At 36.3% G+C, this 144,179-nt stretch overlaps 2 protein-coding genes and 1 pseudogene across 4 annotated transcripts; 1 reads left to right on the top strand and 2 right to left on the bottom strand.

The window, feature by feature from the left end:
* Positions 1-7,034: 7,034 nt before the first annotated feature.
* On the bottom strand, positions 7,035-14,776 carry FGF20 (fibroblast growth factor 20). Its single transcript, XM_045998451.1, has 3 exons — positions 14,491-14,776; positions 8,861-8,964; positions 7,035-7,280 (listed from the first exon to the last, which is right to left on the bottom strand). Exons 1-3 carry the CDS (start codon positions 14,774-14,776, stop codon positions 7,035-7,037), a joined length of 636 nt encoding a protein of 211 aa, XP_045854407.1.
* Positions 14,777-38,737: 23,961 nt separating this feature from the next.
* MICU3 (mitochondrial calcium uptake family member 3) lies at positions 38,738-139,512 on the top strand. 3 transcript variants are annotated; one of them, XM_045997346.1, is made up of 15 exons: positions 38,738-39,495; positions 77,216-77,369; positions 84,459-84,490; positions 93,138-93,216; positions 97,020-97,067; positions 100,220-100,302; positions 102,905-102,976; positions 106,124-106,162; positions 114,948-115,043; positions 121,007-121,107; positions 121,598-121,769; positions 130,963-131,071; positions 133,156-133,313; positions 134,385-134,457; positions 136,683-139,512. In XM_045997346.1, exons 1-14 carry the CDS (start codon positions 39,106-39,108, stop codon positions 134,451-134,453), a joined length of 1,602 nt encoding a protein of 533 aa, XP_045853302.1. In that variant the 5' UTR covers positions 38,738-39,105; the 3' UTR covers positions 134,454-134,457; positions 136,683-139,512. The 3 variants fall into 3 exon arrangements, with proteins under 3 accessions (XP_045853302.1, XP_045853301.1, XP_045853304.1); XM_045997345.1 differs by having other exon boundaries at positions 38,853-39,495; positions 134,385-134,453; XM_045997348.1 differs by lacking the exon at positions 106,124-106,162 and having other exon boundaries at positions 38,855-39,495; positions 134,385-134,453.
* Positions 55,461-56,706, bottom strand: LOC123932567 (annotated as a pseudogene).
* Positions 139,513-144,179: the final 4,667 nt, after the last annotated feature.

The raw sequence follows: 144,179 nt of genomic DNA, 5'->3' as shown, positions 1-144,179 counted from the left end.
CCATGTTATAATCTAATAAGGTAAAAATTAAATGGGTGTTCTTGACCTAATTCAAATAGAAGATGTCCTCATGGGGGTACCTGGGTGCCTCAGGCGGTTAATCCTCTGCCTTTGGCTCAGGTTGTGATCCCAGGGTCCTGAGATGGAGGTCTGCATTGCATCATGCTCCCTGCTCGGCTGGGAGTCTGCTTCCCTCTCTCCTTCTGTCCCTCCCCCACCTACTCATGTTCAGAGTTCATACACCAGCTCTCTCTTTCTCCCAAATAAATAAAATGTTTTTGAAAAAAGAAAATGTATTCATATCATAAATGGCAGTCAGAAATAATTGTATTTAGGGCTCTGTCTTCCCTTCTTAGTTTCATTAGTAAAAATGATAGAATAATTAAACAGAAAAAAAGAAATTCAATGGCCCTTCACTAAACAATAACTTTTCTGGAAATACTATTATTTGTAACAAATAAATTATGCACTGAATGAGTCAAAATTTTTTTCCCTTGAAACTCCTGTCACTAAACAGGATGCAAAGAAGTAAAAGCCACATATGGATATTGCCACATCCGACTATTACGCTGCAGTCTCATCATTGAGTTACATGGCATCCTGAACAGCAGGTCCCTTAAACTTCACCCAAGAAGCTTTCTAACCTTTCAGCCCATATAACCAATACAACCAAAACATGACTCTCCAGTGATCTTTTACATAGAATCATTGGCCTGTCTCTAAGAAGATGACAAAGTTGTCAAATCTGTCAAATGGTAAACTCACTTTGAAAATCAGTTGTCCCCCACTCATTGAGTCATAGTTAAAACAGAACAACTCAAAGAGAGAACATCAAGTCCTTTTGCTACCACTATGAATCTGATGATATCTGATATCCTAGTACTCTCAAGGAAAAATGGGCAAATGAGATCTCATTGTTAAATGGAAGCAGAAAAGTCAGGAGAGAGTAATGTCCTTCAGAGCAATGTATTGCACTACCAGAGACCAACCCTTGGTAAGGATATCCTTATGGATTCCCAAGGTATACCGCTTCTTCCAAGAAACACTGTTCTTTCTTTCTTTCTTTTTTTTAAAGATTTTATTTAATGGATAGAGATCACAAGTAGATGGAGAGGCAGGTGGAGGGGGGGCAGGCTCCCACCAAGCAGAGAGCCTGATGTGGGGCTCGATCCCAGGACCCTGGGATCACGACCTGAGCCAAAGGCAGAGGCTTTAACCTACTGAGCCACCCTGGCGCCCCAGAAACACTGTTCTTGACCTCTGCACTTTTCCCATCTGATACTTCCAAGACCTTTACTTTCAAATATTACAAGATATGGTAGCTACCCAAATCCCATCTTGGAGGCTGACAAAATTGAGACAGAGCAGAGACTGGACTTAAGCCTCCTCACCCAGAACTTGCAGAGAAAAAAAAAAAAAAAACCCACCCAAATAACCCATTCTCTAGCCCAGCTTGCGGGTGCTGCTTGCCATCAGGAAACTAAAAGCCACAAGCTCCAAGCAAGACCCATGGCCCAGCTTACAACAAGTTTCCCCCTCTGAGAACCACAATAAGCCATTCCGAGCCACAGTGGACCCCTATGATGACCTTTCACTGATTTTTTCCCCTCATTATAATGCTAAAAATCATGCCCAGGGATAGAAATTTGGCATGCGAATTAGACATGCAATGTTTGAAAATCATAATCTCTAAGTGTGCAGGCACTGATAAATCCTTACCTCTACATGGTTAAACACCACCTTTTGCCCCCCACCAAAGCCTCTTTGAAATTTTCCCAGACCTCTCTTCAGGTGGCCATCCTGAGGAATCTTTCCTTTGTGCTGTTACCCTCATGCTCCAGCAGAAGCCTTGTTTGGAAATCCAGCTGGGCCTCTGGCCAATTTCTAACTGCTTACTGGGTACAACCAAGTTTGGTAACAATATGATTGAAGGCGGAGTCTTCTTCATGATAACAATTTATCATCTCAGTAATTGCTCCCATCAAAGTACCACCTTCTATAACTCATGCCCCATAGCAAATCAGATGAGGTAAGAGTCTGGCCAAAAACTATGCTAGAACTTCAGACCTGGCCATATCCACCATCATAAAGAGATCTGGTACAATTCAGATGGCCAGTTCTTTACTCGCTTCTTTACTAAAGCACTAGAGAGAAAATAGAAGTAAAGCTGACTTATTTACTGAACTGGGACAAAGGGTACGTGATTCACTGGGGGGAAATGGGTTCCCAAGAAAAAGTCAATACTTGTATCTAAAATTATATTTTCTTATATTTTAGTTATGTTTGGAGGAAAACTTGATGAAATAAGAACGGGCATTCATTTCTGAATGCTGGAAATGTTAAAATAAATATTAAAACTCCCTTTGGCCAAATAGGTGGCAACGTACATATGAACCACTTCAAAGCCAAATCATACACAGAGTTTCAATGACTGAGGAACCAGGAAATACTGGATATTTTGCCAGACAGAGCTAGGGGCACTTTAATTGAAAGTCCAGAAATCCTTTAAAACTAAGAGGCCTCTGATTATCTTTTTCTTCCCCCATATTTTTCTTTTCTAGTGTAGTTCTCTGATCCTTCTACTCGGTGGATGGATACTACTAGGTAAGGCCAGGATACAACCTCACTACATCCAGATTGTCCTAATCAACTGTACTTTGGAGGCCCAAGCTTGAGGTTGCTAACTCTGATGAGAGACAGGGCTACTTCCAGCATATATGGAAACATTTAACAGCTTTCCTAAGCCATTCGATAGGTTTTAGCCTCCCATTCTAGAAGGGTGTCTATACAGAGAAGATCCTTGGTCTCAAACTATTAATTACATCCAACCATACGTTGAACAGGGCAATAGCTGGGACAGGTAGAAGAACACTCAACAAGAAAAAAAGATCAATTTGTTCTATTTTAACAACTAGAAAAACTAATTGATGCTAATAAAAGTTGGTTTATATATATTCTATAATTGTCTCTGGGTGACTAATGTATCAACACTAGAATACTTCCAGCAGCACAATGTCAATTAAATATTTCTATTTACTTGGTAGACTATTCAGTAAGTGTCTGTTGCCACAAATCCAAGGTAGTGCCCCTGGGCCACGTAACTAGAAGATTTCATTACATCTCCATGAGCCCTTAGGGGTAGAAACATGAAGAATATGGAACAGTGCGAACCAGTTAGAGTCTTCCTAGATCTGATTGGCTTTGGCACGTGCTCAGAATACACTAGTACCCAAACATTAAAAATTGCATGGTATATAGAATTTTGGTTAATAGAATTATATTAACGTGTCTAGTCCTGTGGGAAACAGCTAATTCTGCAGAGAGAAGGGAGCACTCTAGATGATAGCATAGCCCACGTCACAATAGGCTTTCAACAGGATTCATGAGAGAATTAAGTCCCAATAGACTCATTATGTGTAATGGATTAACTTGTGTTGTATACATCTATACATCTAAAATGATATCAAATATGTTCCCTGGGAGGATTAAGAAATAGTCACACTATTTTTCTATAGGGCTTGATTCTCCTACAAAACTCAGTTGAAACAAATTAACCTGTCAACATATGGCCACTCTAATGAGTTAGACTGTGCAAAGAACTAATGTTGTTGGGCTGAAAATAATCCCAGGAACAATGAAACTTACTCTAATATGCTTAGAAAACAGTTGAAGGAAGTGTTTTAAAATCATGTTGTATAATTTATAAGTCCATACTGGAAGAAAAATTGGTATAAGGTATAAACATTGCCAGTTTAACACTGTTCCTTCATTTCGTCATCATTTATATATTACCAACCAGGTAAAAGAAAGGAATTTAAATGTGTAAATGTGACCTGCAGAATTGTTTTGTTCAGCCAGAAGTGAACTGTTCAACCAACTGCATGAAATAACATATTTACCCTCTTCTCTTCAACTTCTTCAGCACTATCCCTGTGAACACTACTAGCCCATGGTAGGTTTGGTTAGTACTCTCAGTTTGGGAACCTTAAAATAATATTGGCTGTAGGTTCTATGAAAATATTTAGGTTTGTTCTTTTTTTTTTAAGATTTTATTTATGTATCTGTCAGAGAGCGAGCACAAGCAGGGGAAGCAGCAGCCTCCCCAATGAGTAAGGAGCCCAGTGCGGGACTCCATCCCAGGACCCGGGGATCCTGTCCCAAGCTGAAGGCAGATACTTAACCAACTGAGCCACCCAAGCATTGCAAAAATCTTTAGATTTGTTCTGATATCATGTCATACTTACTAAACCCCTTCCCTGTCAATAGGAAGACACTGAGCAACTCTTACCATGGACCAAGGAATTATAGGCATTAATCACACCAACCAACATTATACTATTAAGCAAAATACCCTAATTAGCAATACCGTATCGTTGGTTAGGGGAAAGTAACGTGACTTCGTCTCACATATCATATACACCTGGAGGAGCAAGATTATCATCTTAAGAACCAACAGGCTGAGGTGGAGCCCAAATTCACTTTATAGATCTCTGTCTAGAGCAAACTGAAAGGGAAACATTTTATAAAAGTGTTGATTGTGAGAAATTTGAAAGCAGGATTTATTTGGATTGATTATTTGGACTAACGCCCCTCCTAGATGTCCCAAAATTACATTTGCTAGTGGAAGCAGCAGACACTGAACACAGAGGAGTTTTCTGATGTACTAACTCCTCACTTACCAAGAGTATATAATAACCTCTTAAACTTTACCATTAGAAATTAGAAACTGACTATTTATAGGCATAACAACTTATCGAATAAAGTCAGAGTTTTGGTGTGTGTGTATATTTGTAATATTTCTGATCATTAGTTAATTCACAAAACTGTCACTTTCCATACATTGCATTATAAATGTAAGTGCTGGCTGAAGGAATGGTAAGATAAAACAAAGTCCTAATAGATCTATTAGGTATCTGAATAGATTTCACTTGATACTCCTAAAGGGAAGTGGTATGTGAACACATTATTTACTATATACATGATATGTGAGACTAATAATAATAATAATAAAATAAAAATCGCCCCCTAGATGATTTTGTACACACATTAAAGTTTGAGAAACATTGCTCTAGCCTAGTGATTCTCAGAATGTGATCTCCAGGCCAACCACATCAATACAACCTGGAAACCTCTTAAAAATTCAAATTTTTAGACCCTACCGCAGACCCATACATCAGACACGCTAGGGCTGGGATCCAGCAATCTGTGCTTCATCAAACCTTCCAAGTTGGGAACTGGTGGCGGCTGCTACCATTATCATCACAACGTCCTCAGGGGCAATGCTTTATCTAAGATTGATGACATTGACAACTGCAGGGCAGAAGCAAACAAAACCTTAAGAAAGGTCTTCAATTGGGTTATGGACCTTGGGGAGGTTGTGTGCTATGGTGAGTGCTGTGAATTGTGTAAGCCTGACAATTCACAGACCTGTACCCCTGGGGCTAATAATACATTATATGTTAATAAGAAAAATAAAATAAAACAAAACAAAGTAAAACAAAAAGAAAGAAACATCTTCAAGAACATACCAGATTTGTATGTGCAAAACTGTCTAAACTTACTTGTGCTCCTGTCCCGGTTGTTGACTAAACTCCCACCACAAAGCTCCTTCTCACCATAGGGAGGTCAAACTTCTTGCTTCCTCTTCCTATCAGGCTCTAATTCTCCTCTTAGGCTGAGTAGCTCCTTCAAATTCCTTACAGCCCATGAAGAATGCCATCTCCCTAGAGAAACCCCCTCATCCTACCTAAATTTGTTCTCTCTTTTTTGTGTCAGAACCTTGTTTCCCCCCATGGACCACATCACAATTCACACTTATAGCATTTTTCTGTTAGCTTACTTGTTTATCCTTTGTTTCTCCTACTAGCCAATATTTCCTGTATAAATGACTAAATAGAGATAAAACGAAAAAGGTACCAGACTCAGATACCATTATTAATGCTGATGCTACATAGACTAATTCTTCTGTGATCATAGTGGGAAAAGAATTGGGTCTTTGCTACACCGAATCAAGAAAATAAGTGTGCATAAGCTGCCTATCATGTTTCATAAATCAAAGTATTTCTCCAAGGAGCCTAGAATTTTTGTCATTTAAAAAATATGTTATATAAGTAGAACAACTTTCACCTAAAAAGGAATGAGACCAAAAGACAAAATAAAAATGTTTAATTCCCTTTTGAATGTGTGTTGAGTTCAATACAATTTGATAAAACATTTTTCTAAGCCAAAGGAACCAATGTTACATTTAGAGGGCAGCTGACTGCAAAAAAATGTATCGTCTATGCTATACTTTATTTTTAAAAGGAAATTCAAGATTTTATTCTATGTTTTCTATGTTGCAAAAAGGATGTCTTCTCTACAGCTCAGGACATCACAAGAAAGTAATGGCACAATAAAAGAATTTTTGTTGTTTTTTTTTTCCTTTGCATTATCTTCATATACCAGTAAAAAATAAACTCTTTAATAAATAAATATATATAATAAATATTTGCAAATCAAAAATGTATAAATAGGTCCATCCTTAAAAAAATGTTCCATCTTGATGTGGCATGTTCTATAGCTCATGTTTCATCCAGAGTTTTTACATATCACTCTGTAACCTACAAAATCCTACAAGGTCCTCAGACTTTATGTAGCAATAATCTTGGTCAACAGTGTCAATATATCTCTTCAACATGAAGTATCTATTTTTAATGTAACTTCTGAAGTAAACATAATCCAGAGAGGTGAGGTACCAGCAGCAAACCAGGTGGGGTTCCCATTATCCACAGTTCAACAGATTTTCAGCTTCAATCTACCAGTAAGGACTGAACCAATGAACCTAAGGGAACTTAATCCACTTATAAAGAGAGGTCTTGATCTACTTCCAGCCAAAATATTATTTTTTTTGTTCTCAATATTCTTTCCAAATTCAGCCACCCAGTAGAAAACTCCATAACATCCTGAGAAGACTCCTGGGTTACTATTTTATGGTGTGAACTCTGACAAGATAGAATGGTTGTAGTCTGGCTCTCCAGTGAAGACACTGTCATGCTTCAACTGTACAGCAGTATGTCCTTGTACAATTCAGGAACTCTTTCTGGATCCACTGGTCTAGGAAGGAAATGTGTAAATTTCTGGTGTCTTTTGGACCTGGCACCATCTCTTGGAGTTCCGTCTTTGTTAAGTGCTACAAAATACCTACGGCCAGTGTCTCCATGTTTATATATGTTGGATGAATAAGTATTATACCAGTTCTCTTCAAATTGCTCTCTAAAGATGCATTCAGAAGTCAATTTCTCCTGTAAGACAAAAGGTAACTACCATTAAAAAAAATACCTTTGTGAGAATTTCCTTAGAAAAGTCTCGTCTCTATATTTGTATTGCCTTGCTTACAACAATATCTTTGTCAAAGAAGGGGGAAAGGATGAATTGTTTTTGCTTTGTTTGTTTTAGTTCTTATATTACCTGGAATTCTTCCAGGCAACTAAACTTCTTAGTAGTTTAGTTCAAATAACTTTAAATTAAGTGTGAGTTCTCAATTTTATTGTCAAATACTTTTTTTTTAAAGATTTTATTTATTTATTTGACAGAGAGAGAAATCACAAGTAGGCAGAGAGGCAGGCAGAGAGAGAGGAGTAAGCAGGCTCCCTGCAGAGCAGAGAGCCCGATGCGGGACTCGATCCCAGGACCCTGAGATCATGACCTGAGCCAAAGGCAGTGGCTTAATCCACTGAGCCACCCAGGCGCCCCTTATTGTCTAATACTTAATAAATATCCAGAACTTTCCCATGTTTCATTACATCTCCCTCCTACCACCATCCCCACCAAACAAGCCTGTATTTATTTTGTTCTGTTGTTAGAAAGTTCTACATAGAAAATCTCTACTATCATTTTGAAACATTTCAATATCTTGCTAACATCCAAATTCCTAATTCAAAACCATCATTCCAAATCATGTATCTTCCCTAAATGTATTTATTAATTGTTTGATGATACATTTCCCATCATTAACTTTCATCTAGAGGTTACCATTAGGTAAATGTAGTAAAGGCCCAATGATTTCTTGCCTTTTTAAGTTGAACTGTATCTTATCCTAAGAGATAGACCACAGTTGCTTTTTGAGTCATGGCTCTTTAATTATCCCGATATAGTCAACCAGATATGTGGTTGCCATTTTCTGTTGTTGTCCACAATATTGTAGGACTTCATTCAGTTGTTTCCTATTTACGAAGGTCAGCAACATAAATACTTAGCTATGGAAGATGATCACAGGTAGAGAAAATTTACATTAAATAAATGTGAAGGTGAGAAGAATTTAACATGGCAAGAAGAAATTGTCTTTTTTTTCTGTGTCTCTGGTAGGAATAATCAAAATATGGAGGGAAATAGAAAGACTCAGGATAATAGGCAAGCAGACTAGCAAGCTGAAAGCAGTAGATGTTTGGGGCTTAAAAACTGTAATTGAGGGCACCTGGGTGGCTCAATTGGTTAAGTGCCCAAATCTTGATTTCAGCTCAGATCATGATCTCAGGGTTGTGAGATGTCAGGGTCAGACTGGCTGTGGAGCCTGCTTAAAATTCTCTCTCCCACTCCTTCTGGCCCTCCCCCCACCCCTCTTGCCTGTGTGTGCTCACTCTCTAAAAAAAAAAAAAACAAAAACTGAAATTGAGTTAGTATACTACTGCCCAGACATCTGGAAATTAATCAGAATATAAATATTTAATTTCTACATATATGTATTTCACATGTTTCTTCTGACATGTATTATTGGTAGATTTTTTTTACTGGCAAAATAGTCATAATTTTAAGAATTACAATAATGTTTTTAAAATACAAACTGAAAAAAATAAAAAATAAAAATAAAAAATAAAATACATACTGAGCCATAGAGTTCTCCTTTGTCATTCATTCCAAGGTAAAGACCACTGTCCACACCTCTAATACTGACCAACCCCACTGCCACACTGATGAATTCCAGGATACCTGTATTTATAAACAAAATAATGACATACTTATTAATGAACATGTGATTATTGAAAATCTTCCAAATAGTAGACCAATATTGCTAAATATAATAATGTAGGTAGAAGTCCTTCATAAGCTGAAAAGTGCTATTCAATCATCTTATTATGATGATCTTCCCATTTTACAAATAAAAAAAACTTAAAAAGAAAAGTTGTCCATCGTGGTGTAATGTTAAAGGTATAAAACCTTAAACCAGACTGACTTGCATAATTTACCTTGAAATTTACAGTAACTTAAAATTTCATAGTAACTTACTGGCCAGTCTGTCCACACAAGTCATTTATCTTCTCTGGGGTTCAGTTTCCTCATGTACAAAATGAGTAAAATGCCTCTTTCCAGAAGAGTGATAAGGACTGACACATTTAGGCATTCAACAAATGAAGCTATTATTATCAAAAATTAGTACATAATAGAGGTGTATCTAGTTCTCTATGATTCCATTAGTTAATTACATATGTTCTATTAATTGTTTTGTTTTGGTTTTGCTAACTGTGAATCAAGTCCATCTTTTTCTCCCAATAGCCAGTATACCTTATATGGATACATTAGTGTTTTATAGTTTATAAAGGGTTTTGACTTATATTTTTTATCTGGTCTTCAAAAAAACAATTCCCTAATATAGGTATGGAAGATATTATTGTTCTCATTTTTACATATAAAGAAACTGAGGCTCAAAAAGATTTATTGAATTGCCTAAGAATATGAAATTCGGAATGAGTAGAACTGACACTTGAACTCACAACTTCTGAGCCCTAATCCAGCATTTCTACTTCAGGACTATCCACTGGTTTCAAAACCAATGGAGATATATCTATATAGATATATAGGCATATTATGTATTATCTACATATTATATATGTAATCTATATGTGAGAGATTACACAGCATGTGTAATAAGAACCTGTCACATGGTTCTTAAAAATAAATATGATAGTTCAAAGAAGTAAAAGGGTTTTACAATTCATTAAATATGATAGACAAATATCAAGATTTTAGAATGCAAGTAGATTTTGTTATCAATAAATTCCTAAAATTATTTTGATTTATCAATAGATAAACCAGTATCAAACACTCTCTACAAATACACCAATACACCACAGTAAAAGAAATAATGCTTCCCTTTGCATCACTCTTTTTCTCTGCACACACTAACCTTTGGAATAATTTCTTTATCTTGTTCTTTAGACTCTTTGTTGAAAAAATATACAGACATACTTTCTATGGTTGAAACTGCCTTTAACAGCTTTCTACCTTCACCCCTTTACTCCTTCTTAAGCTGTACATGCAGTATAAATGTGTACCATTTAGCCTGATTCTCATTCTTAAGTCATATCCTGATTTATTGTACAAATTCCTGTTTGGACATGTAGTGTTCCCAAGGCCAAGAGAAAGTCCAAAATCTGGCTAACCCTTATACAGACAGTTCTATTCTGTCCAGAGCCTAATTCATTCTTTGGCAGAAACATAGACCCTTAAGCTCTAAACATAGATTCTCAAGAGCTCAAATTAGCTCTTTCAAACTATTGGTAGATCATGTACAACGCTAGAGCTATCAAGGATCTTATAACATGAATACACTACCAAATAGACTATAAGTGGCTTGAAAGATTTAGTGCTCTTAATTGAGAGCCAAAAGAGAGAAGATAAGATACAGCAGGAAGACACAGACTCGTAGGGTAGCCATTGTAATGATGAACTTAGAGGTGGGGAGTAAATAAAAATTAAACCTATGGTCAAGCTTATTAGTGAGTGATTCCTGTTAGAAATAAAAATATAGACCTAAAACATGATCAGTAAAAGAAGATAATATTAATAGAATTTCATCCAGGATATACTTACAAATATACAATTACTTGAAGTTGTATTGATTGTTAAATTCAAATGGAAAAGCATATTATGGCTCACATGTAACTTAATTCTCTTTAAATATCTGACTTACATTAAGATGTTCTTGTCTTTCAAAAACCAGAGACTGATTAAATGATTATGATGTATAATAGAACCAATTTTTAAGTATAATAAAATATGTTTCAAAAAATGTTTCATTTCCATATAAACTAATCATATAACAGGTCTTATAAAGTACCTATTTTTTCTTTCAATAATAAATGGTAAACCACCTATACTTTACTTCTCATTTTAAGATAATGCTGTTATCTTGTAAAAAAATACGTAGTTGTAGAAATCACATATATTTTTAGAACAATTGTATTCATAGCTTCAACTTTATTAAACAACATCTAAAACTTCATCCATAACCAGGAATTAATAATTTTGCAATGGCTCACAGAGATTGATGGGAAAAAGGTTGTGTGTTTTTTGAGTTCCTCTCAAAGATTTTAGCCACACTTTTAAATTCTGATCCTTTTTCTCCTCAAGGAAATAGTATACCACATAGTAATTTGTAATCACTTGATTCTTAAATGGGATTTGACAAGTCTTTCTTATTTATAATATGAGGTGGTAACTAAGCTAATTCCTTAACAAAGAGTAGACATGAAAAACTTTCCTTAAGAGGTAATCACAGATTTTAGATAGATTTTCTAATGCCCAGTGTCCCATAAAAAGACTTGGAGGTACTTTGTCTTTCTGGTATCATTTTCAAAGCCAGCCTTTTTAAGAATCATAATAAACAGGTGAGTCAACCCACAATGCAACCACATCAGACAAATCTATGGAGAATAGGGGAGAATAAAGGGAAAGCCTTTAAAGGAGTATGTTTGATCTCAGGTTAAACATTTTTTTTAAGTAATGATTCCATGTTTACATATTAGGTAAAATCGTCCTACTGTACTACGGTGCAGAAAAACTCTATTATAAATGTAGAGCGAACTCAGATAGGAAATTATTTTAACCTCACTGGAACCTTTTTGTTTAGCTTCTATTGATGTGGTTTTCAATTTTTAAAAACAGGATTCTGAATTTTTCACATAATCATTTATGGGAAAATTAGTATAAACTATCAAACATGTTACTTACTATAACATCACAAATACCCATTCTCAAGCTTTTTCAAGCTTGAGATGGCACATAAATGAGTTTAAAAGAAAAATACCAAAATGATCTCACAATGAATAACTGAGGTGCTAGGAAAAGAAGGCAAATACAGAGAGAAGCATATGATATGCCTGCGAAACATAAACATTCTTCTCACCTCTACTCCCTTATGATGTCTTAGCCATCCAACGCCACTAGGATGCACTGTAAGGCACGGCAGAGGATGTTCAGACCTCCTCAGGCTATCAGAACTCATCTAGGTTCTTTTCCCTTTGTGTAACAGTAGATATTTTGTTTTGATATGTAGCCTCCCACCATAGTGACTTAAACCATCACAAAATACGTTTAACTCATATTTTTGCAATTACTAAATAATTAGGCAAAATTTCAGCAAAAATATATTGTAGAAGATAGTAATTCTGATATAAAATATTTTTAAGGAAATGATTTAAATACCAGGTTAATGAATGTTATCAAGTCTACAAATATTTATCATCTCTTCCCATAGATTTATATCTCTTCCTATAGTCTTATGAAGAGACACAATCTGAAAGAAGCAACCCGTGTCATGGGGGAGTTACAGGTGAACCACAAGTGTCTTAAAGGCGTCCAAGACTGTACTATGTATCACAAGGGGCGGGGGTAGGGAAGGGAGTCCGAGTATTACCTCAGCTTAACTTCTGCCTGCTCTACTTATAGGCCTTACCACATTTGTATTCATTTCTAAATCTTTCTAGTAGCTGGATGATTTTTTTCGATAATGAATGGAGTTCCGTAATTCTTAAAAGCAAGAAAACTGAGCCGCCTGGTGTCAGCAAAGTTCTTTAGAACAAGAATCTCAGCCTCCTCAATTTAGAAACCACTTTCTAAAAGCGACCCCAAGGTTGGCCAACAGGTCATGACACCCTTGACTCATAGTCAATGGGAATTTGGAAGAGATCAGCGGAAGCTGCAAACATATGGGTTTTAAAAAGTTAATTTTCTAAGCCTTTAAGTGCTACCAAATGACCACCACATGCTCATTTCTACATCTAGAGTTACAAATGCCCCTCAAACCGAGATTTACACTTCTCCAAAGTTTTAATGAGTACTGCAAGCCAAAAAAAAAAAAAAGAAAAGAAAAGAAAAGAAAAAGAAAAGAAATGAGAGTATAAGAACAAGGGGAAGGGGACAAGATAAGAGAGGGCCATTCAGAAATGAGATTCTCAAAGAATCCCTCGGTGTTAAGAAAAAGAAAGGAAGACAGATGTTGGGCCCTTTCACGTTGCTGCCAACGAGTAAATGGTACTTTTTAAAAATACAATAAATCTCTCCAGTAATGTCCCAAGTTTGATGATCAAAAATCCTTTGAGAATGCTACCGGGTTAACTCTAATATAATGAAAACTCCCGCAATGGGGGTAAAAGATCCTGAGAGGTTAGAACCTGAAAGCATCTTTAAATCATCACCTAATTTAACTCCATCATTATACAGAAAAGAAGAATTAAGCCTCAGACTGTTGAAGGCACTTGCTGGTCACACATAGCGTTAGGGAATAGTTAACAGTAGAGACCTATGATTTCCCAACTTAGTGTCACAAGGATCCTTCGTTTGTTTCTTTCTTTTAACTCCTTCTGCTCCCGGGCTTCGCTGGAGGGATTCAGAAACACGTCTCTCTGTGTTCCCACCCATATCCTCTTTCGCTTCCCCATTTCCTCTTACAGAAGGTCAATACTAAGATCTTTGCTTTCCCGTTTCACAGTTTCTTAAGAGGAGCTTGGCTGAACGACTGGGCATGCTCAGTAGCCAGCCGGGGTGGGTGTGTGTGTGTGTGTGTGTGTTTGTTTGTTTTCCTTTTCTCCCCCAGGTAGAACTTAAAGAGCTCAAAGAATTGCAGCCAAGTGAGCCGCCGGTAGCTCCCTGCAAGTTCATCTGTTACCTCTTTGAATGAATATTTACATAAATGCCCCCATCCGATAAGAGAGCGACCCTCTGACCAGGAGCCATGAATGCATTTTTAAAAACTGCATAGCTGCGGGGCATGTTTAAAGAAGCGGGAAGCTTGCGATATTAATTTTTGATTAAGTAAACGGTACTGGAGGAAACGTGAGAGGCGGTACTGGAGGAAACGTGAGAGGAAGTAGGAGAAAATAACATCGGGATTTAAAAAAAAAAAAAAAAAAAAAAAAGATGAAAACTGCCTGGGAGGTAAGAAGTGCAAGAAAGATGTGATTCCGAGTCTGGCTCTGGTCCCAGGCAGCAGAAAAGGGCAGGGCGGAAAGGTGCGTGCGGAGCACCCACCGCTTCTCCTCCCGCCCCCGGCGTCTGGAGCTGCAGGCCTGCTAGAGACTGCCTCGGGAAGCGAGCAGGAAAGTCCTCCCTGTCCCTGCGCTGGCCCGCCCTTCAGTCCCAGCCCGCACCTCGAACTGGATGGGTTCCGGGAGATCCCTCAGCACCGGGTGGAGAAGAGGAGCCGGGGGTCTGGGGGGCCGGGGGACCGGTACGTACCGAAGAGGCTGTGGTCCTGCCGGGTGCCCTGCACGCTGCCGTCGGGCAGGATCTGCAGGTGGAAGCCCGTGCGGCAGTAGAGCTGCCGGCGGCGCAGGATGCCGTGCAGGTGCGCCAGCTCCGCAGCCCCAGGCCCGCCGCGGACGCCCCGCTCCACCGCGCCCCGGCGCTCGCCCAGCAGAGGCGGCCGTTCCCCGGCAGGAGGCAGCAGGAAGTGCGAGCCCACCTGCTGGCCCAAGCCCTCCAGGCCGCCGAGGAAGCCCCCGACTTCGGCTAAGGGAGCCATGGACGGGCCAGGGGAGAGGCGGAGGATCCGGGAAACAAAAGACCCCAGTCAAAAGTGTAGCGGGGATGGGGACGGGAATGGAGAAAAATAGAGCAAAACAGGCGCAAAAAGACCCGGTTACTCCTGAGAGGTCGCTGAATGGACTTTGCACTGAGATAGCAAGGGAGTTTTCACTCTCTTGGAGCGATCTTCTTTCCTTGGGTAGGTGGGAGCCGGCTGCTGGCTTTGCAGGAACATCTATAAGCGGCCGCTGCCAATACCCGGCTGGGGCTGGGGGCTGAGGCTCCAACTCCGCAAACTGATCAGATCAGAGTCCTGCGTACATACACAGCGAGTATATATGCGGGTCCTCTTGACATATGCTAATCAAGTCCTTTCATGCGCACTGGGGAGGTTCTGTTTGAAATCTTAAACCGGTCTCCTCTCAACACGTTTTTGCTCTTCGGAAGTGACCAAAAGGGGCCCTTGACGGTTCTCTATCCATGCTGTCGCAAAAATCATTCCCACACTTGGCCAAAGCTAGCCAGCAACGTTGGGGAGGCGCAGCTAGGGCCCCTCTTTGGGGTTGTCTTTGGGACAACCGTGATGCTGTTCGGCTACTGCTGTGCAACCGCCTTTGATGTGAGCTCCTTTGCAGTGATAGATCGCTGCTAACAAGGAGCCCAGCTTGGCAGGTATATAGAAGAAGGGGAAGGGGGGGGGGGGCTGCAGCTGAGAAGGTGGGAGGAGGGGATGGGTGGGAGGAGGAAAAGGAGAGAAGAGGAGAATTGGACTCCTTGAGAGCTGCTGGGAGCCTGCAGTGGACAGGTGCAAAGAAAGGTAAGAGAGAGAGAGAAGGAAAAAGGGCGTTACCTGAGGCTTAGACCTGCCCAGACACACATGAAAGGAAAATCAAAGCTTTGACAGTTTAACTCACTAATTTTAAAACACTAATAAAATGTACAAGCATTACTTTTTTCTTTTATCATTTAGATGGGGGATTTTCTTTACATAATCAAGGTTAGGTTAGGAACACATACACCACCCCCCTTCCCAGGTTCTCTTTAATGTTTATCTTTACTCAGATAGCACGTGATATAACCAAGACTGCCTTACATCTACATGGAAGTTCTAAATTGTGTGCTAAGGTCATGGACTTTTCATCAACATAGTATGATAACATAATATAATCATGACTCTCAGGACTTAGGGTAAACCCAAATAGGTTGAAGAGTTGGTTTACATTCTTATACTTGCCACAAACAGAAAATGAATTTTTTGTATTCCTTACCCAATCTAAGAGCATTTCTCTGTTCTTTTTAGATTAGGCATTTTCTTTAAGGTTAGATTGGGGGGGGCTCACATTTTAATTATAAAAATGAGTAAATGGTGTTGATTCTTGATGTGTTTTTGAGAGAAGAAAAGTTACTGGTAAAAATGTAATCGTGCCTTTGCTTATTTGTAAAATAAAAGGTCATTGAAGTGAAGGCGGTGGATATTTGTCCATATGAGCCTTAAAACTTTGGTTTTGTACCACTAGTCAATTCAAGATCTTCCCATTAAAATTTTTCAGTGGCAGAAGAGTTGTGAATCATTTGGCAGATTTATGCTCCCCCTGAGCAAAAAGTTTTAGGAAATCGCTAAAGTTTAGTTCTTCAGTCTGGTAGTTTAGTTTTGCAGTCTTGTTTCATGTTCTGTCCAGCAAAAGCCTGAACATGGGAGTACAGAAGGATGTGACTGCTTTATTTTATTTGCTCTGAACAGTTTTGGTTTTGTTTTTGTTTTTTGCTGTGTGTATGTGTTTTATTAATTAATTGAAAGGTGTTTTAAAGTAGGTAAAGTTACATCTTTTCATCACTACAGCCCTAAGTACTTACCCTTGTGCAACCAAGTTATAAAAGAGTCCTTAAAACAAGTGATTTACTGTTGATAGATATGAAATAAAGCAAAAACATTAGCTAAAAGCAATAAACAGATAAATCACTTCAGAAAAGTATATTCTATGTCTGTTTTAAAGGTGGTACCAGGTAAAAGTCATATTGTCTCACCTTTCAGATAACAGCAGTCTGTCGTATGGTAGGACCCTCAAATCCACCATAAGCAAGATTTCAAAGCACATCTGTGTAAACATTATCACATCAGTGTAAAACACTAACCAATGAGCTTTTACTTTGAACCAAATCTTCTTAATTGCAGTGTTAAATCAAAGAAAGTTAGATCAAAGTTGTGTGAATCTCATAGCGGGATAACTAAAGTAGCCAGAGCATACATTGATTACTTTCACAGAAGAGATACTTAAAGGTTTTAAAACTAAGATCAGGTACCTTTTAATGAGGTTTGTTTCAAGGTCTAAGTTCTGTACAACATATAATGCTGTTAATTATTCCACAGTGGATCTCTGGCATCATCACCTGCTCCTTGAGGTCCTAGTTCAGTCTATGAAATATTTCCCCACATGAACACTTTAAGTCCTGCTGTATGATCTATAGCTCTTAGACCGTTCAAGTCTCTTGTATTACTTATAGATAAAAATATCAGGAAATTTTACCCTTGGTCACCAAACCCCAAATACTCCAATAATAGAACTACCCTCTCTTTCTACAACGTCAGCATTTTCAAGTGCATTACCTTATTTGATCGCCGCATGAACCCTCTGAGATAAGCACATCCCACTTTATAAGGAAAAAAAAATGTCCTAGATTCTAGTTCAGGGTTTAGTCCGGAGTCCTACATCCCAAGGCAATTTCCTTAAACTTTCTAAATGCCTCTCTTTCAGCTTTTGTAAAAGAAATACAATATAGCTACTTGCCTCATTCACTATGCCTGGGGTTGCTATGGGACTTAAATGTGAAAATACACAGGAGTGGTTTTAAAACTATCAAGTTTTCTGTGCATATAAGATGCTAGACTTTTCAGTTGTTGGGAAAATTTTTGCTTCATAATTTAGCAAGTATAATTTGTTTAAAATACAAAATAAATCTTTATTTTTTCCTGAACCAAACCTTTAATGTGTAAGTTTTGAATGGTGCTTAATGCCATTTTATAAAGGGCCAGAATAGAAACAAAAAGATAAGGATTTCTTTTGTTTGCACTAGTCACGTGACAGGAAAAGATAACACTAAAGATTTTTTTTTTGCACATGCTGTGATGATATCATGGGAAGTTAAATAATTTTGAAGAGTGTTTTACAAGAGTGCATTATTCAACTTTTAAGTATACACTGCAATCTAATCAACTTCACCTTTACTTCCTAGAGACCACACTTGCCTTGCTGTTATACAAATATGTGGTACAATTTATACTTCCACAAAATGTGGTTACAGTTTTCCAGACCATATAATTCCTATACGGCTTTTCAGCAAGCATATTGTCATGAATCTTTTTAACACATGAAAAAAGAAGCCAGTGCTTTTTGATTCTCCTACACATGTTTAGTTGAGAAAAAGAAAAAGAGCTGATTTAAGTCATGACTTACACCCTCAATAAAATATAAGTACATTTGCCTAACATTATTTTTGTCTTTACAAATTATTGGCAACAACATAAATTTCCATACATAAGAAACTAAATGAATGAATTATGATACATTCATACAATGGAGCGTTGTACAGCTGGGGAAAAAAAGAATGAGAAAGACCTTTATGAGCTAACATGAAGTATTTCCAGAAGATATTGTTAATGAAAAGTGAAGCTTTAGCACACTTTACATAAAGTGTGCTACCTTTTTTGTAAAAAGAAAGGGAAAAAGGAAATTCCCACATGTAAATGCCTTTTCTTTTAAAAAATAAACATAGACCTGGGGTGCCTGGGTGGCTCAGTCCTTAAGTGTCTGCCTTTGGCTCAGATCATGATCCCAGTCCTGTATCTAGCCCTGCATGGGGCTCCCTGCTCAGTGGGAGGCCAGCTTCTCCCTCATGTACTCCCTCTGCTTGTGCTCCCTCTCTCGCTGTCTCTCTCTGTCAAATAAATTAAAATCTTTAAAAAAAATAATAACAAACATAGAATAGATAAATCAGAAACTGGTTCATAGGTAATTGGTTACCTGTTTAACTAATTATCTGGGATAGATGTGAATGAAAGAGAAGAGATAAGGGGGTAGCCATTCTTTGAGAACTTTTCATAGAGTTTTGACTTTTGGAGAAATACTAATGTTTCATTTTTTTTTTAGGTGAAAGAAAATAAGAAGGGATGGGGGGCAGTAGGGAATAAAACTGGCAACAAATGACGTAACTGAATTCAAATGAATCACATAACCACACAGAAGAGGGTAATAATAATTTTTTTAAAATACTTAGTAATTTTCAAATACAGTTCTTTGACTCTTATTATAACCAAGGCCGAAGACCAAAAGAAAAATACATGAACAAATATTAAATTTAGTTACTAAGATTGGTTTTCTCAGTAGTGGAGGTAAGATGGATGTACTGTAAGATTGAACAAATGAGCGAATGTATCGATGATAATGAAAGCTGCGTGTTTCACTGTTAGAGAATGGAGACACAGATATGAAGATAGACAAGACTAAATAAATCCTGCAGTGTTGACTTGGAATTACAGTTACCAGGATTAGCATATGGTACAAGCGTGTGTACGTGCGGATGGGTGTATGTCCACTCTGACCACTAACAGAGCCTAACTATGCCAAGATACACTAGAAGCAAATGAGCACACTTGGTGTCTAGATCTTAGTTCCTTGATTTAATCTCCCACCAGAATGACCCATGGAAAATGTCTGGGTCCAGGACAGGAGCATCTTTCTTAAGACTATTTTTTTTAAAGATTGTATTTATTTATTTGACAGGGAGTTCACAAGTAGGCAGAGAGTCAGGCAAAGAGAGGGGAGGAAACAGGCTCCCTGCTGAGCAGAGAGCCTGATGTGGGGATCGATCCCAGGACCCTGAGATCATGACCTGAGCCAAAGACAGAGGTTTAACTCACTGAGCCACCCAGGTGCCCCCAAGACTATTTTTTTGGAGCAGTTTTAGGTTCACAGCAAATACGAGCCAGGCAGAGATCCCATCCTCCACCAGAGTGGTACGTTGATTGTAATTAGTGAACCTAGAGTGACACATCATTGTCCCCTAACATTCATAGTTTGCAGGGTTCACCTTTGGGGTGTTGGACAGTCTACGGGCTTAGGCAAATGTATAATGACATACAACCATCATTATAGTATCATATGGAGTAGTTGTAGGGCAGGAAAAATCTTCTGGTGTCCACTCACTCATCCTGACCCCCTCCCACCTCCTGGCACCACTGATCTTTTTACTGTCTATGGAGACAATAAAATTTTTCCTTTTCCAGAATGTCATGTAACTTGGATCATACAGTATGTAGCCTTTTGGGATTGCCTTTCTTCACTTAATAATATACATATAAGATGCCTCCATTTCTTTTTTATGACTTTATAGCTCATTACCCTTTAATACTGAACAATATTTCATTGTCTGGATATACCACAGTTTATTTATCCATTCACCTACTGAAGGACATCTTGGTTGCTTCCAAGTTTTAGTAATTATGAACAAAGCTTCCATAAACATCCATGTGTGTATTTTTTGCATGGACATGAGTTTTCAACTCCTTTGGGTAAATATCAACAAGTGTGGTGTCTGGATTGTATGCCAGACTATGTTTAATTTTGCAAGCAAATGCCAAACTGAGGTTGCGTGGGTGGCTCAGCCAGTTAAGCGTCTGCCTTCAGCTCAGGTCATGACCCCAGGATCCTGGGATCAAGTCCCACATCAGGCTCCTTGCTCAGCAGGGAAGCTACTTCTCCCTCTTCTTGTTGCTTCCTCTGCTTGTGCTCTCTCTCTCTGACAAATAAATAAATAAGATCTTTTTTAAAAATGTCTAATTGCCTTCCAAAGTAGCTGTACAATTTTGTATTCCCACCAGCACTGAATGAAGGCTCCTTTCACTCCACATTCTCACCAGTATTAGGCATTGTCAGAGTTTTGAATTTTGGCTATTCTAATAGGTATGTAATAATACCCAGTTGTTTTAATTGGTGATTCCCTAATGACGTATGATATGGAGCATTTTTTTATATGCTTATTTGGCATCTGTGATGTGTGTGTTTGTGTGTGTGTGATGAAAGTGTTTGGAACATTTTTTAATCTAGTTTTTGTTCTCTTCTTGTTGAATTTTAAGAGCTTTTTATGTATTTTGGATAATAATCCTTTATCAATGTGTCTTCTGCAAAATTTTCTCCCAGTCTGTGGCTTGTCTTCTCATTCTCTGGATATTAACCTCCATTGAGCAGAAGATTTTAGTTTTAATGAATTCCAACTTATCAAGTATATCTGTTATGAATTGCACCCTTGTTGGTATATCCAAAAAGTCATCATCATACCCAAGGTGCTCTAGGTTTCCTCCTATGTTATGTTCTAAGATGTTTTATAGTTTCTATCTCATGCTTAGGTCTACTACCCATTTTAAATTAAATTTTGTGAAGTTTGTAAGGTCTGTGTCTAATTTATTAAATATATATATTTACAAATGTGTTTATATTAAATATGTATATGGATATAAGTATGTGGATATCCTGTTGCTCCTACATCATTTATTGAAAAGACTATCTTTATTCTATTGTAGTGCCTTTGCTCCTTCTCAAAGATCAGGTAACTCTATTTATGTGGGTCTATTTCTGAGCTCTCTATTCTGTTCCATTGATCTATTTGTTTATTCTTTCATCAACACCACACTGTTTTGACTATTGTAGTTTTTATAGTAAGTCTTGACTTCAAGTATTGTCAGTCCTCCACCTTTGTTCAATATTGTGTTGGCTATTCTGTATCTTTCTCTTCTACATGCAGACTTTAGAATCAATTTGCCAATACCCACCAAATAACTTGCTGAGATTTCAATTGACACTGCATTGAATCTATAGATCAAGTTGAGAAGAACTGACATCTTGACAACATTGAGTCTTCATGTTCATAAACATGGGTGATCGCTCCATTTATTTTGTTCTTTTTTTTTTTTTTTGCTTTTTTCATGAGAGTGTTGTCGTTTTTCACATTTAGATCTTGTACATATTTTGGTTATATTTATACCTTTTCATTTTTTATGAGCTAATATAAAATCCATTGTGTTTTTTGTTTCAAATTCAACTTATTCATTGCTGACATATATAGGAAAGAAATTGACTTTTGTAGTTAACCTTTATCCTACAACTTTTTTATAATTGTTTATTAGTTCCAGGACTTTTTGTTGTTGTCATTGATTCTTTTGGGTTTTCTATATAGAGGATCATGCCATCTTCAAATAAAGACAATTTTATTTCTTCTTTCCCAATTTGTACAGCTTTAGCTTTTTTCCCCCGTTTCTTGTCTTATTGCAGTAGCTAGTAGTTCCAATATTATATTGAAAAGGCATAATGACAGGAGACATGCTTGCTTGTTCCTGATCTTGTTGAGAAATCTTCAAGTTTCTCACCACTAATTATGTGTTAGCTTTAGGGTTTTTAAATGGATATTCTTTATCAAGTTGAGGAAGTTCCCCTCTAGGGCCCAGGCATCTTTTAGTGTCAGATAGCAAGAAAGTATTAAAAAAGTAGTGAAGACATGTCAAAAGGACATAGGCCAAATTCAGGACAATTTGAGCATCAAAATAAATAATGATAGAAATAAGATATTTATAGAATGAAATAACAATCTATGAGTGCAACTGTTTAAATAAACAACTAATCAAATAATAAATAAATCAGGGAGAAGGGAGAACTTTTCTTTATGGTACAATATCAATGAATAAATACTGAAGGAATGGTGGAATTAGAAGATGACAATTTTGCATCCTTCATAGGCATATTGCTAATCCAGTGAAATAATCAATACATGCTAAAACTAGGGGGCAAAAGTTAGATGAAGAAGAGGCTATTTACATAGTCTCAAGTATTCCCTCATAAATTGCTTCTTGATCACAAAGAGAACCTAATAACTTTATAGAGAACTAATCTAGTGAATATTACTTTAACTACATAATAAAAGTCAATAACAATAATGGGATAAGGATATCCTGAGTGGCTGAGTAGGCTAACCATCTGCTTTGGCCCTGAACTGGACTCCCTACTCAGCAGAGAACCTGCTTCTCCCTTTGTATCTCTCCGTGCTTCTGCTTGCTTTCACTCGTTCTGCCAAATAAATAAAATCTTTAAAAAAAAGGGGGGGGGGACAAACCAGTGCCATGTGCCTCTTAACACATTAGGAAGGGGATAATGACACTCATTTGGTATTTCTGCCAAAAATTCACAATCTGATCATGAGGAAATATCAGATAAACCCCAAGTGAGGGAAATTCTGTAAAGCAGCTGGCCTACATGCTTCCAAAATGTCAAAATCAAGAAACACAAAGAAAGGTATTTTGAGGAACTCCTCCAGTCTAAAGGAAATTAAAGAGACACGAAAACTAAGTGTGTTGTGTGATCCTGGCATGGAGTGTGAACCAGACAAAAATACAGCCATAATACACATTATTGAAACAACTGGCAAAATTTTAGTATGGATTATGAATTAAACAATAGCATTGTATCTACATTAAATTTCTTGATTTTGACAGTTGCATTGCAGTTATATAAGGAAAAGTCTTAGGGAATCCAAAATAAAACTTTACGGATAAAAGGGCATGATATCTGCAAAATTGTGCTCAAATAGTTCAGGAAAAAAAATGTGCATGCACTAGAGACGGAAAAAGAGAGTAGATAATAAAGCAGATGAAGTGATGTGTCAACGAAGCATGTTGGCTCAGTGGGTTAAAGGGTTGTGGAGTTCTCTGTACCAGTCCTGTAGCTTCTCTAGAAGCATGAAATTGTATCAAAATAAACGTTTTTAATGCAAATTTTGAAAGGTCACAGCTCAGATATTAGAGGCACTTTAATTGTAGGAGAGAAAAAATCTAAATTCAACAGCTATTATGTAAGATTGACATTAAATCAGAATTCCTGTACTATTTGCAGGAAGAGGCTCCGTCCGCACAAAATCCCAGACTCTACCGGAAGAGGCTGGATATTTTTCGTGAATATATTGACCACACATGGGAAAAGGAAAGTTAATCGACTATGAAATCACATAACTTGGGGACAAATTTAAGCAGAATAAATTTTTGACAGAAATTGAACATTCTTGAACATTTGTCATGGCTACTTTTTCCAGGAATGTCAACTCCAGACCCCCTTCCCCACTTTACCCATCGCAAAGAGCAACAGGAGTAGTAAAAAACACATAGTCCGATTTTTACCCTGTAATTTTTTCTTTCCTTACTCACTTTTTAGATACAAGCAAGATGTTACCACTCAGTAGTTATAAGATCTTGAGAAAATTACATTACTGGGGCCCTAGAGCTCAATTTTTTCCTCTATAAAATTGGGATAATAATATGTTCTATCCAACTTACAGAAGTGTTGTAGGAAGCCTACAGACAAATGCATATGAAAATCCACTAGTATTACAAAATCTAAGTGATTGTTTTTTAAAGATTTTTTATTTATTTCAGAGAGAGAGAGTGTGCGCACCAGTGGGGGTTGGGGGGGGAGGCAGAGGGAGAAAGGATACAGACTCTCTGTGGAGCAGAGTCTGATGCTAGGTTCATCTCCTGACCAGTAGATCATGACCTGAGCCAAAAGCAAAAGTCAGATACTTAACTGACTGAGCTACCCAGGAGCCCCTAAGTGATTATTTTAATGACAATAATTATTATCAATTTTTTCTGGGTTTTAGGCCACTTAAAATTCCATGTTTTGCTCTAGGTTGCAAGAAGATAAAGATATTTTATCAAAACTATCATCAAGGGGCGCCTGGGTGGCTCAGTGGGTTAAAGCCTCTGCTTTTGGCTCAGGTCATGATCCCAGGGTCCTGGGATCCAGCCCCGCATCGGACTCTCTGTTCAGCAGGGAGCCTGCTTCCCGCCCCCCCTCTCTCTACCTGCCTCTCTGCCTACTTGTGATCTCTGCCTGTCAAATAAATAAATAAAATCTTTAAAAAAAAAACTATCATCAAAACTAATAGTGGTCTTTTTGGAGCATAGAAAAAAAATGATCGTTTGGTTCCTGTAATGAAAGGTTTAATTAATTGCATTTCGAGGTGGCTCTACAAAAAATATACTTCTAAAATAAAGTTTTGGGAGTAGTCTATTTCACAGCGTCTGGCTAAATACACATCATTCATTCCTCTTTCGTATGATCTTCTGTCCTCATTTGAATATGTCATAAAAGGGTTTTGTGAAAGTGTTTTACCTTTTTCACGTCATGGAAGGAACTTGCCAACTCACCTCAACCAACACCTTTGTTTTGCAGATGAGGGAAAATGCCTTTCAGAAAAATGCTACCTAGTTAATGGAAAACCCATCATTAAAACTGAAATAGTTCACATCTATTTCCAAAACTGTTCCCACGCCACCTGCTGCAAATACCTAAGTACTGATAAAAGCTGATTCTCTAGAGCAACTGAAGTATACTTTATTAAAAAAAAAGGTGCCACAAATTGACATCATTGCTCATACACATTACTTCATTTGATTGCTCCCAGAATCAGCAGTTGAAGAGTGGATTAAGATAAATGATTGTGGTTGCTATTTTTTTCACTGCTTATTACATTCTTACTATGAATGCATTCATAGATTCCACTGAGATTCTTTCTTTTTCATTTCTCCATTTTCAAAGCAAAGAAACAGTATTTTATTTTATTTTTAAGATTTTTTAATTTTTTTTAATTTGACAGAGAGAGAGATCACAAGTAGGCAGAGAGGCAGACAGAGACAGAGGGAGAAGCAGGCTCCCTGCTGAGCAGAAAGCCCAATGAGGGGCTTGATCCAAGGACCCTGAGATCATGACCTGAGCCCAAGGCAGAAACTTAACCCACTGAGCCACCCAGGCGCCCCAAGCAGCAGTATTTTAAATTAAATATGTCTCATCCTACTGAAGCATAAGTCACATAAACACTAAAAGAATATTTTTATTTTAGTAAATAAAAATAAAATCATCAGCTTTCAAACAAGTTGCATTTTTCTGAGGGCATAAAATGGCCATCAAATTCTGATTTTTAAAAAAATGACACTCACACTCAAAAAAAAAAAATAAAAAATAAAAAAATGACACTCTTCCGAATTAAAAAATCTATTCATAAAACTCAGGATGTCAGTAGGTTTAAATAATTAATGAGTTTGTTCATTGTCTCTCCTTAGAATGAGTTAAAAATAAAATACACCATCACTAGAATGGAGATACAAGAGTTTAACTTATTGTGCCATCAATAATATGGATGAATTATATTCTTTTTAAAAAACAGGAAATGGAAAAGTGAGTAATTAAACCACCTTAAAATTTCATATCTTTCCCCAGAGTAATATGATAAGAGTTACTGAAGTCTTATTTACCCATTTGTCTCCCCTAATTAGAGGCCTTGGTTAACCAGTCCTGTTTTTACAGAACTGGAGTATAGCCCTAGGCAAAAACTGCTCAGAAGGACTCTACTAAGTTAGTGCTGGTGTAGGAAGGAGATCTGGGAGAAGGGGATTGGAAAGAGGACTCAAAGGCACTTCTTAAACTTTGGCACACAATTTAGGAAGATGGAAATAGAGTCCCGGAATGGCCACTCTGGAATGAGCGCCGTTAGCTCATGCGAGGCTAGTAATGCATATGGTACCAGCTGTGCAGGTGGCATGGGACCAGCAAACTCCATTCGGCCCTGATGGCAGGTTAGGGAAGAGAAGGCCAATATCATTTACACTACTGAATGGTAAGAACACAGTTTCTGGTAGTATAGTGTTTGAAGCACATCACATTTACAAATAGTCTAGTAATGTCAATCCAAAGGGAAACACATTCTAGAATGTATGGTCCCTGAGGGCAGGGATCCTTGTCTCTTTTGTTCACTTACATATATCAAGCACCAACAACAGTACTTGGGATATTTTTTATTCTTGATAAATCTTTGTTCGTTGATGGATATGCAATTCAGGATTTTTCCAGAAACAGGAAGGACTTGCTTAGATTTTTAAATTTATTTTTCTATTTCCCCTGAGAAAGCTTCCAAGGCATAGAATGTATAAATTTATATTTATATTTTTATTATATTTTTATATAATATAAATAATATATATATTATATTTTTTATTATATTATATATTATATATTTATATTAAATATAAAATTAAATTCTGACTGTTAGAAAACTCAGGCACACCAGGAGAAATATTATTCATCCTAAAAAAATAACCTCTGCTCATAAGCCCATATACCAAGAGAAAGGACAGTCTTAGCCTCGGTGGCTGAGTGGTATAGCCAGACTCCATGGGGTCAGCCACTAGAGGACGGTGTGGGTACACACGCTGCCAGACCCTTGATAAGGCCAAGAGGAACCTTGATAGACAGGAATAAAGGGTGCCAAGTTTCACTTCAGCTTCTAGCCATACCGGTGGTAAATTCCTCAGCCTAGTCTCCCTTCCAAAACTGAAAACAGAAAGCAGCACAATTATAATGAGCCTGTCACTGGCAAAGATAAAAATTACAGGAAAACTGTGAAGATGTCAATAACCTCAGGAGGAACAAAACGCAGCTCGGCAAATACTACACAGCTGTCAGGATCCCGTGAACGCATTGACGCTGAAAATATTTGACTCCAGCTATTCGTGCGAACAAGGCTGTAAGTTTCTAGCTGGCCATGAAATTGAGAAATGAGTTTAAGGACGGGGAGCGGAGTGGCGTAAATGGTAAGTGGCAAGGAACTAGATTCGGAGTAGTTGGCTGTCGGGCTAAACAAATAAAAAGAGCAGTTCTTTGAGCATATTAGCCCCCTTAAAACTCCGTGGGTCAGGGGCGCCTGGGTGGTTCAGTGGGTTAAAGCCTCTGCCTTTGGCTCAGGTCATGATCCCAGGGTCCTAGGATGGAGCCCCGCATGGGGGTCTCTGCTTGGAAGGGAGCCTGCTTCCCCCTCTCTCTGCCTGCCCCTCTGCCTACTTGTGATCTCTCTCTGCCAAATGAGTAAATAAAATCTTTAAAAAAAAAAAAAGAAAGAAAGAAAGAAAAAAGAAAACCCCATGGGTCAGAATCTACAACCAAAACACATGACTGCAACAGCAATAGACTCTGTGGGTTCATGAAAATAAGAGATGAACTGTTCAGATGGCAGACTTTTATCACTGACTTCAGCAAACCTAGGTCCACTATTATTTCCTGGAAGTTAACAATGTAAGGCATTTTAAGTATTTTTAAAGAGCTACAACAATTGAAATGTATATTTCAGGACAATCACTGAACCTACTAGTTTATTGACTTGGTGTTCTGAATGTTGACCGGTAATTTAATTTATATCTTTATTCTTGGTGATCCTGAAGCAAGAACCTCTCTATTCCTTGAAATTTTCATGGATTTTTGGTAATTTTATAAAAACAAATATTTGTCGTTCATTCAAAAGACAGATTAGTCCTGTAAGTACCTACATAACAGGTACTATCTGCGTTTGTCAAAAGGCAAAAACCAGGGGCACCTGGGTGGCTCAGTGGTTAAGCCTCTGCTTTAGGCTCAGGTCATGATCTCTGTCCTGGGATTGAGCCCAGCATTGGGCTATTTGGTGGGGAGCCTGCTTCTCCCTCACTCTCTGCCTGCCTTTCTGCCTACTTGTGATCTCTTTCTCTTTCTGTCAAATAAATAAATAAAATCTTTGGGAAAAAAAAGACAAAAACAAATCTCTATCTTCTGCTGCTTATGATCTAGCTGGCTGATATAAACAAGTAAAGGAAAATATTTTCATGGTGGTGCTATGATGGGCAAGTTCAAGGTACTTTGTTGAAAGCAGGTAGCAGGGTCAACTAAACTGGCCTTGGAACTGGGAAGCATTTAGAAGCTATATCCAAGCAGAGGCCTGTTAGGAAAATGCCAAAGAAAAGAGGGGTAGCAGACAGAAGCTAGATCAGGAAACACATCCTGGTAAGGCATGACCTATTCAGTTTCCTCCTGGCTAAGACATAGATCTCAGACTAAATTATCTCATGGTCCCATTCAATCTAACATTAATGATTGCTATCCAAATTTCAAGGTAAAATTTAATTAGAAAATAAAATTCAGTAGCTTTGCTTTATAGACTAATTATAGACAAACTTTGAGAAACAAACCTCTCTCTTAGCATCATTTAAATTCTCCTTTGCTTAAAATCAGAACTTTAAAGAAGACAAGGGGGGTTCTAATTATGAAACTCAAATACTGATATTTTATCAAAATAAATATATAGATAATGATACTTCTATATACATGAGATTCCACCTTCTGAAACATAATATTTCTATAGATGTATCTGCAAGTTCTGGTTATTATGTAAATACTGTATAACTTAAAATTTTTACTCTAACATAATCCACTTATAGTATATGTAAGCTGTCTTTCAGAGTATGATATTTTTTATGAGTACCACGTTTAAATCTCAACTAAATTTCATCACAAAGCTGTATAGCGGTCAGCTACCATCTTTAAGACCTCACTCCCAAAGCTCTAGTTCCACATTTTTTTTCCTTTTTATTTATTTTTTCAGCATAACAGTATTCATTCTTTTTGCACAACACCCAGTGCTCCATGCAAAACGTGCCCTCCCCATCACCCACCACCTGTTCCCCCAACCTCCCACCCCTGACCCTTCAAAACCCTCAGGTTGTTTTTCAGAGTCCATAGTCTCTTATGGTTCGCCTCCCCTCCCCAATGTCCATAGCCCGCTCCCCCTCTCCCAATCCCACCTCCCCCCAGCAACCCCCAGTTTGTTTTGTGAGATTAAGAGTCATTTATGGTTTGTCTCCCTCCCAATCCCATCTTGTTTCATTTATTCTTCTCCTATCCCCCTACCCCCCCATGTTGCTTCTCCATGTCCTCATATCAGGGAGATCATATGATAGTTGTCTTTCTCCGATTGACTTATTTCACTAAGCATGATACGCTCTAGTTCCATCCACGTCGTCGCAAATGGCAAGATTTCATTTCTTTTGATGGCTGCATAGTATTCCATTGTGTATATATACCACATCTTCTTGATCCATTCATCTGTTGATGGACATCTAGGTTCTTTCCATAGTCTGGCTATTGTAGACATTGCTGCTATAAACATTCGGGTACACGTGCCCCTTCGGATCACTATGTTTGTATCTTTAGGGTAAATACCCAGTAGTGCAATTGCTGGGTCATAGGGTAGTTCTATTTTCAACATTTTGAGGAACCTCCATGCTGTTTTCCAGAGTGGTTGGACCAGCTTGCATTCCCACCAACAGTGGAGGAGGGTTCCCCTTTCTCCACATCCTCTCCAGCATCTGTCATTTCCTGACTTGTTAATTTTAGCCATTCTGACTGGTGTGAGGTGATATCTCATTGTGGTTTTGATTTGTATTTCCCTGATGCCGAGTGACGTGGAGCACTTTTTCATGTGTCTGTTGGCCATCTGGATGTCTTCTTTGCAGAAATGTCTGTTCATGTCCTCTGCCCATTTCTTGATTGGATTGTTTGTTCTTTGGGTGTTGAGTTTGCTAAGTTCCTTATAGATTTTGGATACTAGCCCTTTATCTGATATGTTGTTTGCAAATATCTTCTCCCATTCTGTCAGCTGTCTTTTGGTTTTGTTAACTGTTTCCTTTGCTGTGCAAAAGCTTTTGATTCTAGTTCCACATTTTTAACTGCCTAGTGACCTCTTCTAGCTGGATGTCATATGAATCCTTCATAATTATCAGAAAAAGATTGGAAGAAAATTTAATTTTAATCTATAGACTTGGAAAGAAGAACAAAGGAGCATTCACACAATGTTCTGAAATTCATTTCTCATTTGTTTCCATTTTTAAAAGACTTAATGTTGAATTACTCTATTACCCCAACTTTTAGCTCGTCCTTCTTCTTAATTGGTTCATTTTCAGTTTGAAACAGCACCTGGTTTGGATAATGATCTTGAGTTTCACATATTGTTTTCATCATTGTTTGATGTTTCTCTTTATTTAAAATTCACTTTAGGGACAAACTCTTTACAGGCACATAGATGTTTATTAAGTCAGTGTAATTATTATATTTAACCATAGCCAAGAGTTCAATGATTAATTCTAGATATCAGAGAACACAGGCCTCCATTACATAGATTTTGATCAAAGCATGTGCCCTGAAACAAATACCACACACAATAAAATTCTAATCAAACATGGTTTCCTTATATAACGCTAGAAGGATGGAGGAACAGGCCTACTTAATCTAGAATAATTTGTTTAAGGAGCCCCATGCACCTGCATGATGATGTTAGAGTAGTTCATTTAGTGCTTCTCTATAATGTCTTATCATCAAGTGAAAGGTTCACTTCATTTCCCTTGATGTGGTGGTCTGAGGTTTACAGGTTCCTGAACACAGGATTTGCGACAATCCTAAAAAAAAACTGCAATCCTTTCCAAAGTGCAAGAGTTTTGATATGCTTCAGTTGCCAAGGAATTTATGAACACTCATATTTTCAGACTTTTCATTTTCAGGTCAGTCTCCAGTGTTGGAGGCAAACTATTTTAACAGAAAAAAATATGCATAATGACTTAAATCACTTGTTGATTACTTTGGCTTAAGAATGACTTCCTGCGAACAAATATAAATTTTAAGTGCAATAAATTTAAATATTGCTTAGATGTATTATATTACTGTAAATTTGAAGTAATATATTTTAATCAAAGCTCAGGATTAATATTAGCATAGAGCAAGAGCTAATGACCTGGTAAGATCAGAGCTGGTACCTATTGAGTATCGGCTGTTAAATGCACAGCTTTCTACCCCAGGAGCCACGACTCAGCTCAAGAGTAGTCTCTACTCACCCCACCTCCAAAAAAGAGTAGTTTCTACCCAAATAATCTGATGGTTGCCAGAAGGGCAGGGAGGTGGGAGAGACAGGTTTCCAGTTATGGAATAAATAAGTTATGGGGATGAGAGGTACAGCATAGGGAATACAGTCAATGCTATTATAATAGCATTGTATTTGACACATGGTAGCAACACTTGCAATCAGCAAAACATAATGTACAGAGGTGTCCAGTCACTTCGTTGTATGCTGAAACTAATGCAACACAGTGTGTCGACTATACTTGGGTTCAACAAAATAGAAAAGGAACAATTAAAAAAAAAAAAGAAAGAAAAAAACAGGGGCCCCTGGGTGGCTCAGTGGTTTAAGCCTCTGTCTTTGGCTCAGGTCATGATTTCAGGGTCCTGCGATCGAGCCCCACATCAGGCTCTCTGCTCAGCAGGAGCCTTCTTCCCTCTCTTTCTCTGTCTGCCTCTCTGCCTACTTATGATCTCTCTTTCTATTAAGTAAATAAATAAATAAAATCTTTTTAAAAATTTAGAAAATTAAAAAAATAAAAAAATAAAAAATGAACAACCCAATAATCTGGGTTCTGGGTAGTCAGTTGTTCCCATCCATACTGAGATGATTCTTTAACTTCAAGTCTTTGGAACAGCAAATATCATTAATTGGAAAGAGTAAAAATAATTCCATAGTAACATTTTTATATAGGTTGATTGAGACCAATTAACAACCCCAAGAAGGGAAGGAAGATTGTTAACCCCTATTGACTAAAGGATGGGTAAATTAATTCACTGTTTGTGGCTAAAGGTGCATTTTTAATTCTGGTCTTCTTTTGGGTTAAGTCTTATGTCCTCTTCACACTGTTTCCTTCTTGTGTCAAACACTGGTCTTCAAGAACGCCCAAACTCTCTAATGGGTATGGTAATCATTAAGTACCTGTTATTAGTGTGCTGGAGCCAGCTTGGACTAGCTCAATAGAGCTGATTATTAAATTTTCAGGAATTTCGTGAGCTAGACATGATTAGATTGGAGACATTATTAAAAATTAAAATATATGAACTTACAATTGGATACATTATATTAAAATCGAAGGTAACAAGTGCTAAGAACTTATCACTTCCCAATTGTTTTCCTATATGGATTATATCTTTCTGTGTTTAATTGATATTCTATATGATGATGTGCTACTGCGTCTTTGTCCTGTAGGCATCAGCCATGGTCAGAGTATTTATACCATGGAAATCTGCAAATGCCACAAATCACGACTCCCTGCTTCTTCTACGCCCAGAACTTAACTGACTGTTAACTTTGACCAGCACACCACTGGTACATGCCTATGGCATCTTCTTAAGAGAAGCTCTTTTCTGTATTTCCCAGAAATAATAGAACAGAAAAACTGGAAAATTCTCCTCCATGACTCAACCCTTTCCTTCCTAGGCACAGCTGATTGGTCCAACAGTGAGAATCTAACAAAAGTAGAAAACCCACCAAGGCCACACCAAGTCAATGCTTTCTCTTTAAAACCTAAACTAAGATTCATAGAGACTGATGGAATTAGTAGTCAGGTCATTTTCACAGCAGTGTGTTAGAATAAATGTCCTTGAACTCTTACTATGTAGCTCTCTAGAGCTGACCTGCTTATCATACTTCCTAAGACTCAGTACCACTCTTCCCTGGGTTGATATGATTTTATCCTAAAAATATCTTTTATTTGAGCTAATGCCATTTATTTCTATTTTTTGCAAGTAAATGTGCCTTAAAAAAAAACTGTATTGAATTCTGTTTCTGATTCCAATACAGACACTATGCAGAGGTAAGGCAGAATATTGAAACACAAGTCCTGATTGTGTGACCCAGAGAACATTCTTTACCTGACAGCCTCTCAGTTTCCTCATCAAAAAAATTAACTGTGCATTTTGGTGGTTTTTAAACCCTAAGATTCTACAGAAATGCTTCAGGCCCAGATGTGGGAATTTAAAGGGAGACTTTAAGTGAACAAGGTCCAAACACCTCCTCTGTTCAGCTGGAAACAATCTACTCTAATTTACTTTGTATTCGGGGGCTCCTTTTTTAAAATTTTTTTTAAAGATTTTATTTATTTATTTGACAGAGAGTGACAGAGAACACAAGCAGGGAGAACAGCAGAGAGAGAGGGAGAAGCAGACTCCCTCTCAGCAGGGAGCCCAAAGCAGGTCTCAATCCCAGGGTCCGGGGCCCAGACCTAAGCCTAAGGCAGAAGTTAACCAACTGAGCCACCCACATGCCCCGGGGGCTTCCATATCAGATTTCTTTTGAGAGTTTCCATGAAGGACTCTCCACACTACCTCTGAAAACTTAAAAAGTTTACAAATTTTCCAGATTAATTTATCTCTAAATTCTTTTCAGTTTGCTGAATCTTTCGAGGGCAAATAGAAAATATTCACATGGGAATTACAGAAACACTGAAACATTTGCCAGTTTTTCTATTATTTACAGTCTTCTCTAATTGGAGAGTTGCAAGGAAACCATGGCGGTCTAGTAACACAGCTCAGCCCAATCTGATAACCTACTCTTTGCAGACTTACTTATCTACCAATGTACTTCTTCCTCTGAAGTCTGGACCTGGTCTGAAAATTTTGCTCAGTACAGTGTTCTGGATAACCAGTACCAATCAACTGACATTGGCAAGAAATGCAGCTGGTTTGCTATCCCTGTAAGTTTCTTCAGGTAAGTATATAAACTTACCTAATGCTACGTACATTTGATTTCTCTAACGATTCCTTCTTGGTGCTGATCTTTCCATCTGTTCTGAAAGCTGCCTTTCTGTTTGGTTCTCTACCCTTAAAGCAATTTCCCATCTAACACCTGACAGTCTGGAGTAAGAGCAAGAGACAAGGGTATATATTGGTTGTACCACCAGACACCTACTGGGTCTGTACACATGGACATTTTTTTTTAAGATTTTATTTATTTATTTGACAGAGAGATGACAAGTAGGCAGAGAGGCAGGCAGAGAGAGAGGAGGAAGCAGGCTCCCCGCTGAGCAGAGAGCCCGATGCGGGGCTCGATTCCGGAACCCCGGGATCATGACCTGAGCTGAAGGCAGAGGCTTTAACCCACTGAGCCACCCAGGAGCCCCCACATGGACATTTTTTCAGGAGAAAGTGTTACAAGCTAAAGAAGATAAAACAGTACGTCATTGCTTTAAAAAAAAGAAGTTCTTTTGGTCTTTTCTTGGTAAATAAGGAAAATATCTACTGAGCATCTTCTTAAAAGTTTTCAGGTACTACAAGTCTTTTATTAAGATACTTCTTGGTTAAATATCTTTAAGCTATATTAAGATTCCCAAATACATAAGAAAACAAGTTCCTGCCACTAAATGAGGGACAAAAACAGCAAGAATTGAACAGTGAGGCACTGTCAGCTGGACCCTGGGCATCATATGAAGTCATAAATTATATAAATCAGATTGGACAGATGTAATGGTCAAGGTGAGTTTATTACTTCTCTTGAAGTTAAAAACTTTAATGTGTACAACTGGCAGCTTGGTTGTTGTCACCAATGAGATATGGAATAACAAAAAGGGAAATGTCAAGTTCAACTCACTAACCTTCAGCCATGGATCATGCTGGAATTCCTCAGAGGACCAAAAGAACCTGATGAAATCCTGTTGCTTTAAGGCTCTAAGTCCAGCAGGGACGTGCCAAAATGTGATATGTACGAGGATGGCTTCAAATCACAAAATCACAAAATTTGTTCCCAAATCAACCCTTCTCCACAACCACACTCTATCTTTGATCTTTCCTTGCCAGCCCCTTGCTTTCTCCGTCTGGCCCTCCATTTGCATTAATTGCATTTCCAGATGTGCTGCTTGGTTTATCAGCAGCTCCCTTGGCCTCTGATAAGCTACTTTATTTCCTTGTCCCCTGAATTGCCTTTCCATTTTGGCCTCTTCCCCCTACAAAATCAAAAATTCCCTTCCTCATTTAATAAACATTTACTGGGTTCCTACTATGGGCCTGCAGTGAGGCTCAATACATACTTTGGCTTAATGGAGCTTAGGCACAGCTTAGTTTTGACTAAGGGAGAAGGGCAGGGGACAACCCATCGTCAGTCTGTCTTTAGGGGTGGAAGATAGTCAAAATAACAAACAGACCCTCAGTGCCTTGGGTAACTTGGTTTTCATAGCCCTGGATCTGAAGAGTTGAGTTCCAGACTTCTATTGGCTAGCCCTATAAAGACAAAAGACCAAGAAAAAGCTATGACCCCAGAGAACACCTCTTCCCCCACCCCACTTTCGCTTTCTCCTTTCAATTTGCGAAGTGTACCCAAGGGAAGACAGTGCTGAAGATGGGGACAATGTTTGTGACAACTTTCCCAAGAGAGAAGGGGCTTGCTGCAGCCTTGGTCTTTGTCTCGTAACTTCCCTCTGTCGGAATTGAGTGCCCTGGCTGGTGGGAGACTTATGGTGCCCTGATGTAGGGCCTTAGATATAATTGCTTGGTTAAAAAAAAAAAAATTATTTGAGAGAGAAAGAACAAGTGAGAGAGCGAGTGAGAGCATGAGGTGGGGAAACAGCAAAGGGAGAAGCAGACTCCCCTACAGAGCAGGGAGTCCAAGGCAGGGCTCAGTCCCAGGATCATGACCTGCCCGGAAAGCAGACTGCTTAGCCAGCTGAGCCACCCAGTACTCTGGTCCTTCTTTTAGTCAAAATTCTGGTGCTCAGATTGAGTAACATAAGGTAAGCGGAATATTTAAATAGGGGTTTTGTTAAACAAGACATTTCTGCCCCCCAAAAAATGACACATAATACATCTAAATTGCACATTTTTAAAGTATTTATTTGCAATTTAAAAAGTAGTGAAAGGTTGAAATAATTAGGTCATTGTATTGAATTTTAATAGGAAAAAAAGCAATTCTAGGGCAATTGTAGGTTTTGAAAAGAGAGATGACATGTGAAAAATGCTCTGAAGAATTTGTACATGTTTTACTGGTATGCTGGGAGCATTTTGGTTAATTAGGATCACGAGTTCAGAAGGTGATAACCTATTCAATTTCATTATTTTGTAGGAAATTGTGACCTTCAAAGCAGTATAATGTTATGCAACTGAGATATAGCAAAAGTAAGAGTCTTAATCTTTTGCTGCCTAATTTATTGCTCTGTATTGATAAATATGCTTTCTGGAAACCACTTCTTTGACTTGATCTCTGCTATTATAAACTTTTTTTTAAAGATTTTATTTATATATTTGACAGACAGAGACCACAAGTAGGCAGAGAGAGAGGGAAGCAGGCTCCCTGCTGAGCAGAGAGCCCAATGTGGGGCTCGATCCCAGGACCCTGAGATCATGACCTGAGCTGAAGGCAGAGGCTTAACCCACTGAGCCACCCAGGTGCCCCTGTTATAAACATTTTAAAATGCTTCAGAGCATTTGTTTTTACTTAGACCATAATGAACATAAGTGAATTTTTTTTTAAAAGGTATGGACTCTCACTGTGGAATAGGGACACTTTTGGGGTATCATTAATGTGCAGGAGAATTAACATAAAAGTTGAAGCTAATTAATTGGATTAAATTTATATTGATCTAATATTAAATACTTTAATTTCCCCAAATCCCAGATTCCTAATATCATGTTTTCTTATGTTTTTTTCCCTTGAGAAGTAAACCTAGAAAAATATACAGGTAACAAAGGAATCTGGTTATTATTATATAGCTATAATCATGGAGCATCAAATATAAGAAATATTCTTTAGGAAATTTTGCTTTTAGAAGGAAAGTACTATGGAAAGTTATAATTAGAACAACTTTTGCATACAGAGAGCTTTATACAAAGTTCTGTGAGTACTTGACAAACCCAAGTCCAGCACCTCTCATAGCAGAACTTGGTTTCTAGGCAGAGAAATGACTTGCAGGAAGCTGTATTAAATTTATTTAAACTAGAAAGAAAATACATATTTGAAGCCATCTCAGATGGAGTATTTCTGCCATTTTCCTGACCTGAAATTTGATGTTATTGTGTTACCTCCTTAATTTTCCTTAGAGGTCCTCAGCTTTTCATATACAAGTAATAAAAATTCATCAGTCTGTCCAAGAATTCTGCCATTAGGCCATGTTGGAAATTTATGAGAAAATCCAGAAATTGTGTTCAGTTCAAACAATACCACAACAAGATCTGTGTTCTATATCTAGAGAATAAATGTTTCTTTGGGAATACAGAAGTTTCCCAAATTCAAAAAAGGCAGAAATGGAAGGAATCATAGTGACCACACTAGGAACTAGTCTTCCTCACCCCTTTTAGTGAGGAATGGGAATAGCAAGACCTGAGCCAGAAAACCTCATTTTGTTTGCCCGTAGTCTTTATAAGAATTGCCAGAATCAACTGATCTAATTCCCTTGTGACTGTAGCTCAACAGAGACAACTGGATTTTGTTTACACCCCTAGATCCAGACTATTTTAGGGGATCCTGGCACCATTCCAGAAGGTAGAGACCAAAGCTAGCATTACTCAGTTTAACCAAACCTGGGCTTAGGGGTGGGAAGCTGGTAAGAATGTCATATATACTTTCCCATATAAGTGGCACTGACAGGGTAGCAAACGAACAGGTATAGCAATAACAAAAATAAAGATGACACAATCACATTTTTTCTTTATGTTTATACCAAGAGCATCCCCACAAAAGTAAGGGTATCTTTCAAGACACTTCTGATTTGTTGAATTAAGTGACCACAAGTATGGTAATTTAAATATATATATATAAATTGTAGTTTAAAAAAAAAAGTTAGGCCTCCCCCATTAAAAGTCCAGAAGCTCGTTGTGTAGTCAAAACAGCCTTTTTTTTTTTTTTAAGATTTTATTTATTTATTTGACAGAGATCACAGGTAGGCAGAGAGGCAGGCAGAGAGAGAGAGAGAAGGGAAGCAGGCTCCCTGCTGAGCAGAGAGCCCCGATGCGGGGCTCGATTCCAGGATCCTAGCCTGAGCCGAAGGCAGAGGCTTTAACCCACTGAGCCACCCAGGCGCCCTCAAAACAGCCTTTGACTTACTCTGCCATCTTTTTAACTTGGGCCACTCTTCCCCTCATTTTTATTGTACACCTGAAGATACAATTGCAAATTTTTCGTGAGCTTGGGTCAGGGCCCGTGACTTTCTTAGAGGAGCACTACCCAATGACCCAAAACCCACCCAGCCAAGTCCAAGGGCCAAGTTGGCGCACCGACGTCTGGACACGCGCACACGCGAGGCCTCCTTTAAGTTCTGCTGACTTGGCTGTGCCCTGCGGTGTTGGGTTCTCGCGCAGTCAGGTGCTGCCGGGGCAGGCGCAGTTATTTATGACTGCGGGACTGAGACAGGAGTGTCGCGCGCAGGAGTAGCCGGGATCCGCCCCCTTCCCCACGATCTCCCAGCCCGAGACCCCCGGTCGCCCCAGCTGAAGGCCGGCTACAGGGTACCCCAGGCCGCACGTTTGCAACAGTCGTCCTCGGACAGCACCGAACCTCCGCACACCGACTTCTCGCGAGGTTTCGTTGCCTTTCCCCCCACCCTCCCGCCCCCTCCTAGCTCTGGTGCGGGCAGCTCCCGCAATGGCTGCACTGCGGAGGCTCCTGTGGCCGCCGCCTCGGCTCCCGCCTCCGCCCTGCCCTCACTATCTCTTTCCTGGGCTGTGGGGGCGACCTGCGGGGGTAGCCCCGGGCCCGCCCGGCCGGCCCTTCTCCTGCCGGGAGGAGGAAGAGGGGGCTGTGGCTGAGGAGGCTTGGAGGCGGCGGAGGCGCTGGGGGGAGCTGAGCATCGCGGCAGCGGCCGGCGGGGGTCTGGTCGGCCTTGTGTGCTACCAGCTGTATGGGGATCCTAGGGCCGACTCAGCGTGGACGCCCACCCCGGGGCGCCTCTCGGAGACCTCAGCCGCAGAGCCAGTGGACCCGCCCCGCGGCCGGGGTCTGCTGCCCATCCCGGTGGCGGCTGCCAAGGAAACGGTAGGTGTGTGAGCGCGTGCGCGCGCTGGGCTGGCCCGCAGGTGACGCCCGAGGGTAGGGCGGCCGGGGTGTTCCACCTGAGCTCCTGGAGGGAAGGTGTGACAGTCGGGCTGGGTGCGCTTGGGACTGTGGGCCACCGTGACACCCGGCAGTGGAGGTTGTCGCAGTGTGAGCTCTGCGGCCGCAGATGGGGACCTCCTGGGAGACCGATACGCAGGCCAGGCAGGCTAGGGTCTGTGCACCCAGCTGTCGGGAAAGCACAGATGATGCTGTCATTGATGCATCAGGACCGCAGAGGTTGCTGCAGTACCATCTATTAACCCAAACCCCAAGCCAAGGCAAAACAAAACAAAGGACTACGAAGAAGGCAAGGGTATAACAGGCAGAAAGTGGAGGGCTTAGGTATGTGAGAGAGAGGAACGCCCAGGCTGGACCAGGTAACAGCAATAACCCAGGAGGTCCAGTGCAGGAGGATGAGTTTTGAAGCAGCGGTCTGAGGTCTAAAAATTAACGACATTACTGTATACCACTTTATTAGACCCAAGAGAGTAAATGCCAAACCCGAGTCACTTCCTTATTATAGGTCAGAAAGAAGGAGGATGTCCCCAGATTGGAAATGGAAAAAACAAAAATCTGTTCAGAAGAGTATAAACCCCCTCCCCCACCGCCAAATCAGAAACTCTTAAGTGAGGAAAATAAGTGAGAAGATGGATAGGACAGCACAAATAGGAAACTGAAAGAGGCTAACTCCTACAGAATATCTTTAAATGAAATGTTCAAGTATCATTATGCAATTGATAATGTAAAGATGAGGGTAAGGCAAGAGTGAGTGGGGCACGAGGTTTTTGTCCTGTCGTTGTATTTAATAAATAGTCACGTAAATGACTAGGAGTCATTTAGGGAAGTTTTCTTTGCAAGATGAAAGAGTGTGAAGGGCTGAGATGACAAAAATTTAGAAAAGAGGTAGCTATTCTGTTTTTAACTTTAATGAAATGTATTCTTTATTCTTTGCCCAAACACATGTTGGTGGTCTGAGGTAAGTGCATCAGTTCTTTTGGTGGAGGCCGTTGATGTATTTAAATCTACTGTGCTACAGACCTTCTAGCTGCAAATTATAAATACATAGCATAAAGTGCTTTTGTACAATGAATACTTAAACTGATAGCAGCAAATTCCCTCAGCTTTCATCTGCTACTCCTCTTCTCCCCGCCCCCCTCCATACATTAAACTTGTGTCCCCATTGACCAAGATAGAATTTTTCACCAACCATAGTTGATCTGGGAACAGATTAGGAAGGTAGAGAGCATTAAAACAGTATTTTCTTCTGTTTTAAAATTAATTTTACTTTTTTTTTTTTTTTAAGATTTATTTCATTTGAGAGTGCACACAAGACTCATGCATGGGGGTGGGGAGGGGGAGAGACAGACTACCCGCTGAGCAGGGAGCCCCCCTGGGGGCTCACTCCCAGGACCCTGAGATCATGACTTGAGCCAAAGGCAGAGGCTCAGCCGACTGAGCCACCCGGGTGCTCCTAAAGTTTATTTTGCTTTTAAAATTGAGAGATTGTATAGTAGTTTTTAAAAGACCACACTTGGGGCACCTGGATGGCTCAGTCGGTTAAGCGTCTGACTTCAGGTCATGATCTCAGGGTCCTGGGATTGAACCCCACATCTGGCTCCACACTCAGCAGGGAGTGTGTTTCTCCCTCTCCCTCGGCCCCTCCCCCTGCTTGTGCTCCTTCTCTCTCAAATAAATAAATAAAACCTTAAAAAAAAGACCACACTTAATAGTGTCTTCCTCCATAGTTATAGAAATTAAATTAATACATTTAAATAGTTAGAATTGTACCCCTAGCATGTGATGAGCATTCGATAAATTTGTTTTTGTAATTTTATTCATTTATTTATTTATTTGTACCTATTATGGTATAATTGCTTAGTGTTTATAAAAATTCCTCTACAAATGATACCAGAGGCCTCAGTCTGACTCTTCCCAAGTCTCTAATCACACAATTCTGATCATTTGTTTTATAATCAATCTTTCCCCCCACCTTTGAGAACTTTTTTTGTTTTAATTTTTATTTATTTGAAAGAGAATGAGAGAGAGATCACAGAGCAAGGTGGGAAGAGTAGAGGGAGAAGCAGACTCCCCACTGAGCAGGGAACCTGATGCAGGACTCAGTCCCAGGACCCTGGGATCATGACCTGACCTAAAGGCAGACGATTAACCAACTGAGCCACCCAGGCTCCTTGAAAACTTTTATAGTCTCTTTTTACCCCCAGCTTTTTGAAACTCATAATAAAGAGCTTTATGTGGGCATTTTTTTATCTATTGTGATGGGAACTTGAGGATCCTTTCAATATAGAAATTCATGTTTGAAAGTTCTGTATGTTCTTCTTGTATTATTTCTTTGACAATTTCCACTTCTCCATTTTCTTTGTTTTCTTTTTCTGGAACCTCTGTCTGAATTTACACCTCCTGACAGATCCTAATCTAATTTTCTGTTCTAACTTTTTAATCTTATTGCTTGTTTGCTTGTTGTTGTTGTTTTTTAAAGATTTTATTTATTTATTTATTTGTCAGAGAGAGAGATCACAAGTAGGCAGAGAGGCAGGCAGAGAGAGAGGAGGAAGCAGCCTCCCCACCGAGTGGAGAGCCCGATTCCGGGCTCGATCCCAGGACTCTGGGATCATGACCTGAGCCGAAGGCAGAGGCTTAACCCACTGAGCCACCCAGTCACCCCTTGTTTGCTTGTTTTTATGGGAGCTATCTTTGACTCTTCTTCCAGCTGTCCTATTGAAAGTTTTGTTTCAGTCATTCTAATGTTTTAACTCAAAACTGTTTTTTTGTTCTTTAGTGTTCTTTGGTACAACCTTCTGTTTTGTTTTATGGCTGCTAAATTTCTCTTTTTACTGTAAGGATATTAATCATAGTTTTGTTTTGTTTTTGAATTGTCTTCCACTTTGTGCATTGTTTTGTTTCTTCCAGGTTAATTTTTGTTCCTGTTTGATTTTCTAAGCTCTCACTTTCATTTTGGAAGTTTTCCTCACATATCTGTAGTTGTTACCTCTCTATATTTGAGAGCTACTCAGAAGCTATTTGTACATGAGAATGGCTTTTCATTTGGTGATCTGGGCTTCTTAATAGAGTGGCATCCAGATGTCAGTGGTTTTTTTTTGTTTATGGTTTTGTTTTGTTTTGTTTTGTTTTGTTTTGTTTTAGAGAGGGAGTGGGGAGCAGCAGAGGGAGACAGAGAGAGAATCTTAAGCAGGCTCCATGCCCAGTGTGGAGCCCAATGCGGGGCTCAGTCTCACAACCCTGAGATTATTACCTAAGCTGAAATCAAGTCAGATGCTTAACCAATTGAACTGCCCAGGTGCCCCCAAATGTCAGTGTTTTATAAGCCCATTTCTCTGGTGTCACTGAGTTTCTACAAAGAATAGGAGAAGTTGCAGGAGCTGTAATCTAGGTACAGGTACACATGCACCTGTATGTGAGAGCCTGTGTGTTGGGAAAGTATCCAATGATGTTTTTACCTATTGTTATCTAATGCTCTGTTGCCAGCCCCATCACTTACTCTAACTTCACCACTCCTTGAATTCCTACGGTCTTATCCTTTCTGGAGTCTGCATCTCCAGTCAGCTCACTTCCATTTGGTCTCCTCCTCCTCAGTCTTCCAGTATTGAGAGTATAGGGGCACTCTGCCCCCCCCAAGGTCAATTATCAGTCCTTCATCTTCTCCATTTTGTAAAAATTTGATGAATTCTTTTGATTGTTTTAGTCTCCTTTCCTTTTCTCTTTCTTAGTTCTTATATGTTTCTATCTTAAAAAAGATCCTTTTACTGCGATTTTATTGTGGTTAAGAGAGAAAGAGACTGAAAGAAACTCATGAAGTCAGCCTTCCATTTTTCAGAAATATTTAAACTTGTGTTGCCAATTTACTCGTTATGCTCATTTGATTTTACTGAACTGGTGGAAATTATTCCTTTTGTGGTTTAAAACTATGAGAAATTTTATTTATAAAACTTCTTTTAAGCAGCATGTTATGCTAAAAATAAACCTAGTAATAAATTAACCTGTACATGTTACGGAATATAGAATTTAACTGATAGGTTTGAATAGCTATAACTTACAGATAGACAGTTCTATTACCATAGCCTTGAAGATTTTTGTTTTTAAGACATTGACTCTCAACTTCCTCAAGGATGCTTTCCCTTACTCTATAGGTATTAAAAATACCCCCTACATATCTTATACTCCTAGGTAATGACTTTTTGCAATTATTTGTCTTCTCTGCTTTTTTTAGCACTTTAAGGAGGGGCACTGTGTTGGTCGTGTCTCCTTTATATCTTCATTGCTTGATATGGGGCCTAGCCCTGGTAGACACAATACATTTTTGTCCAATGACTAAGCCCATGCTAAACATTTGCATGGGATATATGCATTGAAAAGGCACAACCACATTCTGTGAGAATTAATAGTTTAAGATTTTTTTTTTCATCTAAATGCTGGTTATTTATAGCATTAGAATTCAGAAGACTTCGGTCAAGGTCAAAATTCCAGGCTTTAGGAGACCAATCACGTGACACTGTATTTATTTTAATTGTGCAAGTTTGGCTTGCCAAAATTTTTCAGTAGACATGGCCTTGAACTTTATTAATATTATAAAGAGATGGGAGACAAGATTCTGTTTAGAACCCTACAATTTTATCCTTAAAACATTATTTTTAGTAGTGGAAAAAATTTTGTTCTAGAACTGCCTTTTTGTTTCAAAAGGTTCAAAATAAAAAAATTTAGGTTGCTTAATACACTTTAATCCATATTTTACTTATTGTACAGAATACATCATTTTGTGACTTGCACATAGTTTTACTCTCAAGTGGAAAAGAAAACAATATTTGTATCTCTTTGGTATAGGTCTATACTAATTGCCAATAATCATGCTTTTTAAAATTTCTTTCATTAGCGATCTTTTCAATCTCTTTTTTTTTTTTTAAAAAAGATTTATTTATTTGACAGAGAGAAATCACAAGAGAGGCAGGCAGAGAGAGAGGAAGGGAAGCAGGCTCTCCGCTGAGCAGAGAGCCCGATGTGGGACTCGATCCCAGGACCCCGAGATCATGACCTGAGCTGAAGGCAGCGGCTTAACCCACTGAGCCACCCAGGCGCCCTTTTTCAATCTCTTTTTAAGTGAGCACATTTTGAGACAGAAAGTTATGCTTATTCTTTCCCAAAATATTGAAGAATCTGCCAGAGTTGTAAATGGAGGAGATTCTTAACTTTTTATAGAGTGAGAGAAGCCTCAGAAGTATAAAACTGAGGATAGGTTAATTCTATGCAGAATAGTATTTTGTGTAGGAGGCTAAGTTGTTTTTTTGTTTTCTGAATTTTTTGGGGGGGGGGGTTTGTTTGTTTTCTGAATCACTCCATGGCAAATCCACCAGGTTCTAGGCACATTTCTTCTAGTAGCGTGATCATGTTATAGATTCATGTACAGTGATTTGAGTGTAGATTATTTTTTTCCTAAGTAAATCACAGAATAAAATTTGGATGAATTTGGAAAAAAAAAAATCCTTTTTCTGGTTATACCAAGCCAGGAGTTATAGAAGTGCATGTACTTTTTGGGTTGCAATGAAAGATTGTTACATTTTATGCATGTCTTTATTAGGATCCACACTGGGAATCAGGAAATGAAACTGTCATGACTTTGAACTTAAATTTAAAAATTCTCATCTGTTATTCTCTTCTAAGACTTGGAAATTGTAAAATAATGCACAGCAATCAGTTTGAATGAAGGTGTATGCCAGTTTGTTTTTCTTTGATCTCTATAATCTCTACATTAAAAAATATAATAAGGGGCGCCTGGGTGGCTCAGTGGGTTAAGCCGCTGCCTTTGGCTCAGGTCATGATCTCAGGGTCCTGGGATCGGGTCCCGCATCGGGCTCTCTGCTCAGCAGGGAGCCTGCTTCCCTCTCTCTCTCTGCCTACCTCTCTGTCTACTTGTGATCTCTCTCTGTCAAATAAATAAATAAAATCTTTAAAAAATATATAGTAAAAACATTGAGTTGTATTTTGAATTGGAATTCAGGTAAATAGTATTTGGGTTTAATGTAACTTCCTAGTTGATTCTCAAATTCTGACATGTAATTCTGTTAATCTAATTTGGGGCTAGACTGTTTATGGATACTGAGTAAAATGTAGCTTACCTCTTATTGATTGAATATATAATTTATCTTTAATAATTTTTGAGAAATGGATGCCATTTTCTAAATGAAGATTAAAGAAGATATTTGAGATTATTAAAACAATTATATTAACCCTAAATTTTTGAAGCTTCTTTGAGGGTGGTTTCACTTGTCTTCCATATAGCGCATAAATTTTGTACTTCATAAGATTTTAATAAATTCTTATTTAATGATTGAATGAATGCTAAATCCTGAAATAAGTTACAATATTTTATTATGACAGTTCTTTAAAAAGCTTGTTTTCACAAAAATCACCTCATCCATGCAAATTTGCTTTTGACTTTAGGTATTAGAAAGCTAATGCAACGTAAAAAAATGGGTGTATTACCTCTTTATGTTATCTGTGAGGATTAATGATTGGACGCTGAGTCATAATATTAGTAGTATATTTGAATTCAGTAACTAATTTCAGTTTCATTAGATAGTAGGTGCAGAGTGGATACGTTTTTGTTTTCTTCTCTCTAAGTATATGAGAAGACAACAGATTCATTCTCCTAAGAGTCCTTAGCTTTTAGTATTAAATACTTTAATGTTTTTACTTTGAGGTGGTTGCTAATGTAAAATTATATATCTAAACTGTTGACTACCAAATTCCCATACCAGTTTTCAAAAGTCTCTTAGTTACTATCAGTATAGCAGTTCCTTCACTAAATGGCTTCTTTAATCTCTTTCCCCTCCACTTCTTTCTCTTTTAAATCATATATATAATGTGCTAAAGAATATTACCTGTTCCTGGTCCTGGAAAAGTATTAGGGAAAGTCATTTATCTTAGAGTACATGATCCTATCTAAATGATTAATATTTCTTAAGATTCATGTATTAAGCAGTTATTTTTAGTTTTATAGCTATAAAAATCAAGATTTCCATTTCATGTCCTATTTAGAAACAATTTATCCATCTTTCCACTCAACCATTTATTTATTCAAATACTTTACTCAAGGAACGTTTAGTGAAGTGTAGTATGTACTAGAGATTTAGTGGTGGATGAAATAAAATTCATGTCCTTTTGCAGCTTATAGTCTAGTGAGGATAAGAATAATTGTAATGCAATATGCTAAAGTGGTGTGATGGGAAAATAGAGTATACTATGGGATCATACAGGAAGGACATAAAACTCAGACTTGGGACATTAAGCATGGCTTCCTGGGAGAAGTAATGTCTAAATTGAGATATAAAAGATAGGTAGGAATTATTAGGGAAACAAGGAAACAAAGTGGATGAAGAAATGTGTTCCAGAAGGAAATAACATGTGTGAGAACAAGCATACCATGTTTCCAGAATTGAAAGATCAGTGTGGAGGTATAGCAGAGAATTTGAGGCAAGAGTGATCAGACAGTTGGCTAGAAGGTAATCAGGGGGCAGATAGTACAAGACCTTCTAAGACAAGGAATTGGAATTTTACCTTAAGAGTACTAGGGAGACATTATAGATTTTTAGTCATGAATGATATAATCAAATTTGCATTTTAGGAATATCACTTTGATTGGATAGGGAAAGTAGAGGGAGGGATGCAATGCTGAAAGGGAGGAGGCCAGGTAAGATGCTGTTACTTCTGAGATGAGAATGTTAGAGAGTATTATTCTCTATATTCTTTAATTAAAAAAAAATATATGTGAGACGGTTTTTACCCATAATATTTCTTTAGACAGGAAATGGTTTTAACTTTACTAAGGAAATAGCAGTGAAGCAATGAGAAGTTCCTGCACTGGAGAGAGTTTCAAGAGGTAGGATCAACGAGGATTGGTAGTTGACTAGATTTTAGGGATGAGAGAGATGGGAGAATCTGAGTGATATTCAACTTTTTGTCTTGGGCATTGGGTGGATTGTGCAGCAGTTCATTGAGGCTAGGTCCTAAGGAAAAAAAAAAAAAAGTGTGCATGAATGATGTTTTTAACTACAGTGGATCAGGGTGTCTTCTGGACAGCTGAAGGGAAACTTCCAGTTGGATACATAGGTCAGAAGCTTAGGAGAGAAATCTGTGCTTATAACAATAGATTTGAAAATCATCAAGCATTGAAAGTCATAAGAATGGATAACATTGTTTAAAATACATAGAACATAAAGAGAAAAGCCTCTAAGGAAAGAGTCCTGGTGAGCATCAGTGATGTAAAAAAACTGTCAGAAAAATAGAACCCTACAAAAAGCTGAGAAGTAATGTCTAGACTAGTAAAGCCAGGAGAGTCATGGAAGTCAACAGAAGGTAGTAAGTACTTCAGACAAGTAGTACTATAGTCAGTATCAATGGGCTCTACCAGAGGAGTTCATCTTAGATGAGCAATAGAAAGTATTCACTGGATTTAGAAGTTCATGGATGATCTTGGTGATATCTTGGAGGTGAAAATCACATTATAGTTGGAGAAGCTGAAAGTAAAAGTAAAGAAAAGGTGATATGGACAAGATGAGGTAAGTGTTGACAATACTTTTATAAATTTGGCTGTCAAGGGGAGAAGTGAGGGCAATAGCTTAAGGAACATAGATTTTATTTATTTATTTTTTTTAGATGGTAGACCCTTAAATATGTTTAAATGTTGAAGGTAAAAGGAGAAACACTAAACCAAAGGAAGGAGGGGGGTTAATTGATTTGTTAAGAACCAGGATACAGATGGGAAATGAAAGTTTAAAGCACTAGGGAAGAATTTAATCTTAGATAATAGGAACAGTGGCATTTCTGGTGTAATAGGAAGAAGAAATGGGACACAGAAATTATTCATTTTTAGTGGCAAGTGGTTGAAGGAGTTTTTGCCTGATGATTACTATTTTGCTATAAAATAGAAGGTAATGTTATCGCTTGAGAGCAAGATAATAGAAATTTGTAGAGTAACCATGACAGATTTGGAGAGTGGTGGATTGAAACAGCCATTAAAAAGAACACAAACCACTAGAAAACCATGACATCTTTTTTAACTTGCTCATGAAATGTAGAAGTTTTTCAATGGGTATTTCCACATGGTCACAGCTTTTGCTATTTTAATTCTTGTGTGTGTTATTCCACTTTTTAAGATGTACAGACTTTAGTAATATGATCTAATTAGTACTTTTTTTTACCCATGATGTAATATTTAACTTACGTAGGAAGTGGATGAAACTTACAAAACACTGGAGATTTTATTCTTTTATTTGAACTCGATGGGCAAGTTTAAACTGGAGATCATTAATTCTCACTGATCTCCTGTAATTGCTGTCCCAAACACTAAGAATTTGAGTAACTTTACTTTGTTTAGTGTAAACACTCTTATGTTGGAGAAAAATGTGATTAAAAAAATCAAACAAGTTTTATTTATGGCATTATCTATCTAGCATTAAGGAAAATGCCTAGTCATTTGTGTACTAAACGGATTTTCTAGATATGTTTCTCCTCTACTTTTTTTTTTAAGATTTTATTTATTTATTTGACAGAGAGAGAGAGATTGCAAGTAAGCAGAGAGGCAGGCAGAGAGAGGGGGGAAGCAGGGTCCCTGCTGAGCAGAGAGCCCGATGCGGGGCTCGATCCCAGGACCCTGAGATCATGACCTGAGCAGAAGGCAGAGGCTTAACCCACTGAGCCACCCAGGTGCCCTCTCCTCTACTTTTTAAGTAACCCTTTACACCTTAATGCTTTGACGTATTGATAGATTATATAAGCAAAATAAAATGTGGAAATTTAGTGCTGTATCATTTAATTGATTAGCATAGTTAAGTGTTTGTTCATCGAAGAGTTACTTTTCCAAATTGGGAAAGTAGAATCCAAGTTTTTTGCTTTTTCCCCATTCACTAGTTACCTTTTATTCATTGAATACTCCAGTTCCAGAATTTAGAATACAGAAAGTGTATATAAAAGAATTTCAAATAACTCAGTTTTTTTCTGTTTTTTGATATGATGTCTAACTGACATGTGAATATTGACTAGATGAGATATTTGGATTATCTCTTTATCTGGAAGGGATATAATGGATTAAAGTTGCTTGGAACAATTCAAAGTGGGTTTTTCCTAACCAGTTTCACATCAGGTCAGAAAGGCTCCATAGGTTATGTCCAGTTTAAGCTAGCTCCAACCTGTTAAAATTAGTTATATTCAAATAGGATCATCTAAACTTCTTCCGAATGCAGTTGTTCCTTAACAACAGGGTTTGCACTGTGCAGGTCCATTTATACACAGATTTTTTTCTATAAATACAGTACTGTAAATGTATTTTCTCTTCCTTATGATTTTCTTAAAACATTGTCTTTTCTCCAGCTTATTTTATTTTAAGAATCTAGTATAGAATACACATAACATACAAAATAATTGTTAATCGACTTTCAGGGCTTTCTGTTAACAGGAGGCTATTGGTTGTTAGGTTTTGTGGCAATTAAAAGTCATCCATGGATTTTCAACTGTACAGGGTTTGGTGCCCCTAACTCCCACATTTTTCAAGGGTCAACTGTACTTTAATTTTATTCTTACTACTCTAAAGATGGAAGGTCACTTGTTATTCTCCATATATATACAAGCATGTTGACTTATCAGCCCCGAGAGATTAAGACAGGTTTTGAGGCTGTTATTACCATCAAACTTAATGATAGAGTCCTATGGTAAGTCATAGGCAGCTTTTGGGCTAGGGTTTATGGTGAAGGGAGATCAGTGTATCTTGAACTTTTGTTGTCATATGGCTTTCTCCCTGTTGATTCCTATCCCAATAAATGGATCATATTAGGATTTTATGTCCTCCTAGTAAAGAATCCAGTCTTAGTAACCTTTTGGTCCAGTACTGTGTACATGTATTGTTGCATATGCCTGTCCTGTTCCCTGATTTGCCAGCCCTGGTGATTACTTCATCATCATCTTCAAAGTTAGGTAAGAATTTTAATTCAAGTATTTTATAACACAGACTTAATCAAAGTGAATACATCCTAAATGGGAAGTAAGATTAAAATCTGTAATTCATACTTTGATCTAATATTCTAAATTTTATAAGAAGCACAAATACCGGGTGATATTATGAACTAAATATTTAATTATGAAAAATATTTCATATATATCACCAAATAATCTAGAACTTATCCTGAATTATTATAATACTTATTTTAAAAATTTGTAAAACTGCAGGCAAGCAGGCAAACATCAATGTGCCTGCCATTTGCTGGCAAATTATAGGAGAGTGGCTCTTTGTGTCTTAGGTAATTTATCCACATCCCCGCCCAGCAGAATTCAGAACATGGTGAAAGCCAGAGATTGGCTTGCACATTGATCTTCAGTAGAATGGTGAAAATTAGAAGGATATGGAGAAGTGAACTACAGGAATTATCTGAATGTCAGATAAATAAGAACAGAAGTTACTCAGGGACCTGAGGGTATATTATTTGATTATAGGCTGATAGAGAAGTTCTAGAAACATGTCTTCTTCATATTTTGGTGATAGGATTCATTAAGGAAGGTTTCTTAGATTCTACAGAAAAGTGCCATTCTCTCTCTCTCTTTTTTTTTCTTTTTTGAGAAATTAGTATTCTTAAATATACTGTAAAATTCAAGTATCTGCAGCTGTGCTTTCTTAATTGTAGGCTAGCAGAGTGGTTCCCTAGGGAGTGAGTTTAAGTCCTTTGGTACTAGTAATAGGCATCAGGGTTTTGACAGACAGAGGAGTCAGAAGTAACTAACCTAGAAAAATCTGTAAAGGCACCGTGGTATCCTCCTAAGTCACAGCTCTATATCCTAATCTAAAAGCGACTGTGATCTTCATGAAATTGTTGAGCTTGGGAAAATATAGAGCTTCCACCCTTTCCTTTCCCACACTTCCTCCCTCTACAGTGATCTGCTTACCCATTTCTACTTACGAATGCCCTCTACAACAACTTTAAACTCAGGGATTAAAGAGATTATAGAAATAAGATTGGTTGAATTAAGTGAAAATAAGGTGGCATAGGAGCAGATGGCTTGGGATCAGGAGAAATGAGTCACTTAGCCTTTACTTACCTGGGCTCTGAATAGCAGAGTCAGCTCCTTTTCCATGGGCCTTTCAGGAAGTCTCAAAAAGCACTTTCATTTACATTTTACTGGCCACAGTTTAGTCAAAATAGTCATTTTTACTTAGCTTATATAGCTAACTACAATAAAACCTGATGAATGTAACCTTTATTCTGTGTGCTGTTGTACCTAGCTAAAAATCTATTTCCTTTCTAAAGGAAAAAGTAGAGAATGAGTAATAGGTATCTATCCATTTTTCTTAGACATGAAGTATATTGTATTAGGAAAATGGCTTTTTTTTCTTTTTAGTGAAATGAAAATGCTCATAAATAATTATGGAATGCCCATTTAATAAAATAAATGGTTTAGACTTCTGGTTTTAACAATATAGCATACTATATAATCTGTCATAAAAATATTTTAAACATCCTTTTAAATACCATACTGTACTTAAGACATTAAGGAAAATTGCCACATGCAGAAATAAAGAGGAAACTAGTTACTAGCGAGCTGTGACTTACTTGGGCAAGCAGTGGATTATTATTCCTAAAATTGTAGACAGTTGGATTTTAATGCCTGTTTGGGAATGGAAACAAGACCTTGGTAAGTTGAAATTGAGACACCCAGAGCCCTCTTCAAAAGAAAGGACTAGAAAAAAATCATTCTCCTAGTGTGATGATAGGGAAACCTGAAGGTGTCTGTCTGGACTCCAGGTGGAAAAAAACATTTTCTGAGAATGTATAAACATGGTCCCTCACTACCTCATATGGGTTCAGAGTCAGAATTTACATTACCCAAACAGAGAAAAAGCTGATGTCACTGACAGAAATACAAAACTTTTTTGGAGCGAAATAATGTGAACACTGGCCATATGTAATTCCTACAGAAAACATCTGGAAGAGGGTAGCTCATAATCCCAAAGTACAAAATATATGAAGTTTTATTAAAAAAGAGTTAATAGGGGCGCCTGGGTGGCTCAGTGGATTAAGCCGCTGCCTTCGGCTCAGGTCATGATCTCAGGGTCCTGGGATCGAGCCCCGCATCGGGCTCAATGCTCCGCAGGGAGCCTGCTTCCTCCTCTCTCTCTGCCTGCCTCTCTGCCTACTTGTGATCTCTGTCAAGTAAATAAATTTAAAAAAAAAAAAAAAAAAGAGTCTCTTTCTTGATTTGTCTTTCTCTTTTTTTCCCCTTTGCCTTTTTGTTTTGTTTCTTAATTCCACATATGAGTGAACTCACATGGTATTTGAGTGAACTCACATGGTATTTGTCTTTCTCTGACTTATTTCACTTAGCATTACACCTCTAGCTCCAAATCTTGCAAGTGGCAAGATTTCATTCTTTCTCATGGCTAATATTCCATTGTATATATATTTTAAATCTGTTTTATAAATTAAAACACCAGTTTTATAAACTTTGTCCCAGATAATGCCTTCTCAACTTTCATTCATTTTAAATTCAGGGACATTGAAGTTCTCGCTGAAAGTCAAATGTCAATGTAATGGGAATAAAGTGCCAAAACGAGGTAATATTATATGATTTTTAAAACTTGTTTATCCTTTTCAATAATAATTTCTATAACTGAAAAACTGAATAATTTTTAAGATTATATACTTTTTTTTTTTGACAGACAGAGATCACAAGAAGACGGGGGGTGGGGGAGGGTGAAGCAGGATCCCTGCTGAGCGGAGAGCCCAATGGGGGGCTCAATCCCAGGACCTCGGGACCACGACCTGAGCCAAAGGCAGAGGCTTAACCCACTGAGCAACCCAGGTGCCCCAAGATTATATACCTTTAAATAGTGCTCCTTTCTTACATTCCCTTTTTAAAGTTTTTTGTCAAATTTAAAAGATATGTAAAATTATACAGTTGACCCTTGAATAATGTAGGAACATGGGCACCAACCCCCTGTGCAGTCAAAAATCCGCATATAACTTTTGAGTCCCCCCACAACATAACTATTAATAGCTTACTGTATACCAGAAACCTTACTGATAATATAAACAGTTGATTAACACCTGTTTTTTATGTGGTATGTATTATATGCAAATTATTACAATATACGTACACCTTATTTTATTCTCACAAGATAAGCTAGAGAAAAGAAAATATTATTAAGAAGATCATAAGGCAGAGAAAATATATTTATAACACTGTACTGTACTTATCAAAAAAAAAAATCCATGGATCAATGGAGCTGTGCAGTTCAAACCTCTGTGTAAGGGTGAACTGTATAGTCCAGCATTCAGAATTATTACTTGTTAACATTTTGACATATTTGTTTATAGTTTCCTTCAGAGATAAATGCTATCTAAGTGTGCTGTCTTTTTTAATAGGAATATTAAAGAACTTTAGCCTCTAATCGAGTTTCTCTTCACTTTTTTTTTTAATCTGTAGTTTTAAGACCAAAACTGATGATGTGGTACAAAGTTTACATTTAAATGAAGTTTTCACAGAAATCTAACACATGCCTAAAAAGATTTGACAATGGACTTTTAGGTACAGGTCTAGATAATGTCGAGAACTGATGGATCTTATGATTCAAGACAGCCTTTTGGATATTAGGTAATTCCTAGGATTAGAAAGAATTTTGCTTGGTGTTTTAAAGTGAACCACTGTCCCAGTATGAAAGCTTAATCTTCTCTTGAGTCTAGAGCTTTTGAAATCCTTCAACCCTTAAACTGTTCCTGTGAACGTGTGCTGTCAATGCCGCTACCAATGGTTTCAGGGTTCAAAGTTCAAAAAGCAGAACGGCTCCAAGAGCTTTCCATTCCAAGAGCATGGGCCTTTCTTTCCCTACTCTCCCCCTTCTATATTCCACCCTCTTCCCCTCCACAAATACCTCAGCCATTTGCTTGGATGAACAAGCTGATATTTAAAACTTTATAACTGAAAAAAAAAAAAAAAGGGGTCTTATCAACGTCAAGGATTAGTGCCTCTAAGAACAATTGCCTGGTGTATGTTCCAATAAAACTGTCCCTACTGACTTACTAACTGGCATAGCCCTTTGTTGGGAACAGCATTAAGCTCAGGCAGGGGACACACTGACAAGTATTAAGGAGGGCACGGATTGCATGGAGCACTGGGTGTTATACACAGACAATGAATAATGGAATACTACATCCCAAACTAATGATGTACTGTATGGTAACTAACAAAACACAACAACAAAAAAACAAAAAGAGAAGTTTCAGGTCTTCACAGCTTTTAGAGTCTCACAGTCTTCATTTAGGTAGCCAGTGACATGTTTTTTAAAGATAAAATATTCTGGACATAAAACCAAATCATTATTAGGTTGTTCTTTCCAGCATTTCACCATCAGGCCCCAAATTTTAACAAAAACGATCTTTCCTGTCTCCCTTCCTTCCTATCCCATCCCTCCTACCCTAGAATGGTACACCACTTATCCCCCCAAACTATATACATGCTACACTGTAAAAATGCAGAGTTAACACTTGGGAAGCAGGCTGTGCATTGTGGAGATGCTCTTTGAAGATCTGCAGTATCGTTTGCTCTCCTATACATGCATTCTGCAAGTTTTGTCCTTCATGGGAGGCCTTCTGTTTTTCTCAGCAAAGTACAGAATGAGCTGCCTTGCAGCGTATCTCCTGCTTCCTCTCCCCTGGGATGATTCTGCAGAGTACACAGCTGGAAAGGCTTTATATTCCTTTGGGTGGCTCTAAGTACTGCTCTTCAAAGGACATCTCCTCAAGCCTCCTCTGTGGTGTCAAGACAAGTAGAACTCCTTCCCTCTCCAAGTGAAACCCACAGTCAGGTGTGACAGGGGTTGGTACTCAGGAGAGTTAATTCTTGTCATCTTTTTTGTCATCGTCGTCTAAGAGGTGGGAATGCCACATCAAACTTTCCTCATAGAAGGATGTGACCCAGTAGACACTTGACATCGGCTTCCTTGGAAGGGACCAGGTCATCCTCATCATATCTTTTCCACTTCATCAAGAACATGAGCTCTGCCCTGGAGTCTGTAGCTCTACTAATCTGCTCCAGCTCCAGACCCTGGGCAGAGTCTCATGGCTTTTCTGGCTCTTCTTTCTTCTTTGGTTTGTTCTCTCCTTTATTTTCAGAATCAGTCAATTTTGCACTTGCCTTCCTATAATTTCTCTGTCCCATGTACTGTTTTCTGTGACTGTAGAAATGGCAATGAGGTCAGGACAGCCCAGGTTCTCTTCTGGCTCCCAAGTGTCATCCGCATCTGAGGACCCCTTCCACTTCAGGAAATTCTCCACTTTGCCTTTTCTACTCGATGTTCAGGAAATGTTTACATCACATATTCTTCTTCCTCATCCTCTAGCACCTCCTCCACTTTCTTTGTTTCTCTCTCTGTGCCCGCCAGCTTTCTAGTCTAAAGGGTGATGCTGCTCAGAGCAGCACCTAGGAGTGTGAGAGGAAATGGTGCCACGCTAATGGTGTGTGGGACTGGTTGGGGAGGTGGCCTCCAGAAAAAGGACAGATCTCTTCACGTTCTAAAAGTTGTTTTTGTCTTAGCAATAGAAACAAAAGTTAATATAGCATTGTGATTGAGAGTGTGGTCTTTGGAGTTGGAATACCTGGATCTGAATCTCAGCTCTTTTACTCTAGAACCTTGCCAAAGCTAATTAAATTTACATGCCTTGTTTCCCTCATCTGTAAAGTAGGGATAGTAATGGTCCCTATGTTACAGGAGTATTTTTTTTTTAAGAATTTTAAAAAAAATTTATTTGTCAGAGGGCACAAGCAGGGGGAGTGGCAGGCAGAGGAAGAGGGGAGCGCAACCCTGGAATCATTACGGGAGCCGAAAGCAGATGCTTAACCAGATGCTTGATTGACCACCTACACATCCCACATTACAGGATTATTAAGAGAGCTTAAAATGGTCAGGCACATAGGAAGGTCTTGGCATATGTTAACTTTTTAAAAAAAATGTACCTAAATCGGGACTTTGTGTACCGATAGCAGCAAGGTTACAATACTAGGTATCAGGTTATTTGCCTCAGTTTCAAAGCTACCTTTCATTTCATCCTCTTTTAATGCTGTGTTAGAACTTGCAAACATTATTTATTAATTATTTATTTATTTTGCTGGTAGAGTGTGCAGCAGGGGCACTGTAGGTGGAAGAGGCTTCTTTCTCTGACTCTGGTGTACCTCTGTTCTGCTTGTTCCTAGGGCACTGTGAAACACCCAGTAACAGTCATCTTAAGCTCTTCTGTGTCAGGGGCCAGGCTTCTGGAAACCACACAGTAATTTGAACAGATAAGGTTCAATGTGAAGAATTGTTCACAATTTACAAGAGGTTAGCTACGAAGAAGGAATCAAAATTCAGAAGACTATTCTAGGCCTGAGGGAGAGGTCCTAAGGAAAGAACAAACTTCCTCCCTAGGTTGGGATTTAGGCCTTGTTAGAAAAGGTGTATCCACAGCTAGAGCTTTTCTCCAGAGTTGCTGGGCTGAGGCTGGCAGACAGGAAAACATAAGCTAGGACTGGCAGCCTGGAAGCTCCTGCTGGTGTGCATTAGGCCATTGTTGACAGACAGGGAACTATGGGATAGACCTGGTGTGCAGGAGATCCCCCACTGTGATGCAAGTAGGCCAAGGCTGGATGGTGGGCAGGGAACTTCAAGTTGTGACTGGTAAGCCGAAAACCCTGCCACTGGGGGATAGGTAGGCCAAGGACTCCAGGACTGATCTTACTTAATGATTGTTTATAAAGGCTCCAAAAGAGAGGGTAAATAGTAAAATCTCCTTCAAGTTCTTCCAGAAAATAAAATTCCAGCTTGAGGGAAATGACCTGCCGGAGCATTTTAAGATCTATATGAATGAGTACAGGAAAAGGGCAGATGAGTCACTCAATGGTTGGTGTTATGGACTGAATGTGTCCCCTCAAAATTCATATATTAAAGCTCTAACCTCTAGCATGGCTGTATTTGGAAATGGGATCTCTAAGGAAGTCATAAGGTTAAATGAGATCCTAAAGGTAGGCTCCTGATTTGATAGGATTAGTGTCCTTTCAGAAAAGCCATCAGGGAGCACACTCACACTTTCTTTTTTTTTTTTTTTTTTTTAAGATTTTATTTATTTATTTGACAGAGAGAGATCACAGGTAGGCAGAGAGGCAGGCAGAGAGAGAGAGGGAAGCAGGCTCCCTGCTGAGCAGAGAGCCCGATGCGGGACTCGATCCCAGGACCCTGAGATCATGACCTGAGCCGAAGGCAGCGGCTTAACCCACTGAGCCATCCAGGCGCCCCCACACTCAAACTTTCTTAATGTGCCCAGCACACGGCGGAAAGAGCATGTGAGGTTATAGAAAGAAGGTGCCATCAGCAAGCCATAGAGAGCTCTCATCAGAAACTTAATATGCTGACACCTTGATCTTGGACTTGTAGCTTCTAGAACTGTGAGAAAATACATTTCTATTGTTTAAGCCATTCAGTCCATGGTATTTTGTTATGGCATTCCTAAGCTAACTAATTCAGTTGAGTAAGTTCAAGATGATTCATTTAGGGTGAAATAGTCCAGACTATTAATGATGTGTTATGCTTATTCCTTCCAGTGGCAGTCTAGAAAAACTATCTTGGGAGTCATGTAACCAGGCCTAGAAGACAGTGCCTCAGTGCACAGCTAGAGATTTTTGTCATGAAGGGTCAGCCATGACTCTTAAGAAATAAATAGAACACCACATACTATATAATCTAGATGTTTGGAACTGAGCCAGGAAAACTGAGAGAAAGGAGTACAGGCAGATGGGAGCCTCAAGGAAATGCCAGGCTGTTGGAATAGTTTTATCATCATGGACACATTTAAAGAACTCCTAACTTAAAGTACCACAGAGGCATTTGATACCTCGAACTTTATACATGGAGCTGAGCTGCCAAAGACTATTTCTGGACCCTGCTGATCAACAGAGTAGACATTCTTTTTTTTTTTTTTTTAAGATTTTATTTATTTATTTGACAGAGAGAGAGATCACAAGTAGGCAGAGAGGCAGGTAGAGAGACAGGAGGAAGCAGGCTCCCCACTGAGCAGAGAGCCCCAGGACCCTGAGATCATGACTTGAGCTGAAGGCAGAGGCTTAACCCGTTGAGCCACCCAGGCACCCCCCAGAGTAGACATTCTTGATGAACTGACTCTATTGGCGATTCTATTGGCCGACAGAGAAGGAGGTATTCTCATTAAGTTTTCATTTAATCTTTATAGTTTGTGGAGTTAGTATTTATTTGCCCATTTTTTATAGTTGAAAATGCTAAAGTTCAGAGAGATTATTTTTTCCAAGGTTACCTAACTAGGAAGGGGTGAAGTTGGCATTTGAACATAGGCCTGAAGGATTACAAAGCCAATGCACTTTTTTTTTTTTTTTTTTTTTTACAGAGAGAGAGATCACAAGTAGGCAGAGAGGCAGGCAGAGAGGGGGAAGAGCAGGCTCCCTGTCAAGCAGAGAGCCCCATGCGACACGGGGCTCCATCCCAGGATCCCGAGACCATAACCTGAGCCAAAGGCAGTGGCTTAATCCACTGAGCCACCCAGGCACCCCACAACCAATGCACTTGGTTTACTGTAATTTTCGGTTCTTTTTTAAAATCAGATTGAGGGCGCCTGGGTGGCTCAGTGGATTGGGCCGCTGACTTCGGCTCGGGTCATGATCTCAGGGTCCTGGGATCGAGCCCCACATCGGGCTCTCTGCTCTGCAGGGAGCCTGCTTCCTCCTCTCTCTCTGTCAAATAAATAAATAAAATCTTCAAAAAAAAAATTTAAAATCAGATTGATAGAGGTTTTTCTATTTTATTGGTCTTTTCAAATACTACTTTTTAAAATTAAAATCATTTACTGTTTTATTGTTTTTACTTCTGCTTTTATCTTTATTGATTGTTCTCTTTTGTTTTCTTCAAATTTATCTTATCCTTTCTTTGGTTTTTTGAGTTGAATACATATATTTATTTTAAATTCTTATTTTTTAAAAAATATATTAGAGGATATTAATTTTTCCATGTCAGTAGTGGCCTTGACCAAATTACACAGATTGCTGGTTGTGAGTCCCTAAGTGTCACTTATTTTCAAAAACTTTGTAATCTCAGTTTTTGTTTCTCTTTAACCCAAGAATTGTCTAATAATACAATAGTGTATCTCAAATTTTTCATAGTGGTCTTTTTCATGTTCATTTCTTTTTGATAAATTTTAACATTTTTCTATATGAGGCAAGGAATAAAACCTGAGTGATTTCTTTTTTAAAAACAACATATATCCAACTTTCAAAAATACAGTAAGTAGATATTAATATAATGCATAGCTGTATATGCACTGACAGCTTAAAAAATAAACCATCAACATATATACCTCTGTCATAATTCTCTCTTCCCCAAAGAGATAACCACTGTTCTAAATTTGATTTTTATCATTCCCATGCATGTTTTCATAATTTTTTTTACAAATGAGTGTACCCCTGAATAATATATAGTTATTTGATAGTATCCTTTTATAATTTGTGTTTTTATTTAGTATTGTATTTAAGAAACATCTATATTGATATAAGTACTCCTGGTAAATTTATATTCACTACTCTCTAATATTCTGTGAATATTTCTTTGAACCTATATAACGTCCACATTTTTATCTCATTGATATTCTTGTGAAGACTAATCTGTGGTCGGTTGATACATTTTGTTTATTAAAAACAAATCAATAAAATGGAAAAAAAAACAAATCAACGTCTTATTTGTTTTGTTACACAGATCCTTTTTCTTACATGGTTTCTTTTGATCTGCCCATTTCTAGTAGAGATGTATTGACATCTCAGCTGTGATTATGAATTGGTCAAATTGCATTTTTCTGAACAGGTTTTCCATCGTATAATTTTAAGTTGTTTTGTTTTATGTGTGTAATGCCTTGTTGGTGAATTTTTCTTTGTCCCATTTAATGCTTTTGGCCCTTAATTTTGTATATTTTCAAAGACTTGGGCAGTGTTTAACTCTGACTCCTATAAGGAATGTTTATATGGCTTCTTAAAAATATGAGTTGCTCTTTTTTAATGAGTCTAACCCACTCATATTTATTGACATACTTGCATCTGTTTTTGCTGTATTACATGTGTAATTTTTTTCTCTTTATACCCTGACATTAGATTGGTCCTATTTTTTCTCTTTTCTCTCTCCATGGTGGCTTGAAAGTTATACATCCTGTTTCTACAAGTGGTTACACACACAAGGCAAATTATTGAACATGTTTAACTGTATTGCCTTCTCCAGCCCACAGTTCTGAAGTCAATTACATTAATGCCAGATAACTTTTGATTTTTTAAAAAGATTTTATTTATTTATTTGACAGAGAGAGGGAGAGAGATCACAAGTAGGCAGAGAGGCAGGCAGAGAGAGAAGGGGAAGCAGGTTCCCTACTGAGCAGAGAGCCCAGATGCAGGGCTGAATCCCAGTACCCTGAGACCATGACCTGCGCTGAAGGCCTCAGAGGCTTAACCCACTGAGTCACTCAGGTGCCCCTAATTTTTTATTTTTAATATTGTTTAATTTTTAAAGGAATTATTATTTAATAATTGTACTAAGTTTTACAACCACTTTCATGCATTCATTTATTTAGCAAATATTGAAGAACTTGCTACAATCAAGAAACTGGGGAAACTGAAGTGTACCCCTTAAAAATTCCCGCTTTGTGGAATTTATATTATTTCAGAAGGCTAGATGTATAAATTTTGTATTTGTCAGTATATTTACAATATGTAAAGGCCAGATGAGATCATCAAAGAAGTAATTATAGATTTTAAAAAGAGACAAGGTCTGAGGACTGGCAAAGAAGTATCAGCAAAAGTACAAAGAATGCCAGAAGAGTAAAAGGAAAACCAGGAAAGTGAAGTCTTGGAAACTGAGAAAATTATTGTAAGGAAAAAAGAGTTACCAACTATGTCAGATGCTGTGAGATGAAAACTGAGAATTAACCTTTGAATTTAGCAACAAAGAGGTCATCGATGACCTTGGTAAGCAGTTTTCGTGGGGTGGTAGAGGGGTGAAGCTACTGAAGTAGAGGAAATCAGAGACAGGAAATGAATGCAAGAGACAAAGTGGAGAGGAAGGGAAGAGTAGCTAAATGGAGAAGTAGGACAGGAAGCCTTCTAAGGCTGGAGGAATGCCAACACGTGTATGCTGAAGGGAGTATTCAGTAGAAGAGGGAAGAAAGTGAGGGAGGTAGGCAGGGCAAGGGTGGTATTTCTGGAGCAAAGGCTTTGAATAGGCAAGAAGAGATGAAATACACATTTCACATACTGCCTCCCTAGAGAACCTTTACTCACATCATCCTCCTATCAATACTGAGATGATTATTTGTGAAAGTACTTTGTAAACTTGTAAAGAATCTTAGAATGTAAACTCCTCTAACAAGTGGAGACTAAGTGATCAGTTTTCAGTTACTTTTTTTTTTTTTTTTAATTTTATATCTTCTTTTTCCCAGTCAGGGAAATACTATGGGCTCCTCTTCAGACTGTGTGTATTTCCAAATGGACACATTTACCTAGCACCAAAACATTTCACCTAGAGTACTTGGGATTTTCCCACACTGGAATTTGATATGTAACCTTTCGACCACCCAACAAGCAAAGAAAATGTTACCCCTTTTATCTTCTTAGAAGCTTGTAAATGAGCCTGAAGCCATTTGAGAAAGCCAAGTGTAATACTTCGGTGAACATCTTTTAGCTAGAATAAAAATAGATGTAAATAGAATTTCATAAGATTCTTACCCAGAAAATAAAACATAAAAATCTAAATTTAAAAGGTTTTTGCTCTTCGGTGTTTTATAAAAATGTTAGCCCTGTTGCCAGTATCAGGTAGGACATAATAACAAATGCTCAGCTTCCCACATGAAATCAAATAAATGCTTGATTATGCTTTATTTTTAAAATTAGTGTTGGTTTGATTTAATATCAAACAGTTTTTAAAGAAACTAATAAGGATAAGTAATCAAAATAATGTTGGTTAATATAAATGATTTTTATTTTTCTTTCTTCTGTTTTTCATTCTCATGGCTCTATTTCTCACCTGCTAAAAGGTAACACATTATACAGTGTTTAGATAATTGATATAATTGTTTCAAGTTACCTCTTTAGGGTATTATCAGCTTGTAGGCATCAGTTTCTCTAATTGTCAAGTAGTGAATCCTTTATCTGGCATTTAATCTTGCCTCCCTGGGAAAATCAGACCTTACCACAGAGTAAATTTTCAAATTGCTGACCTGAGGTAACATGAGACTGTGCCTTGGCAGTGAACCTTTGCTTTTTGTTATTCATAGGAAGGATAATGATGTACTCTGTTGCCTGAAGGCCCTTGTTTCACTACCTTAAGAAGTAACATCTAAGTACTAGTTGCAAAGGTCTGATTTTGGAAATTCCAAAGAAGATAATTGCACTGACACAATATTTTTATTTCTTTTGGAAAGGTGAGGTAATTAAAAAATGTAGCTTTTATTATTTCTCCCACTTCTTAAACCATTCATGTCAACATGACTTAGAGGTTCCACAGAGTTACCTGAAAATGATCATTCCTTATTTTTATGAATAAATTATGTATTTTGTTTTACAGTTGTATTTGAAATTTTTATTTCCATGTAAACTCTCCATTTCTATAAATAGGAAAACTGAAATTAAAATGTAGCTCACAATTTTTCAGTAAAACAGAGAAGATAGAGCTTTCTCGAGCTAGAAAGAAAATTCCCTAAACATTTTTAGCAAACTTGAAAAGAATGTTAAGCAATTCCCATAAAATAATTTCTTAGAATGTATAAAATGTAATTTCCTAGGAGGAATAAACTGAAAGGCAAACTTAAATTCTTTTTTACCTCTAGACTTCTGTGATTTCATTTTCCTGCGGTGTGGCCTTGCACTTCCATTTATAAGATAATCTATGTGCCAACTCTGAGATCCATGCTTGGGTAGTTTTCATTAGCAATTGTGTAAGATCTTTTTGAAATGAAAAATTCCATTTCCTTCACAAAATTTGCCACATCTAGAAATTTTGCAGTGATACCTTCCCTTAAATGTCTGTAGTCTCCTAATCTGTGAAAAATAACACTATAAAAATTTTGACATATCTACTTAAAACATGCCCATAAGAAGCCAAGAAATCATAATTACATTATATTTAACAGTTAATATTTGTCAGTCACACATGGTATAGTTTCATTTTTTGAAGTTTGAAGATACTTTATTTTGAGAGTGGATTTTACTATGTTAACAAAAGAAATGAAGCTGTTTGAATTTGAAACAAGTTAAAAAATAAAACTTAAGTTTATATATATGAATTTTCAGGTAATTTTATTTTTCTCTGTTACTTGGATTTTAGATTTAGAATTTTTAGAATTTTTTAAATATTTTGAATATAGTAATCTGTCATCAAATTTAGTTTGGGAAGAACTCAGTTTTAGAATTATAGAGCAAAAATTTGAAGACCTTTATATTTTTCCCTAGAGACGGTTAAATTCAGATTTTGTAAATTAAGCCGTAGGATGGTTGCTACTATTTAGCGTCCCACAGCTAATGTGGGTAGGTCTGTGGAGGTGGAACACAAGACTTCTGTTTACATTGGACATCTCTCAACATTTAAGGATGGAGGACCAGACCCAGTGTTTTGTTAATCTCACTGCAGTGCTTTGTGAAAAGGTCAGAGATACAGAAGCATTTTGCTAAATTTGGAAAAACAGACTAAGGAGAGTGCAAATGCAAACATTAAACTTCAAGTCATTAGTGGCTGGTATCTAAGACTTTGGAAGGAGATACAGAATGCAGAAGATAAAGTGTGTGGAACTCAACCTGGGTGAATCACAGCAGTTTAGTTTTTCCTGAAAAATTCATGAAGGTGATTCGAAAGTATTATCTCCCATAAGGCTTCCAATCCTACAGATGTGGTTTGTTTTGGAAGTGAATTTCTCCAGGTCTTTGTTAAAACATACATATAATTCTAATACTTTTCTCCCTTGTCCTTTATATTCCATGAGTCCTTGATACCCGAAGTTGGTATGACAAGACTGCAGGCTGTTGACCATAATCTCTTCCCTTCCTCCTAATACTTAGGGCTGTAAATGCCAGTTTTTCCTTTGCCATCATCCCTTGCACTTATGTGTGGCCATGTGACTTAAGTTCTCCTCAACTGAATGTGAGCAGAAGTGATTTATACCACTTCGAGTCCTGACCAATAAAAAGCTTATCACATGAACTTCTTGCGTGCCCCCTCCCCCTTCCTCACCTCAGTTGATAATGGCAACACCCTGAGTCGCTGAAGCAGAGATCCCTGATCCCACTCTGCAACCCTAGTCCCAGAATGTCCTCTCTGGGCTCTTATGAGAGAGAAATGAACATCATTCCGTTGTGTTTGAGCCATTATATTTGAGGAATTTAGTCTATCCTATCTAATACAGTAGAGAAAGGATTAATTGGTGAAGTCTTTGATCACTGAAAAGGAAAGAAATGATTATTTTTTGAAGAAGGTAAATTAATTTTGTCAGCTAGGTGGTCTCCTATATTCTTCTGGTATGAAAGTTCGCCTAACTGCAGACCTATAGGTTCAACCTGACCATAGACACTAAGACAAAGGAGCTTAATGGCTAATTGTCCACTTTTGACATTATTAATGGAAGTCATCTCTTTGATTTAGTCCTTGTCTTATGGATTCCTATCTTACACCCCAGTGGCCTTATGCCCATTTTCCAGGGACTAAATTTCTGCTTTCTGAATCCAGGTTTCTCTTGATTTGGTACTCGTTCGTCTCATCTTTGAATAATGGTCTTTTTAAAAATTATTTAATTTTTAAAAATTATTATTAACATATAATGTATTATTTGTTTTAGGGGTACAGGTCTATGATTCATCAGCCTGACAAAACACACACCACTCACCCTCCCCTTTTAATAATGGTCTTAAGCCAATTTGCCTGCTGCTTGAACCACTGTGTATCACCTGTATTCCTGGCTCATATCCACAGTCTGAGTCTTGTCCTTGGTTCAGGATTGTGCCAAATAAATCATATGCTCTATTTCCCTTACTTTTTCTGTTCAGGCTTCTCTTCCCTCTACTGCTGTACCCTCCTGCAATCCTTCATGTAGGAAAAAGGGTAACCTACTAAATTTGAACATCTTCCAAAACATATTTGTATTTATCTTTTTCTCCAACAGTAAAGCACTTCTATGTTGTAACTACCACTATGGATTCAAATTTTAAAAAGCTGTATTCTCTATCTGGCCTTCTCTATTCATATACTGATAAAATTCTCACTAAATGTACTGTTCATTTGTTCTTATTTCTATAATCAAAAATTAGAAAAATTTGAATTTCATTAACCCTTTTTGAAGCAATATTATAGAAGCAAAAATTATTTTTTATTGTAGAAAAGAATTGGTAGGGCGCCTGGATGGCTCAGTGGGTTAAGCCTCTGCCTTCAGCTCAGGTCATGATCTCAACGTCCTGGGATCGAGTCCCACATTGGGCTCTCTGCTCAGCAGGGAGCCTGCTTCCCCCTCTTTCTCTGCCTGCCTCTCTGCCTACTTGTGATTTCTCTCTCTGTGTGTCAAATAAATAAATAAAATCTTAAAAAAAAAAAGAAAAGAATTGGTAATGTGTAACTGAAAGAAGCTAAGTGAAGTGATATGTAGCTAGTAATATTGTAATTATAGTTGACCTTTGAATAATGCAGAACTTAGGGGCATCACCACCCTTCCAGTTGAAAACCCCCATATAACTTCTGACTCCTCCAGAAACGTAACTTCTAATAACCTACTGTTGATTGCAAGGCCTTACTAGTAACATAAGTAGTGGATTAACACATAAATATTATATATGTTATATGTATTCCGTGTTCTTACAAAAAGTAAGCTAGAAAAAGAAGATGTTGAGAAAAATGATAAGAGAATGTACATTTATAGAACTGTATTGTATTGATCGAAAAAAATTGTGTAACTGGGCATGTACAGTTCAAACCTGTGTTGTTTAAGGGTCAGTTGTACTTTAAAATTTTAAGGACATAGAACCTTTTTAAAATCTAAATATGAAAAAGTATACATATGTAGTTTTTATATATTGTGGTCACTTGGGAGGGGTCAATTCTCATTATTAACATATAATGTATTAAAAACCAACATTAGTTGGCTTTTTTTTTTTAACATTTTTTGACATTTTATTTACTTTTTTGACAGGGAGAGAGAGAACACAAGCAGGGGGAGCGGGAGAGGGAGAAGCAGGCTCCCTGCTGAGCAGGGACCCCCCCCCACACCCCCAAACCCTGGAATCCATCCTAGGACCCTGGGATCTTGAACTGAGCTGAAGGCAGATGCTTAACCAACTGAGCCACCCAGGCACCCCCCTACATTGGTTTTAAAGATGTGTTTGTACAACTTCTAAGAAAGATACCCACACATTATGCCATATCTTTCTCACTAAAACTTTAGATTATCTTTTATTATCTCACTCTAAATTCCTAGTTTGGAATCAGAAGCTTCTCTTGTTTATCTTTGTCTGCCACCTGACCCAGACTCAGTATCCCTTTGGCTCCTTTATTATCCAGTTGCCAATTTTGTTTTCATCCACAAGCATTTGTTTATTCACACAATAATCATTTACCAAGCCTCTCAGATGTGCCAGGCATTATGTTCATCACTGGTTAAGTTCTTTGAAACATAACAACCACTACTCCTCTCAAGGAATTCCTGGTTTAATGGCAGAGACAGATATGTAAACAGGTTATTGCAACCCAATATGAATGAAGGAAAGGAGTACAAGTGACATAATAGGGATGTATGAAGAAAATAACTAGGATTTATTTGAAGTACAGTGTTGACTCTCAGGGAACTTTCAATACTCTCACTGGTGTCAAAGTTTCAGATACGTTATTATAAGAATGTGATTAATTAGGATTGGATTGGAGCAGTATCTTGTACAATATAGAGGGCATGGCTGCAGAGGCTTTATGACAGGTCTCCTTTCTGAGAGTCTGAGGGGAAGAATCACAGAGACTAATTGATACAGAGCAGAGACTCATCTTGGAAATAGCTGCAGAGGTTTCTCATTTCCAGAGAACTAAAAAGCTGAGTTGATCGAAAATATCACTAGAGCTGACCATAGCTCAGAGACCGTTATAGTTCCCAGAACTCATCTCAAGCACAGAGTGAGCTCAGACTCATTCTTGTTTCTTCCAACAGGTTAGGACTAGCTATTGATTAGTATTAGGTTAGTTGGTTTCATGAGGTACTAGCAGTAGGCAGTCCTTGAGTATGTTGACAATTAGCAGATCTCTGTAGCAGGCACTCAAGATGGCATCTAGGAGAGCTGATAAATAGCAGCTTAACACTCAGCACTGGGACGAGTGGATAAGCAAGCACTGTAATCGCAGGTGAACTACTGCAGTATTCAGGAAAAGGCCTCAGGTACTGGTTGGCAGGTAGGAGCACAAGTACTAAAACTGGGAAATAAGGGATAGGTTCTGGTAAGAGGAAGCATATTGGAAGCTCTGTTCCTGGTTCCAGAGCAGGACAGATACTACCTCCCAAATCTCTGGCCTGAAAGTCTTTGATTTCTTCCAGGGTGGAACAGGATTGGTTCCAGAGACTGAAGTGAAACAAATACCACAAATAGTGCTTAAGTATACTTCAACAGATGCTTATAGGAAGAGGAAGTCAAGGACACTATTTCGGTATCAGAGTTCTCACAATGAAGACTCTGGTTCCTCTAGACACCAGGGAAAACAGGAATTCAGGGTACAAATATTAATTACATTTACTCTCTAAGAATTTTTAATTAGAACATATTTTTAAAATCGACAATAAGCTATCCTTCATGGATTGATGTGCTCCTTATTGCCTAACAGAAATTATGTTTCCGTCTCCCTGCATTTAAGAGCTTCTTTAATAGGTCTGCTGATAATAACAAAAACACTAGTAACTTCCAGTGGCAGGAGTACATGCAGAGAAAAGATTTCACTTTAGAATAAGCCATTTAAAAGGAGCATCTCCAGGAAAGATGGAATGTGGAAGCTCTGTGTTGTGTCTGTTTTGGAGAAATTATTTCTTAGATAACCAGTCTTCCACTCCCATCTGGCTTCTGGTACCCACCAGCTAAGTTCTTAGGTGATTTCTCCTTGTAATCACCATAAACTTGTGGGTTTTCTCTTTAATATTCCTTATCAGTTTAAAGGCTGTCACTTCCTAAATTTGCTAAATAGGTGTTTTTTGGTTTGACTGTCAACCTGTGGAAATTAAGAATTTTTCTTAAATGACCATAACTTCTATTAACTTCTGTCAGTATTTTCCCTATGGTTAACAAGTGGTCTAGTCATATTTTATTGCTTATTTTTAAGTATATAATATTGGATTGATAATGGAGATTTTCATTTTAATAATGTTTTAACAACTAAATGTAAATAATTCAGGTTTTTCGGCTTTCAGGTTAGTTTTTCCATTCATGTTAGCTATACTATACTTATTGATGAGTTTTTCTATATTGGGAATTTGTGATGCAAAAGGTATTATTTAATGAAACAGTATGTATAAATGAAAAATGTTTAGGTTAGTTTTAAGCTTTAAAAATTAACTTTAGAAAGATATATTGGATTTAGATAAGCAAAAAAGGTATTAAAATAGATCAGCCAGTGAATACTGGTATACTTCACCTGTTCATTGTAATAGAGGGATTATACCCATAGGTTCACACCAGTGTGCTACAGGGAAATGGCTGTATTTGTTTTTTAAAAATGCTCTGAACATTAACATGATACAAGAGCATTGTCATTTGTAAGCAAGCAAGACTGCCAAGAGGATTAGTAAACTGGTTTGAATATCATTTTTCACCTTTATTTATTGGTTCTTGTTTTTGAATGCTCATTATAGTGATGTTAGAACTTCAGTAGGTTTAGATTTTTTAAACTTTGGAAAGTTCAAAAGCAAAGCTGAATCCTTTAAAGGTCTGAGAGCACCGTCTCATATTTTGGGAATCTACTGGCCTTAAGCTGCCCCTTTCCTTAGGGGTTCTAGTGGATCAAGTCAGTTATCCTTAGCTGAACTTCATGGGCCATTGCTCCTTATTAACCTAAACACTGTAAAGTTAAATGTGGTTAGAACTGTACCACAGTAAGCAAACAAACAAAAAAACCTGAATTCTTCATCTATGCTCTTGAATCATTCATTAAGAAAATAGTCTGTTTTGGGGCACCTGCAGTCAGTTACACAACTGCTTTCAGCTCAGGGCATGATCCCAGGGTCCCAGGATCGAGTCCCACATTGGGCTCCCCACTCAGCATGGAGTCTGCTTCTCCCTCTCCCCCTGCCCCTTCCCCTCCCATACTCTCTCTTTCTCTCTAATAAATAAATAAACTATTTAAAAAAAAAAGAAAAAAAAGAAAGTAGTCTGTTTGTAAACCACAGAGAAATAAGGATGTGGACAATTGGAAGGTTTGAGAGTGACTGGGCATATATATATAGAATATGATTAAACCAAGCTTACTCGTATTTGTCTCTAACAACAGTTTTAAATTAAGTAATCTTCCAATTGATTATTTTATAATTAATTCATTTGTATATAGTAGGCACATACCAAGTGTCTGGTGAAAGAATGAATTTACATTAGCTCATTAGTTGATTTTAAATATTCATCTCAGAAACTAAAAATTGTTAAAAGATAATATAAAGAGTTTTTTCTAGTACCTTTTGAGTTTTTGTTTGAGGATTTCTATTTATGCTGTACTTGCCCAACACATTTAAAATTTTTGTTTGGAGACTCATATTTATGCTTCTATTTTGATAAAAAAAGGTAAAGAAACAAGAGGACCAGATGATCTCTAAGGTCTCTAAAGACCAGTCTAACTCTAAACACACTTATTTTCAGTGAACAAAGGAAAACAGTATACCCATCCCTAATTTAAGGTATAAGATAATGATCAAAACCAATAGCAGACATTGCATTTAATGGTAATTCATTAGAAGCATTCTCTTCAAAACATGGAACAAGATAATTATGCTTACTATTACGATAACTACTCAACATCATATTTAGAGACCTGGAACTCTTATTATTAAGGCAATGAAAATGAAGTATAAATATTAAAAAGGAAAGGCTTTCACTGTTATTTATTATGGAAGACTTTATGATTACTTACTTAGAAAATAGAAGAAAAAATTATTAAAATGAATGAAGGAATTTAAAAAGGTAATTGGATACAAAGCAAATATGCCAAAATCATTAGCTTTCCCATTCATCAGAAATAACCAGTTGAAAATATAACAGGAATGTTAGGTTCCATTCATAATTCACAATTACACAGAAACTATAAAATGTACCAAAAATCTACCAAAAATACTTAAAACTTATATGAAGCAAACTGCAAAACTTTACTGATAGTCCTAGTTGAAGACCTGAATAAACAGATATCCATGTTTCCAGATGGGAAAAATCAAGTCTCCTAAATTACACCAGAGTTGAATGTCATCCCCAACAAAATGTTAGTAGGATTATTTAAATAGAATTTGACACAGTGATTTTAAAGTTCACTTAGGAGAAATTTGAATATCAATCACTATGAATATTTTTAAAAGACATGATAAGATGAAATCTTGCTTACTGATATCGAAATATCACCATAGCTAGAGTAATTAAAACAGTATGGTATCTGAGTAGGAAGAGACAAGTCAGTGGAAGAGAATAGAGAATATAGAGCCAACCAAAGTATTGATTTCCTGTTCTGCTTTTCATCTCATCCCATTGTCCAGCCAGATGAACCCATTTTTTTTTTTTTCATTTTATTTATTTTTAGATGAACCCATTCTTTCCAGTTGATGATGACTAGCCTGTTTTAGGGTCGGGCCAGCATACTGGCTCAACCAGTTTATGTTGCATTTGAGAAGTGGCAATGTATATTATTGCACTATATGATTTATCTCACTAAATTGAGAAGAGGCAGTGATGGAAGCAACAAGCTTGCAGTAGCAGGAAGCCCTTTTAAGCATCCAGACCCTGGTTATCTCTTTTATACATAAAACATATTCTTCCCTTTTACAATAAACTTTTTTTTTTTCTGGAGCACAAACCATTCTCAAACTCCTTCCCAGTCCTTTTAAGGTGTTGCTAAATAGAACCACTTAATGCCATTAAAAAAATGATGGGTACTATTGCTAAAGCAACAAGGGGTAGAATTCATTTAAGTAGAGTTTTGTTGTTATTTCAAGTTTTTATTTAAATTTCAGTTAACATATAATGCAGTATTAGTTTCAGGATTAGTATTTAGTGGGTCATCCTTACATATAACATTCAGTGCTCATTACAAGTGCCCTTCTCAATCCCTATCACCCATTTAACCCATCCCCCCCACCTTCCCTCCAGCTTGTTCTCTGTAGATAAGAGTCTCTTTTATGCTTTGTCTCTCTTTTTTCCCCCATGTTCATCTATTTTGTTTCTTAAATTCCACATATGTGTGAAATCATATGGTATTTTTCTCTGATTTTTTTTTTAAGATTTTATTTATTTATTTGGGGCGCCTCGGTGGCTCAGTGGGTTAAGCCACTGCCTTCAGCTCAGGTCATGACCTCAGGGATGGAGCCCCACATCAGGCTCTTTGCTCAGTGGGAAGCCTGCTTCTCTCTTTCTCTCTGCCTGCCTCTCTGCCTACTTATGATCTTTCTCTGTCAAATAAATAAAATCTTAAAAAAAAAAAAGATTTTATTTATTTGACACAGAGAGAGAGACACAGTGAGAGAGAGAACATAAGCAGGGGATTGAGAGAGGGAGAAGCAGGCTCCCTGCTGAGCAGGGACCTCCCTCCACCCCCACCCCATACCTGGGAATCCATCCTAGGACCCTGGAATCATGGCCTGAGCTGAAGGCAGTCACTTAATCAACTGAGGCACCCAGGTACCCCTCTCTGACTTATTTCACTTTGCATAATACACTCTAGTTCCATCTGTGTTGTTGCAAACAGCAAGATTGCATTTCTTTTTGATAGCTGATTAATATTCCACCACACACACACACACACACACACACACACACACATTACACATATACACACACATAATTCCTTTACCCATTTATCAATCAATAGACATTTGGGCTCTTCCCGTAATTTGGCTATTGTTGATAATGCTGCTATTAAGTATCAGGGTGCATGTATCCCTTTGAATCAGCATTTTTATATCCTTTAGGTAAATACCTAGGAGTGCAATTTCTGTATCATAGTCTAACTTTTTGGGGACCTTCTATTCTATTTTCTAGAGTGGCTACACCAGTTTGCATTCCCACCAACAGCGTAAATGGGTTCCCCTTTCTCTGCATCCTTGCCAAAATTTGTTGTTTCCCATGTTGTTAATTTTAGCCATCTGGACAGATATGAGGTGGTATCTCATTGTAGTTTTGATTTGTATTTCCATGACGATGAGTGATGCTGAGCATCTTTTCATGTGTCTATTAGCCATCTGCATGTGTTCTTTGGAAAGAGGTGTATTCATGTCTTCTCCCCATTCCTTAATTGGATTATTGGGTTTTGTGTATTGAGTTTGCTAAGTTCTTTATAGATTTTGGATACTAACCCTTATCAGATATGTCATTTGCAGATCTCTTCTTTCATTCTGAAGATTACCTTTTAGTTCTGTTGACTGTCTCCTTCACTGTGCCTAAGGTTTTTATTTTGATGAAGTCCCTAGAAGCAGTAGTTCATACTTGCTTTTATTTCTCTTGCCTCCCAATCTAGTAAGAAGTTGCTACAACTGATGTCAGAGAAGTTACTACCTATGTTCTCTTCTAGTAGTTTGATGTTTTCCTGTCGCACACTTAAGTCATTCATCCATTTTGAAATAATTTTTGTATATGGTATAAAAAAGTGGTCCAGTTTCATTCTTTTTTATGTTGTTTTCTCAACACCATTTGTTAAAGAGATTGTCCTTTTCCCATTAGATGTTCTTTCCTGGTTTGTCCAAGATTAGTTGATCATACAGCTGTGAGTCCATTTCTGAATTTTCTTTTCTGTTCCTTTGATCAATGTATCTGTTTTTGTGCCAGTACCATACTGGCTTGATCACTATAGCTTTGTAATATTACTTGAAATCCTGAATCGTGATGCTACTAGCTTTACTTTTCTTTTTCAAGATTGCTTTGGCTATTCGGGGTCTTTTTTGGTTCCCTACAAATTTCAGGATTGTTTGTTCTAGCTCTGAAACATGCTGGTGGTATTTGGATTGGGATTGCATTAAATGTGTAGATTGCTTTAGGTAATGTAGACATTTTAACAACATTTGTTTTTCCAATTCATGAGCTTGGAGTATTTTTCCATTTCTTTATGTCATCTTCAATTTCTTTCCTACAGTGGAGTTTTAATGAAAGCTTAACTCTGTTTGGTCAGATTTCTTTTTTTCTGAAACTGTTACTCAGGTGGTTAAAGGATTCAAAGTGTTCTATAGCTCTGCCTGTTTTCTGTCAGTAGACAGTGGATTAGAGGCAAAAATCATAGGCCATTCCTGTAAAATTTTAGGGAAGTAGTGTGGGCTTACACAAAATGGTGGCTGTGGCAGATGTGAGAAATTAGAGGGAAAACAACGCTCATGGAAGGTGGGTCAAATTCCCAGCTGCAGTTGTCAGGCAGGTTTGGCTGGGACCAATGATGGACACTTAGGAAGGAAAGTTTCATGAGAAAATACAGAGGCATCATGAGCAGTAATAGCAGCAGCAGGTAGGGGCAGAAGTCACAGACCAAGTCCATATAAGATCATAACAAATGAAGATGTTATAGGCAAAAAGTGTGGTTCAGGATGTCAGACTAAGTCATGGCTTCAGATAATAGTTCAGAAACAATGAGAGCTCCACACAAAGTAGTTCTTCGGGGAATTCACTGGAAATGAGTCTTGGTTGATTATGACCAGTTAGGTCCAAGGAAATGCATAGCAAGAGAGTATACTATGGTCATAGACAAGATTGATTTCCCTATCCTAGGAGGAAGAAACATTCTGCTGGGATGTGCAGAAAGGGACCTAAGATGTTAGACTGATCCCTAAGGACTATTCAGGGAGCTTATTCCCCATTATTGACATTAACTTGCTCAGTGTCTCACTTCTTACCCATGACAGAGCTAACTCAGTTAGGATTACCTGAGTAATTGTTACTAACATACTGCTGAACTGGCTTGTCTTTGGTATGGAGCAGCATTATCTTTCTAAAGCATCATTTTCAATTGGGTCATTGCTCTAGGTAAGAATCTCCTAAAGCCCTGTTTTCTATCAGATTAAATTCCAGTGCTTTAGTCTGGCCTTCAGAAATCTTATCAGTTTATTTACCCTTTTCCATGAATGCAAATCCTCTGCTCTGGGAAGGTTATTACCATCTTTTCAAGTATGCTGTATAAACCTAGAATGCTCATATCTTTGCCTGACATTAAAATTCATATTTTTTCTTCCTGAAATCTTTTTTTTTTTTTTTAACATTTTCTTTATTTGAAAGAGAGAGAGAGTGAGAGCACAAGCAAGGGAAGCAGCAAAGGGAGAAGGTGAAGCAGACTCTTCCCTGATCAGGGAGCCCAGTGCCAGGGTCCCAAATCCCAGGACCCTGGGATTATGACCCGAGCTGAAGGCAGACACTTAACCAACTGAGCCACCCAGGAGCCCCATGAAACCATGTTATTAACCTCAACCTTTATAGTGCTTTTTATTTTGATTCACTCTAAGTTGACTAATTCCTTTCTTCCATGTTTTTACCTTTTGTCTCTCCAACTACTATTTTGTCCCTCTATATAGAGTGTATATTTCTTAAGGGCAGATACTATATATTCTATCTCTTATACATGCCATTAAAAAGTAGGGAGTGAACCTTTCTTTTAGTTTTTATTTGACTACTTGTGTAATGTTTTTAAAAGTCTTCAAAATAGGGGGAAAAAATTAGTCTTTTGCCTAGCTTTTCATTTAATAAAGTGTAACTTAGAAATACAAAATATAGTCTTCTTGTTGGAAGTTCTCGTAGATTGTTTTGATATAACTTCTCAAAATATTAGATATTTAAATAATTTTAATAGTTTATACATAATCTACATTATGATTTCACAGACATGGAAGAGACAATAAAGAGAATAAGCTTGCCATCCTAAATAATTTTTTCTAATATAAAATAATTTTTATGAAATGTACAACATATAATTACTATATTATTGATAATCCCATAAATTGCTATTAACTCCCTAGAGGCAGAGTGAAATATATATGAAAAGATTTTGTTTGACTAACCAAATCCACTCTTGGGAATTTATCTCAAGGTACTATTTATATATATATATATAGATATATATATATATTATATGCTGGTCATTTTAACTTTGTTTTATAAGAGTAAAATACTGTGACTCACCTAAATAAATATTCAACCATGTGTAATTCATAAATTGTGCTATGGTACAAACATTTTCTATGAAATATTATACAGCTACTAAAAAAATGGTCTACTAGAGTATTTAGAGCATTTAGTGACATAGGAAGATAGCCTTGATATATTAATAAGTGAAAAATATTGGGTTACTCCACAGTGTGGTGTACTCCCATTTTTGCTGAAAAAGAAAAATATTATATCTACAAATTTTAAAAATTCTGTCTACTGAATTATATACAATAACTATGCATCACTTTTGTAATAAAAAAAATCCTTCAATTAAAAAATAAATTTCCTGCAATTCAGAGAGAAAATAAGTAACAGTGAAAAATTATTTATCCACAAAGAAAGGTCTTGAAATTAAGGGAAACAAAAAAGACTTCCTTCCCCCTCCCCATTTATACACACTCTTCTTTTAATCTTAACCTTATATAGAATTCAGAACAACCATTGGTAGTAACTGTACTCTAGTGATCTAAAGTTAGGAACTTCAGTTCTCATCTAAGTGCTGCCACTGAGTGGTTTCCTTAGTGATAGCCCTGAATAGTGTATCAGGGTTTCACTTTCTTCTTTTAGAAAATTAGGGGTGCCTGGGTGGCTCATTCAGTTAAGCATCTGTCTTCAGCTCAGGTCATGATCCCAGGGTCCTAGGGTTGAATCCTGAGTCTGACTCCCTGCTCAGCGGGGAGCCTGCTTCCCCTCTCTCCAACTGTCTGCTGCTCCCTCTGCTTGTGCTCTCTTTCTCTCTCTCTCTGTGTCAAACAAACAAACAAATAAATAAATAAAATCCTTAAAAAAAAAATCAATAGACTCTACTGAGCAGACTTCTAATTAGACTTCTAAGGCTATATAGAGAGCACATAGTAGGCATTCAGCTAGATTTAGTGTTCCTTCGCAAGAAACTATTAACTCAGAAATTTCATGTTTTCTGAAACTGAAACTTCAGAAATAAATCACAGGTCCTTTAAAGTGCCAGTTCAGAATTTTCAGGCCCTTAATGATATTTATTGTAGGATCTTTAAAACATTAATTCATTTTATTTATATGGGTAATTTATTTATAAATCAATTAAGTTCTGCAGAGGATGATATTTTCACACTTGGTCATTTACTCTGTTAATTCACTTTCAGCATAACTAAAAGCATTTAGCTTCTAAAAGGAGATGTTATTTCACACAGTCCAAATTTATTTGCTTTCTTAACTTTAGGTTGCTATCAACCGAACAGACATTGAAGACTTAGACCTCTATGCTACATCTCGGGAAAGAAGATTTCGTTTGTTTGCTTCTATAGAATGTGAAGGGCAGTTATTCATGACTCCATATGATTTTATTTTGGCTGTTACAACAGATGAGCCCAAATGTAAGTATATTTTTCAATTTTCTTAATAATTTTATTAGATTTTTTTTCTTATCTTTAATTTATGAAAGTTTGGAACAGGATAAGTTTTCAGAACAACTAACCAAATAATGTGGTATTTCAAAAGACATTATGCTATATAGTCTTACTAGACTCATATTTCTTATAAACTCTTACCGATATCTCTTTTCACAAACTTTCATTTATTTCCTCTTTTTCAGCTTATCAAACCTAGAAACCACCTTACTCTTGATATTCTTTATAATAGGTTCATATTTTGCCTATTTGGTTCTTGAATCTACCATGAACAGAGTCATTCAGAGGATTGCCTTTGAACTAGACCTGGGCCAAGAATTCTACCTATACCTCTTCTATATTTGTCATGATTCCTACAGGGCAAATATAGACTGCTACTCATCTTTCCATATGTTAGAGCAGTGGGTCTCAAACTCTTTGTCATTATGTACATTCTTGCAAATCCCTTCAATGTCTGATTAATAGAAGACAGCTCTATTATAATCTGCTTTTTTTATTCAATAGTTGGAATGTGTTGTTTTTCATGAAGTGTATTGAGAAAATTTACCTCACAGATAAAGAAGTAGGAAAAAGGAAAAATATTTGAATAGTCCTTTCAGATTATTGTAGATATTCTTCTTTGATACTATATCAACACTTGGCTAGTGGTTGTTTCTTGAAGTTTAGTTGCAGTGTGGAATTTGAAACTTCGGCCATGTGTTATGTTAAAACCCATTGGCCTACACTGCACCTTGAATGAATCTTTTACCCTTAAATAATCTTGTAACATCAAATAGAAGATACTGGTTGATTCAGTTATGGAGATCTTCCAAATGTTGACATATTTATTATATAATGTATTTTTAAAATCACATTCAGTGAAACTGTCATAATATTCTCATGAAAGTCTTTACTTATTGGGAAGCTGTCAAACTCATGGTGGTGTATACAGATTTTCCCAAATTCTAATCTTTACTTGAAAGGTCAAATGTTATTAGCAACAAATATTGTCAGTTGTTTTTTTGTTCATTTGGAAGAAAGTGCCTGCCAAATACCTAAGTCTAAATGACCATAATTTGTCTGTCAGTTCTTTCACGTAAAAATCACGTTGCATGAAAAAAAGTTCAGTTCGCAGCTCAAAGAATGACAGTGCTCCCTCTCAAGACGGCCATGGTACTACAGAACGCAACACAGTGCTTTATGCACCCTTCCCATTTCATTTCACGGCATGTTTGACATACTCAAAGACACCTATCCAGTGCCGGGTATTGCACTAAGCACTGGAGATAAAGTGGTGAGGGAAACAAATAAATAAAAATAGATGTCCTCCTCCCTCATGATGCTTACAGTCAGGTGGACAAAACCAGCACTGATCAATGAAATACACAAATAAATAGCAAATTATTTCTGTGATAAGTGCCATGAAAGAAAGATACTTGAGGCTCTGAGAGCATACTTTGTAGAAGTAACTTAGGTAGCTCAGGGAGATTTTCCCTGGGCAGATATCCACATGAAATGTGAACTGTGAATAAGAGTTAACTAGGCTAGTAGGAAGTTGAGAATAGAGAATTTCAGCAGAAGAAATAGCAAGTATCAAGGTGCTGTGACAAGAAGGAATGTGATACATGTGAGTAGGGGGAAAAGATCTGGGTGGCGATAGTACAATGAGCAAAGAAGAATACGGTAGGAAGTGAGGGTGGGTGTGTGGGGCAGTGCCAGATCATTGAGTCAATAAGATTATATTAAACATTCTTACTTTTATCCTAAAAGTAATGGAAAATCATGGTAGTAGTTTTGTTTTGTTTTTGTTGTTGTTGTTTTTTTGTAGCCTCTTAACTTTTTTTTTTAATTTCTTTTCAGCATAACAGAATTCATTGTTTTTGCACCACACCCAGTGCTCCATGCAATACGTGCCCTCCTTAATACCCACGGTAGTAGTTTAAGCTGTAGAATAATTTGGTATGTTAGAAAACAACTCAACTGGGTAACTTTCAAAGATCCTTTTGGCTTTATTCAGTGATTCATGAATCAGGCAGCATCCAATCCAGCAGACGGGGAGGAGCTACAAGGAGCTGCAAAAAACAAAAGACTTATAGGCAGAAGGGAACAGGTAAAAGGAAGTTTTACTAGGCAAGGAAAGTGGGTTAGTTATTGTAAGGTTACTTTCCTTTAGAGGACAGGAGAGGTCTCTCAGGCAGATTACTAACTAGTGCTGATTGACTGATTTAAGATTCCATTTCTGGCAGAACAGAAACTGTAATTAAGTCTTGGCTTGGTTATGTGGGTCTTAGCATAAGGAACTCTATATTGAACCTGTTGTTTTGTTTTTAATAGGTACATACCATTATTAGATTGTGTTTAGAAAAGATCTTTCAGGGTGGACATAGATTGGAAAGGGCCAGAGTGAGCATGAGCAGATCAGAGAGGAGACTCTTGTCCAGGCTTGAAAAGCTTCCAATAATGGTGGTAATGGTGATGTTAGAGTAATGAGCACTAAAAATTTCTGGCTGCTTTACCTGTGTGGATGGCAGTAGGGACTAGGTTTGAAGTGAAATATTCTAACTTCAACTTTGGACATGATGGATTTAAGATGCCTTAGATATCTAAAAGAGGAGATATGGACAGGGCGCCTGGGTGGCTCAGTGAGTTAAGCCTCTGCCTTCAGCTCAGATCATGATCTCAGGGTCCTGGGATCAAGTCCCGCATTGGGCTCTCTGCTCAGGAGGGAGCCTGCTTCCTCTCTCTCTCTGCCTGCCTCTCTGCCTGCTTGTGATCTCTCTCTGTCAAATAAATAAAATCTTTAAAAAAAAAAAAAAGGAGATATGGAAAAGGCAGTTAGATCTGGCTTTTGATCATTCAATTCATTGAAAATCAGTGTATTAAATAATCAGTCATTTGATAATCTACTTGAAACTGCCAAACAAATGCCTTAAGTTATGTTAGAGCAAATTATAGCCCTTTTTCTTCAGAGCCAGGGATATGGCAAAACCTTAAATAAATCCTTAAGAGCTAATATATAGCATAGTAACTATAGTTGATAATACCATTTTGTATGATTGAAATTTGCCAAGAGAGTAGATCTTAAGCATTCCTAACACTAACCAAAAAAGTAACTATATGAGGTGGGGAAAAAAAATGTGTAAAAATTCAAAAAAATTAAATCCTAAATAATTTGGCAAATCGACTACTTTGCAAATTAGCTTTAATCAATTAATATTTTATATTTTGGATTATTTCCATTGGAGATGAGGGGAGAGGGCTGGGTAGAATATATACTTAGTGTTCATCTGTATGTGATTGGTAATTAATGCAATAATTGTGGGTGAGATTGCCTAGGATGCAGTACAGTATGAGAACATAGGTGACCAGGGACCAGTCCTTGTAAATGATGAAGGTACAACAACTTGAAAGATGAGCCTTTAAAGATATTTCTGGAGTTTCCAGAAATATGGGAGCAAAATCAGGAGTATGGAGTCATAGAAGCCAAGGAAAAAGAACAGAATGGTCAAATGAGATGTGTGTGAGATGAGAGTGAGATGAAGACAGAAAAATGTCTACTGGATATAGTAATTTGAAGGTTATTGATGATTTTTGAAATAATGTTTCAGTGTAGTGATTAGATCAAAGACCAGATTGCAAGAGCGGATGAAGAAATGAAGACAGTGAGTATAAAGGACTCTATCAAGATGCTTGGCTGCGAAGTAGAAAGGAAATGAAAGATAGTTGACAGAGAGACTTTAAAAGTCATACACTATTTTGTCGGGAGACTCTGAGGTTAGCAACTGAAAGAGAGGGAACTACATGAACAAACACATGGGATCAAGAGAGTCAATGGTGTATTCAAAGTAGTCCACTTTGGGAGAATGTAAGGTAGTAGTGACAGAAAAGGCTGTAAATTGAGTAGGGCTCATTTTTTAAGGAATTTGAGGGCTATAGTAAGGATTATATGTCTCTGTGCTCCTTTAACCTCCCTTTCCTCCTTCCCTTCTAGAAATATTTATTGAGTTCTTACGATGTGCCAGATAACCATATTTCACCTTGGAACTGGTTGTTTGATACTTTTTGTCCACTTAAAATATTTTAAGCTTTGTAAGTGTAGAGACTGTACATAGAAAAGGCCCTTATACAAAAATAGATACAGGGCGCCTGGGTGTCAGTGGGTTAAAGTCTCTGCCTTGGGTCATGATCCCCAGGGTCCTGGAATCGAGCCCCGCATCAGGCTTTCTGCTTCGCAGGGAGCCTGCTTCCTCCTGTCTCTCTGCTTGCCTCTCTGCCTACTTGTGATCTCTGTCTGTCAAATAAATAAATAACATCTTCAAAAGTAGATATGTATGTGTCTCATACATTTGTTTAACTAATGTCATACAATGTGAACTTTTCATATTTATTATGAAGTTAGCACAGATTTGATAAAACTATTGATGTATTTTTTAGATATCAAATGGTATTTTTACATCAAATTCTATAATTTTTATCATATTTGAGAAATCATTCAATAAGTAATGTTTAATTTAGTATTTTGTAGTTTGAAAATTTTTCATTCATTATTTTCTTGAATTTTTTCTTCATAATATGCTGACTGTAAGCCTGCTGGTGGCTTTTTACTTTCTGGAAATAAATTTCAAATTTGATTCTCTTCAAGGTATTACAAAACCACCACTTGCAGAAAAAAACGTTCCATTATAAAAAAAAGTTCACAGGACATTTAACAACCACAAATTAATATCAGTTAATTTCAAACTACAACTTTTAAAGCATAGTTAAAAATGATCATTAAAGATCAAGATATTTGTAAAAACTTTTTATAAAGTGTAGGGTTATAAAAAGAAATATTTGCCTCAGAAGAGAAAATATGTTTCATAGACTGAATATTAAATCATATATATATATCAACATGACATATTGAAATTAGACAGACTTGTATTTAAACCAGAGCATTCACTTACTAGCTTTGAGAACTTTGTTAAATTATTTAATTTTTGCCTCCTCGTTTATAAAAATAAAACTAATAGCAACCTCATGAGATTTTTGAGGACTGAATGATATTCATTGTGTTTAATATAATATGAGATACAGTAAGCACTTAATAAATGTTGGTAGCTGTCATTGTCACCATCATCATCATCGTTTGAATTCATAATCAGAATTTTAAAAGTCTTTGATATAATTTTACGGTAACATCAACAGGAAAAAATTGGTATGCTGTGTAAACATTTACTTAATATAGTTCAAATAAATGTTAATTGAGATATCCATTTGATTGTTGATTATGCTTTGTGTTTGAAATGTAGAAAATTTCTTATTTTACCTATCTAAATAGAACCTAAAAGGTGAGTTTCCCTTCTAGAACTAAAATAAGTAATCGATTACCTCCATATAGCTTCAAGTATTAATTTTAGTTTTAAAAATACATTGTTAAAAAATTTCAAACATACATAAAAGTATTAAAAATATGACCATCAACCTATAGCTGAAGAAATAAAATATATCCAATAGAATTGAAGTCCCTCTTCACCCAGGTTATATTTATATATGTAGTAACTTCATATGAAATAAGGAATTTAGAAAATCAGAAAATCCTTTGAAGAACAATCTTAATGGCTCTTTAGTCTTTATAAAAAAAGCTAATAATACTGACCATGGTGACATATCCGGCAGAATGAATATGTCTTTTGTGAATAATTTACCCTGGAAATCTCATAAACCCTACAAAACTCAAGAGTGTGTCCAACTTCCTTTTCTGATAAATAGCTTCTGAACATTGCATAAGATTGTGTGCAGGTACTTTCGTGCCATTTGTTTTTCTTCTGTTCCTACTGCTATATTTCAAAAGCAACAGAATGATAAAAATTATTTACAGTGTTCTGTTCATTATGAAAAGGAGGATGTCTTTATGAAATAAATGTATTAGAATTAAGGCTAAATGCTGACTTCTTTATAAACCTGTGATTTTAATCCTTTGATTATACATTTGTACAAACTGTCTTGAGTAAAAAAAGGATATTGTGCTATATAGAGAAGAAATCAATCTCAAAAAAATCAGTTTGCTGTATTTTAGAATATACTTTTATCCTTTGATCTTAAAATGACTTATATTGCTTACAAAAAAGAAAGTTACATGACAAAAACTGCCTGTCTTATAATCTTGACTTCGATATACTGGTAATAATAACTATAGCTAATTATAAAGAAATAGCCACATTTCCATGTAGAAAAATTATTGGTTGTCATTATTATAATGAAATAATCAATATTTCATTATAATAGAATGAAATAATTAATATTTACCCATTCCTAATGCAGCTGTGTTATAAGACGTTTCACATGTAAACCTAGAGATAATTGTCGGGCAGACATTAGATATTCAGAGTTTTCAAATCTGAGCAAAGGAAACAATGTTAGCTGTGCATTTATTCCAATATGATAAGATTTACAGTGTTCAAAAAATTCAAGGATGTGAGGAGGAATTAGAAAAAGAAAGCGATCTCAGGTAATTTATTCAACTATAACACCCTTGTTCTAGAAATGATTCTTAAATACAGGGAAAGAGTGGAGAACAGAGTGAGGGTCTCCCTATCGTGTTACCTGCTCTCTTCCTCATCTCCTTTTCTCATTGCCCCCATCCTTCCCCTTCACCCTAGAAAGACCTGGCATTTGAATTATAACTAGAGATACTAAAGCAGAGATCATAGGCAGCACCTTAAAATTATAATTTCTCTATGTTATGGTATGAATATTTAATAAATATCAGTATTTGTGTTTTTAAGCCCATGGATGTTTAACATGGAGTAGGTTAACTTTATGAATCCAGAAATCCCCAAAGTAAGAGAATGATTATGGAAAATATGTTTCCTATTCCACTGATATCACTTCTTATGACTAGTTTATAGTACATGAAACAAATACATAACAAATAAAACCTATACCTTAGAACCACATCTCAAAGTTAAAAAATACTTTGTCCTTTAGATAGAGAAACTTGGTGTTATGAGTTAGGGTTGTAGATGGTTACTGAATTCAGATGTACATTTTATGAAGTATTTAATATCTAATTCTTTTTGTATTTGTTTATTACAGTTGTTAAAACATGGAAATCACTTACCAAGCAGGTAGGTTAAAGCTCTTGGTGTACATATGCATGCACACTATATATATGCATACCCACTTTGAAAAGTAGTTTGGCACCATCTATAAAATTAAAGATACACATACCCTGTACCTAGCAGTTCTCCTCTTGGTTCGCGGTTCTGCAACAGTGCGTGTTCATGTACCCAGTAAAGTTAAACTCAAATATGCCCTATGATCCAGTAATTTTACACTAGTCTATATGCCTAGAGAAACTTGTATATGCATGAGAGGTTCACAGGAATGTTATTAGATTAATCATAATTGGCTAGAAAGACTACAATACAATGTCAATAAGGTAAATAAGTTTTTATATATTCATACAGTGAATACTGTACCAAGTGAAAACAAATGAATTATACTAGTGTTTGAACTGGATGAATCTGGGAAACATAATGACAAGCTATTCACAAATTATAAATTACAGTTCTATTTACATAAAGTCTAAAACAGGAAAAGGAAACCACTAAGGATGCATTCATAGATGGGAAAACTAAGGAAAGATAAATATTAAGTTCAAGACAATATTTACCTTTATGGAAAGAAATATCAGAAGTGCAAAGAGGCTTTGAAAGTACTGGTAATTTTCTATTTCTTAACAATTTCTAACTTTAAATTTTACATGTATTCCTTTTGCACTTTTAAATGTATGATAAACTTCAATATGAAAAGACTATTAGTATAGCATTTGAGGGAACCTCCGTAACCCATTATAGAGAATCTTCCAAAAGCCTGTAGCAAATGTGATATTTACATGTAAAACTTTAGTCATTCTCTTTAAAATTAGATAGAATACAAATAGTCTGCTATCACAACTACTACACACTATTTTATTACAAGTCTAAGCTAATGTAGTATATTAATTTGCTAGAGCTGCTGTAACAAATATCAAAGTTTGGGTGGCTTAAACCAGAAATTTATTTTCTCACAGTTCTGGAGGCTGGAAGTTCAAGATCATGGTGTTGGCAGGGCGGGTTTCTTCTGAGGCCTCCCTCCTTGGCTTTTAGACATCTGTCTTCTCCCTCTATCATCTTCACATGTCGTTGTTCTTTGCATGTCTGTATCCTGATGTCTTCTTATAAAGACACCAGTCATATTGGATTAGGAGCAACTATAATGACCTCATTTAATAATCTTAATTACCTTTGTAAAGGCCCTGTCTCTAAAGATAGTCACATTCTGGGGTACTGAGGATTATGACTTCAAATGCAAATTTGAGGTAGACCTAACTCAGGCTATAATATGTAGTATGACAAAAAAAGATGTTCTAAGGATCAGAACAGTAACAAACAATATGACTGAGAGAAAAATATAAAAATGCATAGATTTCAAATTTATTCAGTTTTAGTAATAGTTTAACAAGTTTGCTGCTATTGTTTCTTCACCAGCAATAGCAATTAAACTGTACTATCAAATACGATACTTTTCACAATAGCAATAAAAACTATTAGATTCTTAGTGTACCTAACAGAAAATTTGCAAGATATTTTATTTTTTTAAAGATTTTTTAAAAATAAAATAAGATAAAATTTTCAATTTTTTAAATTTTTTTAAAGAAATTTGAATAAGCAGAGAAATGTATTATGTTCACAGATGATTGATTTGGAAGAGTAAGGATCCAGAATTTTCTGAACAATTCTGAAAAGGGTGGAAGAGAAGCAAACAGACAAACAATAGGATGAGAGCAATTGGGCTGTCTCATATTAAATTAATAATGGGGCTATAATTAAAATAGTATTATATTATTGCAAGAATTTTTTAATTAGATAGAAATAATAGAATATAGAATCCAGAAACAGACCCAGGCATGTATGGGAAGATCTGTAAATCACTGGAGGAAGGACTGACCTTTAGGTATTGAAACAATAGTCTTTCCAACATGGGGTTAAATAAAATTAAATATCAAACTAACCACCATATACAAAAGCAAATTTGATGAATTAAGTTTTTACTTTGACAAAAAATTCTGAAATATTAGAAGTAAAAGAAAGGGCACAGGAGGTTTCATTAGATGAGACACATAAAGCAAAGCTAAAAGGAAATTTTGAAAAACTTCACTAAATTAAATATCAGAAACTTTGGCATACCAAAAGGATGCCAACAATGTTAAAAGATGTATGACCCATGGGAGAATATGCTTGCAATGTATTAGCAAAACATTAAGTGTACTGTACTCATATAGAACTCCTATAAATCAATATAAAAAGATAATCAGTTCAGTAAGAAAAAAGTGTAAACATAGAATGGCTGATATATAAAGGACCTCAACCTCCCTAGTGATTAGGGATATGCAAATTCAACCAATAATATGATACTATTTCATACCCATCAGATTATCAGCTTCCAGAAATCTAGCAATACTGATAATTAGCAAGGAAGAAGATAGAGCCAGGTGAAGGTGTAAATTTGTATATTCACTTTTGAGAGAAATTTGGCAAATGTAATAAAGTTGAAAGTACATATCAAAAACTCTATTTTTGGAGAAGTATACTATAGAAATATTATACCAGCAGTCCTGTACATGTTTTCTGCAGCATCGATTATAATAGCCAAAATTTAACAAAAGAAACAATATGTCAGTCGGTTGAGAAATGAATTAAAAAATAGTGAAATGGGCATATCAAAGACAAATACAGTAATACAGATGCACAGAGAAAAAATACATCAAGCTATAGGTATCAACATGAGTGGACCTAGAAGACTGAAGGTTGAGTAACAGCAAGTTGGAGAATACTACAGACTGATTGTTCTTAAAGTGCAAACACGTTTTCAGGGGTCCATGAAGTCAAAACTATTTTTATAATAACACTGAGAAGACAATTTGTTTTATTACTTGTATTCTCTCACAAGTATATGGTGGAGTTTTCTAGAAGTTACAGGATGATTGATGATGCCATCGATCTGACATCTAATAGAATATGTGCTTGTGTATTTTTGTGTTTTAAAAATTTGTCATTTCTACTTCCACATGCAATATCTCCTTGGGGCCCATAATAATTTTTAAGAGTGTAAGGAGTTACATTTCAGAACTACTAATTTAAAACTGCTGTGTAGCCATTAAAATGCAGTGAAGATTATCCACCATGACCAGGTGGGATTCATCCCTGGGTTACAAGGATGGTTCAACATTCACAAATCAATCAATGTGATAGAACAAATCAATAAGAGAAGAGAGAAAAACCACACGGTCCTCTCAATTGATGCAGAAAAAGCATTTGACAAAATCCAGCATCGTTCCTGATTAAAATGCTTCAAAGTATAGGGATAGAGGGAACATTCCTGAACTCCATAAAATCTATCTATGAAAGACCCACAGCAAATATCATCCTCAATGGGAAAAAGCTTGCAGCCTTCCCGTTGAGATCAGGAACACGACAAGGATGCCCACTCTCACCACTCTTGTTCAACATAGTTTTAGAAGTCCTAGCAACAGCAATCAGACAACAAAGAGAAATAAAAGGTATCCAAATTGGCAGTGAAGAAGTCAAACTCTCTCTCTTTGCAGAGGACATGATTCTTTATATGGAAAACCCCAAAGACTCCACCCCCAAACTACTAGAACTCATACAGCAATTCAGTAACGTGGCAGGATACAAAGTCAATGTACAGAAATCTGTGGCTTTCTTGTACACTAACAATGAAAATACAGAAAGGGAAATTAGAGAATCGATCCCATTTACTATAGCACCAAGAACCATAAGATACCTGGGAATAAACCTAACCAAAGAGGTAAAGGATCTGTACTTGAGGAACTACAGAACACTCATGAAAGAAATTGAAGAAGACACAAAAAGATGGAAGACTGTTCCATGCTCTTGGATCAGAAGAATAAACATTGTTAAAATGTCTATACTGCCTAGGGCAATCTATACTTTTAATGCCATTCCAATCAAAATTCCACCGGTATTTTTCAAAGAGCTGGAGCAAATATTCCTAAAATTTGTATGGAATCAGAAGAGACCCCGAATTGCTAAGGAAATGTTGAAAAACAAAAACGAAACTGGCGGCATCGCATTACCTGATTTCAACCTTTACTACAAAGCTGTGATCACCAAGACAGCGTGGTACTGGCATAAAAATAGATACAGAGACCAGTGGAACAGAGTAGAGAGCCCAGATATGTACCCTCAACTCTATGGTCAAATAATCTTCGACAAAACAGGAAAAAATATACAGTGGAAAAAAGACAGTCTCTTCAATAAATGGTGCTGGGAAAACTGGGTAGCTATATGTAGAAGAATGAAACTTGACCATTCTCTTACACCGTAGACAAAGATAAACTCGAAATGGATAAAAGACCTTAACGTGAGACAGGAATCCATCAGAATCCTAGAGGAGAACATAGGCAGTAACCTCTTCGATATCAGCCACAGCAACTTCTTTCAAAATATGTCTCCAAAGGCCAAGGAAACAAAAGCGAAAATGAACTTTTGGGACTTCATCAAGATCAAAAGCTTCTGCACAGCAAAGGAAACAGTCAACAAAACAAAGAGGCAACCGACAAAATGGGAGAAGATATTTGCAAATGACAGTACAGACAAAAGGTTGATATCCAGGATCTATAAAGAACTCCTCAAACTCAACACACACAAAACAGATAATCATATAAAAAAATGGGCAGAAGATATGAACAGACACTTCTCCAATGAAGACATACAAATCCAATCTCCAATGAAGACATACATGAAAAAATGCTCATCGTCACTAGCTATCAGGGAAATTCAAATTAAAACACATTCAAAATAAAACACATTGAGATACCACCTTACACCAGTTAGAATGGCCAAAATTAGCAAGACAGGAAACAACGGGTGTTGGAGAGGATGTGGAGAAAGGGGAACCCTCTTACAATGTTGATGGGAATGCAAGTTGGTGCAGCCACTTTGGAGAACAGTGTGGAAATTCCTCAAGAAATGAAAAATAGAGCTTCCCTTTGACCCTGCAATTGCACTACTGGGTATTTACCCCAAAGATAGAGATGGAGTGAAAAGAAGGGCCATCTGTACCCCAATGTTTATAGCAGCAATGGCTATGGTCGCCAAACTGTGGAAAGAACCAAGATGCCCTTCAACGGATGAATGGATAAGGAAGATGTCCATATGCACGATGGAGTATTATGTCTCCATCAGAAACGATGAATACCCAACTTTTGCAGCAACATGGATGGGACTAGAAGAGATTATGCTGAGTGAAATAAGTCAAGCAGAGACAGTCAATTATCATATGGTTTCACTTATTTGTAGAGCATAACAAATAACATGGAAGACATGGGGAGATGGAGAGGAGAAGGGAGTTGAGGGAAATTGGAAGGGAGATGAACCATAAGAGACTATGGAGTCTGAAAAACAACCTGAGGGTTTTGAAGGGTCAGGGGTGGGAGGTTGGGGGAACAGGTGGTGGGTAATAGGGAGGGCACGTATTGCATGGAGCACTGGGTATGTGGTGCAAAAACAATGAATACTGTTATGCTGAAAAGAAATTTTTAAAAATGGCAAAAAAAAATGCAGTGAAGAATATTTGGCAGGAAAATATGCCCAAGAAGTATTAAGTACAAAGAGTAAGTTACAAAACAGTATGTAGAAAATAATTTAATATTTGCTACAACAACAAAAAAGCTATATAATTATGCCTAGAGAGAGAATTAGACTAAATGGATTTAAATAAAACTTTCAATTATGGTTCAGTCCTGGATTGCAATTAGTTTTTATTTTCTACACTTGCTAATTTTCCTATAATTCATATATATTAACTATATAATAAGACAAAATTATACTTACATAAATTTTACAAGACTACTGTAATTCTAGGAAAATGAATTTGATACAGCAAATATCTATTTAGTACCAACTTGCAATATGCAATATAACTTTGATGCTAACTACCCAGTTAGTGTCAGACTCCACAGATTTAAGGGCATAGTCCCCAACAAGACTGCCCTTATTACAGATGCCAGCTGCAAGTTCAAGTGTCCCTAGGCACCCCACGCTTCAGGCCAACTGGCTACAAATCCAAGAGGTCCCATAAATCCCCTTGAAGTTCAATAATTTGCTAGACTGATTCAGAACTCAAGCACATTCTATATTTATAATTAATAGCTTATAATTATTTTAAGGGACACAGATCAGGACTAGCTGTATGAAGAGACTCTGAGGATAGGTACAGGAAGATCCTGAACACAGATCTTCCATGCCTTCATCCCATGGAGAAGTGTGCCACCCCTCCTGACATGTCAGTATATTTACTAGTGAAAATGTGCACCGAGCTTGGTGTTGAGTTGTTATTGAAGGTTTCATTATGTAGGTATAATCGATCGATTCATTGGCCAAGTGATTGAACTCAATCCCCAGTCCCTTTCCCTACCCCTCCCCAAAGGTAGGGAGAGGTTAGAGCCCCAACCTTCTAATCCCATGGTGGTTCTTTCTGGCGATCAGTAGCCTTCCTGGGTCATCCTATAGCCAACCGTGATTCAAGGATATGGCATCTTCCAGGAACCAGGGGCAAACGCCAACCAAATTATCTTTTTTTAAAAGATTATTTATTTATTTGTTTGAGAGAAAGAGAGAGCGAGAGAGATCACAAGCAGCAGGGGAGAGGGAGAAGCAGGTTTCCTGCAAGCAGGGAACATCACTGAGGTGGGGCTCCATCCCAGGACACTAAGATCATGACCTGACCCAAAGGCAGACAGGTCTTAATTGACTGAGCCACCCAGATGCCCCAAATTATTTATTATGATAATACTACTGTGTGCAAGAAACCAAGATCTAGGCACTGGGAATGGGGAGGGATATTCCCAGTCTGAATGGAAATACAGATTTTAATACAATTTAAAACTTCTTAAAGTGAACTGAAGACAAAGATCAGTGTGTTAATTAGATAATCCAGACCAGAAGAAGCTGATAAATAAACTGCTTAGTCAGTAAGGATCTGGCCAGTCATTTAGTAGTGGGTGAGTTCTTATCCTCTTTAAGTCTCAGTAAAATATGCATAAGTAGGATTATTAATTAAAATTAAATGAGAAATTACATAGTGTCAGGCACATAGAGGGCACTCAGTAAAAGGTAGCTATGATTTTTTTTTTAAGTTGTAAACTCTAGCTGCCTTCAAGCTAGAAGAGATGAAGTTGAATACATTGGAAACAGTTAAAATGGAGAAAGAAAATATTATGTAATGGATACATTATACATTAAAGTATATAATATATTTACAAAGTGTTCTTTTTAATCTCTTGCACTAACAAAAATATTTATGAGTTTATTGTTGTTTAAGCAGTAAATATTCCAGTTTCTCATCATTATTCATACCTGAATTCTTCCCTCTGTGCTATTCCTACTCTGATCAGACATTACTGTCTGGAGGCATCTGCAGTGCGGAGATAGCACTATGAAGGAAGTGAAAGGGGGGTTCACAGATGGTCTTCAGGGAATCCATAAACCCTCTAAAAATACATCTCCTGCCTTTGGCATCCACGGTGTCCTTATTTGCCTGTCAGCTCAGCTTTGTAATGAAGAAAAAAAAAAAAACCAGTTTATAATGTCACAGAACATTTTTAGGTACAACCACATCAGGAAGGGTTTGTCTGGAATGTGGGGGGAAAAATCATCTAGAGTTCTTGTTAAAAATACACATTCTGGTTCAGTAGGTCTGGGATGGGAACTGAAATTCTGCTTTTTGAACAAGCTTACAGGTTATGTCTGGGCTATTGGGGAAGCACACTTTGAGTAGCAAGAATCAGGTCTGGAAATAGAAGTGGTTTCCAGTGTTTTTCAGTGTTTACTTAGCAGACTACTTTTTTATTTCAAATTATTTCAGTTTATCTCATCAAATCCTTTAATAATTTTTCTTTGCAATTAACCAAAATATAATTTTTCTTTTAATTATTTTGAACTCAGTATGCACAATAAATTCAAAATTCCTTTAGCAGCTGTACAATGATTCAAATGTTTAAATTTTAAAATAGCTCCCCAACATACTGTGGCAGTTTGATTTAAAAACAAACAAAAAGGGCTAACTAAGCAATTGAAGTCCGTGTTCTTTACTGAATATGTAAGTTAAAATTAGAAAACGAAAATGCATGCAAACATTGGTCATAATCACCCAGTACTCCATCTGACGTCAGTACTCTTTGAGTCACTACTAAAATATTCTTCGTTCTTTCCCAATTTGATCCTCGATCCATTTACTTCCTCCACAAAGCTCCCTAAATCCAAGAGGGCTACAGAAAAGAGACAGTATATGAAACCAGGTTATCATCTCTGACCTTGAGTAGCAAATCCACCTTTACTTACAACTTTCACGAAACTATCCTTTCCTAACTAGTTCCTGAACTTACACTCACTACGTTGTCTTAACTTCATTATTTTACATGTATTCCTCCACTTGCTAAATTTATTTGAAATTTTTGGTAGCTCTAATTGAATTAAATATAACTTCTTTATGATTTATTTTATATTCAGACTGTTGGACAAATATTGGGTTTGGGGGTTCAACGAACCACAGGTATAGAATAGAATAAATACAGCCATGTCTCGGGTCTTTTCAGTAGAGAATTTTTTGTATAAGGCATTTAAATATTTTTTATCTATTTTACAAGTAAGTGGTATACCTATTAATCAATGTTATGATACCTTATAGGAATTAAATCAAATGCTCTCAGAAACACCACCAGTTTGGAAAGGCTCATCAAAGCTTTTTCGTAATCTTAAAGAAAGAGGTAAGTTAACTTCAGTACTTACGTATTTTAAAATGGACACTATATTATTTATACTCTATATTTATTTCTCTTTTACCTAATATAACAGTTAAATATGTGTGTGCATAGAGAAAAAAACAAAAAGAAAAACACCAAAATATTAATGATTATTTCTGGGTAGCAGGATTAAAGATATTTCTTATTTATATGTATTTTTCATGTCTTTCAGATTTTTTGAAGAAAGTGAACTTTTAGGACTAAAAAATTATTTTTCAACCATATTGAGTAGTGAGGGTTATATTTAATGACAGAAAGCATTTTTCAAAAATATTGATCTCCAACTATTTTTCTTCCTTTTTACTTCCAGGAGATTATACATTTTTAAAAATGTAATAATTACTAGGAAGAACTTATTGGATATGTCTTTTGATCACCCAGTTTGAACATGTTTCTTCTAAAAACAACACTCACTGCAAAATCCACCTTTCAACCTACTATATGACCATATCTATGTATCTAAGCTAAGTTGTTAATTCATGTATTTCCTCACAAGTTATGTAGCTTTTATTGCCGTTTTCTTTTACACTTTACTTTTTGTACATATTTAGAGAAAGGACTAATTAATAAAATCTCTTTAATCTTAAAAAGGAATTTTTCTTGTAAATAGACTTTTTTTGTATTTTCAAATAGAAGAATATACAAAATAAAAATGTTAAATTATATAAAGAATTAACTTTCTCGTTTTCACCAATTTTAACAGATACTGACTGGGTTTTGAAAATAATTATGCTGTAGCATGAAGACAAATATTTTAAAGGATAATTATAATCCATGTATTTTATCTGAGTAGAATTAGAAATTCAAATTGCTTCCACCTGCTTCACATGGAATCTGAAAGGGGTAGACAGCTTAACTTTCATTGTAGTTTTTCATAACTAGGGTTTTAAAATCTTTGCAAAATTAGGGACATGGTATCTTTAAAGCTCTTAGAAATTTTTTCCTGGAAGTTGTCTTAAAGATTGTCATTCAAATCTTAGGGTGGGATAATAGGATCAGGAAAATTCAAAGCTCAGAAAGATAAGTTAGCAAATTTAAAAATATTCATTTAATACCTCTCATGGGAAAATACAAATTGGATCAAGTATAACCTGAGAAAAATAAATGCATGGAAAAAGGAAATTCCTTGTAGTTATAAAAAGGGTTGAATCTGGGGGCACCTGGGTGGCTCGGTGAGTTAAAGCCTCTGCCTTCTGCTCAGGTCATGGTCCCAGGGTCCTGGGATTGAGCCCCGCATCAGGCTCTCTGCTCAGCGGGAAGCCTGCTTCGTCCTCTCTCTCTCTCTCTCTCTGCCTGCCTCTCCACCTACTTGACATCTCTGTCAAGTAAATTTAAAAAAAAAAAAAAAAAAGTTGAATCTGGAAGCACTGGGTTTAGGCTTGTCCTAATCTTTATGTTATATGCATATTTGCATGTTTTTCAGGGGAAATGATCTATTCAGTGCTATCCCACAGAATTGTCTGTAGTGATGGAAATGTTCTATTTCTGTGTTGTCTCGCATAATAGCCACTAGCCAGATGTGGGTTTTTAAGCACCTGAAATGTGGCTATTGTAACAGAGAAATTGAATTTTTTATTGTATTTAATTTTATTTGTTTTAAACTTAAGTAGCCCCATGTGACTAATGGCTACCCTATAGGACAGTGCAGAGCTATGTCATGGTGATTGGATTATCGAAGGATTCCATGTACACAAAAAGTTTTAGAACCATTAGGTTAGGCAAAGTAGAATATCACAGAGAGCTTTGCTTTTTTATAAATAGGTTTAAGCAACAAAGGAATTTTAAAAGCTAAATCTTGAGAGCTATTGAAGATTAATTTGCAAATGAATTTTATCTGCTTAAAAATACTACCCAGCAAGAAAATGTTATGCAGTTTTACAAAAAATTAATTGATACGCAACATTTATGAAAACAGGTATTTCAGACTTAGTTATAGCAGCCAGCTGTATAATGTATCATGATAATAGGAGCTAACTGTATAATATTTTTAAGGAACTTCCCTTGGAACTATTTTTATTGAATTTTCAAAAGAAACCTAGTTTACATCTTTCTTACTCTTTTTCTAAAGATCACAACATTATTACTATATGCTTAGCATACTTATTTTTATTTTATTTTAGTTTTTGATCTTGAGTGGCCTTTAAATTAAAAGGTGAGCCTAATAGTTTTCCATTTTTGTAATTGGAAAGCATTAAGAATCTACAGTTCGTGTTTAGTAGTATTTTCTCTTTTCCTTGATCATTTTTATTAATTATATCATAAGTTTCACTTTGTTCTTGTCTGTGGATTACACCACCTCAAAAACCATTTGGTCCTACAGACAAGTACCTACCATGATAATTATGATTAGTACTCTCACTGTTAATTGTTCACTGAGGGAAATCTTGAGTTAATTATCAAATAAAAGATGTATAGTAGTTATTAAACTTCTTTATGCCAACCAGCATCTCTTGTGTATTCCACCAAGTCAATTAGAACAGTGAATGAGATGGGATTGTAGAGACATAGAGTCGACTTCCCAATCCCATTTCCCTTCTTCCCTTCTTTCTTCCTCCCTCTCTTCCTCTTCCTCATCCTCTTCCTTTCCTTTCCTTTACTTTCCCTCCCTCCCTCCCTCCCTCTCTTTCTTCCTTTTTTCCTTTCTTCTTTCTTTTTCTGTGAGGGATCCCCTATGGAATCCAGGTATTGTATCTTTTATATACCTTGTCCATTCCAGAATCTTTCTCCCATAACATTCATGGCAGTCAACCAGAACTATCTGTCTATAGGTCACAATATTGTAGTATAAACAAAAGAAGGGAATGCTTTCAGGGCCTCTAGCTAGTTCCCTTCAAGTCTCTGACAAACTGCCTGACAGTGACTCCTCTTCTCTTTGTTCTGTAACAAAGAGGGTAGCCTCAAAGAGCGTCAGGTAAAATGGACTTTCAAGGTTCACAATTTGATTATTTAAGGATTTTCGTATATCTTTTACTAAACATTAGGACTGTCAGATACGTAGAGAAGTGTTACTGTCTTATTCCTGATTTTAATTTTCTCAGGATCCACCTGGAAACTCAGTTAAGCATTAGTTCTAGTTTGGGGCGTTACATCTAAAGGCAGGAATTTGAGTAATAGAATATATATTTGTATTTACTCCAAACAAACTCCTTTAAAACTTAGCAATTCTGGGATTACAGAGTACTCGAGATCCAATATTCAGAAAGTGTAAGCCGTATAATTAAGACAAAAACTTCTTAGAGTACATTTAACAGAAGAATTAACTTTGTCAAAAATAATAATGATAACCTGAAAGCAGAAAAGTAATAAATACAGAGTTTCGTTTTTTAAATACAATTACAGAAATCATGTTTGTAAGCAAGAATATCTAAATTTTTTGAGTTATTAAGAAGTAATTAAGCACTTTACAGTTTAAGCATTTTCAGCCTTTTTATTTTATGTTAGATTCATCCATTGCAAACTAGCAACAAGTTTAAAGTTAGGGTTATAAATAAACAATGTAATTTTGCTTTCTTTGCCAATATATCTACAAGCATTAATGGGAATTTTGCATGGGTTTCTACAGAAGCATTGTGAAACAAATTAAAAATAGTTTTGTTGCTTCTTTTGCTGTGATTTTTTTAATAGTTTAGTCTTGTTTAAAACAATATTTAGCATGTTCTTTAAAATGGTAAGTTCCTTATTGTTACTTATTGTTACTGTAAGAATAATATTTTGCTTGATAAAGTAATATTTTATATATAGCATTACTAATACTATTTTTCTTCTAGGTGTGATTTCTTACACAGAGTATCTTTTTCTTTTATGTATTTTAACAAGTAAGTGTCTCATTAAGTCTACTCTTGGATACAGTTTTCTTTTTAAATCAGAATCTTGGAAAACAAATCTTAGATTCTCTTACTATTGAAAATCACTTTAGGTTTATCCACGGTTATTTTGTAACACTCATGTCTAAATGTTATAAGCAAATGCTAATAAGCATAGCACTATCAAGAGTCAAAGACATAAATGTTTTTATGACATATAGCATAGTAATAAAATGCTCATAAATTATACATTTTATATCATATATCATTCCTTTTGGTGTACTTAAAAGCCTAAAGGTCAGGTCATTTAGGGATTTGTAAATTTCCTGCTACACTCATTGAAATCACCTATTTCTTAAGACTAGTGTGAAAGAATGAGTCTCCTAACTAATGAGTGTATCACAATACCAGTCGTATGTCCTGAAACAGCTTTGTTATTCTCTGCCTCTCATATGCAGCAATTTTTATGAAATATATGAAAGGCTTACTAATGATTTCAGTTAAATTTTAATGCATTTAATGCAGGAACTTACCTGCTATTTTTCATTGTGATCCAGCCACCTGGCTTTTCTGTTCCTTGAATTCTCACCTCAGGAATTTGTACTTTCTGCTCCCTCTGCCATCAGTGCTCTTTCCTCAAGATCCTCGTGATAATAAACATTATTCAGGTTTTGTTTGAATGTGTAATGTGAACCCTTCTTGACTATCCTCCCTAAAATATCTCCCTCTCTTACCTCTCCTTTTTTATCCCTTTACCATGTTTTATTTTCTTCATAACACTTAAAACTACTTGAAAGTATTTCTTTATTGGTTTATGTGTTTTTGTCTGTCTCCCCATACTTGAATGCAAGGTCCATGATGGCAAAGATTTTCTCTTTTTTGTCCATTTCTGTATCAAGAACAGTGTCTAGCACATGGTAGCCTCTCAAAAACTAGTTGGTGAATGAGTAAAAAAAAAGAAATGAAAGAATATTGCTAGAGGGATTTCTGCTTGTGGAGATTTGTGGAGATGTCTGGAAATAATAATTATCAGTGAAACTCTGTCATTAGAAACAAGTCATAAAATTCCTTGTATTTCTATGATCAGAAAAGTGAGGGCCATTGTGTTATTCTGACTTTAGTAATGAATGATGTTATGTTGGAGTTCTGTAACAGGAAGTTTGGGGGATTTGGGGGGGATATACATGTGTGCATATAAATTTTGAAAATTATCATCCTTTATTTTTCCTTGAATTTTTTCCTGCTGGACTCAAAATGAAATTAAAATGTTGGTGCTGAAGAACAAGAAGTGTTGTGCAGTTAGTAATACGACCATCTGAGATTGTTCCAGACTGGAAGCCATTATGATTCAAATCTAGTCAATGATAAATACTCCATGAAAATTAGAGGAGTGCCAAGGAGTGTCTCAGAGACTTGTGAAAGAATTATGTTGTTAGCCATAGAACACCTTTGGTTGCAAAACTGTGAGTTTGAAATACCTGAACTGGCAGAGTGACAGCTGAGAATATAATAGAACTGGTTAGGAAAGGCACTTGCTGAGATGGGACAGGGTGTGGGTAAGAGTGTAGGAAAAAAACACATGGTGGTTTTGCTTACATGGAAAGGTAGGATCTTTGGATGCAGTGAATCTTCCTTTGGAGTTCAGGACCTATTTTAGAAACTTCTGGGAATTTGAATTGAAAACTTGTGGGATATTTTAGATTAGAACCAAGAGAAATGTTGAAAACAGAGCTGGCAGGAAGTGGGCTAGGGAATCTGCCTTACTTGTCTATGGTTCTCTCCTCTTTGCTATTTATTATTTTCACTTCATTTTCCCTTCCAAACAGTGAGGACTTCTTTTCATTGTGTCTTTTCAAGATCATTTTAAAGCTTAAAGCTTAGTTATTAGAGATGATGAAATTTTTTATTTCTTTCTCAACTGAATGCTAATGAAAGTAAGTTTCAGTTCGTAAACTGTATGCCAGAAATGAGCTTGCATAGAAGACTGGCTTCTGTTTCCATTATTTTCAGAGACAGCTATTACTGGTTAAGAAAGTGGGGTTACATGCTTCTCTTTTGCTAGCTTCAAGACTTTACAACAGGTAATGCCAAATGTATCTGTGGGAGGCCCCTTTTCAAAACTTTTTGCCAGTCATCTCAAAAGAAAGGGTCAGAGGGGCACCTAGGTGTACCAGTCTGTTAAGCTACTGACTCTTGGTTTTGGTTCAGGTCATGATCTCTCAGGGTCTTGAGATCCAGTCCCGCATTAGGCTCTGCACTCAGTGTGGAGTCCACTTGAGATTCTCCCTCTCCCTCCCCTTCTACCACTTTAACCCTCCTGTGCATGTGTGCCCGCGCGCGCGTGTGTGTGTGCGCGCGCGCGCGCCCTCCACCCTCAAATAAATGAATGTATGAAATCTTAAAAAATGAGAGGGTCAGATGTTTCTCAAAGGCATTGTGCACTGAGCTCCTCTTTGAAGGACCTGTTCAAGTTTTCTTCTGTTGAGGTTTTCTTTATGCTTTTGAAGGGAAAAAGGAATTGAACCTCATCATAAGGTTCATAAAATTAAAGCCATTCATTGTGTGTAAAAGTGTTTCTTTCTCAGAAAAGCAATTGGTCCTTGTAATTTAGGGAAATTCAGAAATATTCAAGCATCTTTAATTTTTATATTTCTGCTTTTGAAGCTTCTGGAAGTTTAAACCCGATATGTAATCTCTTGCGCTTGACATTTATTTTCATAGGTCATTTCTGTTCTGATTTTACTAAGAATCAGGATTGGTCCACTGTGTCGTATTTTTATTTCTTTTCTTTTGTTCTAAGTATTGAACATGTGTGATGATTTGATATTTTCCTTTCAATCCTGACAGACTTGGGATAACAAAAAGAAGTGTTAATATTCAGAAGTTAAGGTAGTTAAATTATACTGTCTGCTGCGCAACCGGTGTCAGACAAATACTTCTAAAGTGTATTATTAGTTTTGTTACTAAGTTTGCTAATACATGAAGCAGAAATATGTATACATATATAGTTTTTATTACATTTCATTAATAGTAATGTTTGTAATTTCTGCTTTTAATTTCTTGGTCAAAGAAAGCATTTTTGTACAGCGTATAATTAACTATTTACAACGCCGTTTGAAAAACATTTTTCCACTTCACAAGTACTTTTCTGTTCTTTCTGGCAGAGCCACATGCAGGTTTTAGAATAGCTTTCAACATGTTTGACACTGATGGCAATGAGATGGTGGATAAAAAGGAATTTTTGGTGGTATGTATATTATATGCTGCGCGTCATCATTAAATATTTATTTATACACTTAATGTTTTTGCATTATTTGGAATAATGTAGGAGGAAGAGTGAAAATTTATGCTTTCACTTTAATTTAATAAAGAAGTATAGTGTCATGTACTTTAAATAATTTTTATATTATAAAGGTATAAATTGTATTCATTATAGAAAGATGATTATAGTTGTTTACATGTCTTTGAATGTTCGAAGTGGGTCACATTTTCCACTGATGGATAACAAGCAGCCCAGAGGTGTGGAATATGCTCAGTTATGCTCAGACCCCATCGTGCCAGCCCCCAGCCACAGCTCTTTCTCTCAGGAACTTCCCTTCCTTCTCATAATAGGATCCGTGATTTTTCTTTCTGCCTTTCTCTTCTGTTCATGACTACCTTATATTCCATTCTTGTCCTCATTTTGCTATTCCCTTCACTGGTCTTTGAACTAAAGTAAGGAGAATTAAGATTGTTCTTAGGTATGTGCCTTCAGTCTTTCTCCCCTGACTCGTGTAGCTTGGTGCCGGTTTGGCAACATCATCAGAGGCTCATTCATCTTGCCATTCTCCCTTCCAGAATTGTCCTGTTTCTTTCTACCATGGATCCTGCACCTGTGGCAAAATGCCTATTCTAATTTTTTTCTCCAGAGTAGAGATCCTTACAGTAACAAGTTCTACCCTTAACATTTATGTTCAGCTCTGTATTTACCTATATTTCCTAGTTAAAAGGAGAGATGGCATATAAATAGCCATTTTATTTTCTGTTTTTCTTTGTAACAAGCAGTTAAAAATCCCTCTCAAAACCTCTTAAACAACTTAGTATTTTCCCCAGAGGCTGGAATATGGAAGAGAAACGATAAAATCATTCTTTTCTATGGTAGAATAGGGAAGAGACAAAAATCCTTGTCATAATCAGTAGGTATTCAAAAGGAACCAAGCAGATTAATTACTGGGATCTATTAGATGGCTTACTCTAACACCCAAGTAGCCCTTGCCTGGGGACAGTCCCTGAGCTACAACATTGGAACCTGAAACTGTGAAGGACCCATCATTCGAGTGCTTTTCAGGTTGATGGGGAGGTGAGAGTTTTCAGTTTCACTGCAAAGATAGACATATATTCCTAATACCCTAAAATAAACAGATTTCATTTAATATAGTTTTGTTTTGATAGCATAAAACTGTATTTTAGGATTTTCAAAATGGGCCTAGTAATCTAAATAATTTTTAATAAATTTTCTGTGGCAACACTGTCATATTCTACCCCATCAACTAAAAGAATAACTTTTGGAACTCAGTGCACTGAAATGTGTCTGTATAGATGTCCTTTGTCTGTTTCTGGAGATGGGAGGTACAAACGTTCACCTAGAACTTGTTTCCCTTCTCTGCTCTTACAGGGGCTGCAGTTTGCTCTTTGCAGTGGCTGTACTGCTGCCTCATAAGTGATGTTTTTTGTTTGTTGTTTGTATTTGCTTGTAAACAGCAAAGAAAATTCCTGAAAGCAGGAGGTAGAGTCCATCTGACTTCCTTCTAGAGATCTAGATTCTAGAGAATCTAAAATGATTCTTGTGCCTTCTTATAAAATGATTATAAATGACCCTTGCTAAAAACTCTTTTCACTAAGAAAAATTGTGAAAATGAATGTATTTGTTAACAAAATCATTCAGACTTTGTACTGTATTTGTGTTATTACATATCTGGGGAGGTAAAACATTTTATTTGACTTTCAAGTATTGCCTTAGAAAATGAAATGAAGACTTAAGATAGCTGTTCAAGTTATACAGCCAAGAACAATGACCTCCCCAGAAAGCTGTGATAGAGGTAGGATTAGGCTTCCATTTGTCAAATGGGATTTTAAAGAGGAAATAATATACTGAAAATACAACTGACATCTCTTGAGCGGTTACTATGTGCAGGCAATGTGCTGAGTAACTATCTGTAATATTTACCCTGCACAGCATTCTTACAAGACCTGGTGATTGTACCTCAGTAAAGCTGGAGAAGGAAAAAATATTCCTCTAAAGTACGGAATTATCTCCATGTTCCGGATATGGAAAACAATCCCTCGGATAATTAGAGTAATTTGCCCAAGGGGTTATATGCAGAGCCCATGCTTTCATCACAGTGTGCAGTTACCTGAAAGGGACCTTAGAGGGCATCCTCATTTCATATATGAGTAAATTAGAGCCTCACGAGGGATGTGTGACCTGTCCATCATCATAAAATTAGTATGTGAGAGAAGATGGGCTCACACCCAGAGTCCCTGAATTCCCTTCCAGTGTTCTTTCTACCCCGGTAGGCTTCATCTCTTTTATTTGTGCGTCACAGACTCCCTGTCTTTATGTCTTAGAGATAAAGTAAAGCTATAATTTTGTATGTTTAATTGAACCAACAGGCTGCCAGTAGCAAAGTGTGTGTTTTCTTCTTCTCAGGAAAAAAAAAAATTGGTATCAGAAAATGTATCTGTAGTAGTTTTACTCTTCTTCATAGATGAAGCTTATTCTTTGTTTTTAGAATGTACCTAGCACAGAGTGGTAAGTAGGTACCCAGAAACTCACTGGATATTTGATTCTTGATCACTTTCTCTTTCAGCTTCAAGAGATATTCAGGAAAAAAAATGAAAAGAGAGAAACAAAGGGAGATGAAGAAAAGCGTGCAATGCTGGTAAGAATACTTTATAGTAGTTTAAGGTGGGTTTTTTAGCTGAGAATTATTTTATTCATGTTGAAAAGCAATGATTAAAGTCTATAACTTTGGAGCTGTCCCTTTCAGGAAAACTTTCTAAAGTTCTTATGTAGAAAATTTGCTTCAGATTTCTATGCATCTGTATCAATATTATATCAAATATTGATATTAAACATCTGTGTCCATAATCCCACTCATTATATCATTTTCATCCATATTGTTGTTATCCATGAGAGTTGAAGGGTATATCATATGATAGATGAACACAGATCATTATGCATGAAAAAATTTAAAGGTGAATTGCAAAGATTTAATTACACATGTGAGTGAATTTAGTGGCACTATAGCCGTGTGAATGTTGAAGCAAAAACAAGGAATATTATGTTTTTTGAATTCTTAGGCTCTTCTCAGATGAGTAATGTTTTCAACTTATTCTGAAGGTAGAGTTAAGTAAGCAACATTTCCCTCTATTGTCCTAGCGGTTTTCTTTTTGTTTATCCCACGTATTTCGGTCTGACAGTATCCCAGGTTTATATAATAAAAGTAACAAACAGGTTCTGAGATCTTACTTTGAGGGACCGTAGTAGATGCTTTGCATGCCTTTTCTCATTTAATCTGCCAATAGTTCTCTTATTATCTGTAATTATGGCAAAGCCAAGATTGGAGTCCATGGCTAGGCCGCTCCCAAACTATACTTTTACCCACTATAGCATATTTTTTAATCTAGTACTTGGATAGCAGAAACTCAGTTTTGTTGAGATGTAAATGTAACTGCTTCCTTTGCAAATTAGTGACCCTGTGCCATACTTAGTTAATCTACTTAGAATTCAAATAATTAACTTCAGAGTTGCAATGTTTTTTATTATTTTCATTGTTATAAGGATATGTATTAAGTTTTTTAAAAACTTAGGTTATAAACCTGTAGCAGATGTTGCCATATTCAATTCCAATAGGTGAAGGGTATATTTTTATTTATATTAATAAAATCAGATTATCAGAATATGAAATACCTATTATTTCATAGTATATTTGGCTGTGATATAATTATCAATATTTGTTGAGCCACCCTCAATATTCTAATTTGACAAAGCTTATGGAGGACACTTTTAAAAAATCGAAGAGCTGATACAATGTTAGCCAGGAATTAAAAGGAGCATTACGAATTCTCTAACTTAGGTCTCATGGTTTTTAAATTATAATCAATAAATCCCATAGGAATTAGCCTCATAAATGCCTTTTTTTAGAATATTAGCAAATAACATTAGAGAATTAAATAACTTCATAAATTTTATTTTCTGTAGATAGCATATTGAAAGAGTAAGCAATTGTTTTAATTTGATCGATTAACTAAACTGGATAGACAAGTTGTTAATAAAATATTATTTAGGAAGTTGAACTATGTTTATTAATCTTTTGATATACCTCAGTGATAGAATAGATCGTGTTTCAATGGATAGAAATCTTTTTTTTCTAATTTGAGCATAGTTGAAACACAGTGTTTACAATAGTTTCAGAAATTTAACTGTTTTATTTATTTGTTTATTTATATTACTTCCAGGAAAGGACTTGTGGATCTTCCAAGAAAAACACAATACTATTTTAATCATTAGCATTTACTGAAATACGTAAGTCAAGTAACAAAGGGAGAGAGGAAAGGGAGAAATGATAGCAGACAACCCACAATGGGAGAAATTAGTGTCAGCACGAAGCTTGATTCTGAGCTTTATTGCAGCCCAAGTAAAGTTAATGCTGATTTAATGCAAATAGCTCATAATAGTAATATAGTAAAACCTCATTAACCTTGGGTTAATTAGCAAAAGTCTATCTGAATTAATGAAACTTAAATTATATCAGCATACCCTAAATTGTATAATTTCATATGCATACTGGTCAGTGACACATTCTCTAGCAAATATATGGAGAAGGAGACTTGTTTTAAAGAACAGATAAAAAATTTATAAACAACATATTGTATAACTTGTTTATATGTAAAGAAATGCTTACTAGAGTCATTGGTCTAAAGTACCTCATAGGTATTTATCTTAGAGTTTAATTAGTGCTCCTGAAATTTATTTACGTAATTTAGCTATCAAAACTATTCCTTAAAGCTATTAAGAAATAATCTTTAGTGTACCTCTAAACTAAATAAACAGCATTCTAAGACAGTATAGCTCTTTACAAATATTTGTTACTATGTTTAACAATAATGATGATTAGTGGTAACTTATTGTTAATTGTTGCCACATTTTAAATAATGCAAAATTGAACTGATGTGATTTTTGAGTTTTTAAACCATTGAAGTTTAGTATATAGTAAAAATACATTGATTACATTAGAGAGACAGTATAACGGATTTATGAGCCATATTTTCAACATCTGAATATTAGCTCTATCATTTTTCGTGTGGGCGACCTTGAACAGGTCTCTACCCTGCCTGTGCCTTCAGTCTTCATTTGTACAATGGGGATAAATAGTAGTAATGACCACATAGGATTGTTATGGGGATTAAATGAGCTAAAACATGTAGCCACTTCACAGTATATGCGTCAGAAGGCAAGAAGGGAACATAACATTTCTCGAGACACTCTGTGCTGTATCCATTATAAATGTTACTCCCATTTAGTCATGAGATTTCTGTCAGGTAAGTATCATACCATTTACAGACGGGAAAGCCATCTTAGAGAGGTTCATTAACTTGCCTAAGATCCCAGCACTAACAACAGAACAAGATTCCACTCCAGATCTCTCATACCATTTTCACTGCCATGCTGCTATATCCAGATTTTTCCCCTAACCCATAGAGAATTGCTGAAGCATGTCTAAATAAAACCGTGTACTCCAGAGGAATGTTTTACTCAAAGCAGTAGTTGATCAGAAAGTTAAAATGAAAATGGTTGAAATAAGCACAGATCATTTAATATTTAATTATATGAGATTTGAAAAACTTTGCTACTCATCTTTAACATTTATCCCACTTGTATTGTGTGTGTGCTCTATATAGAATGTAGCATAATGATTTGCCCTTCCTAATTGATTATTTTGTCGTCTTTTTCTTTTTTTCTTTTGCTATACTTGGGTTCATTCTGAAATGTGACACTTCATTTGGCCCTTTGTGCTCTATGTCAGCGTCTTCAACTTTATGGATACCATTCTCCTACTAATAGTGTATGTACAATACTTTAAATGTTCTTTATGTAAATAGCCCTCACCTGTTATACCTGATAATGTTATTTCTTTATATACAGCTATATATGCTATTGAGAATGTTTAGGCTTTATTGGATATAATAAGGTGCAGCCAAGCCAAAATTTTCTATTTCCTTCCTAGATTTATGAGAAGACTAAAATTTACAGAGCCGTTGTGTATCTTTAACTTTAGGTTAAACTAAGGAAAAGCTGAGTGAACAACCACCAAAAGCTCTGGTAAAATAATGAAAACTTTATATTTTTCAGCAGTATTTGAAGAGTTAAATACAAATTATGGAGCACATTCTCAGGCTATGCTCCTGCAGAACACAGGTATTTTAAGAACTAGATCTCTCCATCTGATAAAGTCTTTTCTCAACTCTAATAAAGAGAATATTAATAGAAAGACTTCTTAGTCATTAGTATTCTGCAAAATTTTTCTAAAACTTTTGATGCCTGCCTACTGCCTGTGGTCTATTCAAAAGTCTGGTATGATACCTGATATATTTAATATATCAATGTATCATGTTATTTCTCAAAGAGGATTATGATTTTCAGACTCTTCTTTTCTTGAAAAAGTTGAGAGTTCCTGCAAATATCTTCTGGATATTCTTATGCTAAGCTTTCTTCTTCTTTCCTCCCTCCTTGAAAGTCAGAGCTTGTTGGTTAGCCCAGCTACTAAACAACGGAGAATAGGCCATGGCCCCTTTTGAATGTAAACATGTGCAATTCATTTAATTTACCCAAGGATCCTTACGTCACTTAGAAGGATCTTTCAAATTATAGAAACTTCCCCTGAGAGGAGCCCTTGAATTCAGGTTTACTGACACAGTATCCTGCTTGAAAGTGTTACAGTCATAAGTGTGCAACTCTGAACCAGGTGTGCTGTCTCCTGTATTGGAGAGTTGATCAAAATTCCATACTATAAAAATTAACTCTCTTCTAGATTTGAACATACACTGAAGGGTGATTCGGCACAAGATAAACCCAGGGTATCTTGCTTCAGTCCTAAGGAATGGACCTAGAACAGGTTGGAGAATAAGCCAAGTCCATGGGACCCTTATGACTAATTGTTTTGATAACTTACAAGTAACATTAAATTTTTACTACAAAATTCGCTACTGTTTTCAATTAAAAAAAGTCTAGCATTGTCTTAAAAATATTAATGTCCCTCTTTTAATCATTTCAAAAATTTCTAAGAATGTATAAAGTAAATCTCACAGATTATAATGCCATATGCCCTTTGAAACTTAATAAATGTTAATAATACTTGTGACTTTATTACTTATTCTTCTAATCTCATGTGTCATTGCATGAGCCATTTTTCCAACTGTGGCATTTTGTATTTTTCCTTTAAACTCAGATAATTTTCATGTAGATGACTATGTGGTATTTAAAAATACACATTCCAGAGTACTATCATTAAAAGGAAATAGGTACTAACTTAGTACTAGTTTAAGTTACATATAGAAATTGCAGTCACTCAGAGATTAATAGAATGATATTAAGAAACAGATTTAAATTGCCTATTTCACTTACATTATGCTTACTTATTTAATAGTAGAGTAAATATATGATTTTACATTTTATTGTGGTAATTTTTAAATTTTTATTAGTTAACTGAAGATATTTTTCCATCTAAGAATATAAAAATGCATATTTTAAAGTGGTGTAACTTGATGTCATTTTTATCCACAGTCTTATTAAATGGATTGCATGACTTTTCAACTCCCTTAGGGTTTAGTTGATTACATAAACTGCTTTTTTTTCCTCTAACAGAAAAAATTTTGCTCAGAAAGGAATAATCATTTTCAAAAAAAAAATGCAAGCAAACAAGAGAAATTTGTTGAAAATTAGAAAAAAATTCAGTTGGCCTGAAATTTATATAGAATACTGTAATGTACATATTGGACAAATATATTAGTACAGTGTTACAAATTAACTGATGGTTATGTGCTAGTTTCCTAAATTGTAGACCTCCTGGACTGCCAAAGTACCTAATGTGAATGCAGTACATGGAGCTGAATATAACCTAAGATTCTACCTTTAGGAAAAAGTTCCTTCAGGAACAGCAGGGACCCTCCTAACTTTGACTCCAGAGAGATTCTGTGGCCTCTGTAAAAGCCTGTTAGAAAATTTAATCACTCTTACAGTAGATTTTGCCTGTCTCATGCCCGATTATCTCTTGCTACAGTGTAAGGCTGAGCGTTCTCCTTCATATCCATGAAGATAGTTACCTTATAGCCTTTTCTGTTCTAAATAACCATGATTCTTTCCATATTTCTCACATATTCAGCTCTTGATTATCTTGCCACAGGAATGAAAACAAGTATAAAGAATTCAAAAGAATAAATAGTGCAAAGTCAAGTACATTTTATTTTGAAATGTCCTATATGATTTTTTTAAGTTTTTTAAAGATTATTTTAATTACCCAAATTCCACTGTAGTCAGAAATGTGCCAGTTTTTATACGGTTTTTGACGTGTGTCAGGACTTGTTTTTATGGGCTGAAACAATGTCTGTGTTTGAAAAGAATGTGTATTCTCCAACTGAGATACAGAGTTGTATTACATATAAGACCAAACAGGTTAATATGTGTTTTAAACCTCTATCATTATTAATATTTTTGTCAGCTTGATATGTTAATTAGTATGTTAAATTGTACATTACAATGATAGATTTGTTAATTACTTGTCATTCTGTTATTTTTAAGTTTTATATATTTTGAAACATTGTTATTACCTGCTATAAGAATATACATTTCTTAAATCTTTTTAGTGAATTGAATCTTCCCTTATATACTCTCCTTAGATCTCTAGAAATGTTTTTTGCCTAAAATCAATATAGTTGTCAAAATAAATATACCAATTTTATTTTTATTAATATTTTATATTATTTTCTATTTAGTTTTATTTTCTATTCTTTAGTAAGGATGAAACTTTCCCCTATTTTTTTTAAAGATTTTATTTATTTATTTGAAAGACAGAGATGACAAGTAGGCAGAGAGGCAGGCGGGGGGGAGGGGGGAGGGAAGCAGGCTCCCCGCTGAGCAGAGAGCCCGATGCGGGACTCAATCCAAGGACCCTAGGATCATGATCTGAGCTGAAGGCAGAGGCCTTAACCCACTGAGCCACCCAGGCGCCCCACTTTCCCCTATTTTTAAAATGCACTTTTTAGTTCAGGAATTTCTTACAACTAAAATGTAAATATAAAATTAATAATAAAAGTTTAAACCTCATATAGATCAATAAATAAAACATTGCCATGCCCCCAAATGCCCCTTCCTAGGTCTTTCTAATCATAATCCCTCCCTCTCCTCCAAAAGATAACACAGTCATGACTTCTGTGTAAAGCACTTCTTTGGTTTGCTTTGTGGTTTTACCACCTACTTAATTACTTAATGCATCCTCAGCCATATATATATATTTTTTTACATATATATTTTTAAGATTTTATATATATATTTAAGATTTTATTTATTTATTTGAGAGAAAGAGTGAGCGAGAGAGAACACAAGCCAGGGGAAGGGGCAGAGGGAGAAGGAGAAGCAGACTCCCCACACAGCAGGGAGCCCGAAGGCAGACACCCAATCAACTGAGCCATCCATGCACCCCAACAATATAGTTTAGTTTTACACATTTTGTGCTTTATATGATTGGGATCATATTAAATGAGTTTTTCTATTCTTCTTTAACACAACCATCATGATTGTCTGTTTCATGTGCACGGTTATATCCAATCCTAGGTCATGCACTTTTATTGCTGTAAGCAGCAGTTCTCAAACATTGTTTTCTCAGGATCCCTTTACATTATTGAAAAGTTAGAGAGGGCTAAAAGAGCTTTTGTTTATGTTGGTTGTATCTGTATTGACCGTAGTAGAAATTAAAACTAAGAAATTTAAAAGTATTACTCCATTTAAAAATAATAAACTCACAAGTTAAATATATTTTATGAAAAATAAACAACATGGTGAGGAGAGTGGTATTTCACATTCTTTGGGAATCTCTAATATCTGATTTAACAGAGGACAGCTGGGTTCTCATAGATGCGTCTGCAACAAATAACTACCAGTTGTTTCCCTTGAAGTGACAGGCTCACTTGGTTCATTTTCAGAAAAATGCCCACCAAATAGCAAAGTCTGAATAACTACTTTCTCTAGATATTGTTCTTTTAAGTAAAAATAGCAGCTCACGAAAGAATTGACTAGTTCACCTTGCAACACAAACCCTTGCACAAAGACTTTTTCTCGAGACAACCATTGTACTTCAGAAGTGCTTTATGCACGCTTCTAGTTTCATCATACTGAAAATTAAAAAGGTGCGTGCTCAAAGGTTAATTTAAAAAATTGTAAGTTTTATTTTTCAGCAAGTGCATTCTTAAGTGAATTTTTTGTTTTTTTAACGTGAGTGTATATGGAACTGAAGCATCTAGTGACTTTGGTCTTTGGTGCCACTGCCGTCATCATACTAAGGCACCAGCAGTTTTACCCACCATTGCTGTTATACCGTCACTTGACACAGTACCAGAGGCAATAATGTCTTTACGATGCTTTTAAGAAGATATAACTGTTTTATATTTTGTCCAGCTTTTTCAGTTATTCTCAATGAGAAGGTTGGTGCTGTCATTAATAGAAGCCTGGCACATCTTTTTCAGTCTCTGTCCTTATATCTTGACATGTCTTTTTTTTAAAAAATATTTTATTTATTTATTTGACAGAGAGAGAGATCACAAGTAGGCAGAGAGGCAGGCAGAGAGAGAGGGAGAAGCAGGCTCCCTGCTGAGCAGAGAGCCCGATTCAGGACTCGATCCCAGGACCCTGAGATCATGACCTGAGCCGAAGGCAGAGGCTCAACCCACTGAGCCACCCAGGCATCCTTGACATGTCTTTTTTAAAAACATATAATTTGTGTATTTTATTGGTTCTTTTTTATGTGGGTTGATAATTTCTACCTTTTAATTTGACAGATTCAGTCACTATACATTACTCTGATTATTAAATTATTTGGATTGATTTTAGCCATTCTATATACTTTTCTTTTCTCCTTTCTTACCTTCCTTTTTGAATTAACTAAGGTTTGTTTTTATTCTTTTTATTTTCTTCTCTATTAGTTTAGAAGACACCATATTTCTGTATCTTGTATAGTTATTCTTGAAATCTTAATAAGTATACTTAATGAAGTCTTTTTTTAAAAGATTTTTATTTATTTGACAGAGAGAGAGAGAGTGAGAGAGGGAACACAAGCAGGGGGAGTGGGAGAGGGAGAAGCAGGCTTCCCATTATGCAGGGAGCCCAATGCAGGGTTCGATCCCAGGACCCTGGGATCATGACCTGAGCTAAGGGCAGATGCTTAATGACTGAGCCACTGAGATGCCTCAAAATAATGAAGTCTTATTAGATAGGCTATATTGTAACCTCTTCCTTAAAAATAGTATTATAGTGCTTTGAAGGCTTTCATTCCCCTCCTGGCATGGATATTTGAGTTTATACAGTGTTTGTTTTTGTCTTTTTTTTTAATCCCATAAATTAGATTTTTTAAACATATACCATCAGTATTAGTTTAGAATTACTTACATATTTGCCCTTTCTTAATCTCCTTTTTAATCTCATTCTCTCCTAATTCTTACAATCTTAATCTCAGAAAGCATATTCTCAAGTGAGGGTCTTTCTAGAATTATCTTCATTCTGCCCTTATTTTTTCCCAGTTGTACTGAGATATAATTGACATATAACACCTATAGTGTTTAAGGTGTATAATCGCAGAGTGATTTTCGTAATAAGTTTAGTTGACCTTTATCACCTCAGATAGTTACAAATTGTTTTTCTCATGATGAGCACTTTCAAGATCTACTCTCTTAGCAACTTCCAACATCAGTATCGTTAACCATAGTCACCATGCTGTACCTTACATCCCCAGGACTTATTTATCTTACAACTAGAAGTCTGTACCTTTTAACCATCTTCATCCACCCCCTTCCCACCCGCCTCTAGCAACTACCAATCTGTTCTGTTTCTATGAATTCTTTTTTTTCTCTTTATTTGTCTGTGCTTTTATTTGGGAAGATAATTTTACTATATCTATAACTGTAGGTTGACATTTATTCTCAGCAAATTATATCACTGCAGTCTCCTAGTTTCTATTACTGAAATTGAAAGGTCAGCTCTGAGTCCAATTATTATTTTGTAGTTAATCTTGTTTTTTTTTCTACTACTTTTAAGATTCTGTTTGCATTTGGTATTCTGCAATTTTACTATAGTGTATCTCTCTTTTTGGTGGGGGGGCAAGAAATGTGTCAAGCTTACAGAATACAGTACATTTGGGACATCATTTTGCCTGTGACATCCATTTTTGAAGTTCTTCTGAACTATTTATGTCTTCTTTAACCTTTTTTAATAAAAGTCTACACCTACTTTAACATTCTAGTAGAGGCCTAAAGCTCATATAGTAATCAAAGACCCTGAGAAGACTTCAGGAAGTCATTGTAAATTTTTCTGCATTTACATATCAGAGCATAATAGTATTCATTTCACAGCTACCACAGTGCTAAGTTAGTGATACTTGGGCATTCCCTTCTCAGTCTTTCCTTAGTCTGTAAGCGTATATTCTGGTTTTGTATTTGTGTTGCAGTTCTTGCTATAAAATCTGTTCTGATTTTCATTGCTACTTTAAGCTTATTTTAAATATTGTGTTATATATTTCTGATATTAAAGTTTTCTACTAGTTTTGCATGTTCTGAAATTTTACTCTCAATTCCATCATCCAAGCCATTAAAAATTAAAGACTCGCTCCTGAACAGATACATATTTAGGAATCTATGACTATGCCAAAAAAATCACTGATACATGAGCTCTATTCCCTTAATACAAAGAATGACAATAGTTGCTATGAGAATATTGTTCCTTTTCTCAGACTGCCTGGATAAAACAACATTTATCAGCAGTTGTAACAATTAAGTTATATATTCTATCATAATTTAATCTTTGGGGCTAATGCAGGAAGGACTATTAAGCTGTTATGTTCTAAAGAAGATTTTTTTAATTGAAAAAAGTAGTATATGATCCTGATAGATAAATATACATTCTTAAAATATTTTAATATATCAGAAAGCAAAAAGAATAAAATAAAACCTATCCTAATCTCACCAGAGATAATCAGTATGTCCAAATATATTTACTTCTTTTCTAAGCTCAGAAATGTATTTTTATCTATAGAGATCCATATCAATGTAGTTTGTCAGACTACTTTTATCCCTTAATATGTCGTGAACATCCTTCTGATGTCATCAGTGTTGATGTGTGTACGTACGTATGTGAGTGTGTGTGAATGGTGATGGTGACCAGTGTGGAAGAAGGAAGGAGGCATTGCTTCACAAAGTGAATCGTCATTCCTCTTACCCTTCAATAACAGTGTAGTCAGCGGGGTTTTCTAGTTGGACAGGTTTAACCACCCCTTTCTTTATCTTATACTGACCTTTTCAGTTACAGTAAAAAATGTATCCAAATTGAAAATATTGAGATAATATTTGCAGAGTATTTAATCTAGCTAACATTTATTGAGGTTCTACCATTCTTATATAAAAAATGAACTTTGGTCTAAATTCAGCTAATTTTACTTGGCTTAAAACTGCTGTAGTTCAAGCTTGTTTTATTTCTAGAGGGGGTGTTGAGTGGATTCTCTAACATATTGCTGCATTTACACTGATGGTAATAAGTATGTCTATGTTTATATAAGTGATTCCTGATAAATAGTACTTTGTTATTAAGATTTTATTAAAATATGAGCAATAGGCAGTGTTTTTCTAATTAATAATAATGAATTAAAGCTTAGTTTTTTGAAATAACCCCCGAACACATTATAATTTTGTTAGTGGCACCAGACTTAAAAATTAACACACACAGAAATAAAAGTTCTCCTCATCATTAGACACTCACTCCTCCGTACATCATGCAGCATTTTCTTCTCATAATAACCAAAATACAACGCCTCAGAACCAGTGAAATCTTCCCTGATGAATCCTGACAGAAACTGCATTTACTTATGTTTGTTTACAGAGACCCAAATTAAGCTTATAGTTTATGTTTTCACATGAAGGTTAGACTGCCCTTCTTAATTGTGATCTCACCTTCTTCAGATTAGCCAATAAGACAGAAACTGGTGTTCCTTCTTTGCAAAGGGTTAGAAAATACCTTATCTATTCACAGGAGACATACCTAGCAAACCCCTGAGTAGCTTTGAGTAGTTTAACCTAAACTGGTGTATTTCTTTTTGACAAGTTTTAGATTAATTTAAAGTTTATGTCTCTACATATGAATGTGGTCATTTTCTTTGATGCACTGATGTGATGTACACTGGCCAGTAATCATTGATTTTTAAATGAAGCATGATTTTTATAGGTTGCTACAAAATGACTAAAACATTGTCCAAATGAATTTACTTCACATAAGGTGTGAATAAAATTTTTGTTTCACACTTTCTTAGAAGTTATGCATGTTGCAGTAGATAGCACGGGGGAGGGTTGAGGAATGTGATTCTTTTTGACAAAGCCACATTGTACGTGGAAATAGTGGTTATATACCATTTCACCTTTGAAAATACCCTGGGTTTACCAGCAACGTAATATAATACTGTTGTGCACAGCAGAAAACAAAACAGGTAAGCTAATGTGTTTTCTTTTCAAGGTTGGCTAGAAGAGACTTAAAAGTGTATAAATTATCATTCTTTGTGACTGTTCTTTAGATTTCAGATGTACTTCTTAAAACTTCTACAGGTACTTAAAACAGATGCCGAGGAACTCGTCTCCAGAAGCTATTGGGATACACTGAGACGTAATACAAGCCAAGCACTCTTTTCAGACCTCGCAGAGGTATCATTAAACCTCAACCAGGACCTTGTACTACTTGCCATTTTGTTAAACTAGTCTTCGCTTCATTTTAGAGTTACAATGATGAAACCAAAAATAATTTTATATTTTCCATTCTCTTCAGTAAAGCAATAATTTCTGTATGTAAATGGTATATTCGAGTGTGTCAGCTGTGCTGGCAGGGGCTGTGAGGTGACCTGTGACAGTCTATGTTAAGTCAGCTTGCTCGTTGTAGAAAACATGACTTTCCAACTTAACTAAAAAGAAATATCGCTGTTTTTAATTTAAGGATCACTTTCAGGAAACTTAAGAATACTATTTTACAGTTTCACTGAATCTTTTAACCTTATAATTTTGCCATGTTACATGAAGTGCTGAAGCTTTTAACTTGGTGAAAGACAGCTAGTGTTTTAGAGTTATGGTAGATTCAAACATTAAATTTCCTATTATTACTCTTGTATAGTTTACCAAGTGTGAGCAAGGGAGGTATGGTAGGAGCAGTCAGTCAAGGAAGGGAGGAGGAATATTTTAACTTGACGTTGTTCTGGGTTGCCAGCACATAGAACATTAAGAACAGACCGACAGTTAGTCATTACTGGTTTTGAATTCCATAGAGACATGCGCCTTATTGCTGCACTCGGGTAGGCTGCTCCCCTGTCCACTCAGCTTGCTGTTCTTACTAGGGATTTGTCATTTCATTTCTGGTTTTTGTTTTGTTTTGTTTTGTTTTTAGGGATTTGTCCTTTTAAAAGATGGACTATGCCTTCAACATTAAACACGATTTCAGATATCCTATTATGAATTTTTAAGAACCTTACTATCAATCTTACCACAAAGAACTTTTCAGTATATACTGAGATATTTTTCATTATTTTTCTCTTTGAAGCTGGCGTCTCATTTCTTTTTTCTAAAGTTTGACTTCTAAAAATTATTCCTAAAATATCTAGAGAAGTAAACTGGAATCAGGTGTGACTTTTGTTATCTGTTTGTAGTGTTACTCACTTGGCATCTCTAGACTGGGACAGATACTTGGAAATGTTAATTTTGTCTGTTGTTTTCAATTTTAAAATCCCCAAACAAAGCATTTTGCCCTTTCTCCAGTTTACCTCTGATGTGTAAATACAATGTAATTATGACGAGTAATTAACTTTTGAAAATTACCTTTTAAATTTGAACAATTTTTTAGTCAGAAAGTGGTAGTAGATGTTTCATGTAGGGTATTTCAGGCGTACTTAATTCTGTAATCACTTATGCAGGCACATAGTAATCAGCGCCTAAAAATAAGAGTAAATAAGAGGACATTGGCCCAAGAGTCCTACAGACTAGCTGAGACCTAGCTTCAAACTAACAGTCATATCACAGCTCTATCTCCATCCTAGACTGTCTACTTCAACATCCAGCCTGTCTTTAATCTAATTTCACTCTGCTAGAAATTCTCACAATTAGACACAATCCACCAATTTGACATTGAATTTAATTCAAATCTTGGGAGATTTAATATCAGAAGACCAGTTAGCGCTTACATACACTTAGAGATAAGATGGCATGCATAAGACCTTCTGAAGAGGTAAACTCTGTCAGAGGTATGTGGGAGCTGGTTTTTATGGCTTCCTAGAGTTAATTCTGTACATCTCTTCCTACCTCAACATCCGTGACATCCCATTGGTACTTGAGAGTGGTCCTGATAGAAGTATTAATGCCATAGAAACTAGCAAACACTACAAATCAGGCTTTTTCCCCTAAAGATCTAATTTACTAGCATACCATTGGCTGTAATCAATCCACATTATAATCCTAATCTACTAAATCAATTAATGAATTCATTGAAACATCATGAAAGTAAATCTGATAGAAGGAAGAAGAAAACAAAACTTATATTGTGTTCTAAAATAAAATAATTATTTGGGGATTATCTCTTATTACCCTCCTACATTAGACAGGATAATTGAGAATTAACTTTAATTAAGTTACAACTCATTGAAATTCCTTATAGGTTACTACTGATGTCACCATAGCATTGTTTATATAAGTATTTCAGGACTCAAATTTGTTTAGAAAGCAAGCTTAGAAATCGATTTGATTTCCCTCCCTCCTGTTCCTTGAATAGAGCTTGATGTGATTATTATCCCTTCGTATCACTAAAAATACGTTGAAAGTTATCTTAAAAATCATAACATTTTTACATACTTTTAATTCCATTCAAATTTATTTAACTATTTTATTTTTGATGAAATCATTTAAAGTAATTTTTAATCACAACAAAGATAAGGGCCTTTCATGTAAATGGCCCATGGGGATTCTTTTGTGGCGTTTTCTTTGCTTTGTTATGAAAACACCTGAATTCATTTTATTTTAACAATGGGCACAAGAATCAAAGGGATAAAGTCTCTATTTTTGTCCCAACTCCCCTGTGATTTAAGTTATATAACACTGTTAGGATACTAAGGACACTGGTATGGTTTTCAGTGACTCCTAACAGTGCTCTATTTCATTGAATGGGGGAGAAAAGTTTTCACCATTTCCATTTTCTAATTTTTTTTTTCTCTAATGTCAAACTGTTACTTATGCCTCTGTGGATCTGGATTATCTGGATAAGTGCAACCTAAGTCTAATAAGATTTTGATGATGAAAGACTGTAAACGAAGATCTGCTCTGCTCAGTGGGCATGAGAAAAACTGGAAGAATGAGGTCATTATTGAAAACCTGTATAAAACAAAGCCATCTCATTTTGCTCTGTTAGGTTTTGAGGTAAAAGACATCACAGCACTGAAGGAAAGTTTCATAATTAGTTACCTGAGTTCACTAACTTTCGATGTTCCTATGACCTCTCATGAAGGCATATTTTTTTTTTAAAGATTTTATTTATTTATTTGACAGAGAGATCACAAGTAGGCAGAGAGGCAGACAGAGAGAGAGGAGGAAGCAGGCTCCCCACGGAGCAGAGAGCCCGATGCGGGGCTCGATCCCAGGACCCTGAGATCATGACCTGAGCCGAAAGCAGCGGCCTAATCCACTGAGCCACCCAGGCGCCCCATCATGAAGGCATATTTTTTCCAGATCTATATAACATATGTGTAGTTCCAGTTAACAAAAAGGAAGCAAAAGTGTACCATGTAAACTTTTTTTTTTTGCATTAAGCTTCAACATTATTATCTTCTCTGACTTGTCTAGTCCTTTTTCAACTTCTTAAAATATATTGATTTGACAAAAATAAGTAATAATATTTGTTGAGTGTTTAAAATATGCCAGTTATAGTACTAAATGATTTACATGTATTACCTGATCCTCACTTAAGGTAGGTACTGTTGGGTAATAATATCTCCAGAGAGATTAACTTCCCCCACGGTCACTTAACAAATAAGGAAAAAGTCAGGATTCAAAGCCAGGAAGCTTACTCTTGAGCTCAGTCATCTTACATGCTTACCACCCCATAGCTAATTTGTGAAGTCAGCAACTTTATTTAAAACACCATGGCCCCTCTTCTGATCAACTTTCTCTCTCCCCCATGTTCCAGTCCTCTAGCTTCTAGATGGATACCTCAGTTCCTACTGTTGACTGCTGATTTGGTAGAACCTCCACTCCTGTGCTCCATTTAGACATGCCTTCCCAAATATTTCTCCCCCAACTTACTGAAGCTATTCCATGGATAATAATGGATTAGGCTTGATCATACACAATCACAAAAGAATGTTTATAATTAAAAGAGATATCTCCTTTTCCCCCAAAGGTCTTAATGCTGTATTCCAAAGCATCTTGTGACTGCCAATAATAACATTTGTATGCTTCATTTACACTCGTACTCTAATTTTATCTTCAAAATTAATAGGTTTATGCCTATTTTACAGATAAGGAAGCTAAAGGTAAAAAAATTCCATGAACTCAGGTCTTCTGATTTTAAATCCTCTCCTTACAGCAGTCTGCCTCCTCAACATAAAGCTACTGGTGAAAGTAATAGTGCCTTTTGAGCACTCCTCAAAATTATCCTAGTCTCTTGTCACATACCGAGCCCTGAAAGGCTGGTACCACTGGTATTACTCAACATCCATTATAAGCTTGTTTAGGAAGGCATATTTAAAAGATAATATGTGACACCTGGCTTCCAGGTTGTGTTATTTTCTCCTTGGCAATCAGATCTTTGAAGAAGTTAGAGATTTTATAGGGAATATATATGAACTTCTAAGTTATTCCAACTCCTGAAAATACTTGGGAGTTGTCAGCAAACTAAACTAAGTAGAGCTCTTTCAAACCAATTTTAAGGAGGTTATATGCTAGAGCTTACTTGAGAAAATCCAACCCCCCCAAAAAAACTTAAGTAAGACTACACAATTTACTAAGGAATTTCAGTAATTATAAGTTCAAGTAGAAGATACCGTACATGTTGGAGATTTTGAGAGAGACCTGAGTAATCAAAGTAGCAAAGAGACCACTTAAAAACAGGGATTAAAAGGCACGTAGGAGGGAAAAAGACCAGTCACAAGACATAGTCTTTATAACGCCAAACTAGTCATTAGAAGTTAATATTTGGTCTAGGGAGAAGGGAAATAAAGATCCCACAAAAGTTATGAAGGATAAAATATCTGTGTTTATGAAATATTGGGAAGAGAGTTTACAAGGAATCAAAAAGATTACCAAAAGTTAGTATGTGGAAGATGGGTAAGATAACACGACTTACCCTTTGTAGAGAAGTATATACTTTTTATTTCTTATGTTTTCTATGAAACAGAATCCTGGCCAAGAAGTAATATTTCAGATATGTACCTCTGGATGGACATTTACAGCTAATTTTTTTTTTAAGATTTTATTTATTTATTTGTCAGAGAGAGTGAGCACAAGCAGAGGCAGAGGGAGAAGCAGGCTCCCTGCTGAGCAAGGAGCCCGATATGGGACTCTATTCCAGGACACTGGGATCATGACCTCAGCCAAAGGCAGCCGCTTAACCAAATGAGCCACCCAGTCATCCCAGCTAATTTTTTTCTAAATACAGAAAATGTTAATCATAATTTAGCCTCTTTTTTTTCTTACATTTCCCAGGATTACATATGGGAGAGTTAAAATCGTTTGAATTTTATGATTTTTGCACCTGAGTTTATAATGAGTTATAATGTATATAATGAGATATGAGCTAATGGCCAAGTGAGGAAGGAAATGAGGAAAGAAGAGGAGGAAGAGAAGGGAATGGAAGGAGCGGGAGGAAAAAGAAAAGGAAATCTATATAGTCACATTAAAGGAAAGGACTATTTTCATAGACCATTAAGCGTTGTAAGGACTAGACTAAAGTTATTTTAAGAATACCCTTGTTGGAACTTGAAGGAAAAAGTCCTCTGGAATTAATCTCTTATCCATTCAAAAAATAATTTAAGAATTTTCTTTTAAAAAAATTATAGATTATGTAAATTCCAAAATAATAGTACTATAGTTTCTCTTCCAAAATATAGTACTTCTATTTAAAGTATCATAAATATGGAATTTAGTAGGAAAGTATCATACTGAAAGGCAACTATTTTGTAAAGGTTAAGACCATTCTTTTGTCAGCCCCATATATTTCATATATCTGAAGAATTTACCTCTTTTGAACATCCTTTTAAAAATTTGATTTTTTTAGGTTAAGAAAATCCAAACTAAAGGACTTAAAGATAAAACATCTAGGTGATTACTAAAAGATTTCAACAATTTTAGATAATTTAAAACAAGTATTCTATATGCATAATTTGAGGAGGTTGAAAACTTCCTAAAATATAGTCATATCTTTAAAGTTTTTTAGGATGAAGATCAATTTCAGTCATATTTCTATTTTCAAACATTGAACTTCATTTTAACAGTAATGGCATTTATTAATACGGTCTTATGCTTTTCATTCTAATGTTAATATATTCATGTTCTTGGTATTTATATGTTGATAAAATTGTTTGAGGGATATTGGGTATCCCTGTTTACTGCAGCTAACCATTAAATTGTGATTTTTTAAGCGTGCTGATGACATTACAAGTTTAGTAACAGATACTACACTTCTTGTACACTTTTTTGGAAAGAAAGGAAAAGCTGAACTCAACTTTGAAGATTTTTACAGGTGAGCTTAATTTTATGTTTGTTTTAAAAAATGTTAACATGCTAAATTGAGAAAGGTCTTTAGGAATCATGTGTTTCAGAAATACTCATCTCTTCACTGATTCCATCCTAGCTGAAGATGCTCTCTCTAACAAACAAGCACTTTCATCAGTACGTATGTACTAGTTGATAAGTGTAATGGGAAGTTACTGAATGATGCGAAATGCCTGGATATTGAAATTGATTATTTCCTGTATATTCCTATATATTCCTAAGAAAGTACATTACCAACTCCTTTGTCGCAGTAAGCCACAGTGATAAGCATGGATATAGTGTCCTCTGTAGTAAACACAAGGCACCACACAATTCATTTAAGTCTCATCACTACCCTGCAAGGTCTTTTGTTTCCCCCATTTTACAGATGAGGAAGCCAGAGCCCTGAGAGGCTAAGTATCACCTGTTGTCATCACTCTTCATTTATCTTATTCATTCTTTCTATATTTTTGTCATAGATTCATGGATAACCTACAGACAGAAGTCCTAGAAATAGAATTCCTTTCTTACTCTAATGGGATGAACACTATCAGTGAAGAAGATTTTGCTCATATTCTTTTACGATATACAAATGTGGAAAATACAGCAGTATTTTTGGAAAATGTGCGTTACAGTATACCTGAAGAAAAGGTATCTAATCTCCCATATCTATTTTATTACATATGGTATTATCTTGTAATTATATAGGTCTATAGAACATGTTGTTTATTAGTTCTTTTGTTGTTGTTGTTGTTGTTGTTGTTGTTTCTTAGTTCTTTTTCTCCTCACTGGATTAATAGATATTTTGGATATTATTCATTCTTTTTTCATCAATGTCCTAGGTGCTCTGGCTAAATTTTTAAAATTGATTAATGTAAAATTCTGGGTAGAGATCTATGTTTTTCTTAGATAAGCTGAAAAACTTTTAAGGTTATTAGCAGTTCTGTTCAAATTATGAATCTCATTTTTGAAGAGAATTCTGCTGAGATACATGCTTTGACTACTACATAAACATCCCCTCGTGTAAAAGTTTATATTGACATCATTTCAGTCACACTTTATTCTGTAATATCCTTAATAAAAGGTCATTTAAAGACAGCCGTTGATGAGTGAGTGATCTTATCAGCAAGTGAAGTGAGGGTTTTCAAAGAGTTTGGATGGCATGAATGGTTAAGAACCTGGGACAACTGATTGTCTATTTGTTTAGCAGCAAATGTGTTGTCAGCAATTCTGAGCAGTTGCATTACCTAGTGGTATTTGAATGCATCATTGCAACTAAATAGAACTGGTGTTACAAGTACCCCTTCAAGCATGAGATGTTTTGGATATATTGCCTTCTATTTGTGTTTAGAGAAGGATCAAGTTAATCTATCCAAGAGAAACTTGCAAATAGTTTGACTTTGTTTAAAATGGATACACTGTGACAGTGCTAACAATTCTCCAGGTCCCCTAAGGAATGAGAAGAAAAGACCTGATGCATTTGGCCATTAGTTTACATAATCTCTCGGGGACTTTTATCTGTTTTACATGATAAGCTGAATTTTTTTTCAATTCATAGACACTTCCCTAAAAATAAATATTAGAAATTGTACTACTTCACCAAGCTGCTAGGATATTATTTAGGCCCTAAATGAATCTGCTTTTCTTTTTCTTTTAACAAATGGAAACACAGAAATCTGTACTCAGAAAGTTCAGTTCCAGGGTGAAGAGTGTATGGGAACTCTGTGTACTATTTTTGCAACTATTTTTTTATATCTAAAATTATTTGAAAATAAATATAAACCTTTCTTTTATATATATATATACACATGTATATATATATATAAACCTTTATATGTAAACCTTTCTTTTAGGTTAAATTTAGTTTCTAAAAACGTGTGACTGATAGAAGTATCTCAAGCACTACACATCATTACAGTTAAAAAAATGAGAATTTGGTGAATGACCCAGCATCAATTCCTGTGATTTTCGTTTATTTGTTTTGGTATTACCTCATCAATCCTTAGAACCTACTTCCAGACGTTGGCATCTTTCTTTTAGGTAAAGGGAAGCGGAGTACCTCAGATACTTAGACACTTGCCCAAGGAATCAAACCCATGACTGTAAGCCAGTGATCTTCCTCCAACATCCTACTCATATCTTTCCCTTGCTTTCACTTCGTATCCCCTCTCCGAAAACAATAATAAGAGCTACTTGGATGGCACTTTACATTTTCTAAAATCCTTTCATTTCCATTCGTGGATCTAGCAGATAGATATTAGGCATCTGCCATTTACAAGACCTTATTCTAGTTACTGTAGATAAAGTGACAAGATAAGCAAAATCCTTGTCTCGTAGAAATACTTCTTAGTGGAGAGACAATAAACAAACAAATAAATGATGTATTTTCAGATAATAATAAATATTATGAAGAGAAACAAAAGTCATGGGGACTGGAAAGGAAGCTGGAGTGTCAGTGAAACATTCTCTGAACAGGTAGCTTTTGAGAAAAGGACGTGAGGAATGACCTATGCAAAAATCTGGATGAAGAACATTCCAGGGAGAGGAAACAGCAAATAGCAAGGGCTTGGAGACAGAGAAAGCTGAATTTATTTGAGAAATTCCAAAAAAGGGTAAAAAATAAGTCAATAGGAAAATAGTAGGAGATGAAGAAAAGACAGATATGGGTTAGATCTTATAGGACCCTGTAGGCCAAGATAAGGAATTCAGATTTTATTCTAATAGTGATTCTAAGAGTGATAGGAAGCTACTATAGTATTTAAACTTTATGGTCCTGAATTTTTTTCCCCCATTTTATTTATTTTTTCAGCGTAACAGTATTCATTCTTTTTGCACAACACCTAGTGCTCCATGCAAAACGTGCCCTCCCCATTACCCACCACCTGTTCCCCCAACCTCCCACCCCTGACCCTTCAAAACCCTCAGGTTGCCCCAACCTCCCACCCCTGACCCTTCAAAACCCTCAGGTTGTTTTTCAGAGTCCATAGTCTCTTATGGTTCGCCTCCCCTCCCCAATGTCCATAGCCCGCTCCCCCTCTCCCAATCCCACCTCCCCCCAGCAACCCCCAGTTTGTTTTGTGAGATTAAGAGTCATTTATGGTTTGTCTCCCTCCCAATCCCATCTTCTTTCATTTATTCTTTAAAGCGGGGATCAGCAAGCTACCTACCTCCTATTTTTGTAAATAATGTTTTATTGGAGCATAGTCACATTCATTCCTTGAATGTACAGTCTGTGAATGTTATTATGCCTTAGTAGAACGGGTACAACACAGACCATCTTTAGCCCCAAATATTTAGCCCCAGACCTTTTATAAAGTGTGCTAACCTTGCTGTAGAACACAGTAAATGTACATTCATCCAGCAAGTATTTTTGCAGCAAGTATTAACTGTCCACTGTGACACCCAAATATGATCTGACCCATGTGCCAGACATGATCTGATTCATGTTTCAAAGAGCATCATGGCTGGTCTGTTGAGAATAGACTTTAGCTGGCCCACCTTTGAAGAAGAGACAAGTCAGGATGTTGTCACAGGAGTGCAGGGAAGAGACGAGCATGGCTTGCACCAGGGTGAACACAGGGAAAGGTGGTCAGATACTGGATCATTTAAATAAAGAGTAGAGTTGGTCGAACTGGCTTCTGGATTAGTTTTCAGTGTGAAGGGAAAAGAGGAATCAAGAATTCCTAGGGTTTGGGCCTGAACCACACTGAAACAGTGGTGCCATTCACTGAGCTAAGCAAGACTGCAAGTTTGGGGTCAGGAAAGAATTGACAGTTTCATTTCGGACAGCTTAAGTTTGAGATTCCTGTGAGGTATATAAATGAAGAAATTAGGCAGGCAGTTGGATATGTGCCTCTGGAATTTAGGGGTGCCGTCAGGACTACTTTGGGTAATCATTAGTGTATAGACTTCCAAATTATGTCTTCAGCTTAAACATCTCCCCTGAATTTCAGACTTTTACATTGTACCACCTACTCAGCATCTCCACTTGGGTATCCATCCAGTAGACCCCTCGGGCTTAATAGTTGCAAGATGAAAACTCCTAATCATCCCCCAAATTTCCCTATACCATCTTGCCGGTTTAAGTTAATGGAAACTCTGTTTTCCCTAGTTGTTCTAGCCAAACTTTGGGACTCCTCCCGTTCACATTCCGCATACGACCCCTCAGCAGCTCCTCGTGACACTGCCTCGTCAGAATTTGACCACACTTGCCACCTCTGCTGCCACTACCCTCGTCACCATCTCTCTTGTCTGAATTATTGCAGTTGCCTCCTAAATCACCTCTCTGCTTCCATCTGTGCTCCCCTACAGTTTCTTCTCCATTTGGCAATTAAGGAAATGACTTATCCCATGATTCAGATCTTATTAGCTCCCCGTTTTACCCAAAGAAAGAGCTTAAATCCTTACAGTGGCCTACGAGGCCCACACAGCTGTCCCCTCATTTCCTCCCATTCCCCACCTTGCTCCCTTTGCTCCGGTCACACTGACAGCTTTACTGCTTCTCAACACCAGGCAATCTTCTGCCTCAGGGCTTTTGTACATGTTCTTGTCTCTGCCCAGAATGCTCTTCTCTCAGATACCCACGTGGCTTACTGTGTTATTTCTCAATGAGGCCCACCCTTCCAGTCTAATGTGTAATTAATCACCTATTATATAAATAATATATAGCCTATTACATAAGTAATAATCTATTATATAAATTAGAACCCTCTCCCTTGGCATTCCTATTCCTATTCCTCTTCCCTTATTCGTTTTATTCCATAGCATTATCCTCTTCTAATATACTGTATTATAGTATACTATATTATACTATATTATATAGTATACTATAATATAGGTTGAGTTCGTGTCTTTATTTTTCATTATTAATCTGGATAAATGATTATTAAATTTAATTATTTGTCTGTCTCCCCAACCAGAATGTAATACTGATATTTTATCTTTTTTATTCACTCAAATATCCCAGTACCTAGAACCCCTATTGAACCAACTGATAGTATTTAAAGAAGTAGAACTTAAAGCTTTTCTTCTGTTTTTGTGAATTTTACCTGCAGATGTATTCACTCATATGAAATGGCAGATATACAATGTTCTTTATTAGAGTGTTATTTGTAAAAGCAAGATTGGAAGCTATCTAAATGTCTTTCAGTAAATCAGTAGTTAAATAAACTATGATGTATCTATAGAATGGAAAAGGTATTCCTGAAAAAAGATGAAGATTCTTTGTACACTACTAGAGAATGATCTCTAAGACACAACAAGTGAAAAAGAGCACAGTTTCAAACAATGTGTATAGTATACTACCATTGTTTAAAAAGATAGCCTATGCTAATTCTGGAAGGACCCACATAACTAAAAACAGTGGTTTCTCCAGGGACAGGAACTGCATGACCAAGGAACAAGGGTGGGTAGGAGGGAGGGAGATTTTGCACTGTACACACTTTTGTCCCTTTTGAATTTAGAACAGATGAATATAGTGCCATATAAAATAATTTTTAAAAACTGTAAATGCCATGGGACCAGCTGAACTTACCTAGGAGAGAATGTAGGTAGAGACCACAGAAGGGAAGAGAGCTTTTCATAATAACTATGTAATGCACAAGAAAGTAGTAAAATTTATTATTAAGCTTTGAAGAAACTGTTACTCAGAAAGAGTTAAGGGACTTCACCCAGTAAATTTCCAAGTTTGAATTTTCTGCTTATTCCAAAATGGTTTCAGTTCCCGGGCCTGTTTAATTTCCTAGGTGTTTACAATGGCCCTCTGAGTCCCTATTCCAATAACCATTCTCCTCAGGCTTCTCTTTGCCAGGTTTTTGGATTCTGTCTGCCGCTTGTCCCATCTGTCATCCCTTGCCTCAAACAGGCACAGAGTGTGCATGTCCTTATACATTTTGATAGTATCTACCGCTAGGAAGGCCAAACCAGTCCAAGACAGAGGGAGCAAATAAAAAGTCAGTCTCTGTGCTACTCCCTCTAGGAACTACCCGACAAGTCAAATCGCATACCACAATATTTTGATAACAAGGCCCGTATTCGCTCCCTGGCACCAGGAAGCCATACCAGGCACATCAGCCTCTACCCCAAAGCTGCTGCCACAGCACTGAAAGATAAAAATGGTAGTTCAGTGGACAGAAACACCACAAAGCTCTCACACTGAATTTCAGCAACCCTTCTCTTTATTAATCAGTCCCCTCCTTGCTCTAAACTTTGGGTTAGATTCCAGAGTTTCAAAAAAAGTTGATTCTGTCAGTCTTTCCCAGCTAACGGTTGTTTCAGTAGAGAGATGACTCTTTAGGCCTTGTCCTGCCGTTTTCCATGGCATGGCTTCCCCAGTCTCTTCCTAGTCTCTTAATATTTTAGGCCTCTGCACCTCCACCAAAGACAAACAAGCGCACACACTGGGAGCATCCCGTGGCTGTGCGTGGGGCATGTTAGCAGCCAGTACAACCAGTGTAATTATGGTAGCAATTTGATACCACAGCATTTTCTAGTTTGTCTTTTTACTGAATTATGTCTTATCTATCGCAGTTTTGTTCACTTATGCCTTGCCACAGTTCAATCCGAGTGCACTTATATTCACTTGTTCCTATCTTGAATGACATATTTCAGTAGTAGATGTAAGTTTTTAATTGTAAAATATATATAACATAAAATTTACCATTTTAACCATTTTTTTTAAAGAGTAAAATTTGGTGGTATTAATAATGTTCACAATGTTATACAACTGTCACTAGTACTAGTTCCAGAACTTTTGCATCATCTTAAACAGAAATCCTATAACCCATTAAACAGGTACTTCCCATTCTACCTCCCCTCAGCTCATGGCAATCACTAATCCACTTCCTGTTTCTGTGGATTTGTCTATAATCAGTATTTCATGTAAGTGGAGTCATGCAATTAGTGATCCTTTGTGTTTGGCTTCTTTAACTGAGCATAACTTTTTCAAAGTTCATCAATATTTTAGCAAATATTGGCGCTTCTTTCCTTTTTATTGCCAGATGATACTTTATTATATAGATATACCACACGTCTTCTGTTTGTCAGATGGTGAGTTGTTTTTGAGTTGTTTGCAGTTTGACTATTCAAATACTGCTGTTGTGAACATTTGTCTGCATTTTTTCATGTTGACATACATTTTGACTTGTCAGAGAATGAGATATATACCAGAGTAAATAGCTGGGTCACAAAACATCCTTAATTTTTAACATTTTAAAGAACTTCCAAGCTACTTTTCAAAGTAGCTACATTAACCCATTAATAATGTATGAAGTTTCTGATTTCTCTAACTTTTCTCTATAATAAAGCTTGTTATTGCCTGCCTTTTTATTTTTTGTCATCCTAGTGGATGTGAAGTGGGATCATTGTGATTTCAGTCTGCATTTCCCCAATGAATAATGATGTTGAACATCTGTTCCTGGGCTTGGTGGCCATTTGTATATTTTCTTTGGAGTAATGTCTATTCAAGTCTTTTGCCCATGTTTTCTTCATGTTGATTTTTAACATTTCTTTTATGTTCTGGATACTAGAATCTTATCAGATATATGGTTTGCAAATATTTTCTCCCATTCTGTGGGTTGTGTTTTTACTTTTCTTGATAGTATCCTTTAATACCCCAAAATGTTTACTTTTGACAAAGTCTCATTTATCTATTTTTAGTTTTGTTGCTCATACTTTGGGTGTCATATTTAAGAAACCATTACCAAGTAAGAGATACAACATCCCTTCCACTTTGAAAATAAACAATGTTAAAAACACAAATGTTAAAAAAAAAGAGGGAGAAACCATTGTCCAATTCCAAGGTCATGAAGTTTTCATTTCTGGTTTTTGTAAGGTTGTTTGGGGGGGGGGTTGTTTGTTTTGACAATTTTAGCTATTAACTTTAGGTCCTTGATCCATTTTGAGTTAATTTTTGTATATGGAATGAAATAAAATTTCAACACCTTTCATTTACATGTAGATAGACAGTTGTCCAACACCTTTTTTTAAAGAGATGTTAAAGATATTCTTTGTCCAGTAAGTAGCCTTGAAAATCAGTCTATCATAGGTATTTGGGTTTATTTCTGAACTCTCGGTTTCATGTCTCTCTGATGCTTTAAATTTTTCAGTTATCATCATTTTGGTTTCGTTAAAATATAAGTTACTTATTTTCACTCCCCTTCTAAGAATTAGGACTCATTCCATTCAAATCCAAATGATTAATTACAAAAGTGATTCTTGTGGTTAGGATAGAAAGGAGGAAGAAATGTCCATCCTCCCTCTCTTTGACTGTCTTTCCTGCACTGCTGTAAAGAACGGATTGCTTTAAGTTATCTCCATCAAGATGAATGCCTGTTTTTCAGTTTACAGTTCTGTATTTCCAAACACAAAGAGTTTAATCTACACAGAAGAATTACTGTATGGTTTTGTATTTGACTTGTCTTTCCCATATATGAGGACACTATTTTGAAAAATCTAAAGATTCAGATGGTGAACAGTCTATTCTGTCATTCCTTGATTTGCTTTTTAATCTTACGTTCCCTTAAAGTATTGACATTTTTGTTTATACTTTTGCTTAAAAATTGCTCTGGCAGCTGGTCACAACATAAACTGATACAGAACCAGAACAGTGACCAGTTTCCCTAGCAACAAGCTCTCCACATCAAGACAAACCCCTTCTGGCTCTGTCCCCCGAGTTGATTCAGACAGCCCTCCCTGGAAAACACGGCAGGTGGGATCGGGTCACAAAGCAGAATCCAGGGTTGGAGTGTCCGTAAATGACTATAAGGAAAGAGAAAGAAAATTGTGAAGAGAAAAGACAGTGAGAATTCTCCTTATAAGTAAAAAGAGGTTGCAAGCGAGGTAGAAATGATGTATACCAACAATCAGTATTTTTATTTTGATAATAGATTGGTAATGAATATTATTTTGATAATCACTTAATCAGTTGTTGGCTTATATTAAAGTAGACTCTTCTGGTTCTTTCCCTGGTTTTCCAATACTGTCTTGTTAGTTTCCCTTTCCTTTTACTTCTTTATTAAAGTGCGAAATTGTTAAGCCCCAGCTCTTAGCCGTTTGCTCTTTTTCTGTTTACTTTCTCAATTATGTCAATTTTGCTGAGAATACAATAATTAAATGTAGCTCTTCATGTCCAAATTTGTATTAGCTAAGATACATTGTGCTTATTTTAAATAACATTCCTGTTTAATTGAACGAGTAGCAGTAATGTAAATGACATTCTAGAAGCCTTTCCATGGTCCCTCACCAAGCCCTGTGTGTTGGGCCCACAACTCTAAGTGTACTCTCATTGTACTTCTCCTGCCATCCTGGCAGTGTTATGGCAGAAATAAGTAAAAGTACACTCCTTTTGGCTTATTCATCATGCTGATTTTTGCACTGTCATTATTATAGATGTTGATGACCTTCCTAATGCTAAGTTATACTTAAGGAGTACATAAACAGGAGAAACTGGTGTTTTAAGGGTTGTCTTCCTTTTACTCTTTGTTTTTTCTTAATCATAGTTACTTTCAGGTTTTAAAAAATTTAGGCCTAAAATAGAGTTATCACAATTGAAACTTTTTAATGCTTCTTTGTTATATCATTTTTTGGAACTTTGTGCTGCTATGACAGTGTTTTAAAAATATTTTCAGCTATCATTGCTAATGGCAGCATCCCTATGCAGTGGAAATAAATCTCAGTAAATTTTAATTTTATTTGGAGAAAGGAGGCTTCATCAGAATGTGCCCTGGAAATGTTTACTTACAAGATACATTGTAGTTCTTAATCTATTTATTTCTAGTAAGTATGGATATTTACTGTAATAATTTTGGCAAAACTAAGTATATTTACGTATATTCTCTCAATATAGGGCATCACATTTGACGAATTCAGGTCGTTTTTCCAGTTTTTGAACAACTTGGAAGACTTTGCAATAGCCTTGAATATGTATAATTTTGCAAGTCGTTCTATAGGGCAAGGTATGTAATCATCTTTCAAAACTTAAAAGCAAAAAATAATCCCATGTTGTTTCTAGGGACTTTGACAACAAATTAATGAGACATTTCATATTAGCCATCAAGTTGCCTGAAAGTGTGGTATATATTTCGATGGGAAATCTGTTTTCCCTATGCAGAGTTTAGCGAAATTTGCTAAATTTTTCCGTTAACCTTATTACTGGCCTTCATTTCCTATTATGGGGAAGAGCTAATGATGCTTATAAATATCCAAAGGGGAAGAAACCTCATGGCCACTGGTAACATTGAGGGATATGTGTCTACTTACAAAAGAGCCACTGGGCCATGCCCAAACATCATCACAGGATGATAAATTTATATTTCGGATTTTACCCCCAATCTCTGCTGACTCAGAAACCTGAATGTTGCCTCCAGAGTTCCCTCTGCTATGGACATACATTAATCAAGTTTTATGAATAATATATAATATTGAATGTTGATTTTGCTTAATTTACAAAGAAATACAGCTGTCATGGAATTCAGAATGCTGTCGTCCTCACAGCCAGCTCATTCTTGCCCTACAGACAGACTAACAAGTCCAGTCCTTTTTCTGGGACTCTATGGCTGTGACCACTTTCCCTTCCTTCATGGACCATGTCCTTTTTTAATATTCTTGCTACATGAGGACTTTCTATTTATATGTCTTTGAGGTAATTTTACCTGTGTCTGCTATAATCTAGTAAGTGCTAATTCCCAAGTTTAAATCTCAGAGGACAGTCTTGTTATTCCCAAGTGCTGGGGTGAAGCCAAACTATAGCCCCTAAGTGCTAATAAATTATCTCTGTCCCCAAAACATAGATATTGAATCCCTCACTTAGCTTCATTCATGAATGAATGAGTTAGGGAAATCTGAAAATTATTCCTATTCCACCCTTTGTCTAGTACAGATGTTCAAATAAGGCATCCTCTCAACTCAACCTACTTTAGTGTTTTCAACCCAAAACTTTGGGAGCCCTGCCTTCACAGACCAGCATTTACTACCATGATAAACCCAGTAGTCAATCTTGAGAAGAAAAACAAGACAGGGGGCACCTGGGTGGCTCAGTGGATTAAAGCCTCTGCCTTCAGCTCAGTTCATGATCTCAGGGTCCTAGGATCGAGCCCTGAATCGGGCTCTCTGCTCAGCAGGGAGCCTGCTTCCTCCTCTCTCTCTGCCTGCCTCTCTGCCTACTTGTGATTTCTGTCTCTCAAATAAATAAATAAAGTCTTTAAAAAAAAACACACAAGACAAGTCAGTATCTGCTTACCTGGTTCAGAATGGAGAGTCACTCTTTTACTTTACGTTACTGGGAATGAAGGAAATCAAATGTGTGCTCTTGCAGGTGTAGGAATAGATATATCTTTCTTTGCTGTTGTGACTACCAGCACTTTCATTCAGATTTTAACTTCTCAAAAGGACTATTACATTAGCCACCTCTGTGGTATTCCTGCCACTATCCATTTTCCTCTCTAATGTTTCCTAGACAACTCATAGAATAATCTTTCTAAGACGTAGACCTCTCCTGTGACATGCCTGCTATGGAAACTCTTCAGTTCCACAAGCTGACCCCATCCATCCCTCATTGCTCAGCTCCCATACAAATCACAGCCTCTCCTAATCACCGCTTTTCTCTCTCCTTCCCTACGACTCCACACCACAGACAGAAGTGATCACTCAGGTCCAAATTCTCATATACTTTGTTAATACTTGTGTGGTCTTGTGTTGTGGTTATTTGGGCAGGTGTCTCATCGCCCACCTGAACTCTCAGTTTCTTGATAACTTATTCTCTTAATTTCTAAAGTGTCTGTCACTGATAGTAGGTGCTCATTATAAACATCCACTGACTATGAATACATTTATTAACCTAAGATACAGCTACTTTTTGGTCCTTTTAATTTAGACCACAAAAATTTTCTGTTCCTGAAAGATAGCATGATTAATGAAGATTCATGTGCTACCTAAGGTCATGACCCATGTTTAGAAAAACTTCTTTTATAAACTTTCTAGCAATTAACACATTATAAAAATAATGTTAACTATTTACTTCTTTTCTGTGACATTTATCTAGATGAATTTAAGCGTGCTGTTTATGTAGCTACTGGCCTCAAACTTTCACCACATTTAGTGAACACAGTCTTCAAGATTTTTGATGTTGACAAAGATGATCAATTAAGTTATAAAGAATTTATTGGAATTATGAAAGACAGACTCCATCGAGGATTCCGGGTAAACCAATAAATTTGAAACCTGTTGATATCCTTTTTAAAAATTTAAGAAGGAAAAAACTCCATCTAAGTTTCAAAAACAATTTATATAAATTTTTAAGGATATAAACATGAAATGTTACATTAAAAACAAAAAACATAAGGTCATATTTATTTTCCAAAAACACTTTGAGGTGATAAAAGGTAATGCTTTTTAAAAATATAAGTCAGTTTGAATTTTAGTAACTTATTTTCATATTCAATTAATTTAATGTCTCCATCTCAGTTTGTGGGGAGAAATGTTGCCAGATATTTTTTAATTGATTCATTCAGCACACAGGCAGTTCAGACTTGGTACTCTGCAAAGAAATAGCATGATTCTCCTTTTACATGATGGGCATTTCCACTTAGCAATTCAAAGCTCTTAAGTCACTACGTCTTCAGTAGTTCTTTAAATGGAAAACAAGGTAAAAAAAAAAACAACTTTGTTTTGCCTGCTGAACTGGGGTTTTTTTTCCTGTTAACACCTTCTACTGAAAATTACTAATGACTTTTTTCTCAGAAATATGTTTTAAATAATGAAATATAGCATAAGTCAACAAATGTTTACACATTTAACATATTTGTGGATGTGCCACAAATGGAAAAAGAAAAATTTTTCTATTAATAGCTAGAATGTTCAGTCTTCTCTATTTGGTAAGAATACCCCTAAGTGTTATACATCTAAAAAGATAAAAAGTTATATATAACAAAAAAAATCAAGATTCATCTCAAACCATGTTTTTAAAGATTTTTTAATGATTTTTTTTTTTTAATCCAAACTGTTGGTACAGATACTGTGTACTTAACTGCCACCTAGTGGTCATTTGTTGACATGGGTGACTGATGGTGCAAATACCTGAAAAGGTATTTTTCCTAAAAATTTTAGAGTAGCAAGATCGAATTAAAATATAAATTATCCTATAAGCCTCTGACACTATATTTCTCTCTCAAATGTTGTGTGTTTTTATTTTTGCTTTATGTATTTATTGTATACCTGTAGCCAGTAATATTCTATTTACGTTTGCATACTTTTTAATCCTCTGTTCTATAGGGTTATAAAACAGTGCAGAAGTATCCCACTTTCAAGTCCTGTCTAAAGAAGGAACTTCATAGCAGATAAGTATGTTAGTGTCTCTGTCTATATTTGTTCAGTAACAAAGGAAAGATAATAATCTATTTTTCTATGATGACATTTAGGAAATCGCTGAAAGAAACTTACAACTTATTTTTTTATTTTTAGGCTCTTCTAATGATTTTATTTTTTTAATAAAATTACTCTTCTAATGATTTTATTTTTTTAATAAACATATAATGTATTTTTATCCCCAGGGGTACAGGTCTGTGAATCGCCAGGTTTACACACTTCACAGCACTCACCATAGCACATACCCTCCCCAGTGTCCATAACCCCACCCCACTCTCCTGACCCCCCTCCCGCCAGCAACCCTCAGTTTGTTTTGTGAGATTAAGAGTCACTTATGGTTTGTCTCCCTCCCGATCCCATCCTGTTTCATTTATTCTTTTCCTACCCAAGCCCCCATATTGCATCTCTACTTCCTCATATCAGGGAGATCATATGATAGTTGTCTCTCTCCAACTGACTTATTTCACTAAGCATGATACCCTCTGGTTCCATCCACGTCGTCGCAAATGGCAAGATTTCATTTCTTTTGATGGCTGCATAGTATTCCATTGTGTATATATACCACATCTTCTTTATCCACTCATCTGTTGATGAACATCTAGGTTCTTTCCATAGTTTCTCCTAATGATTTTAGACTAATATTTAAGAATTAGTCATTACAACAAAGCATTGGGTTTGCTGCTAGTAAGCTGTGATCCAGAAATGAACTAGAATAAATACTCCTCTGACTGGAATTCTCTTGTAGTGTCTTGAAAGAAAAGTTTTCTATTCAGCCTACAGTTTTGTATCTGAGAAGATACAGTAGAATGAATCCACGTAGGATTTTTATCATCTACAACCATTAGCATCTAAGGAATATCAGTTACTATTCTATAGGATCATGTCCCAGCATTGGCTGCAATAATAGCAGGTAACTTTTTAGTTATTTGAGGTGCCTGGCCCTGTACGAGGTGTTCCTCATGTAGTGTCACAGATAGATGACCCATTTTACAGCAGGGAAGATAAAGACGTAGTGAGTAATTTACCCAAGATAACTTGCTAGTCAGTGGCCCACCAGGATTTGAGCCTCATTCTGTCTGATGGCAAGGCAATCTTATTTATTAGTTGCTGAACTATAGCCGTACAATGCAGTAATTGAGGAAGATGCAGGAGAGTCATTCAGTTTGTGTCAACCCGAAGAAATAACTTATATTTGCTGCTAATCTCCAGAAGGAGAACTTCGCTTTTCCTTTTCTCTTGTAAAAGTCTATTGTAGCTATAAAATTTTGGTTGATTGTGGGTACTGATTAGTTAGGTCTGGACAGTGAAGGTTTTGTCCTTTTATATATGCCTGCAAAAATGTATATTTCGTGCTATTTCTTTTTAGCTTGAAACGTTTGGATTTGTCTATAGCAGTATTTCCCAAAGTGGGTCCATAGGATATCAATGTGTATTATTCTAAAAAACAAAAAAGCTGCTTAGTCAAGTAAGTTTGAGAAATACCATAATAAGCATGGTTCAGTAGGTTTCTTCCCCCTTACAACTTATCAGATCTTAATATGCCACTATTTATTTGTCTCTGTAAGAGAAAAGCAAGTATCCACTATTTTGCAAAGCTTTCAGATCTAATGTTTTATGGAACTCATTTGGGTCTAAAATGTTTAGAGGCAAGTAGGCTTATTTATCTGTCTAAGGTGGTAACTGCTGAGCGAACAAAGAAGTCAGGTCTTCGTCTCTGTTTGAAGGAGCTTTATATTCCCTATAAAAACTTAAGCTAACATTAAAACAAAGTAGGACCCTATCATTTGTTCATTTAGGTAGCGTTCCCAAGCATGTAATAGTACATAGACCATTAGAGAAAAACAACATTTCTTTTAGACCTTTATAATACCAAAGGTAAAACAAGTTACTAAACAAAATACTCAACTTTTAAGTTAAAGGAAATATTTTACATTAAGTCTTTGAATCTTATATTTTTCATTGAGTTTTTTTACGATGTGCCTTACTGTTTCACACTAATATCATAATAATAGTTGATTAATGCCGTCACCTCTTGGTTTCATCCTAAATAAATATTGGGGTTTTGTGATACACACACACACACACACACACCCCGATATTTATTTAGGATGAAACCAAGAGGTGATGGCATTAATCAACTATTGTTATGATATTATATATTAATATTATCATATATGATATAATATATATGTTTTTTTTAATTAGGTACTTCCAAGACAAAGTTTTAAAGATTATTATCTACACCACGATGCCAGCAGCACAAATTTTAGTGAGTGGAAGCAGGTCTAAGATCAGAACACGTAGAAATGAAGGAAAAGATGAAATGTTGATTACAATTTGTCTTGACTGAATTCTTGAACATAAGACACATAAAATACATCTTCTCACTAACTATACCTGTTATGTGTTACCAAGTTGAGCTTCTGCCTTGATTTACTGAACTCTGTGTACTTTTTCATTCCCTTCAGAAGTATGTAGATACTTCCAATGACTATGTTAGAATGTATTTTAAATATTTTTTTAATTTATTAGACATTGCCTCATTTCAAAATAATGTATGACTCCTGGAATCTAGATCCCTTAAAAATTAACAGCAACAACATATTTTCTTTGGTTTTGGACTGTGAACTTATTTTCAGAAAATGAATATTCCCTGAGATTTATTTTAGGGCCTTTAGAATTGTTGATAAATTCCCATTATTACCAAGTTTTTAATTACATTAAAGTAATTTTGAAAAACAAATAGAAATTAAGCTACTATATAATATACTGTGATGGTTTACATTGTACTTTTAATGTTTAAAAGTACTTAACATATAATACGTGAATCATAAAAAGTTTTTGAAAATTTTTGTTCATCTACCAAAGTCATCAGAATGTCTGGTATTCTTGTATATAGTAAGGAAATTTAAAATGTAGACTTTTTTTTCCCTCCAAAAAGTCACATCTCGCGTGGAAACAGTAGCATTTGTGGCAGCCGTGCCTGTCGTTGCCGTTATGGTCTTGAACACACTGCTGCTCCTGACCGCAGATGGCAGACTGTCATAACACTAGTCAGAATAGTCTCCTGCGGCTTTGTGACTTACTGCATAGTGTTAGCCCTATAGTGAGTACTATAAAACACAAATATAAAATGGTGTAGAAGAGTGATGTATATATTTGGTAGAAGTTAATATTTTGTTTTTGTGAAAGGACCACATGCAGAAGTGATGCCAGACAGCCAGTAGTAAAGAATAATTTAAGTGTAAGTCATTATTTCAAAACAATATGACTTAAAGAGAAAAGAAAAGCTTTCTAGTAAGAAACAAAATTAGACTTTCACATGGAGAAAATAATTTGATGGTACTTAATGGAAGTCTGTTCACTTTAAAAAGTGTAGTTTATAAAAGAATACTGTACAAAAATAAAAGAATGAATTTAAGTTAATATATTTATATTATATGTGGAAGATAAGTTCATTTATCTTCTTTTCTAAGATGTATTTAATGTAAATTGTACACACTCCAACTATTACCTTGCTTTTGCCTATGAAAATAGGAAATACTTTGTGTAAGTTATTAATGTGAAATTGATAGTTCTGCATCCACCCATTTATAAAAAGTAATGTTATTTCCAAGAAAATGTTATTAACGTTGACTATGTATTTGTTAAACTTTTTACATTCTTTATCTGGTATTATTTATTACATTGCTATAGACATATATGATTCATAGATTTTAAGATTCCATATCATATAATAATTTAATTTGACATGCTTTGAAGGTTGATTCAATTGATTGACTAAATGAAAGTGCCAACCCACTCATTTTAACATGCCCCAAGGTCTGTTTTACCTGGATGTTCTCAATATTAATTATTTGCTATCCAGCATAACTGAAAAAAATGCAATTTACTTTTATCTTTAAGTTATATTATCTTGCCTACATGGAGAAATTGCTATTGAGAACAGTTCTATAAATAGAGATTTAAAAATGAACTAGCTCATTAAAATTCCTTATAATTCTGTCACTCTCCCAAGGCATACCACATATGCTTTTCATTGTAGATGAGTATTTCTCTATAAGGCTGCAGCATAATATTAAAATGGGAATAAATAAAATATTCTGATAAAATGAGAAAGTAGTAAATTACAGTGATTCCCTCTGTATTATCACTGTTGAACTTTATCATCTATAAAATGGGAGATAAAAATCTCTTACTGAATTGTTGTTTACATCGATTAAAAAAATTTTAATGCTTTGAAAATATTAACAGACTAAATATATGTATGCTGTGATTCTCAGTCTTTCCTTCTATAAATTATTCTGTGGAAAAGTGAAGCTAGACATAAATTTTAGTATCATACTCTCTACAGAAAATCTACATGTTAAAAGGTTTATGCTATTTCTCAGAATCATTTCATATTAAGAAATTCATTTAACTTGTTTATTGTTCTTATTATAAAGTATGATTGTAAAGCAACCTGTTGTACATTCTTAAATTATCTTAAAATTACTATACCTGCCCTTGAATAGAGCAACTTAGTACTTAGTTTTTATGTATATCTGTGGATTGATGTCTTTCTGAAAAATGTCACCTCTGAACGTTGAAAATTTTTGTTGTTAACCAAACCTTTGATCTTAGACCCTCTGGTATAGCAATACATGCCAGTGAGATTAATCTCATCGGTATTTGAATAAATGTAAATAAACTACAGAGCCACAAGCTTCTCAAACTGTAAAATAGGAATTCATATATTATAGAATTTTAGTTGTGCTGGAAAGTTTTTCAGGAAGTTTCATGTGATTTAATGTAACACCAGTTTTGCTTTACAGAAGTGATTGTTTAAATGTCTTATAATAATTAAACCAGCACTGCAGCAGATCTTGTTTTACTCATGTTGGTACTTGGTAGGCATCATTTTACTAAGACAACTCCTACTCTTTTATAGCTATATATTAACATTTTACATAGTGCTTTTACTTCCATAGGCTGTAAAAATATGAATTGTATAATACTCACTAATGTTAAAATAAAAATTCTAAGTGATGAGAAAGTATTGTGGGTTTTTTTTCTTTTAATTGGGAGCATTTTTACTTTTTTAGTAGCTCATGAAATAATTGTGTGTCCTGCAATCAGTCACATCTTATATTCTGTGAAATACTGTGTGACAAAAACCAATGCAAAGATATAATTTTCTCTATCTTTATAATTATCATTAGATCACAATCAGTATTTTTGCAGACATCTTAAAAACAGAGGAATATACCTATAGTTGTGACTATGGGCACATAAATATACAATGCCGAGAGGAAATAAAAACATTATTATGAAAGTTTTCCGGAAAAGATAACTTTTGTCCAGTGCTGTAAAGGAAGAGAAGGACAAGCGATTATGGGAATCAGGATAGAGAAAGTAAAAGAATGGGGAAGAGATCTGAATGAGGAAAGATTTTTAAAGTTGCTATTGATTGGGGGCGCCTGGGTGCCTCAGTCAGTTAAGTGGTTAAGCATCTGCGTTCAGCTCAGGTCATGATCCCAGGGTCCTGGGATAGAGACCCTCATCGAGCTCTCTGCTCAGTGCCTGCTTGTCCCTCTGCCTGCCACTCCCCCTGCTTTGCACTCTCTCTCTCTCTCCTCTCTGTCAAATAAATAAAAAATAAAATGGACAGTTTTTAGAAAAATGAAGACATGCAAGTTAAATCAACAATGACAATATATCCTTTCCCATATCAGACTGAAGAGCTGGAATGGTTTGGAATACATGGTGTTGGTTCAGGGTGTGTGGCAATTACTGGGGAGACCATACATTTGGGTGCATCTTTGGAGGGCAATATATAGAAATAACTCAAAGTTCTGACCTAGAAGTTTACTTCTGGGATTGTTATATCCCAATACATATATTGATAAATTAGCATACAACAAATATATCTACAAAATGACGCTGCATGTAACTATGAAAAAGAATGAAGTCCGCTTATCATGCTGATCTGAATGATCCTCAAGGTATTTTTATAGGAGCACAGCAAGGTACAGAAGAATCTACAATATGCTGCTTTAAGTTCAAAACACACTTGCATTGCATAGAATTATATTTTAATGTATCTTTATCAAAGTTGTATGTACGTATTTCTGAAAGTCAGAGAGCTCTAGAGGGTTCAAATAAAACCAGCATCTCTCTTCCCCTCAACCCTCATTTCTGTTTCTCAGAGGCAATGCCACTTTCTAAACTTGTAGCAGTTTCTCTTGGTACTGCCTATTTCAGGATAATATGTTATATAGATACTGATTGATTGATTGAATTTTTTAGATTACGGACCATTGACTTCCTACAAAGGAAGATGGGGATTTCGTTGTCTTACACAATCCCCCTCCAAGATGGACATTTCCCCTTCCCCATCCTTTTCGTATAGTTTGAACATAATTTTAGTGAAATCAATTATGGCATCATCAACTATTATATTTCCTTTCTTATACATCTTCTTTCATTAGTTAAAATTTTCACCTTTTCTGTTTGCTTAATTTTTGGGGGACTTCTCATGTACTTACACATCACTAATTCATCCCCAGACTCATCTCCAGAACTAAACATCAGTTAATATGTAAGTTTTTAATCATAATTTTAGAAAGACCTCCTGGGGCTCTCATTCCATCTACAGTGGTTGTTTTCTATTCCTGGTGCAGAACGTCTGCTGGTGTGTGGGGTGGGGGAGGGGAGTGGTGTTGCAGGAGGGAGCTTGAGACCTAAAGGCTTTATAAACAGAATTTCAGTTCATCCTATTGAAAGTGCCAACTTCAGAGGTATCTGGATCCTTCATTCTTAAGCATTTCAGGAACTCTGCAGGGTCAATCTGCCTCCTTAGGGTATCTCTGTTTTGCAGGCATTTAAGTTCTCCTTGATAATTACCGCTGTTCCTGAGATTTGAAAATTTTGTGCCTATACTCTTGTCCCTGAGAAAGAAAGCCATGCTTTTCTGTCGTTTTGTATGGTTTCAAGAGGGAATGAGAAAAATTTGTGTCCAAAACAACATATTTAACCTCCATACTTAGAATCTATCTGGAAGTACCCATACGGAACTGAACACGGTCACCTGCGGGGATGGGGACATAGGTCTATTTAATGAAAAGTACCATAGCTCATATATTTAATGAGCTTTTACTGGCTGTTTCGGTGTTTTTACCATGTGTTTGCTTATCTTTTTCAAGAAAAGCACATTTTTAAAATTCAGGATCTCAGTTCAGAAAAAGTCGGAATAAATCATGAAGGTCAGGCACTGGGTAGATTTATTCACCCAATCCAGAGGAGTCAGTTACTTTTTGAAGTGGACAGAGGTGGTTTAAAAAAAAAAAATGTAATAGTGATTGTGAATTTATGGAAGATCGTATATTTCAGCTTGGATGGCGGGGATAGGAAAGGGATTAATTGGCAAAGGAATGGTGGTAGAAATAAGTCGGTAGATTTAAAAAATTGAAGACAGTAGCTATACTCTCACAAAACATATTTTGGTGATTTTACCATAGGAGGCAAAGAACTGAGCTTGATTATTAGCCTAATTCAGTATGGCACTTTCAGTCCCATATTTTCACGATGAAGCAAGCAGATTAGTCTACTAGCAGATTTTAAACTGAGATGAAATGAGTTTAGGAATGAAAAACAATAAACATTTGTCATCTATGGCATAAAATGCTTTACTCTTTGCAAGCTCTAGGTGTTATAAGAGTTAAAGGTTCAAGCTGGAAAATCTACCAAAAAAAAAAAAAACCACTGAAAATCTATACTTTTTTATGTCATTGCTCTTTGGTGCTCAGAGGTTCTCAAGAAGGTGAGTATCTTATGTGCCGTTTGTGCTGTAATATTTTATTACAGCGAGTGTACAGAAGATTAGCTGTTTCAAAGACTCTTTTGAAATCAGATTGCACATCAAAACTGCATTGTGCCCTGCTGAGTAAGCAAATTTAAGAAAGAGGAGAAGGTGATGTCAAGACTTATTGCAAAATGAACAAATAAAGGAAAAAGATCTGCTCGGTTCAGCCTATGAAGGCATAGCCAAATGTCAGTCTCCATTTGTCGACTTAAATATGTTTTTCTAAAACTCACAAAGATTCAGTCTATGGTAAGTATCCTTTAGCTGCTATTTGGCCTCGAGAAATTAAGCCACACAAAAGTACTAACTAGATTATACTAAGAACTCAATTTCTCAGTGATTATTTACCACATAAATATGTACATTAGTAATTCAGATACAGATATTTGTTGACTTCTTTGTTATTTTCCTGATTATAAAATTAACACACTTGTTTTTGTTCCCCAATACTTGAGATTTTAGGTCAGATACAAACTTCTCTTCCACAATAGCTATACCACCAAAAATACAACACACACAGGCATTTCTAGTCTCCAGGGATTTCTCCCTTCAAAAAAAAAAAAAAAGGCAAAAATAAATTTTTAAAAATCCATGTGTTGAACCTCAGGGAGTCATGATGAAGACAAGCTAGCTTGCAGCCTGAACTGTACTTGCTGGAAATAATCAGGAGCATAGGGAAGGATCCCAGGCTGGAGCTACGGAGTTCATAGGGGCTTGAAACTAGCATAATGGGGGGGGTGGGGGGGGTGGAGGCTTTATGAAGGGGTAGGATTGCCCTGAGGCCAGAATTCTCTACTGACAGCATCTGAGCAGACTGAACCTTGAAACAGCAGTCAGGAGGAGAACCTGAATCTTAGACCCCCTCTTCTGAGCTAAAATCTTTGAGAAGGTCCTGAAGAGTCCTGAGACAAGTATACACACATAGAAACACTGGCTAAAGCAGAAGAAACCATCCAATGAGACGCTCAAAGATTACAGTCAAGCATAACCTAGTAAAGACTACCAAATCTAAATAAAACCAGCCACTAAGAGTGAGAATGAACAGACAGAAAATCAGACCCCAAAGAATCAGATGTTGGGACTAAATACAGAATGCACAAGAGCTACGTATGGAAGAAACCATGGAATTACAAAAACAGTGTAAAAAAAAAAAAAAATAAACCCATTGGGATTAAACAGATACACTTACCAGATAGAATTTCTAGAAATAAAATATTTAATTGCTGAAATCAAAACCTCAATTAAGAATTGTGTGTTCAGCCATGACTGAAACTGGTAGTAGACATATTCTTCTATCATAAACTACAACAGTGTCCAGTAAACACTTCAGGGCTTTGATCCTTGAGAGAAAGATACCAGTGTGCTGATCTCTGTATTCACTCTCTTTCTTTCCCTGGGAACACTTTCCAAACTGCAGCAGAGGAATGTGAAGCCCAAACACAAAAGAGAAGTTGCGTGAGGTGGAAGAAATGAAACAAGAGTTGAGACTAGCTCAGGTGGTGGGAATCTGGGACAGAGGACCAGAGAAGAAGGTGCTGTGCAGAGGAGGTGTTCCAGAAACCTGCAGAGGGAAACTGAAGTCTTTGAATACTAAGGGCAGATAAGCCAGTCAAGACTCCAGGACACATGGCAGAAAGCAGTGACTGGAGGTCACGCAGCCCTGGGATATATCTGAGTTCAAATCAGTCAGGGTGTGAAGGCCCCACTGAACAACCCAAGAATAGAGACATGCTGAAGAGGAAGGCTACTCTAGAGTAAGAGTGATTCTAGACCCATCCCAATAAAACCCAAAATAAATCTATAGCAGGCACAAGTTGATCTGCCCATATAGTAACCTCCAACCAAAACAAAATTCAGTA

This window comes from Meles meles, chromosome 2 (assembly GCF_922984935.1).
Source record: "Meles meles chromosome 2, mMelMel3.1 paternal haplotype, whole genome shotgun sequence".
In the NCBI taxonomy this organism is placed as follows: Eukaryota; Metazoa; Chordata; class Mammalia; order Carnivora; family Mustelidae; genus Meles; species Meles meles.
The sequence above is the reverse complement of the archived record's forward strand: the minus strand, read 5'-3'. Positions and strand labels throughout refer to the sequence as shown.

What these genes read in the sequence shown, in the direction of transcription:
- FGF20 (XM_045998451.1), bottom strand. Translation starts at nt 14,776, where the DNA reads ATGGCTCCCTTAGCCGAAGTCGGGGGCTTCCTCGGCGGCCTGGAGGGC. An exon ending in GCAGGACCACAGCCTCTTCG is followed by an intron (nt 8,965 to 14,490) that starts GTACGTACCGGT and finishes TTATAAATACAG; the next exon opens with GTATCCTGGAATTCATCAGT. An exon ending in AAGGAGAACTCTATGGCTCA is followed by an intron (nt 7,281 to 8,860) that starts GTATGTATTTTA and finishes TTTGTCTTACAG; the next exon opens with GAGAAATTGACTTCTGAATG.
- MICU3 (XM_045997346.1), top strand. Translation starts at nt 39,106, where the DNA reads ATGGCTGCACTGCGGAGGCTCCTGTGGCCGCCGCCTCGGCTCCCGCCT. An exon ending in TACAACAGATGAGCCCAAAT is followed by an intron (nt 77,370 to 84,458) that starts GTAAGTATATTT and finishes TGTTTATTACAG; the next exon opens with TTGTTAAAACATGGAAATCA. An exon ending in GGAAATCACTTACCAAGCAG is followed by an intron (nt 84,491 to 93,137) that starts GTAGGTTAAAGC and finishes GATACCTTATAG; the next exon opens with GAATTAAATCAAATGCTCTC.